This window comes from Coregonus lavaretus (genome assembly GCF_964263955.1).
Source record: "Coregonus lavaretus genome assembly, chromosome: 17".
In the NCBI taxonomy this organism is placed as follows: domain Eukaryota; kingdom Metazoa; phylum Chordata; class Actinopteri; order Salmoniformes; family Salmonidae; genus Coregonus; species Coregonus lavaretus.
This window is the reverse complement of record NC_140004.1, coordinates 6,413,198-6,557,376: the sequence shown is the minus strand read 5'-3', so window position 1 is coordinate 6,557,376 and position 144,179 is coordinate 6,413,198. Positions and strand designations below refer to the sequence as shown.

The following is a 144,179-nucleotide window of genomic DNA, read 5'->3' as shown; positions in this document are numbered from 1 at the left end:
AGTTAGACAGCTCTTGTCATGGTTTCTTATGAAGCCTAGACACTGAGTACGGGATAGTAGCATGGATGTGTTTAACACTGCTTGCTCCCTCGACTCTGTTGCCACCAGCCAATCGAATTTAATAGCCGGCAGCTCGTGGGCATTCTGAATTTGTAGACTCTGAGGTGCCTGTTCAGGGCACGTAGGTCTAGAATGGGACGCAATGTCCCGTCCCTTTTCAGAACCAGGAAACACCGTCTGTACCAGCCATCCTGGATCTCCGACATAGGAACCACTTGCGTTACTTGCTTCTGGAGAGGAAGGATATTTCCTCCCTTAAAACATGTGCTTAGGCCACGGGAACAGTCAAAATGATAAAGCTGTAGAAGCCCGTACCCCGACATCACCATTCGCATGATCCAGTGCGACACTGCGCCATTGATTTTTTCATTGGCACGATTAGCAAACTTAGGCATGATATGCCAGCAACAATTGCTGACACTACACATCCAAGCCTGGCCCTGTGTAGCTCAGTTGGTAGAGCATGGCGCTTGCAACGCCAGGGTTGTGGGTTCATTTCCCACGGGGGACCAGTATGAAAATGTATGCACTCTAACTGTAAGTCGCTCTGGATAAGAGCGTCTGCTAAATGACTAAAATGTAAAAAAAATAAAATGTATATCTGACCAAATTATGAAAGACAAGCATTGAAATTTTGAATTCTGTAAAGTGAGTGTGGAAGAGGTGAATTTTGTTTTGTTGTCTATCAACAATGACAAGCCACCGGGGTCTGACAACTTGGATGGAAAATTACTGAGGATAATAGCGGATGATATTGCCACTCCTATTGCCATATTTTACATTTAAGCCTACTAGAATGTGTGTGTCCCCAGGCTTGGAGGGAAGCAAAAGTCATTCCCCTACCTAAGAATAGTAAAGCCCCCTCTACTGGATCAAATAGCCAACCAATTAGCCTGTTACCAACCCTTAGTAAACTATTGGGGAAAAATGTGTTTGACCAGATACAATGCTATTTTACAGTAAACAAATTGACAAGAAACTTTCAGCATGCTTATAGAGAAGGACATTCAACAAGCACAGCACGTACACAAATGACTGATGATTGGCTGAGAGAAAATGATAAAAAGATTGTGGGGGCTATTTTGTTAGACTTCAGTGTGGCTTTTGACATTATCGATCAGAGTCTGCTACTGGAAAAACATATGTGTTATGGTTTTACTCCCCCTGCTATATTGTGGATACAGGATTACCTGTCTAACAGAACACACAGGGTGTTCTTTAATGGAAGCCTCTCCAACATAATCCAGGTAGAATCAGGAATTCCCCAGGGCAGCTGTCTAGGTCCATTACTTTTTTCAATCTTTACTAATGACATGCCACTGGCTTTGAGTAAAGCCAGAGTGTCTATGTATGCGGATGACTCTACACTATACATGTCAGCTACTACAGTGACTGAAATGACTGCAACACTTATCAAAGAGTTGCAGTTAGTTTCAGAGTGGCTGGCAAGGAATGGGTTAGTCATAAATATTTCTAAAACTAAAAGCATTGTATTTGGGACAAATCATTCATAAAACCCTAAACCTCAACTAAATCTTGTAATAAATAATGTGGAAATTGAGCATGTTGAGGTGACTAAACTGCTTGGAGTAACCCTGGATTGTAACCTGCCATGGTCAAAACATATTGATAAAACAGTAGCTAAGATGGGGAAAAGTATGTCCATAATAAATCACTGCTCTACCTTCTTAACAGCACTATCAACAAGGCAGGTCCTACAGGCCCTAATTTCGTCACACATGGACTACTGTTCAGTCGTGTGGTCAAGTGCCACAAAATAGGACTTAGGAAAATTGCAATTGGCGCAGAACAGGGCAGCACGGCTGGCCCTTGGATGTACACAGAGAGCTAATATTAATAATATGCATGTCAATCTCTCCTGGCTCAAAGTGGAGGAGAGATTACCTTCATCACTACTTGTATTTATGAGAGGTATTGACATGTTGAATGCACCGAGCTGTCTGTTTGAACTACTGGCGCACAGCTCGGACATCCATGCGTACCCCACAAGACATGCCACCAGAGGTCTCTTCACAGTCCCCAAGTCCAGAACAGACTATGGGAGGCGCACAGTACTACATAGAGATAAACTACCTTATGGAGCAGCGGGGACTGTGAAGCAACACAAACATAGGCACAGACACATTCATACACACACACGATAACATATGCACTATACACACGTACACATGGATTTTGTACTGTAGATTTGTGGTAGTGGTGGATTAGGGGCCTGAGGGCACACAGTGTGTTGTGAAATCTGTGAATGTATTGTAATGTTTTTAAAATTGTATGAACTGCCTTAATTTTGCTGGACCCCAGGAAGAGTAGCTGCTGCCTTGGCAGCAGCTAATGCGGATCCATAAGACTGGTTATTTGTCAATTTCATCCACTCTTGGCAACCGTGTGTCTGAATGTGGAGATGGGACACTTTTAATTGAACTCATATGCAGGAGACAACATTTTTGACACCCGAGAACACTGTGGAAATTAGTATTGAAAAACCCCACCAGTGTTTATGTGCCAAGGTTTGCCTAAAGCCTGGCCCACTCTAGGTACAAGGGCTCCGGCGATCAGTGATGTACCCCGATTGGCAGTGCCAATTGAGGGTACTGTTGTCACAACAAGTCTCACTCAGTTTAGGCAGTAAGTTCCGTTCCGGTTACCGGCTGGCACCCAGCACTGGACTGCATACATAAAAAATAGACCCAAAACGTTATTATGGAGAATACCCTACCGACCAGTCATAGATACTGCCGGAAAAGCGCCTTGTAACCTAGCTGGAAATGAGACAGACAGCTCTGAAAAACTGACCCCTTATGTGCTAACAGACAGAGGCAATTTGTAATTTAATCTAATTCCCAGGAATGAAAAGTGTTGAGCTGGAGACAGACAGCTCATTTCAGGGTTCATATGAACCACAGAGTGTGTGGGATAATAGCATGGTCACATCCAACCCTGCTCGTTTCCTCGACTGCGCTAACAACAACCAATCGCCTATAGAGTCCAAACCATGGATCACTAGACACCTCATAGGAACTAGTCAGCTACAGGCAGGAATCAGCAATGAATCCCAGTAATGAGCCACCTATGTGGGAGGGATGCCCCCTTGTGGACAGAGAGCGAATCGGCCAACTTTAATACTCTCACCCTGGGAGAATTGCTATACCCCCTGAACACCGAGAACACCATGGAACGTGGGGTAACAGAAAGGGCATTAAATATGGACAAGCTTCCAACATACACTATATATACAAAAGTATGTGGACACCCCTTCAAATTAGTGGATTCGGCTATTTCAACCACACCCATTTCTGACAGGTGTATAAAATCGAGCACACAGCCATGCAATCTCCATAGACAAACATTGACAGTAGAATGGCCTTACTGAAGAGCTCAGTGACTTTCAACATGGTGCCGTCATAGGATGCCACCTTTCCAACAAGTCAGTTTGTCAAATTTCTGCCCTGCTAGAGCTGCCCCAGTCAACTGTAAGTACCACAAAGTGGTAGGCCAAACAAGCTCACAGAACGGGACAGCCGATTGCTGAAGTGCGTAGCGCGTAAAACTCGTCTGTCCTCGGTTGCAACACTCACTACCGAGTTCCAAACTGCCTCTGGATGCAACGTCAGCACAAGAACTGTTCATCGTGAAATTCATGAAATGGGTTTTCGTGGCTGAGCAGGCGCACACAAGCCTAAGATCACCATGCACAATGCCAAGCATCAGCTGAAGCGGTGTAAAGCTCGCCGCCATTGAACTCTGGAGCATTGGAAACGCGTTTTCTGGAGTGATGAATCACGCTTCACCATCTGGCAGTCCGATGGATGAATCTGGGTTTGGCGGATGCCAGGAGAACGCTATCTGCCCGAATGCATAGAGCCAACTGTAAAGTTTGGTGGCGGAGGAATAATGGTCTGGGGCTGTTTATCATGGTTCGGGCTAGGCCCCTTTGCTCCAGTGAAGGGAAATCTTCACTCTACAGAATAAAATTACATTTTAGACGATTCTGTGCTTCCAACTTTGTGGCAACAGTTTGGGGAAGGCCCTTTCCGGTTTCAGCATGACAATGCCCCCGTGCACAAAGCGAGGACCATACAGAAATGGTTTGTCAAGATCAGTGTGGAAGAACTTGACTGGCCTGCACAGAGCCCTGACCTCAAAACCATCGAACACCTTTGGAATGGATTAGAACGCTGACTGCGAGCCAGGCCTAATTGTCCAACGTCAGTGCCTGACTTCACTAATGCTTGTGACTGAATGGAAGCAAGTCCCCACAGCAATGTTCCAACATCTTGTGGAAAGCATTCCCAGAAGAGTGGAGGCTGTTATAGCAGTAAAGGGGGGACTAACTCCATATTAATGCCCATGATTTAGGAATGAGATGTTTCACGAGCAGGTGTCCACGTACTTTTGGTCTTGTAGTGTACGTTGTGTGCTTCCATGGGACTGTATAGTCTGCATGAAGCCCGGCCCCCTGACGAGCACAGGGGGCTCCGGCAATGGCTGACGTAGTACCCCATTTGGCCATAACCAAACGTTGGGGCACTGTTGTCACAGTAATGTTTTTGTGGATGGGCACACTAGTCGCTCAGACTCGTGCTCAGGCCCCTCGCTCCGGGGGTGACCCAAGCCAAGTGCTCTGGGGCTTCTTCCTCATCGGAGGTGTATGCAAGCCCCGCTTCCTCCACTCCCTCCAACTCCAACAATTGGAAATAGAAATGGAGTTGCAATAACGCGGGGGGGAAAGCTAGTAAATGTCATTGTATGCCAGGATGCTTTTAGTCCAAGCTAGAATAACAAGCCCCTTTGACCGCAGAACAGTCCGTTTAGAATAACCAAGTGACTTAACACTACGTATACTAAACAAGCGAGCTATCCAAGCAACTCCACAGTGGGGAGGCAGGAATAGCTCGTAGTTGCTAGCTAGGTAGTTAGCCAACCTGGCTAGCACGCTGTGCAGAGCTTGTTTAGCTAGCCTGGTCTCGAAAGTCTACGTAGGACCGGATCACCGAGGTGGGACTGGACCCTTCATCGCCAAGTCGGGGAAGAGAGACAAGCGGTACTTGACCGAGGTAGACACAAGCGGCGGGGGGTACCCACCGAACCTGGCCGCCCTCTCTCTTCGAGTACCTTCTCATAATTGGCGACAGAACGCACAGAAGCCGGGTTGAGCTCGGACAGCTACCGCATACACCACGCCTAGGCAGACAAGACATTTGCCCAGGCAGATAAGACATTTGCCCCGACCAAAGTCCCAATCCATCTCCGCGTCCCGCAACTCACTCAGCCGAGGTACAGGGCACCCGGGAGAGGAATTAAGTATTGTGAAACACCAAACCCCTTCAAGAATGCTATACGATTGTCAAGAGAACTTGCGCCGTGGAGTAGGGGAAGTGCCAGCCGCGGTCAAGCCACTGTTACTGACACTGTCCCCTAGTCCCACACAAGAACTGAATCAGTTGAGGGCAGCCAGAGCATGCACCGAGCCAATACTTTTTATTCACTTGAGCATGGTCACGAATCCGAACACGGGTTGTTAGCTTTCGTTGTTTCGGTCGCGTTAGCCATCTTACTCATTGCTACAGCCAGGCCAAGGAATCCGAAGAATAACTTATTGGTTTGTGGTTAGGAGAACAAATACAAAATCCAGTACACAACGTACAGGGGGTGAACACGCTCTACCACAAAAGGACAGTTAAGTTGGCGCAAAGTCAGATAGTCTCTTGTTCCAAACTTGTTTGTTTTTTGGGGGTGAATCGTTCCTGCTCACATCAAAGTGAAGAGCAGAACAACTGAAGGAATGAATCCGAGCCTCAGTGTTATCACCTGTGGAAGGCGGGGCTTCCAGCAAGGCGCAGATTTCATTGGCCTTGTCAAGTGTGATTCTAGTTCTTCAAATCGAATTTGCGAGAGTGCGACTCCCCATAGTTGTGTTGTACCGAGAGTACAGACTGAAATGGAACTATCCTAATCACTACCATTGAGTTTTGAAAAACACAACTACAACATGTATTCTTGATTAAAGGTCAGACTGGATTACAAAATCCCAATCCGAATCTGAATTATCATCAGAATCAAATGTTTAAGTTTTGAAATACCCAATTCTAAGATTGAATCCAAAACCGATTGCCGAAATTCAATCAGAAAATTTTTAAAAACTGTCCCAGATATCCTCATAAATGACCTAAAAGTGTATTGAACAGCATAGTCCCCATTGGTACTCACATAATAATAAGGAATTCCCCTCGGCCACGCCCACAAATTGGAGAAAACTAATATTATATCCCGTTGACCCCCAGTGTAAAAAAAACAACTTCGTTGTCGATCTTTTGTTATACAGAAATAACAAAACATGCCGAAAAGCTGCTCTGTTGTTCAATGTACATGTAACCAGGTAAAAAATCCCGATCTACGGTTTGCAATGCTCCCACATAGTGAAATAGGCGTGGGAAATGTAGGGACCCGATGTCGAAGTAGGCTACATGTACAGTGCCTTGCAAACGTATTTATCCCCATTTGCCGTTTTTCCTATTTTGTTGCATTACAACCTGTAATTTTAATGGATTTTTATTTGGATTTCATGTAATGGACATACACAAAATAGTCCAAATTGGTGAAGTGAAATGAAAAACATAACTTGTTTTAAACAATTCTAACAAATAAATAACGGAAAAGTGGTGTGCGCATATGTATTCACCCCCTTTGCTACGAAGCCCCTAAATAAGATCTGGTGCAACCAATTACCTTCAGAAGCCACATAATTAGTTAAATAAAGTCCAGCTGTGTGCAATCTAAGTGTCACATGATCTGTCACATGATCTCAGTATATATACACACACCTGTTCTGAAAGGCCCCAGAGTCTGCAACACCACTAAGCAAGGGGCACCACCAAGCAAGCGGCACCATGAAGACCAAGGAGCTCTCCAAACACGTCGGGGTCAAAGTTGTGCAGAAGTACAGATCAGGGTTGGGTTCTAAAAATATATATAAGAAACTTTGAACATCCCACGGAGCACCATTAAATCCATTATTAAAACATTTAAAGAATATGGCACCACAACAAACCTGCCAAGAGAGGGCCGCCCACCAAAACACAAGGACCAGGCAAGGAGGGCATTAATCAGAAAGGCAACAAAGAGACCAAAGACAACCCTGAAGGAGCTGCAAAGCTCCACAGCAGAGAGTGGAGTATCTGTCCATAGGACCACTTTAAGCCGTACACTCCACAGAGCTGGGCTTTACGGAAAAAGACATTGCTTAAAGAAAAAAATAACCAAACACGTTTGGTGTTCGCCAAAAGGCATGTGGGAGACTCCCCAAACATATGGAAGAAGGTTCTCTGGTCAGATGACACTAAAATTGAACGTTTTGGCCATCAAGGAAAACGCTATGTCTGGCGCAAACCCAACACCTCTCATCAACCCGAGAACACCATCCCCACAGTGAAGCATGGTGGTAGCAGCATCATGCTGTGGGGATGTTTTCCATCGGCAGGGACTGGGAAACTGGTCAGTAATGAAGGAATGATGGATGGCGCTAAATACAGGGAAATTATTGAGGGAAACCTGTTTCAGTTTTCCAGAGATTTGAGACTGGGACGGAGGTTCACCTTCCAGCAGGACAATGATCCTAAGCATACCGCTAAAGCAACACTCGAGTGGTTTAAGGGGAAACATTTAAATGTATTGGAATGGCCTAGTCATGTATTGGAATGGCCAGACCTCAATACAATTGAGAATATGTGGTATGACTTAAAGATTGCTGTACACCAGCGGAACCCATCCAACTTGAAGGAGCTGGAGCAGTTTTGCCTTGAAGAATGGGCATAAATCCCAGTGGCTAGATGTGCCAAGCTTATAGAGACATACCCCAAGAGACTTGCAGCTGTAATTGCTGCAAAAGGTGGCTCTGCAAAGTATTGAGTTTGGGGGGGTGAATAGTTATGCACGCTAAAGTTTTCAGTTTTTTTGTATTATTTCTTGTTTGTTTCACCCCAAAAAAATATTTTGCATCTTCAAAGTGGTAGGCATGTTGTGTAAATCAAATGATACAACCCTCCCAAAAAATCCATTTTATTTCCAGGTTGTAAGGCAACAAAATAGGAAAAATGCCAAGGGGGGTGAATACTTTCGCAAGCCACAGTATAGGCCATTTGTTTGTGTTGTTGGTCTTCGCTAACTTAATGTTGTGGTTGGTAGCTAGCTAGCACTCACTCACGTAGCTGCTTGAACAGTCATGAAAAGGGGCATGAGGGAAGCCCTACAATATTACGTTTTTCTAAGTAGTGAGAACGCCCGGGAGCAGGCAATGTTGAAAAGTAATCTTTAGACATGTTGTACTATTCTTAAACGTAGTTTTGTAATTGACTAAAATAAGCACACAAACAACAACAACATTTCCTTTGAAAAAGGTCAAGTTCTTGCTGTGAGCCAATGGACTAACTTAGGTCTTGAACTACTGTATATCATTTGGTTACCATTTATCTGCATATACAATCTGTGCACTTTACAAATGAAGAGGTGTTGAAAAGTCGTCAATTTGAGTAAGATAATTGCACCAAGAGCACCAAAAGTGCAATCTCGAATTGTACAGGAAGTCTGCATAAAGACCTCATATGTTGTCCAGCCTCCCACTCTCAGCATTCCAACATGGATACGGGGTGCATTTTGGCTCATTTTTCACTTTGCACTCAAAATACTTTTTACGGAAGACTCCTTAAAGCTGGACTCCTTAATGGTGAAACAACAAACACTGTTTTTCCCCTTCAGATATTATTGCACATGCGATAGAAGAGCACAATATGTATGGTGGTGGGGCAGCCAGTAGCGCTGTTCTCCCTACTGCGGATTCCATCTTTTAATGCCTGTGGAAAAATGCATCCAGCACATCTGTGTAGCTGGGAGATGACTGTCTGCTTATAGCCATGAGTGAGGAGGGATGGAGTACGTACTGTATAGGGCTGATGTGGGGGTCTTATTTCCTTCACTCTCTCTCTGTGTCTTTCTCGCTAACTCCTACTGGAGCTCTGTCATCAATAAGGTTTCTAACAATGCGTCCATACAATTCTCCCTACATTTTTATGCCTTTAATTCGATTACTGCCTGCTGGTGGGAAAGACAGAGCGATGGATGAGAAACAGCTTGATGTGAGGTAGCCAATGAACTTTACTGCCCAGCAGGGAGGGGTAGCGCGCTCAGTCCAGGGGAATTGTTTTCTATAGGCCGCATAGTGGAAAATAATGATATCAATATGCAGCCTTTGGTAATTTGTTTTCCTTTTTCCTTTCATGGCATGGCCTAAACACAGTGTGCGTGCATATGGGACACGTACGTAATGGATTCCATGAAGTAACCTCATCCCTATAGCTGCCCCCATTGACAGTGCAACAGTGTTCGCCCGTTTCAGCATCTGGTTCATTATACGACTGATGAAAGCTTTTTAAGACTAACTTGCCGAGCACAGTTCAGACCCCAACCCGCCTTTTCCCCCTCACCCCCACTCCCCCTACTCCTCTTGTGTGAGAACATGTGGAATCCATTTACATGTTGCAGCAGGGACCCCTGGTTAGATGGGACAGGGACAGAACGCAGACAGGGAGAGAGAGGCAGCTGCAGCTCTTTTGTATTGGCAGCACAATCAACCAGTCAGACATGCTGATTTAAAACAGGCTGAGACCCATGGAACATGTTGTACAGCCTGCCACTAGGACAAGAGAGGAGAGGACAGGACTTTTTGTATTCCCATACTATAACTTTCTTATCCGTTTTCCACTTTAACTCTCGCTTGTGTTCTCTTTCTTGTGTCTTCCACAGGGACTTTTGTAAATTGATGTCTGTTCATGTGAATGGAAGACACAGCCTTTGGAAAAGTGTGAAATCCATAGGCGTTGCTTTAAAGGGTTAAAGAGAAAGGGAGAGGAGAGAATGGATGAAAGGAGGGAGGGAGGCAATGAGAGAGGGATATTAACAGGGAATGGGAGGGAGATAGAGGAAGAGAGATGTGAAGGGATTTGAGTGAGGGAGAGAGTAGGAGCAACATGTAAAATCAAATGAAGTGTAATTGTATTGGTCGCATACTCATATTTGGCAGATCAATCAAATGTATTTATAAAGCCATTTTTACATCAGCAGTTGTCACAAAGTGCTTATTCAGAAACCGAGCCTAAAACCCCAAAGAGGAAGCAATGCAGATGTAGAAGCATGGTGGCTAGGAAAAACTCCCTAGAAAGGCAGGAACCTAGGAAGAAACCTAGAGAGGAACCAGGCTCTGAGGGGTGGCCAATCCTCTTCTGGTTGTGCCGTGTGGAGATTATAAGAGTACATGGCCATTAAGGCCAGATGTTATCGAAGGTGTAGCAAAAAGCTTATGTTCCTAGCTCCAACTGTGAAGTAATACCTAACAATACAAAACAATACTCTCAGTGGGACAAAGAAGAACATATGGGCGGTTGGCAGGTAGCCTAGCGGTTAAGAGTGTTGGGCCAGTAACCAAAAGGTCGCTGGTTTGAATCCCGAGCCAACTAGGTGAAAAAGCTGTCGATGTGCCCTTGAGTAAGGCACTTCACCCTAATTGCTCTGAATAAGAGTGTCTGCTAAATGACAAAAAATCTCAACATTAGCGGAACATTGTATCCAAATAAGTTACTGTATGTCTGCATCTGAAATATGAAGTAAAGTCTCACTGTCTGGTTGTCAGAGTAGAAACATAGATGTGGTTGTACACAAAGGAAATAATGTATTTTAAATGTTATTAATACCCACTTTGGAAGTAAAGTTCCTTGGGTGTGGGAATAGAAATAGCATGGTCCATTCTCTATGTGTTAAAGTAAATTGTTTCAATGCATGTAGAGACTCATATTCAATTTTTCCGAAGGTCAGGTACTCACGAGGGAAGTAATTTCATCAATCATGCTTCTTGGATGTGTTACATTGTATCTGAGAGGCAGGAACATTATGGATGATGGCAATGCGACAAGGCACAGGGGAACAGATAAAGAGCCACAATTCAAGCAAAAGTTCCCATTAAACCAACATGTTTCTTCAGTTGTTGAGATTAATCCACAGGACCTCTAAAAGAAATGCCTGGCACAGAATGGCAACAGCTGGGGACAGTACCTCAACACTGGGGGTGGTCTCTAGCCCTGGTGGTGTTTGGGAGTTTTGGGGTGGTCTGCTTCCCGTCTCAACAGTGCTCAACCGCACTTCCTTCTGGGGATGTGATAATGGAAGCGGGACGGTGAGAGAGACGCACTGTCTAATTGATTGTTTTGTAAACATATGGACATTGAGTTTACAGAGCAGAATGGAAATCGAGGGGTTAAAAGTCCAGAAAAAATAATCAGACTCACTTCCTGTTTGGCTTTACATTGGAAGGTGGCATTTGGGAAGTTTAAAAAGCTCCAACCTCGCAGAGGGGCTTGCAGTAAAACATAATGATTATTTTCGTTGAATGACGTTAGCGCTAATCCTTCTAAATGTTTATATCACCACCCCGTTCGTTTGTGTAGTCGGTGCCAAGCGGTGGAGCTCTCATGTAGGGCTAATGCACGTCAGTGGGTTTCTGAGTCACTGACCCTAAACCACCAGGACTAACCTATGAGTGTGATGATAGCCGCCCTGTCTGGGCGAAACATCCTTCTAAAGGCCTGGAACATATGCCCCCCTGGCCCCTAAAAGTGTTCCCTTTCAGATGCCGGGAAACGATCCAGCTTCGCTATAAAACCCATAATGAGAGAAAGTAAGTTTGGACCAGCAATTTGGAGCGAGAGTGTTCTTGATTTTTATTTTTTTTTACATGTTTTTCCTCCTCTTCCTCTCCTTCCCTGTTCTTTTTAATAGACTGTTTTCGTGAATGCGTGGCCATTTCCATTTGTGCTCTTTGAAAAGGGAGGAAGGAGGCAGATTGTTGCCCTGGAGCTCTACATGTGAAGCCACATCTGAAGGGAAGAAGGAGGGGGGAAGGGGAGTAGGGGGTACTGGGAGCCTGGCTGTAATTACTGGGGCACTGATGTTGAGGGATTGATTGAGTTTGTAATGACCGCTTCAAGACCCAGGGCCATTCCACTTCAAACAGGGGTCCGTTCAGGGTCCAGGAAAGAAGGAAGGGGAAAATGGGGAAAGAGGAATGGATCCAGTCTTCTCTGCCCTTGTTCAAATGGATCGTTCCAGGTACACAAAGGGACCTCTATCAAGAGAGGGGGTATGTTTAGGATGTGGTTAAGACAGGGCTGAAGTCACAACACAGTAGTTAACCATGCATTGGTTACACTCAGTCAGTAACATGTTGTATAACAATTTTGTGGATCGACATTTGAATATTTCCATTACCAATGGGCCTATGTTAAAAGACCACATGCTAAAATGATTGTTCTTAGATTCCGCCTTACGAAAAAAATTATTAAACACTTGAGCAATTGGGATTAAGGAAAATGTGAAGTAAGTGCATCTTTGTTGCAGCCCTACACTTCAGCCAGCATGATGCGGATGAGTGAATGTGAGTGAAGTAAGTGCCTTAATGTTATTTAAGGGCCAATGCAGCCATTTTTATCTCAATATCAAATAATTTCTGGGTAACAATTTCATACTTTACCGTGATTGTTTTCAGTTAAAATGGTCAAAAAGAAACCAAAATAGCTTCTTAGCAAATAGCAATGTCTTGTTGTTACCAGTGCTTATTATTTCAGGCAAATGAACCATCTATTAGCAAAAATCTGTATATCTTGGTCCAAAATGGTTTCCCAGCAAAGTGATTGTGAAACAATTCCTTTGCCAGAATTGTACATAGAAGTGATGGGATTCAAACCTAGATTTTTGCTGTACCAGGAAAGCACATTAGCCCACAAAGCTAAAGACTAGGTATAGACATAATACCAATGAACTACATAAGCCAGGTCTCAGGCATGGTTACTCATCACACGAGTGTAGTCACTGAAGCACCACTGTTACACTTCATACCCCTTTGACCTCCTCCTCGTAGAGACCCATTCGAGTCACCGCACCAATGTGAATGACAGGGTTCATACTCAGGTATTCGGCATGCCAGAAGAGTGCATTAGCCTGGTAAGTCAACGTCTAAGCATTGGCACCATCTTCCCTTGTAGTCTGGCATTTTATAGGCTCCTGACCAATTCTGCTATTTTTGTAATTTATTTTTATGCTTTAACTTTTGTAAGAAAGAGGAAGCGGACGCGAAAAGAGGCAGGCGAGGCGGCCTCCTAACGAAATTACATCGGCGAACAAATAGACCGCCATTGCCCTCTGTTCTGTTGGCGAATGTGCAGTCACTGGAGAACAAACTGGATGAACTCCATTCGAGACTATCCTATCAACAGGACCTGGAAAACTGTAATATTTTATGTTTCTCTGAGTCTTGGCTGAACAAGGATATGGATAATATATACAGTATCTTGCGCTTTTCTCCATGCATTGTCTAGATCGGACGGCAGCCTCTGGTAACTTTAGGGGGAGGGGTGTCTCTCTTTGTTAACAACAGTTGGTGTGCGATCTCTAATATTAAGGAAGTCACAAGTTGTTGCTCACCTGAGTATGAATACCTCATGATAAGCTACCAAACATACTATTTACCAAGAGAGTTTTCATCTATATTTTTCGTAGCTGTCTATTTACCAGCACAAACCGATGCTGACACTAAGACTGCACTCAACGAGCTGTATAGGGCCATAAGCAAACAAGAAAATGTGTATCCAGATGCGGCTTTCTCATGACCGGTTATTTTAATGCAGGAAACTGAAATCCGTTGTAGCTCATTTTTACCAGCATTTCACCTGTGCAACTAGAGGTGAAAAAGCTCCAGATCACCTTTACTCCACATAGACACATGCAAAGCTCTACCTCGCCCTCCATTTGGCAAATCTGACCACAACTCTATCCTCCTTATTCCTGCTTACAAACAAAAACTCAAACAGGAAGCGCCAGTAACGGGCTTAATACGGAAGTGGTCTGATGAAGCGGATGCTAAGCTATTGGACTGTTTCGCTATTTATCCGATAACATTGAGGAGTTTACCACATCAGTCACCTGCTTCATTAATAAGTGCATTGACGATGTCATCCCCACAGTGACCATAGATACATATCCAACCAGAAGCCAAGGATTAAAGGCAACATCCACACTGAGCTAAAGGCTAGAGCTGCAACTTTCAAGGAGCGGGATGTGGTAGGGGTTGTAAACTTTCACGGATTACAAAGGGAAACCCAGCCCCGAGATGCCCAGTGATGCGAGGCGATCAGACGAGCTAAACGCCTTCTATGCTCGCATCGAGGCAAGCAATACCAAACCATGCATGAGAGCACCAGCTGTTCCGGACGACTGTGTGATCTCACTCTCCGTAGCCGGTGCGAGTAAGACCTTCAAACAGGTTAACATTCACAAGGCCACGAGGCCAGATGACAATTGTCTTGACTCACATCAACCTCTCCCTGACCCTGTCTGTAATACCTACATGTTTCAAACACACCAACATAGTCCCTGTGCCCAAGAACACCAAAGTAACCTGTCTAAATGACTATCACCCCGTAGCCATGAAATGCTTTGAAAGGATGGTCATGGCTCACAACACCATCATCCCAGACACCCTGGACCCACTCCAATTTGCATACAGCCCCAACAGATCCACAGATGATGCAATCTCTACTGCACTCCACACTGCCCTCTTCCACCTGGATAAGTGGAACACGTAAGTGAGAATGTTGTTCATTGACTACAGCTCAGCGTTCAACACCACAATGCCCTCCAAGCTCATCACTAAGCTCAGGACCCTGGGACTGAACACCTCCCTCTGTAATTGGATGCTGGACTTCCTGATGGGCCGCCTCCAGATGATGAGGGTAGGTAACAACACATCCGCCACGCTGACCCTCAACACGGGGGCCACTCATGGGAGCATGCTTAGTACCCTCCTGTACTCCCTGTTCACTCATGACTGTGTGGCTGCGCATTACTCCAACACCATCATTAAGTTTGCTGATGACACAACAGTGGCAGGCCTGATCACCAGCAGCAATGAGACACAACAGTGTGGTGCCAGGACAACAACCCCTTTCCTTCAACGTCAGCAAGACCAAGGAACTGATTGTGGACTACAGGAAATGGAGAGCCGAGCATGCCCCCATCACCAACAACAGGGCTGTAGTGGAGCGGGTTGAGAGCTTCAAGTTCCTCGGTGTCCACATCACTAAGGAATTAACATGGTCCAAACACACCAACAGAGTCGTGAAGAACGCACGACAATGTCTCTTCTCCTTCAGGAGGCGGAAAATATTTGGCATGGGCCCTCAGATCCTCAAAAAGTTATACGTCTTCACCATTGAGAGCATCTTGACTGGCTGCATCACCGCTTGGTATGGCAACTGCTTGGCATCTGACCACAAGGCGCTACAGAGGGTAGTGTGTATGGCTCAGTACATCACTGGGTCCGAGGCCTCTGCCATCTAGGATCTCTATAAAAGGCGTTTCAGAAGAAGGCCCTAAAAATTGTCAGACTCCAGCCGCCCAAGTCATAGACTGTTCTCTCTGCTACCGCATGGCAAGCGGTACCAATGCACCAAGTCTGGAACCAACAGGATCAATCAATCAAGTTATATTTGTCACATGGTTTGTAAACAACAGGAGTAGACTAACAATGAAATGCATACTGATGGGCCCTTCCCAACAAAGCAGAGAGAAAAATAGAGAAATAATATAAATATAATAACACAAGGAATGAATACACAATGAGTAACGATAACTTGGCTATATACAGTGGGGAAAAAAAGTATTTAGTCAGCCACCAATTGTGCAAGTTCTCCCACTTAAAAAGATGAGAGAGGCCTGTAATTTTCATCATAGGTACACGTCAACCATGACAGACAAAATGAGGAAGAAAATTCCAGAAAATCACATTGTAGCATTTTTAATGAATTTATTTGCAAATTATGGGGGAAAATAAGTATTTGGTCAATAACAAAAGTTTCTCAATACTTTATTATACACCCTTTGTTGGCAATGACACAGGTCAAACGTTTTCTGTAAGTCTTCACAAGGTTTTCACACACTGTTGCTGGTATTTTGTCCCATTCCTCCATGCAGATCTCCTCTAGAGCAGTGATGTTTTGGGGCTGTCGCTGGGCAACACGGACTTTCAACTCCCTCCAAAGATTTTCTATGGGGTTGAGATCTGGAGACTGGCTAGGCCACTCCAGGACCTTGAAATGCTTCTTACGAAGCCACTCCTTCGTTGCCCGGGCTGTGTGTTTGGGATCATTGTCATGCTGAAAGACCCAGCCACGTTTCATCTTCAATGCCCTTGCTGATGGAAGGAGGTTTTCACTCAAAATCTCACGATACATGGCCCCATTCATTCTTTCCTTTACACGGATCAGTCGTCCTGGTCCCTTTGCAGAAAAACAGCCCCAAAGCATGATGTTTCCACCCCCATGCTTCACAGTAGGTATGGTGTTCTTTGGATGCAACTCAGCATTCTTTGTCCTCCAAACACGACGAGTTGAGTTTTTACCAAAAAGTTCTATTTTGGTTTCATCTGACCATATGACATTCTTCCAATCCTCTTCTGGATCATCCAAATGTACTCTAGTAAACTTCAGACGGGCCTGGACGTGTACTGGCTTAAGCAGGGGGACACGTCTGGCACTGCAGGATTTGAGTCCCTGGCGGCGTAGTGTGTTACTGATGGTATGCTTTTTTACTTTGGTCCCAGCTCTCTGCAGGTCATTCACTAGGTCCCCCCGTGTGGTTCTGGGATTTTTGCTCACCGTTCTTGTGATCATTTTGACCCCACGGGGTGAGATCTTGCGTGGAGCCCCAGATCGAGGGCGATTATCAGTGGTCTTGTATGTCTTCCATTTCCTAATAATTGCTCCCACAGTTGATTTCTTCAAACCAAGCTGCTTACCTATTGCAGATTCAGTCTTCCCAGCCTGGTGCAGGTCTACAATTTTGTTTCTGGTGTCCTTTGACAGCTCTTTGGTCTTGGCCATAGTGGAGTTTGGAGTGTGACTGTTTGAGGTTGTGGACAGGTGTCTTTTATACTGATAACAAGTTCAAACAGGTGCCATTAATACAGGTAACGAGTGGAGGACAGAGGAGCCTCTTAAAGAAGAAGTTACAGGTCTGTGAGAGCCAGAAATCTTGCTTGTTTGTAGGTGACCAAATACTTAATTTCCACCATAATTTGCAAATAGATTCATTAAAAATCCTACAATGTGATTTTCTGGATTTTTTTTTCTCATTTCTCTGTCATAGTTGACGTGTACCTATGATGAAAATTACAGGCCTCTCTCATCTTTTTAAGTGGGAGAACTTGCACAATTGGTGGCTGACTAAATACTTTTTTCCCCTACTTTACACAGGGTACCAGTACCGAGTCGATGTGCAGAGGTGTGAGGTCATTGAGGTAGGTACTGAATGTACATATAGGTAGAGATATATTGACTAGGCAACAGGATAGATAATAAACAGTAGCAGCTGTGTATGTGATGAGTCAAAAGAGTTAGTGCAAAAAGGAGAAATGCAGATAGCTAAAGAGTTAACCAAATAGCAGTCTGTTCAGGGTCCTGCGGGTTCCAGACTTGCTGCATCGGTAGTGCTTGCCGTGCGGTAGCAGAGAGAACAGTCTATGATCAGCTCCTTTGTCTTGCTGATGTTGAGGGAGAGGTTGTTGTCCTGGCACCACACTGCCAGGTCACTGACTTCCTCCCTATAGGTTGTCTCATCGTCGTCGGTGATCTGGCCAACCACGGTCGTATACTCAGCAAACTTAAAGATGCACTAAGCAGAAATTATTCCGCCATTTCCTGGTTGCTAAAATTCAGATAGTTTGCCTAATGTCAGTTTGTGACAAAACAAGCAAGTATAGTGTAGAGAATCATTGTACCATCTAAACTGCTGTGAAATATATTTCCCATAACCACAAATATTCTATTTTAAGCTGTTTGAAGCTGGTGTACAAAACCGAAAGTAAAAGACGCAAAAATGAAACTTAAGAACAGGAAGCATAGTAATAGCGCACATAGAACAGATCTACTGCTTCTTAGACTTGCTTTCAATGAGAATGATAGATCTATAACACACGTTCCTATGTGAATTTGGTTGGGTCGCCCAAAATGTTACATATTGCAGCTTTAATGATGGTGTTGGGGTAGTGCGCGGCCACGCAGTTGTGGGTGAACAGGGAGTACAGGAGGGGTCTAAGCATGCACCCCTGAGGGGCCCCCGTGTTTTGTATTTGTATTTATTATGGATCCCCATTAGCTGTTGTCAAGGCAGCATCTACTCTTCCTGGGGTCCAGCAATATTAAGGCAGTTATACATTTTTTAAAACTTTACAACACATTTCACAACATATTAAGTGTGTGCCCTCAGGCCCCTACTCTACTACCACATATCTACAACACAAAATCCATGTTTACATGTGTGTCAGTGCGTATATTATTGTGTGTTTGTATGCATGTGTCTGTGCCTATGTTTGTGTTGCTTCACAGTCCCCGCTGTTCCATAAGGTATATTTGTATCTGTTTTTTAAATCTAAATTTGACTGCTTGCATAAGTTACTTGATGTGGAATAGAGTTCCATGTAGTCATGGCTCTATGTAGTACTGTGCGCCTCCCATAGTCTGTTATGGACTTGGTGGCATGTCTTGTGGGATATGCATGGGTGCCAGTAGTTCAGATAGACAGCTCGGTGCATTCAACATGTCAACACCTCTCACAAATACAAGTAGTGATGAAATAAATCTCTCCTCCACTTTGAGCCAGGAGAGATTGACATGCATATTATTAATGTTAGCTCTCTGTGTACATCCAAGGGCCAGCCGTGCTGCCCTGTTCTGAGCCAATTGCAATCTTCCTTAAGTCCCTCTGTAGCACCTGACCACACAACTGAACAGTAGTCCAGGTGCGACAAACCTAGGACCTGCCTTGTTGATAGTGCTGTTAAGAATGCAGAGTAACGCTTTATTATGGACAGACTTCTCCCCATCCTAGCTACTGTTGTATCAATATGTTTTGACCATGACAGTTTACAATCCAGGGTTACTGCAAGCAGTTTAGGGTCCTCAACTTTCTTAATTACCACATTATTCATTACAATATTTAGTTGAGGTTTAGGGTTCAGTGAATGATTTGTCCCAAATACAATGCTTTTAGTTGTTTAAACATTTAGGACTAAAACGTATTCCTTGCCACCCATTCTGAAACTAACTGCAGCTCTTTGTTAAGTGCTGCATTAATTTCAGTCACTGTGGTAGCTGACGCGTATAGCGTTGAGTCATCCGCATACATAGACACTGTCGTTAGTAAAGATTGAAACAAGTAAGGGGCCTAGACAGCTGCCCTGGGGAATTCCTGATTCTACCTGGATTTTGTTGGAGAGGCTTCCATTAAAGATCACCCTCTGTGTTCTGTTAGACAGATAACTCTTTATCCACAATATAGCAGGGGATGTAAAGCCATAACACATATGTTTTTCCAGCAACAGACTATGATCGATAATGTCAAAAGCCGCACTGAAGTCTAACAAAATAGCCCCCACAATCTTTTTATCATCAATTTCTCTCAGCCAATCATGAGTCATTTGTGTGTGTGCTGTGCTTGTTGAATGTCCTTCCCTATAAGCATGCTGATAGTCTGTGGTCATTTTGTTTACTGTAAAATAGCATTGTATCTGATCAAATGCAAATTTTCCAAAAGTTTACTAAGGGTTGGTAACAGGCTGATTGGTCAGAATAGCCACCCTTTGCCTTCATGACAGCTTTGCACACTCTTGGCATTCTCTCAACCAGCTTCACCTGGAATGCTTTTCCAACAGTATTGAAGGAGTTCCCACATATGCTGAATACTTGTTGGCTGCTTTTCCTTCACTTTGCGGTCCAACTCATCCCAAACCATCTCAATTTGGTTGAGGTTGGGGGATTGTGGAGGCCAGGTCATCTGATGCAGCACTCGATCACTCTCCTTGTTGGTAAAATAGCCCTTACACAGCCTGGAGGTGTGTTGGGTCATTGTCCTGTTAAAAAACAAATGATAGTCCCACTAAGCCCAAACCAGATGGGATGGCATATCGCTGCAGAATTCTGTGGTAGCCATGCTGGTTAAGTGTGCCTTGAATTCTACATACATCACAGACAGTGTCACCAGCAAAGCACCCCCACACCATAACATCTCCTCCTCCATGCTTTACGGTGGGAAATACACATGTGGAGATCATCCGTTCACCCACACCGCGTCTCACAAAAACACGGCGGTTGGAACCAAAAATCTCAAATCTGGACTCCAGACCAAAGGACAAATTTCCACCGGTCTAATGTCCATTGCTCGTGTTTCATGTCCTTTAGTAGTGGTTTCATTGCAGCAATTAGACAATGAAAGCCTGAGTCACACAGTCTCCTCTGAACAGTTGATGTTGAGATGTGTCTGTAACTTGAACTCTGTGAAGCATTTATTTGGGCTACAATTTCTGAGGCTGGTAACTCTAATGAACTTATCCTCTGCAGCAGAGGTAACTCTGGGTATTCCATTCCTGTGGGTGTCCTCATGAGAGCCAGATTCATCATAGCACTTGATGGTTTTTGCGACTGCACTTGAAGAAAATGTTCAAAGTTATTGAAATGTTCTGTATTGACTGACCTTCTAGTCTTAAAGTAATGATGGACTGTCATTTCTCTTTGCTTATTTGAGCTGTTCTTGCCATAGCATGGACTTGGTCTTTTCCCAAATAGGGCTATTTTCTGTCACAACACAACTGATTGGCTCAAACGCATTAAGAAGGAAAGGCACACCTGTTAATTGAAATGCATTCCAGGTGACTACCTCATGATGGTTGAGATAATGCCAAGAGTGTGCAAGGCAAAGGGTGGCTATTTGAAGAATATAAAATATATTTTGATTTGTTTAACACTTGTTTGGTTACTACATGATTCCATATGTGTTATTTCATAGTTTAGATTTCTTCACTATTATTCTACAATGTAGAAAATAGTAAAAATAAAGTAAAACCCTTGAATGAGTAGCTGTTCTAAAACTTTTGACCGGTAGTGTACTTGGATCTGTAGTTTTAGCGTTTGTTGCTGGCATGTCATGCCTAAGTTTGCTAGGCATGACATGGCAGATGTCAGCGTTGCGGATGTGTTGTTACCTACCCTCACCACCTGGGGGCGGCCCATCAGGAAGTCCAGGATCTAATTGCAGAGGAAGGTGTTCAGTCCTAAGATCCAGAGCTTAGTAATGAGCTTGGAGGGTACTAGGGTGTTGAACGCTGATCTATAGTCAATAAACAGTATCCTCACATAGGTGTTCCTCTTGTCCAGGTGGGAGAGGGCAGTGTTGAGTGCAGTAGAGATTGCTTCATCTGTGGATCTGTTGGGGCGGTATGCGAATTGGAGTGGGTCCAGTGTGTCTGGGATGATGGTGTTGATGTGAGCCATGATCAGCCTTTCAAAGCATTTCATGGCTACAGATGTAAGTGCTACTGGGTGTAATCATTTAGACAGGTTACCTTGGGCAACGGCACTATGGTGGTCTGCTTGAAACATATAAGTATTACAGACTGGGTCAGGAGGTTGAAAATGTCATGACTTGCCCTCATGGGCTGAGGATCAAAGATGCCGGCTAGGCAAAGGTTTGAACACCCCCTTTCCTGGGGGCCAGTTTTATGACCGGTCGTAAATTCCTTGCAGAAACTCTCTTTTCCGTACCATGCAGTATTGGGAGAGGGAATTTCCCTGTGAAACAAAGGAAGTCTTCCCGCCAAGACTCCAACATCCAAAAGTGGATAATGAAACAATATTCCTACTTAAAAGAATGTGGGAAATATTCAGTGGGGACTTAAAGAACAATCATGTCAAATTCGTTACTATGTTGTGATGTCATTAAAGATGGTGGAACAACATAACTGTATCTCTGGGGGTATACACTTCCGAGTTATGAGGTTTGCATCTAATTGTTGAATAAAACAAATGATTAAATATAATAATACTTTTGTGAAGATAACAATGTGATTTTAGCATTCCAGATGAGATGATTGTTTTCCATATTGATTTGTTCTCAGTCAGTGGCCACGCCCAGATGAGCATAAACATGATGGAATGTCCCTTTAACCCGGAGTGCATAAAAAGCCTCGTGACGAAATTCACCTCAGACCAGGAAGCCCACGGCTTAAAATGGTTGACATTCCAAAAGACCAGCAGACGTAAAGCGTGAGCTAAACGTTACATAAATCGGTTTAAAACTATAACTCCATTACCAAAGGAAGACCAAGCATACTATGGTATAAGCCGGATGTTGCAAATGGTTGAATTTCTACAAGACCAAGAAGCATGAAGCTGAAGCTACACATTACAAAATGGTTAGACCAGAAAGACCAGAAAACTTGAGACGTTAGTCCACACATTTGAAATGGAGAAACACTAAAACTCTCAACCTCTACATGAGGTGAACAAGAAGACAATGCACTAGACTTTATCATTTCAGTCTGCAGCTGGCATGTATAGTCGTCTAGAGAACTTTCACTAAAGACACGAGGTGGGAAGGACAATCCATCTCAGACAACCGCTGGAGTATCTACATCTGACCACTACTACGACCATAAACTCTACCAAGGACATTGGGACCTCTGGTGGGCAAACCAGAGTCCTACATCATCAACTCAACTATCGAGGACAGCTACACGTATATACATGTTGCATTTCTAATCCGAATGAGCGTAGTTTCCAAAGTAACCACAATAATTTGAATCTCTCTCTCCCGTCCACTCTGGTTCTCCTTCTACCCAAGCATTCATGCTAATTAGGGGTGTAACGATTCGTTTTAACAACGATTCGATTTGTATCACGATTCGTGGTTGTCGATACGATTCAAGGACGATATTGGTTCATTTAGAACGATACGATCCGAAACGATTCAGTGACTTGAAATCGATTCAGTAACCTTTTAGCCAAAAATTCAACCAGTGTGACTGAAATAAATACCTGGATACTGGACAGTGCAGGTGAAGTTTCCTAGATTCCTGTTTCTTGTAAGGACCGCAATGGTGGCTTGATAATTTCTGGCTCGTCGGCTTCTCCTCTGTCGTCCGCCATGCTATGTTTTGTTGTCTTGGCGCCTTTGCGCTGCTGCTGGCGCGATGACGTCACGGATAGGCAGACTGAATGGAGTAATGTTTAAAGCCTTTATCATTAAAAGTGCTAAGAAAAAACATCCATATAAAGTCTGACGTGCTTAAATCCAATGGGTTATTTCCTAGTATCGATACAATCGATTTATTACATTTTAAAACGATGTTAGATCGATATATGTTGTCCAAAAGGCCAACTCGCCGAGCACAGATCGATGTAGTTGGATCATAGGAATATAAATCGATACATCGATGTAGTAGATGGATCGTTACACCCCTAATGCTAATGTTATTCCAGTCTAATAGGGACCTGTATTCATTATATTACGTTAGTCATCAATAACCTTGGTGTGTGTGTGTGTGTGTTTGTATGGTGTTATTATTTAGTTAGTTAGTAAATAAATAATTAAGCCAATTTGTGTATTGCTGATTCATAAATAAGGTTAGGGTTCTTGCAGGTTCAAGGATTATGCGACGTTCAGAATGAGACTGATAAGAGGTAATTATTTGATAAGTGACTGTTATCGATATATACAGTGGGGGAAAAAAGTATTTAGTCAGCCACCAATTGTGCAAGTTCTCCCACTTAAAAAGATGAGAGAGGCCTGTAATTTTCATCATAGGTACATGTCAACTATGACAGACAAAATGAGGGAAAAAAATCCAGAAAATCACATTGTAGGATTTTTTATGAATTTATTTGCAAATTATGGTGGAAAATAAGTATTTGTTCACCTACAAACAAGCAAGATTTCTGGCTCTCACAGACCTGTAACTTCTTCTTTAAGAGGCTCCTCTGTCCTCCACTCGTTACCTGTATTAATGGCACCTGTTTGAACTTGTTATCAGTATAAAATACACCTGTCCACAACCTCAAACAGTCACACTCCAAACTCCACTATGGCCAAGACCAAAGAGCTGTCAAAGGACACCAGAAACAAAAATTGTAGACCTGCACCAGGCTGGGAAGACTGAATCTGCAATAGGTAAGCAGCTTGGTTTGAAGAAATCAACTGTGGGAGCAATTATTAGGAAATGGAAGACATACAAGACCACTGATAATCGCCCTCGATCTGGGGCTCCAACGCAAGATCTCCAACGCAAGATCTCACCCCGTGGGGTCAAAATGATCACAAGAACGGTGAGCAAAAATCCCAGAACCACACGGGGGGACCTAGTGAATGACCTGCAGAGAACTGGGACAAAAGTAACAAAGCCTACCATCAGTAACACACTATGCCGCCAGGGACTCAAATCCTGCAGTGCCAGACGTGTCCCCCTGCTTAAGCCAGTACATGTTCAGGCCCGTCTGAAGTTTGCTAAAGTGCATTTGGATGATCCAGAAGAGGATTGGGAGAATGTCATATGGTCAGATGAAACCAAAATAGAACTTTTTGGTAAAAACTCAACTCGTCGTGTTTGGAGGACAAAGAATGCTGAGTTGCATCCAAAGAACACCATTCCTACTGTGAAGCATGGGGGTGGAAACATCATGCTTTGGGGCTGTTTTTCTGCAAAGGGACCAGGACGACTGATCCGTGTAATGGAAAGAATGAATGGGGCCATGTATCGTGAGATTTTGAGTGAAAACCTCCTTCCATCAGCAAGGGCATTGAAGATGAAACGTGGCTGGGTCTTTCAGCATGACAATGATCCCAAACACACCGCCCGGGCAACGAAGGAGTGGCTTCGTAAGAAGCATTTCAAGGTCCTGGAGTGGCCTAGCCAGTCTCCAGATCTCAACCCCATAGAAAACTTTGGAGGGAGTTGAAAGTCCGTGTTGCCCAGCGACAGCCCCAAAACATCACTGCTCTAGAGGAGATCTGCATGGAGGAATGGGCCAAAATACCAGTAACAGTGTGTGAAAACCTTGTGAAGACTTACAGAAAATGTTTGACCTGTGTTATTGCCAACAAAGGGTATATAACAAAGTATTGAGAAACTTTTGTTATTGACCAAATACTTATTTTCCACCGTAATTTGCAAATAAATTCATAAAAAATTCTACAATGTGGTTTTCTGGATTTTATTTCCTCATTTTGTCTGTCATAGTTGACGTGTACCGATGATGAAAATTACAGGCCTCTCTCATCTTTTTAAGTGGGAGAACATGCACAATTGGTGGCTGACTAAATACTTTTTTTCCCCACTGTAACATACATATCTACTAAGAGTTTAATTCGGGAAATGGTAACTCGTTAAACAACTTCTTCCGTAGTGCCCCAAATTCCTAATGAGTTAATTGCTACATGATTAATTTAATCAAGTGACAATTAAACATAGTTAGGTGATTCGATAAATAACAGTGATACATTAAAGTAAGTCACGTCACGACAAGGTCTTACTCATATCAACTACGGAGAACGAGATCACACAGTTGTCCATAACAGCTGGTGCGCTCATGGAGGGTTCAGTGTTGCTTTTCGCGAAGCAAGCATAGAAAGCATTTAGCTCATCTGGTAGGTTCGCGTCACTGTGCAGCTCGCGGCTGGATTTCCCTTTGTAATCCGTAATAGTTTGCATGCCCTGCCACATCCAACGAGCCTCAGAGCCGGCGTAGTAGGACCCTGAACAGCTTCTACCCCAAGCTATAAGACTGCTAAATAGTTAGCCCAATAGCTATCCGGACTCTCTGCATTGACCCCCCTTTGCACTATCTCTTTTGACTCATCACATACGCTGCTGGTACCCCGTGTGTATAGCCAAGTGATCATAACTCATTGTATGTTCATTCCTGGTGTTATCTTTCTATTATTTTTATATTTGTCTCTCTGCATCGTTGGGAAGGGCCCGTAAGTAAGCATTTCACTGTTAGTCTTCACCTGTTTACGAAGCATGTGACAAATACATTTGATTTGATTCAGGTCTCAAACAAGGTTACTCATCATCACACTCAATCACCTCTGCTACGCACACAATAATGAGCAACCTTTCTTGCAACCTACCTTGAAGTAATTTCACTTAGCTTCCACAAATACATGGCTTTTTAAAGCCCCACTAAAATACACAACCTTCAGAGTTGTTTTTACACTAATGACTCGGTAGTTACCCGCACCCTTTCCTAAGTCTTGGCTTTCCCTCACTTTGGCCAATCCCATTTTTAGAGTTGTTCCCGTCTCAGCGTAGGTGTTGGGTGATTGTTGAGTATAACCCTTTGTCCCAGAATAGGATACAAGGGTCAGTGACATGATCTGGGCACAAGCAGATATTTAAGCTGGAGTGGTGTTACAAAACAGGGACATATAGGGCCGGTTTGCCAGACCTAGATTATGCCTACTCTTGGACTAAAAAGCATACCCAATGAAGAGTCTAAATTAAAAATGGTAGGCTTAATCTGGCTCTGTAATTGGCAACCCTTTTAATGTAGAATGAGTTCATGCATCATGGAGAATATCATATGGTGTTCAATGTGGAGGAAATTGTTAATTATGTGGATGATTGTTCACCCCACTTAGGACAGACATATTTAGGTTATGTGCATTTGGCAACAATTTATCTCTCTTCCTAACTCTACTATTTTGCTTGTTGGTCTGCAATGGAATTGGTTTGGTCATGGTCAAACACCACTGAGTGAGAGATCTGGAGTGGTGTTCAAATATGAGCAGAAACAGCCTAGACCAGGGGTGACTCTACCGATCAGTTCATCTTCATGTGTGGCTTTCCATACTGTACAGATACATAATGAAATGTGATGGTGAAAGAAGATTGACGGCTGTGTGGGAAATGACTTACAAATCTTTACTAAACCCAGGCTTTGTTACGACTGCTTGTCATCTTATTATTTTCCTTCTCTATCTCATAACCAACATGGTAAGAAGTCAATTTCCCCAGTTATCCATTACTGTTATGCTTTCATTGGACAGCTTTTTTTCTTTCTATGAGGTACTCACATAGGACAGACCTTGGCTTTCTACCAGGGTAAAATGTGGTCCCTCTGAGCCACACACACACTCAGTGCATAGCTGTGTTCTTCATCCATTTTAGTCATTTAGCAGACGCTCTTATCCAGAGCGATTTACAGTTAGTGAGTGCATACATTTTCATACTGGCCCCTCGTGGGAAACGAACCCACAACCCTGGCGTTACAAGCGCCATGCTCTACCAACTGAGCTACAGGGGACTACACCCTGGTCCTCTCCAGCTGTGCTATGACATGGTTCTTCTTAATCTAAAGGAGAAATATAGGGTCACTGACGTGTCTGGCTTCTGGTATATACTATAATCCAGTGTGATCCCTCCAATGCCTTTACATCTTCTGATTCAACTCCAGCACTGTTAACTGGCCATGTGTTTTCAATCTGCAAGCCCTCTTTAACGATCCGAACTAGAGAGTTACATCCATGTTGTATTGCCTATTTGCTTACAATAAAATAAGATGTTGATTAAACTCAAATTAAAAACAAACATTAAACAACTGACATGACGCGCAGAAGACATTTGAAATTTGTATTGGCGATGGCTCCAGTTGGGATCCTGGACTGTGTGACTTTTTACAACCCCTTAAATCAATTATGAATAAAAGCACATGTAGCTGTAAACCTGGCCCTACCAGATCAGACCTGGGTCATTCATTAAATCTGAAGGAGCACAGTGATTTTCATGAATCCACCTCCCTACCCACTAACCCATGACACACATCCTTCAAATTCCAATTGTCTACGGTTTCAGCTCTTTCCCATCCATAGAAGCTGACTTCAGCTACATACGGCCTCCAGCCTTACTAACACTCTGTGAAGGTACTCCTAAACTAATCAATTCATTTCACTAGGATCACAGAATACTTGTCTGAGGTAAAACTCTCTTGGATTGCAAAGAAACATTGAATGGAGGAACCCGTACTCCAAAGGCTTGCATGGTGAGTAATGACACTGTCTCCAGCACTCAAAGCCCCGCTGCCTTTCATCTTCTCCTGTCCTTTTACTTGGACCAAACCATGCCTAGACCACAGACCTAATGATTCACTGTGAGGAAGAGAGGTGGTTGTTCTCCACAGTCATCAGGGACCTTAATATGTTATTTACATTTACATTTACATTTTAGCAGACGCTCTTATCCAGAGCGACTTACATTATTATTATTATTATTATTTATATTTATTTTTTTCCCCCCATACTGGCCCCCCGTGGGAATCGAACCCACAACCCTGGCGTTGCAAACGCCATGCTCTACCAACTGAGCTACATCCCTGCCGGCCATTCCCTCCCCTACCCTGGACGACGCTGGGCCAATTGTGCGCCGCCCCATGGGTTAGACATCTCAGTTAGACATCTCCCCGAGCCATGTGTCTTCATGGTGCCACCTTAAGCCTCTCTAAAGTCCAGAAGCAGATGCTAAGAGGCCTTGTTTCATCATGCTTAAAATGATTCAGAGAAGACCAAATACTGCACATCCTGTAATTTGTCCCTTGAGGAGTGAATGTTTGAATATACAGTACCAGTCAAAAGTTTGGACACACCTACTTATTCCAGGGTTTTTCTTTATTTTTAAAAAATTTCTACATGTAATCTAATGATGGACTGTCATTTCTCTTTGCTTATTTGAGCTGTTCTTGCCATAATATGGAATTGGTATTTTATCAAATAGGGCTATCTTCTGTATACCAACCCTACCTTGTCACAACACAACTGATTGGCTCAAACGCATTAACAAATTCCACAATTTAACTTTTAACAAGGCATACCTGTTAATTGAAATGGATTCCAGGTGACTACCTCATGAAGCTGGTTGAGAGAATGCCAAGAGTGTGCAAAGCTGTCATCAAGGCAAAGGGTGGCTACTTTGAAGAATCTGAAATATAAAATATATTTTGATTTGATTAACACTTTTGTGATTACTACATGATTCCATATGTGTTATTTCATGGTTTTGATGTCTTCACTATTATTCTACAATGTAGAAAATAGTAAAAAATTAAGAAAAACCCTGGAATGAGTAGGTATGTTGAAACTTTTGACTGGTACTGTAATTCTGTAACAGGGTCTGATATTTCATCAGATGTCACTAAGTGGGCCTCCTGTAGCTCAGTTGGTAGAGCAAGGCGCTTGCAACGCCAGGGTTGTGGGTTTGATTCCCACGGAGGGGGGGCGGTATGAAAAATGTATGCACTCACTAACTGTAAGTCACTCTGGATAAGAGCGTCTGCTAAATGACTAAAAATGTAAAATGTAAATGTGGTTTGGGTGGTGAGAGTGAGGCTTACAGGCCACTGTAAAGAAGGCTAGACCACCCTCTCCACTGATTGGTGACACATTGGTGCAGCTGACACGTTAAAGGTATGATCACTTACAGGAATATAACAACAGTAACTAATGTAGCTCGGTTTCTCGTAAATAATGACTGTATAACGCTGTACCACTCGAGGAAACCATAAACAAATGTGCTCAGTGATGGCAACCAGTGAACTTAAACAGAAAGCTATGAGACTGACAATGTACTGTAATCACATCTGGGTTCTATGGAGCGTACACTTTCTTTATCTTCAGAGATATTTTATGAAAAAGTATTGTTTTGGGTTTGAATGTTTTCCTTTCAAACACCATACATTCAGAACCCATAATGAGACATAATTGTCCAATGCTTAACTCTTTTTTCAAAAGCAACTGAAACAGATGAAGAGAAAAACATAGCGTTTGATTGTTGATTGTTCCTTGCCAGTGAATTCCCCGGGAAACATAGACATGTCTGTCTCCATCCTGACACACGTTGGGAAGCGTGCCAGCACTTATGCAAAGGCTACAGACCACCACTTCCTCCTCCCCATACTGGTTCTACCAGAGCCTGACTGAAAATGATGGGGAGTGTGTGCCCACTTCAGAGCCTCACCCTGTGTCCCAATCCAATATGGCTGACTCCATATGCATAGCCCGTTAGCTGTAGTCTCACACAGAGGTCACATGAATCCTATTACAACCCTAATTATTCCCTGCTATGCATTCAGACCATTGGCCATTTGTTTTATAACACTTCACTGATTCAGATATATGCTTTTCCATAGAGTCATGGACCTCTAAAGCACTCTCAATGTCTCTATTCTACGCCAGCTGTGGGGTTACAGCCAGCAATTAGCTGGCATGAAGGAAAGTGCACTGCCCCCTGACTGTCAGCTATAGCAGCACCACAAATAATCAAGGTTTTGCAACAAAGGATGTCTAAAAAATGTGTACACCCCAATATACTTATCCAACATTTGTTTCATTAAATCTGGCAACAACAAAAGAGAGAGCCAGAGTGACCCTTGCCAATAGCTGAGCACCCAGTGGTGTCTCCATCCAACGATGATATAATTTACAATTATATGTAGTAATCATAAGAGGTTTAATAATTGAAGTTGGGCTTTTTAAACAATCAAAGGGTTACAAGTCATAAGAGGTGTAATAACTCATGTTGGCCTCTTACCAATTATGGTGATGCTCCCACCGTCCTTGGCCAGAATGGTTTACATCTGCAGCCAAAATGGAGCCATATACTCCCTTGCCGCCCCCAACCCCCCCCCCAGGGGTCTTATAATGCTCTTAACCTGTCTTGCAGTCATAAACTGATCCAAGGTGTGTTTTATGCCCTCTTGTGTGTGGTGTGTATATCACAAGCTGTGTAAAGTTTCGAAGACTTATCTGAGTGGTTCTTGGAGGGAGTTGTGGGTACTCATGCTCCATCCATGTGCATTTGTTGTGTTCCTCACATGGTTGCTTCATGGTGGCACAGTGCAGACATATTCTCATTTGAATATCTCTTTGTTCATGGAGTGGTGCTTTTATAACTTTAATGTAGCATTGTGTGTTTCTATCTGAAATCAAACAGACAGGCCAAATGCTAGTCTTTAGCATTTGAGATGCTGTGCAGTGATAACGACCTGGCATGGGCAAAGGACACTCTTACTATTGCCACCCTGGACGCCATGCATTGCACATAGATGGCATATAAATGGGGATGCAGTGGTAAGGCAACTCTACCGTTAGTCAAGCCATCTTTAAAATCAGGATGAGATGACGAAGTACCTCCATAATAAGACAGCTTAACAAAACACATTGTTTTTGTTCCTCCCTGATCTGAAGCGAGGCTGAAACCACTATACACCACTTCTGGTCACGCATGAGTCCAGCCCTTTCTAAACGCACCTAGCTCCCCTCTTTGTCCCCACCACATCCTCATGTTACTATAAGCAGCATGTTGTCTGAGTGTCATTAACCAGCAATATTCCTGTCCCCAATCACATGTTGTATCTGTGAAGATGATTAGAAACACGTTTGGCGGTGGCTAATGTGGCAAACATGGATACCCTCTCCCTGTTCAGCCTCGACCTGCTCTCCTCAGGCCTTTGTGGAGGTTCATGTAATAGGGCCCCAGGGGTATCAGATGCCCCTCCGGATGCCTGCCGTCGGATGGCCCTTGTCCCGTGGCCACCGATGGCAGGAGCCCAGGGAGCTGTTATATGTTAACGGGAACCGTACCACCCTGTCAAGAGCAGGAAGCACAAACCTCAGAGAGCCAGCTGTGATTGCGCTCATGGCCCGTGAGACTTGGCTCTGACGCAGCAGACTCGGGGAAGGGTCTTTGGGTGGGACACCAAATCCAAAGTCTCCAGACATTCCACAATACTTATATACAGCTCAGCATGTCCTCTTCCACACACACACTCCCACAAGTGCACAGACGGAAAGGCTCACAGACACAACAACAAATACTTAGGGACAGTTAGAAATGTACTGGGGGGGGGGGGGGGTGACTGGTCGAACTCGAGTCGAGGTGTCATAAAAAAAACATGCACCCCCCTCCTCAACGTTAAAAGTATTTTCACATGACCCTCCCCTTGTACTGTAAAAAAAAGAAAATGGCACAACCTCCCCCGTAAAATAAAATCCATCAAAAATAATTATTATCACCATAAATTACAATAGCTGTAGCAAACCTGTGTTTATAAACGTGGATATCAACCTTACCATTTCAGCATGGGCTAATGAGCCAGCAGGTTGATGGTTCGCCAACCACCATGAACGAGCTCACTCTCCCTGCCTGTCTCATTGCACTACAATCAGAGCCGGCTGTAGACAATGATCAGCTAGTGGGAAGTCAGATTTTCAAAATGTTGATGCTATATTTATAATTATATAAAACATATGTAACACATTTTCCACCAACAGGTTTCTATGCCAATGCACCATACACAACCAATAATCAATGCGTAACTGCATACCAATTACCGACTTTGAGAGCTTATCATCATGGTTTGCATTTTCAACATCACAATCAAATAGAGTATGTCAATCTCGACAAACAGAAAATACATCCCTTTCTACTCAGTATCAAAGGCTTAGTTAGAACATTTCCGAATGTCATTAAACTTTTTGGTGTTTTGTAACAGATGTCTTGTTCCATTAAAGCTGCAATATGTAACTTTTTGGGCTACCCGGCCAAATTCACATAGGCATCTGTGTTATAGATCTGTCATTCTCATTGAAAGCAAGTGTAAGAAGTGGTAGATCAGTTTTATGTGCGCTATTTCTATGCTTCCCGTTCTTTAGCTTCATTTTTGTATATTTTACTTTCAGTTTTGTACACCCGCTTCAAACAGCTGAAAATACAATATCTTTGGTTATGGAAAATATATTGACTGAGCTCAATTTCGAGTCTCATAGCAAAGGGTCTGAATACTTACGTAAATAAGGTATTTCTGTTTTTTATTTTTAATACATTTGCAAACATTTCTAAAAACCTGTTCTCGGTTTGTCATTATCAACGGAAACAGGATGCACCCGAGCTCAATTTCGAGTCTCATAGCAAAGGATCTGAATACTTACGTAAATAAGGTATTTCTGGTTTTTTTACATTTGCAGAAATTTCTAAACACCTATTTTCGCTTTGTCATTATCCGGTATTGTGTGTAGATTGCTGAGGATTTTTATTGTTATTTAATCCATTTTAGAATAAAGCTGTAACGTAACAAAATGTGGAAACAGTCAAGGGGTCTGAATACTTTCCGAAGTCACTGTATGTGTGAAATGTTGGATAATGTACAGTAAGTTTGGACACCTTCTCATTCCAGGGTTTTTCTTTATTTTGTACTATTTTCTACATTGTAGAATAATAGTGAAGACATCAAAACTATGAAATGACACATATGGAATCATGTAGTAACCAAAAAAGTGTTAAACAAATGAAAATATATTTTATATTTGAGATTCTTCAAAGTAGCCACCCTTTGCCTCGATGACAGCTTTGCACACTCTTGGCATTCTCTCAACCAGCTTCATGAGGTAGTCACCTGGAATGCATTTCAATTAACAGGTGTGCCGTGTTAAAAGTTCATTTGTGGAATTTATTTCCTTCTTAATGCGTTTGAGCCAATCAGTTGTGTTGTGACAAGGTAGGGGAGTATACAGAAGATAGCCCTATTTGGTAAAAGACCAAGTCCATATTATGACAATTTCAAGAACTTTGGAAGTTTCTTCAAGTGCAGTCGCAAAAACCATCAAGCGCTATGATGAAACTGGCTCTCATGAGGACCGCCAAAGGAAAGGAAGACCCAGAGTTACCTCTGCTGCAGAGGATGTTAATTAGAGTTGCCAGCCTCAGAAATTGCAGCCTAAATAAATGTTTCACAGAGTTGAAGTAACTGACACATCTCAACATGAACTGTTCAGAGGAGACTCCGTGAATCAGGCCTTCATGGTCGAATTGCTGCAAAGAAACCACTACTAAAAGGACACCAATAAGAAGAAGAAACATGATCAATGGACAATAGACCAGTGGAAATATGTCCTTTGGTCTGATGAGTCCAACTTTGAGATATTTGGTTTCAACCGCCGTGTCTTTGTGAGACGCAGAGTAGGTGAAGGGATGATCTCAGCATGTGTGGTTCCCACCGTGAAGCATGGAGGAGGATGTGTGATGGTGTGGGGGTGCTTTGCTGGTGACACTGTCAGTGATTTATTTAGAATTCAAGGCACACTAAACCAGAATAGCCACCACAGCATTCTGCAGCGATACACCATCCCATCTGGTTTGCGCTTAGTGGGACTATCTTTTGTTTTTCAACAGGAAAATGACCCAACACACCTCCAGGCTGTTTAAGGGCTATTTGACCAAGAAGGAGAGTGATGGAGTGCTGCATCAGATGACCTGGCCTCCACAATCACCTGACCTCAACCCAGTTGAGATGGTTTGGGATGAGTTGGACCGCAGAGTGAAGGAAAAGCAGCCAACAGGTGCTCAGCATATGTGGGAACTCCTTCAAGACTTTTGGAAAAGCATTCCAGGTGAAGGTGGTTGAGAGAATGCCAAGAGTGTGCAAAGCTGGTTTGTTTAACACTTTTGTGGTTACTACATGATTACATATGTGTTATTTCATAGTTTTGATGTCTTCACTACTACTTTACAATGTAGTAAATAGTAAAAATAAAGAAAAACCCTTGAATGAGTATGTGTCCAAATGTTTGGCTGGTGCTGTATTTGATATCAACAGAGAGGTGTGTATATATATATATATATATATATATATATATATATATATATATATATATATATATATATATATATATATATATATATATATATATATATAAATAAATAATAATTATTATTATTATTATTATTATTTACCTTTATTTAACCAGGTAAACCAGTTGAGAACAAGTTCTCATTTACAACTGCGACCAGGCCAAGATAAAGCAAAGCAGTGCGATAAAAAACAACAAAACAGAGTTACATATGGGGTAAACAAAACATAAAGTCAAAAATACAACAGAAAATATATATACAGTGTGTGCAAATGTAGCAAGTTATGGAGGTAAGGCAATAAATAGGCCATAGTGCAAAATAATTACAATTTAGTATTAACACTGGAATGATAGATGTGCAAGAGATGATGTGCAAATAGAGATACTGGTGTGCAAAATAGCAAAATAAATAACAATATGGGGATGAGGTAGTTTTCAGATGGGCTGTGTACAAGTGCAGTGATCGGTAAGGTGCTCTGACAACTGATGCTTAAAGTTAGTGAGGGAGATAAGAGTCTCCAGCTTCAGAGATTTTTGCAGTTCGTTCCAGTCATTGGCAGCAGAGAACTGGAAGGAATGGCGGCCAAAGGAGGTGTTGGCTTTGGGGATGACCAGTGAGATATACCTGCTGGAGCGCATACTAGGGGTGGGTGTTGCTATGGTGACCAATGAGCTAAGATAAGGTGGGGATTTGCCTAGCAGTGATTTATAGATGACCTGGAGCCAGTGGGTTTGGCGACGAATATGTAGTGAGGACCAACCAACAAGAGCGTACAGGTCACAGTGGTGGGTATTATATAGGGCTTTGGTGACAAAGCGGATAGCACTGTGATAGACTGCATCTAATTTGCTGAGTAGAGTGTTGGAGGCTATTTGGTAAATGACATCGCCGAAGTCAAGGATCGGTAGGATAGTCAGTTTAACGAGGGCATGTTTGGCAGCATGAGTGAAGGAGGCTTTGTTGTGAAATAGGAAGGCAATTCTAGATTTAACTTTGAATTGGAGATGCTTAATGTGAGTCTGGAAAGATAGTTTACAGTCTAACCAGACACCTAGGTATTTGTAGTTGTCCACATACTCTAGGTCAGACCCGCCGAGAGTAGTGATTCTAGTCGGGTGGGCGGGTACCAGCAGCGTTCGATTGAAGAGCATGCATTTAGTTTTACTAGTGTTTAAGAGCAGTTGGAGGCTACAGAAGGAGTGTTGTATGGCATTGAAGCTCGTTTGGAGGTTTGTTAACACAGTTTCCAATGAAGGGCCAGATGTATACAAAATGGTGTCGTCTGCATAGAGGTGGATCTGAGAGTCACCAGCAGCAAGAGCGACATCACTGATATACACAGAGAAAAGAGTCGGCCCGAGAATTGAACCCTGTGGCAACCCCATAGAGACTTCCATAGGTCCAGACAACAGGCCCTCCTATTTGACACATTGAACTATATCTGAGAAGTAGTTGGTGAACCAGGCGAGGCAGTCATTTGAGAAACCAAGGCTATTTAGTCTGCCAATAAGAATGTGGTGGTTGACAGAGTCGAAAGCCTTGGCCAGGTCGATGAAGAAGGCTGCACAGTACTGTCTATTATTGATTGCGGTTATAATATTGTTTAGGACCTTGAGCGTGGCTGAGGTGCACCCATGACCAGCTCGGAAACCGGATTGAATAGTGGAGAAGGTACGGTGGGATTTGAAATGGTCGGTGATCTGTTTGTTAACTTGGCTTTCAAAAACGTTAGAACGGCAGGGCAGGATGGATATAGGTCTGTAACAGTTTGGATCTAGAGTGTCACCCCCTTTGAAGAGGGGGATGACCGCGGCAGCTTTCCAATCTCTGGGGATCTCAGACGTTACGAAAGAGAGGTTGAACAGGCTAGTAATAGGGGTTGCGACAATTTCGGTTGCAAATTTTAGAAAGAAAGGGTCCAGATTGTCTAGCCCAGATGATTTGTAGGGGTCCAGATTTTGCAGCTCTTTCAGAACATCAGCTGTCTGAATTTGTGTGAAGGAGAAGCGGGGCGGGGGCATGGGCAAGTTGCAGCGGAGGGTGCAGAGCTGGTGGCCGGGGTAGTGGTAGCCAGGTGGAAAGCATGGCCAGCCTTGGCAAAATGCTTGTTGAAATTCTTGATTATTGTAGATTTATCAGTGGTGATAGTGTTTCCTAGCCTCAGTGCAGTGGGCAGCTGGGAGGAGGACTTTACAGTGTCCCAAAACGTTTTGGAGTTAGTGCTACAGGATGCAAATTTCTGTTTGAAAAAGCTAGCCTTTGCTTTCCTAACTGCTTGTGTATATTGGTTCCTAACTTCCCTGAAAAGTTGCATATCGCGGGGGCTATTCGATGCTAATGCAGTACGCCACAGGATGTTTTTGTGCTGGTCATGGGCAGTCAAGTCTGAGGAGAACCAGGGGCTATATCTGTTCTTAGTTCTGAATTTTTTTGAATGGGGCATGCTTATTTAAGATTGAGAGGAAAGCACTTTTAAAGAACAACCAGGCATCCTCTACTGACGGAATGAGATCGATATCCATCCAGGATACCTGGGCCAGGTCAATTAGGAAGGCCTGCTCGCTAAAGTGTTTTAGGGAGCGTTTGACAGTGATGAGGGATGGTTGTTTGACCGTGGACACGTTACGGACGCAGGCAATAAGGCAGTGATCGCTGAGATCCTGGTTGAAGACAGCGGAGGTGTATTTAGAGGGTAAGTTAGTCAGGATGATATCTATGAGGGTGCACATGTTTACGGATTTAGGGTTGTACCTGGTAGGTTCCTTGATAATTTGTGTGAGATTGAGGGCATCTAGCTTGGATTGTAGGATGGCCGGGCTGTTAAGCATATCCCAGTTTAGGTAACCAAGCAGTACGAACTCTGAGGATAAATGGGGGGCAATCAATTCACATATGGTGTCCAGGGCACAGCTGGGGGCTGAGGGGGGTCTGTAGCAAGCGGCAACAGTGAGAGACTTATTTCTGGAAAAGTGGATTTTTAGAAGTAGGAGCTCAAACTGTTTGGGCACAGACCTGGATAGTATGATAGAGCTCTACAGGATATCTCTACAGTAGATTGCATCTCCACCCCCTTTGGCAGTTCTATCTAGATGGAAAATGTTGTAGTTGGGGATGGACATTTCTGAATTTTTGGTGGCCTTCCTAAGCCAGGATTCAGACACTGCTAGAACATCAGGATTGGCGGAGTGTGCTAACGCAGTGAATAACTCAAACTTAGGAAGGCGGCTTCTGATGTTAACATATAAAAAGCCAAGGCTTTTACGGTTACTGAAGTCAACAAATTATAGTGCCTGGGGAGTAGGAGTGATACTGGGGGCTGCAGGGCCTGGGTTAACCTCTACATCACCAGAGGAACAGAGGAGGACTAGAATAAGGATACGGCTAAAGGCTTTAAGAACTGGTCTTCTAGTGCGTTGGGTACAGAGAATAAAAGGTGCAGATTTCCGGGCGTTGTGGAATAGATTCAGGGCATTATGTACAGACAAGGATATGGAAGGATATGAGTACAGTGGAGGTAAACCTAAGCGTTGCGTAAAAATGAAAGAGATAGCATCACTGGAGGCACCGATTCAGCCAGTCTCCGCGTGTATGGGGGGTGAAACAAAGGAGCAATTTGAGGCAGTTTGAGAGGGACTTGGGGCTCTACAGTGAAATTGTATAATATGAACTAACTGGAAGAGCAATAGGCAAGGCATATTGACATGGGAGAGAGGCATAAAGCAATCACAGGTGTTATTCGAGAGAGCTAAGACAACAACTGGTAATGGCGATGAAAGTTTGGGCTGAGGCTAAACAGATAAAACAGGACAGGGTACCGTGTAAAGGAACAGTCCAGCAGGCATCAGCTGTGCAGCTGAGTGATCATAAGGTCCAGTGAACAGCAATGTGAGTCCGAGAGTAGTTCGAATTGGTGCTACAGCACAGGCGATCAGGAAGCATGGATGTTGAATTGCCTGTGCTAGCGGGCCGGGCCTAGTAGATGGATCTTCGTGGTTGTTGCAACGGGAAGCCTGTTGAAACCACAGACGATTACGTTGGCAGACCAGTCGTGCTGGATCGGCGGGGCTCCGTGTTGACACTAGGAGGTCCCGTCCGGTTGACAGAGGTAGATAGCCGGGAGACGGGCCTGACTCGAGGCTAGCTCAAGGCTGATTAGCCAACCACAACATCCATTCGGTTGCAGCTAGCTAGTTGCGATGATCCGATGTTAAAGGTCCAGTGATTCAGTGATTCCGGCAGAAAATCCGATATGTTCTGGGTCGATAACGCGCTGTGCAGACTGGCCGATAATAGTCCAGGCTAGAGCTGGCTGGTAGGTAGTGCAGACACGGACAATGGTGAAAAGAAACGCTAACGGTGGCTAATAGCAAGTAGCTAGTTACTCCCATCCGGTAGACAGAGAGGTAGATAGCCGGGATATGGGCCTGGCTCGAGGCTAGCTCAAGGCTAACTGGTGCTTGCTTCGGGGGCAGTGGTGATTAGCCAACAGCAACATCCATTCGGTTGCGGCTAGCTGGTTGCGATCCGGTGTTAAGGTCCAGTGATTCAGTTATTCCGGCAGAAAATCCGATGTTCTGGGTGAAAACCGCTAATGGTGGCTAATAGCAAGTAGCTAGTTAGCTGGCTAGCTAGTTTCAACTGGAGATTCTAGATAAAAGGTAAGTAAATAATAGAATACGTTCCACATTGAGTGAGGCGGGTTGCAGGAAAGTATATTTAGTAGAAGGATGAAAATTGTGATAGGGGAAATATATAAAACAAAAGACAAAAAAAGAAAAAACAAGCTATATACACGGACACACAACAGAGTACACGACCGCACTGCTACGCCATCATGGGTGACCTAAATATTGACTGATTGTCATCAAGCTGCCCACTCAAAAAGAAGCTCCAAGCTGTAACCAGTGTCTGCAATGTGGTTCAAGTCATCAGTCAACCTACCAGGGTATTTAAAAACAGAACTGTAACAAAATCATCCACGTGTATTGATCACATCTTTACTAATGTTGCAGAAATCTGCTCTAAAAGCAGCATCCACACCCATCGGATGTAGTGATCATAATACACTGCTCAAAAAAATTAAGGGAACACTTAAACAACACAATGTAACTCCAAGTCATTCACACTTCTGTGAAATCAAACTGTCCACTTAGGAAGCAACACTGATTGACAATACATTTCACATGCTGTTGTGCAAATGGAATAGACAACAGGTGGAAATTATAGGCAATTAGCAAGACACCCCCAATAAAGGACTGGTTTCGCAGGTGGTGACCACAGACCACTTCTCAGTTCCTATGCTTCCTGGCTGATGTTTTGGTCACTTTTGAATACTGCCGGTGCTTTCACTCTAGTGGTAGCATGAGACGGAGTCTACAACCCACACAAGTGGCTCAAGTAGTGCAGCTCATCCAGGATGGCACATCAATGCGAGCTGTAGCAAGAAGGTTTGCTGTGTCTGTCAGCGTAGTGTCCAGAGCATGGATGCGCTACCAGGAGACAGGCCAGTACATCAGGAGACGTGGAGGAGGCCGTAGGAGGGCAACAACCCAGCAGCAGGACTGCTACCTCCGTCTTTGTGCAAGGAGGAGCAGGAGGACCACTGCCAGAGCCCTGCAAAATGACCTCCAGCAGGCCACAAATGTGCATGTGTCTGCTCAAACGGTCAGAACAGACTCCATGAGGGTGGTATGAGGGCCCGACGTCCACAGGTGGGGGTTGTGCTTACAGCCCAACACCGTGCAGGACGTTTGGCATTTGCCAGAGAACACCAAGATTGGCAAATTCGCCACTGGCGCCCTGTGCTCTTCACAGATGAAAGCAGGTTCACACTGAGCATGTGAGAGTCTGGAGACGCCATGGAGAACGTTCTGCTGCCTGCAACATCCTCCAGCATGACCGGTTTGGCGGTGGGTCAGTCATGGTGTGGGGTGACATTTCTTTGGGGGGCCGCACAGCCCTCCATGTGCTCGCCAGAGGTAGCCTGACTGCCATTAGGTACCGAGATGAGATCCTCAGACCCCTTGTGAGACCATATGCTGGTGCGGTTGGCCCTGGGTTCCTCCTAATGCAAGACAATGCTAGACCTCATGTGGCTGGAGTGTGTCAGGAGTTCCTGCAAGAGGAAGGCATTGATGCTATGGACTGGCCCGCCCGTTCCCCAGACCTGAATCCAATTGAGCACATCTGGGACATCATGTCTCGCTCCGTCCACCAACGTCACGTTGCACCAGAGACTGTCCAGGAGTTGGCGGATGCTTTATTCCAGGTCTGGGAGGAGATCCCTCAGGAGACCATCCGCCACCTCATCAGGAGCATGCCCAGGCGTTTTAGGGAGGTCATACAGGCACGTGGAGGCCACACACACTACTGAGCCTCATTTGGACTTGTTTTAAGGACATTACAATCAATGTTGGATCAGCCTGTAGTGTGGTTTTCCACTTTAATTTTGAGGGTGACTCCAAATCCAGACCTCCATGGGTTGATAAAATTGATTTCCATTGATAATTTTTGTGTGATTTTGTTGTCAGCACATTCAACTATGTAAAGAAAAAAGTATTTAATAAGATTATGTCATTCATTCAGATCTAGGATGTGTTATTTTAGTGTTCCCTTTATTTTTTTGAGCAGTGTATAATAGCCATATTTTGAAAAACCTAAGTTCCAAACACTGTACATAAAATTGTGTATAAACAGTCATACAAGAGGTTTTGCAATTATTCCTTTGTCGAAGATGTGAAAAATATTTGTTGGTCTGATGTGTGTAATGAGGAACATGCGGACGCTGCACTTGAAGCATTTATGAAACTGCTTCTTCTGGTTACTGATAGGCATGTGCCCATCAAGAAACTGACTGTTAGAACTGCCAAATCCCCACGGATAGACGATGAATTCAAAAACAGTATGGCTGAGGGATGAGGCAAAGGGAATAGCAAATAGCAAACAACACAGCAGACTGGCAAACATACAGTACAATTAGAAATCACGTAACTAAACTAAACAAAAAGAAGAAGAAACTATACTATGGAACAAAAATACATGATATAAAGAAGGATAGTAAAAAGACTGTCTGTTCAAGCAGTTGGCACACAGTTCGGACACTCATCGGTACAACACAAGACATGCAACCAGAGGTCTCTTCACAGTCCCCAGGTCCAGAACAGAGACTGGGAAACGCACAGTATTAAATAGAGCCATGAACTACATGGAACATCTATCACCCCAGGCAACTCAAGCTAGCAATAAAAACAGTTGAAAAAAAACAGATAAAAGGAACACCTTACTGCACAAAGGGGACTGTGAAGAAACAGACATTTTATATATCTTGTATTGTAATTTGCACTGTACTATGTATTAGACCTAGATATTGTGTGTATGTACTGATATGTACACTATGTGTGACGTTTGAAATGTATGTATTTCAGTCCATAACTAATAATGTTCTGTACTATGTATTATGTCATGTTTCATGTGGACCCAAGGAAGAGTAGCTGTTGCAGTGGCTAATGGGGATCCTAATAAATACCAAATACCAAAACAGCGGCGTTTAAACAGTCTTTCAACAGGACTGTGTTAAAGGCCAATATGCCAGTGATTAAGTTCTAAACACTAGCTTGGTTCCATCCAATTTGCGACAGATTTTCATGCAATTATTATAAAATCTGCATTAAATATGCACATTTTCCCACCAGAGGTTTATTTCCATCAAAACTGACTTGTTGTGGATAAAAGGCTGTTCATGATGATGTAGCGCACATAAAAAAGTTATCATGTACAGTTCCAAATAAAAAACTTAAGTTCAATGTGTTTCCATTGCATTTTCCAATCTATTAATGGTTTTGTCATGCAAAATGTTGAGTTAAATGGCACACTTGCCCAATCTGGTTTTCGTGCATTCAACAGTTTGCTGATAAAGTTGACAAGTTAGGTAATATGATGAGACGGATAAGAGCAAGATCATTCTTATTTGTTAATTGGCAGCTAATCACTGATCATCATGTCACTTGCATACAGATTAAAAAACGTGATATTTATTGGAAAGGAGCATCAAGCTCATAACCGTGCAGTTTCACCACCCTGTGAAGTTCATCATAATTTATTTAATCTGTAGCCTAATAAACAATGCAGCTTTTTCAAGTCGTGGTAAGAGGACCATACAACATAGCATCGCTATTCTAGCAATACTTGCGCAAGAAATCGTTTCCACAACAATTTGTCACATAATTCCTTTTACCGACACAAAAAGATCCCACCATGTCGAACGAACAAACAGACAGATTTTTATGTTGATTTTTGTATTATGCTAATTTATTTCCACGGGCCAGAAATCAACTCTAGGGGGTTAATGAATGGTTTTCTATTACATTGTTACTGAGGGATCTTCGTCATGGTCAATGATCTTTGGCTTGGATTCTGTGGGATGGGTTTGTTTCAAGTGATGATCAAAGTTGCTGCTAAAATACAAAAACTATGGAAAAGGTGGAACTTGAGAGACTATGAGTGTCCAAATCAGTACAACAGAAAGGAAAACACTTGGGAAAATCTGATTTTAAGCCTTGATCTTATTTAAAAAGCATGGAATGCCGAAGTAACCGAGAAAGCCAGTGTTTGGAGAACATCAGGTATCAGTTGTGTCCTCAAAGGTTGATTGTGTGTCTAACTACACTTACATGATTTTTCCCATAGACAATTCTAGTAAAACAATACTGTTAAAATCTGCTCACATCCAAGATAAACTGGTTCAATAGCATTGTAAGTTTGGATGCAGAATGGTTGGTGTGTTTGCTGGATCTACATTTCCCTTGTGGTTTGTCTGTAAGTATTTCCCTCAATGGGGGTGAAAATGATCACAATACTGGCGGTGCTTGCTTTGATTAGAGGAGAACACTATATAGACTTGTATGTTGAGGTGAAATCCCCCAGTGGTTACACAGCCATTCATTAGATTTACTTTCCAGCCTAGAGCAGGTCTGTAGTGCTCATACGATCTGCCAAACATTTTACTGTAATTGCTGAAACATCAACTACCACAGGACTAGAATCTTTTGAAAGTATAGGCAAAGGTATTCATCTATGAGATATTGCACCATACATTGAGTTCCCTTGCATTTTAGATCAATCTTTACTGAATCCTACTGCTGACAACTTACAGTAGAGGATTGAAGTTGCATCTGGCTAGCTTATGTTCCAAGTTCCTATCTCTGCTCATCCCTGTAGTAAACTTATGGCTTAAGCCTTACGTAACATCTCCGGTGGATGGAGGTTTAGGTGGGGAGGATGTGATTAGCTGGGGCTTTAGTCTATACAACAGGGGGCCCATAGGGTGTTCTGTGACAGGGGTGTTGTCACATCTCAGGGGGTGTAAAAAAAAAGATAGAGAGATAGCGAAAGAGAGAGACCGAGAGAGAGAAAGAGAAAAACATTGAATTCCCCCAGCTGTAACAACTCTTGTGATCGAGTGGCCCAGGGCACCATATGCGGTTTGTTCCTCCATTCCCAGTGCTGCCTTCACTCAAGGACTATCCGGACAGCTGAGAAAATGATTAAGACAGACCACATACGCCCCCTCCTTACTCCCCTCACCCGCCATCCCCTGGAATAGCCTAAGTAGCCCCATCAAATCTGTTCAGAAAGACCTGAAGAGCTTTCCAGATTAGAGTTTAAATGTGGAGTCCTCTTCATTGAATAGGGCACTATCTATAGTGTCCCTATCTAGTCAGTTATTATTGCCCACATCTCTGCCATAGAACAACTTTAAATGAAAATTGGCTTTCACTGTACATAGAGCGTTAGACTAAGAAACCAAAGAAAGAGAGGGGGTTAGGGGGAAAAAATAAGGTGAAGGCGCGGAGAGTGGTTTGCAGTGAGGTGTACTTTGGGTACACTGTACATATTTGCAGCGAGGCACATTTTAGGTGCTTGCGTCATAATTAGATGTAGAAATAATTCAAATATCACCAAGGGCCGAAAAGAAAGAGCAGGCGAAATCAAATGAAGGCCACCACACACCCCAACACAAACCCCAGGCAGGTGCAGCCTCTACAGTGAGGGAAAAAAGTATTTGATCCCCTGCTGATTTTGTACGTTTGCCCACTGACAAAGAAATGATCAGTCTATAATTTTAATGGCAGGTTTATTTGAACAGTGAGAGACAGAACAACAAAAAAATCCAGAAAAACGCATGTCAAAAATGTTATAAATTGATTTGCATTTTAATGAGGGAAATAAGTATTTGACCCCCTCTCAATCAGAAAGATTTCTGGCTCTCAGGTGTCTTTTATACAGGTAACAAGCTGAGATTAGGAGCACACTCTTAAAGGGAGTGTTACCTGTATAAAAGACACCTGTCCACAGAAGCAATCAATCAATCAGATTCCAAACTCTCCACCATGGCCAAGACCAAAGAGCTCTCCAAGGATGTCAGGGACAAGATTGTAGACCTACTCAAGGCTGGAATGGGCTACAATACCATTCCCAAGCAGCTTGGTGAGAAGGTGACAACAGTTGGTGTGATTATTCACAAATAGAAGAAACACAAAATAACTGTCAATCTCCCTCGGCCTGGGGCTCCATGCAAGATCTCACCTCGTGGACTTGCAATGATCATGAGAACGGTGAGGAATCAGCCCAGAACTACACGGGAGGATCTTGTCAAAGATCTCAAGGCAGCTGGGACCATAGTCACCAAGAAAACAATTGGTAACCCACTACGCTGTGATGGACTGAAATCCTGCAGCGCCCGCAAGGTCCCCCTGCTCAAGAAAGCACATATACAGGCCCGTCTGAAGTTTGCCAATGAACATCTGAATGATTCAGAGGAGAACTGGGTGAAAGTGTTGTGGTCAGATGAGACCAAAATCGAGCTCTTTGGCATCAACTCAACTCGCCGTGTTTGGAGGAGGAGGACAGCTGCCTATGACCCCAGGAACACCATCCCCACCATCAAACACGGAGGTGGAAACATTATGCTTTGGGGGACAGGACAACTTCACCGCATCAAAGGGACGATGGACGGGGCCATGTACCGTCAAATCTTGGGTGAGAACCTCCTTCCCTCAGCCAGGGCATTGAAAATGGGTCGTGGATGGGTATTCCAGCATGACAATGACCCAAAACACACAGCCAAGGCAACAAAGGAGTGGCTCAAGAAGAAGCACATTAAGGTCCTGGAGTGGCCTAGCCAGTCTCCAGACCTTAATCCTATAGAAAATCTGTGGAGGGAGATGAAGGTTAGAGTTGCCAAACGTCAGGCTCAAACCCTTAATGACTTGGAGAAGATCTGCAAAGAGGAGTCGGACAAAATCCCTTCTGAGATGTGTGCAAACCTGGTGGCCAACTACAAGAAACGTCTGACCTCTGTGATTGCCAACAAGGGTTTTGCCACCAAATACTAAGTCATGTTTTGCAGAGAGGTCAAATACTTATTTCCCTCATTAAAATGCAAATCAATTTATAACATTTTTTACATGCGTTTTTCTAGATTTTTTTGTTGTTATTCTGTCTCTCACTGTTCAAATAAACCTACCATTAAAATTATAGACTGATCATGTCTTTGTCAGTGGGCAAACGTACAAAATCAGCAGGGGATCAAATACTTTTTTCCTTCACTGTATTTAAGATGGCGCTTTCCCCCCTCTCAACTGTAAAGGTGCTCGGCTTTCAGTTGCGGAGGTAAAACATTACAACAGGACTTACAGCCATAGTAAAAGTACTATAATAGTTTAGGTTGTGCTGCAGTCTCGCTACATAGAACATGGAAGAAGCACCATTGTGGTCACAGGAACAAAATCATCACCAAAAAGTAATTAAAATGAGTGGATAAAGGTATTTTTTTTGCTTTGGAACTGAATAGACACTATATCACTATTTCTTAATATATTTCTTTGTTCAGTGGACTCTCCTGAGGGACACGTTGAAGACAGTATAGTGTACCTTTTCTGCTCCTCGCAGAGACCAGCGTGGAGACACCTAACGTTGTGGGGATGTTGAGGAGAGCTGTTCATACATTACGTAGCTGAGGGAAGCCTTTATAGAGCCAGGGTGATGGGCTCTCTCTCTCTGAGGGGGAGTGGTCTCAGCCATGCTGGGCTACAATAAAAGGCACTTGTGTGGACCTCTAAAGAGCCCAAACTTTCCAGTAGCTCCACCAGGGTTACTGGCACACCTCATAAAAGAAGGAAAGAACAAAAGAAAGAAAACAAACAAACTCTTGATTCTGACACATTTGTTACATAGCTAATTAGTGTGACTTTTCTTTTTGAATTTCTTTGCATTTCTAGTGAAGAGGCCCCTTGGTGTGAAAAAAAAAGAGAAAATGATAGCTCTGCTTTGCACCGCTTTGCTTTCCCTGACCCTGGCCAGCAGTGTGCACAGTGATACCAACAGCACTGCTTCTACACCAGTCTACACAGCAGGTAAGTGAGTGTGTGTGTGTCTGTGTGTGGGTTTGTGCGTGTGTTGGCAGGGGTGTGCGTGTGCATGCTATGGGGCCTCAGTAAAGTGGTACCATAGACTAATATAACAGCAGGGTCATTGTAGTGGTTGGTAATGGAACCCTCTCTGGGGTGCCATACACAGTCTGGCTCACTGACTCACTGTTTACGGCTGGCCACTGGCTGAGCATAAATCAGCGTGTCACTCACAATGGCTTGCTTCCACACATCACAAACTAACGGTTTTACACTGCATATGGACCAAACTACTATTTTTAGAATAGAAATGTGTCACTGTTTTCATTGTAGCTCAAGTTCTAGTTCAGAATTGTTCAAAATGGTTTACAGAGACTGTAGCTAATTGATTATTATGTCTACAATTGGACCACTTGGTCTTTTTTGTTTCTTTACAATGTGTTTATTAGGATGGAGTGAGAAGTGGAAAATTGGAGGGGAACATTTTCAGATTGCACCTGCTCAAGCTACATAATTGAGTTTAACTTAAAATAGCATCTGTGGCCTACACCAAATAATGGGGGATATCTAACTGACAAATGCACTAGTCCAATACCACTGAGAAACACATGGTTCTAGCTCAAACCAGAGTCTCAATGTACAAAGTGAAGAGTATATGAATGAATTTTTCCAGTCCTGTAGGCTGACTCAGGGGATTTGAGTTCCAGCATGTGTTAGCTCTATCACGGCAGAGAGAGAAATCCTAGCAATAAGCAAAATGCACTTCCTCAGAGTCTGTAGATGAGATGCTGCTGTTCTGTCTGTCTCTGTAAACATTTGTTCTACTCCTGCAGCCTGATGATGTCAGAAGTGTGTGTGTGTGCGTGCGTGTGTGTAGACCCATGATTTCAGAGCCTTGGCTCTGGCCGGCACCCAGCCCTACTCTATACAGTAGCTCTTTATACTAACCATATGGAGAAGACGTCTTAATTTACACTTATGCCAGGGGCGTTGCCTGCTCCACAGACTCAGCAGTACATGCATTCTGACAGGAACGAAGTTAAGATTAACAGCCACAGCCAAATCTATAGAGCCCTGTGCTGAACACTCTCCAAATGACTCTCCCTTTCCAACTGGCGTTGCAAGCTCCATGCTCTACCAACTGAGCTACAGGGGACTTGGTGTAATAACGCAAATCTGTGAAAATAATAAATGTTCTGTCACAGTGAACATGCAACATTTGGGAAGGACAATCGATTGTGAGATATGGCATATTCATTTGATGTGGGAAAAATAAAATAAAAGTGATACATTTGGGTCTCGGTTCACAATTTGACCTTTTTGGGGATCTCTGCCAAGCAAGGAGGAAACAGCAGCTCAGCTTACTGCTCATGCAACAACACATGCACAAGAGAACTCCTCATAAACACAACGCTGTCACTGGCAGCTTTCAAAATACATCAGACTTTAGCACATCAACCAACACAACACACCTTTTACTATAGGCCTATTGTCAGAAGCATAATCAGACCTCAGTAGTAGCCTAGTTTAATTTCTCTCTTTCAATGCCTTTCTCTGGAAACCAAGCAGAAAATGCTGTGAGCTAAAAATGGCATTGTAGCCACAAAAATAAATTAGACGATAATTGTCAAACAGATCAGAAACACTACTGCTCACAACCTTTACCTCCTAAATGGTGTCGCTGGTGTGTTCTGTTAGAATTTTGGAATATAATGCGCAATAGGCTATAAGGTTTTTACCTGGCCCGAGTCCATCCATATACTGTGCGTGACACAACACACATAACTTTTAATGCGCTCGAGAAATACTGAAGCAAAGTTTCACCCACCTTTTAGATAAGAACATGTCTGCCTACCTTTCTGTCATGTCAACCATCCATCCAAATCAAATAATTCCATGTGTCCGTCTGTTTTTTTTTTTGTCTTCATAAACGTTCACTCACGTAGCCTATAGGCTACGTGAGTGAATGTTTATGTTAGGGATCATCAACTAGATTCAGCCGCGGGCCGATTTTATTTTGCTGAGCAGATGGTCAGGGGGCTGAAACATGATTACAAATCATTTGTAGACTGCAAATTGACCGCAAGAAGCCCAAACAGATACAATATTTGACTCAAACATAATAATTCCAAACCTTGCTTACATTTGTATGCGATCACGTGTCTTTCTATTATCCGTGGGGATACTTGGGAAAATATTTCCAATATTAAAATCATTTGGAGGTGATTTCCTGGTGTTTTTACAGTCTTTCATGTTCAACAATAAATAAATAAATTATTTATTTTTTTGCTCAGAAAACTTGGGGGCGAAATAAAACCACTCGTGGGCCAAATTCGTCCGCCAGTTGGGGAACGCTGTTATATGGGGTAATCCAATGAGCAACATTGCAGCTGTAGCTTGCCAGTAATAATCATTCATCACGTATACTATACAGCATATAATCAATACACAACTTTCAAGAAGTAGGGTATTTCATGCAGAAAATTATAACTACTTGCTATTTTATAAAATTATCACATTCTCTGTCTCGCTCATATAAATACATTTGGCCCTGGCTGTCACGTCTCCTCCCGTTGCTCCCCTCCGGCGCTCTGATTCGCCGATCTACTGAGCAACCGGTCTGAGCGCACCTCCTCGGCAACACCGGAATGGAAACCCAACGCACCCTAATCACCTCCAGCGCACCTGCACCTCATCATCTCATCACCACCCCTATTTAGCCCTGGACTGTTCTGTATTGTCTTGTGTGTGATTGTTTAGTGTTGTGTCGTTTACGCTCTCTTTTGTTATTCTCGTTCTCATTATTAAGTAAACCTTGACCTTGTTTATTCCTGCGTCTGCTTCCTGCCTCTTCGTATCAGTACTCGTCACACTGGCTTGCAAACGAAATCTCTTGCATAATTTTGTAAATTATTGTCATTAGTCTACCGATTTCAAAATGTAAATGTAGGCCTAATAATAGCGTATTTGATTCAACCCCTCAAAAAATGTGGCGTGACCATGAATCGCATTTCGATAGATGCACGCATCAGTATGCTATTATAGCCAATCTGCAGTGGGGAAATTATTTTACAAGGATATATTTTAGGTCAGCTGGCTACTGTAGAAAAGTTACAATCTAATGAAACATTTGTTACATAATTTAGCTCATGTGTCATCCTATGAAGTGGACATTATGATGCACATTCAACACTAATTAGGCGATCCCTCTCATTTTAGTAGCTATAGGTATATTGCCGTAATGATCTGATGACACCATAAAACAAGGGATGTAGAGTCAATAGCCTACGACAACCTAAAGTGATGGACAATGTTGATTGACAGGTGGAATGATGTCCAGTGGGATTGCAAGGTAAAAGTGGGAGGTAGGATCAGGTTGGCTCCCTATTTCCTTGGTTGGTAGAGACTTCAGAAAATATGAAATTGTTACCTGCGACCCAAATGTATCACATAAAAATGTATATGTCATATCTCACAATCGATTGGGTTTACCGAATTCAGTATGTTCGCTGTAACAGAACGTTAATCTGTGTGTGTTTAAGAGAGTTGACGTGTGTATGTGTGTGCGTGCATGCATGCGTGTTCACGCATGTGTGCCTGTGCATGCGTTTGTGCGTGTGCTTGTACATGCATGCGTGTGTGTATGTGTATGAGAGTGAGTGAAAGTGTTTTGGGCACGTGCCAGGGGTGTGTGTGTAGGTGTGTGCCTTGGTCACAGCTGTGCCTGTTAACTCCATCTTCTTATTGATTCAGACTAGCTGTGCAGAGCTGTAGGATGTTGTAAAGGATAGCATGTCTAGCAGGCCTGGGTTGGTGTGGTTTTCTACTCAATGAGACACATGTAGTTACAGCTGTGTAACATACTCTCTCTCTGTATACATACTGATTTAGGCTTATAGGCTAATTAGTGACTAATCAACTTGCTCGGTTGCTCCTTCAACATCTCAGACCACAATCAAGTTAATATAAGTTTAGGATAACATTATTAAATGCCTGTAGATGCAGAACATACAGTATATGCCGCATGGCAACGTTGGACAATTATGATGTTACTGTTAATTTATTCCATTATGATGTTACTGTTAATTTATTGCCTACGTTGCTACACTCTCAAAGACACAGCTGTTTCCAATAACTCAGTACTGTAAGCTTTTACGGAGTGAGAGAGAATTGTGTTTAGTTATTCTCTGCTCTCTTTCATTTTAACCCCACCCTTAACATAATATGTGGGGGGGAAATGGTTGGTAATGGTTTAATGAGCCGTTTGTATACGTTACATCTGACAATTAGGGGTAACCCTTGACCCCACAGAAATAGCCTTGTATAAATAAGCTAAGGCTTGATATAAAAAATACTTGGCTGTTTGCCAAGTGGTTAAATACACATGCCAGGCTGCCACTTTATGATTGCAGTGTATATTACTTGGGGCCACATACTCTCAAGGGCAATATATCTCCACTGGTAACTGAGGTAGCAGGGGTAGGGGTAACAGAGCAGTCTTATACTCATGTCTCTACTGAAATTAGGCATTTTTGTGTGCAAGTGTTCACCAATATATCTTTACAAAGTCATTCTTTGTTCACCAATATATCTTTACAATGTCATTCTTTGTATAGTATTTTGTGCAGGATCTGTCTGTTCTTCATGTTTCAGATGCATGTTGTCAGTATTTGTGCTGTATGGGGTCTCCTTGTACAGGTTTTTTTTTTGTTTACGTTCAACCGCATAGTGTTTCCTGTTAGCTATGAGATCTCTTATTTTTACCATGTACACCCAATCCCCAGCCTCATATGTTCAGGGATTATAAACCTCAGCCAGAACAACGTTTCTATAAATCAGACAAACAAGGTCTTTATTATTTTGCCTCGTATCTGCTGAATAAGAATCAGAAACGTTTAGGGATAAATCCTGGCCGATTGGCGTTGACGTCATCATGCGCGCCCGGTTTGATGAGGAGCGACTGTGTCATTCTGGGCTTTCAGTTTCCAATCAAACTTCAGTCAACGGCTTCCCAAGTCCAGAATTTATGAGGCTGAGAGAAGCTGTGAGTCATAAGCCAGTGACAGAGGGGGAACTCATACAAAGACACTTGGCTTCTTCAAGAAACTCTCCACGCCCCATTAATTTTTTTTGCCTCTTAAACCCTTTGGCGTGCATCTGGTGCGCCTGCCTGCCTGGATGGAGGTGAGGTGTCTGGGTGGGTATGGAGGGGAGGGGTGGTGGTGAGTGAGTTGCAGCCCTGAGGAAAGGAAGGAAATGAAAGAGCGTTTGGAGTTAGGGATATAGGGTGACATTACATTTGTCAGGCAGCACAGCTTCTGTTCATTAAACCCCTCTGCAGGATAGCGTGCGACTGATAAAGTATAGGCCACTCTATTAAGCCCAGCCACGTGTCGACTATTTGCTCTGTGTGCATGGGAGAATGGGGTTATGGGGTTTAGAGAGGTTGGGTGAAAAACAGGGGTGGAGGAAGTTGGGGTGGGGGGAGAGATGATCGGAGCAGAAGGCTGCTAACCTGGAGCGCCTGGTAGTGATTCCTGCACCGGTATTGGCACATGTGGAAAAGATTTTGCCTGTTGAAGAGACAGCAGAACCGTTTTCCAGTCATGGCTTTGGTGTGGCTCAACGAGAACCCGACAGAGACAAGAAGAGAAAGAGAGAAAGAGACAGAGGCACCAGGAGAGACAGTCAGACACAAGGGAGGAAGGGAAAGAGGGAGAGAGAGAGGCATACTATTTTGTTAAGCTTAGATACTGGCTAGGATGACTGTGGACACTAGTTAGTAGCTTCTGACATAATTTGATCACTAACCAGGTTTCCATCCAACCTTTTTATATGTCGGATAAAAAATGTAGTGATGGAAACAGTATTTTTTTCCGTCAACTTTCCAAATGTCGACAAAACAAAATACGCTAGACAAGGTGGCATCTTTTTGTGTCGGTAAAATTAATAATGCGAGAAATGTGGGTGGAAATGCTTTTATGCATATATTGTTGTGAAGGGCCTGGAGGTCAGGGAGATTGTGGGAACTCATGTCGAGTTGTCGGGAAAGCATGCAGTTTAGGCTACAGACAAAATAAATTATCATGAACTTCACAGGGTGGTGAAAGTGCAAGGTGATGAGCTTGATTATCCTTTTCAATATTATTCTGGTGACATGATAATCTATGCTTTGCTGCAGTTTGACATATAAAAATAATCTTGCTCTTTTGTCCATAATAATAATCTCATCATATAGGCCAGGGGTCTCCAACAAGTCGATCGCGAGTTACCAGTAGCTCGCAGACCACCTATGAGTAGCTCGCCAAACAATTATGAACATGGAATTTACTTCATGATTTATACTTTTACATTTGATACTTCAGTATATTTTAGCAATTACATTTACTTTTGATACTTAAGTATATGAAAAAACCAAATACTTTTAGACTTTTACTCAACTAGTATTTTACTGGGTGACTTTCACTTTTACTTGAGTCATTTTCTATTAAGGTATCTTGACTTTTACTCAAGTATAACAATTGGGTACTTTTTCCACCACTGCATACAGTAAATGCTTATTTTACAGTAAATGCTTATTTTACAGTAAATGCTTATTTTACAGTAAATGCTTATTCTACTCTTTCCGTAGATCATATAGACTAACTGTTTGTCTTTTAGCCATGTTTGTATAGTTAATTGAAGTGCGATGTGTCAGCATTGTGTTTTTTAAACACTTTAATTTACTACATCATATATTTAAGAAGTGGCTGATGTGTGGTGACCATTGGCTGCTCTGTCCAGCCCAGGGGGCTGTATATCCTGGGGCTCTACACACAGCTTTATTGGTTGTGGTGAGTGGGTCATGGGTCAAGTGCATCCATCATGTCCCTGCCTGGGCTCAGTGGGCTGGAGGCCAGGGAGATTGTGGGAACTCACGTGGAGTGACTGATAGCAGCTACCACTCTGAACTGAAGGGTGGCCTGGTTAGGAGGGAGGCCAGGAGGGAGGCTGGGAGGGAAGGAGGGAGGGAGGGAGGGAGGGAGGGAAGGAGGGAGGGAGGGAAAGAATGATGATGGCCATAACGTGAGGGAAAACGTGTCAGTTTGCAAACAATATAGTCACCTTTTTTTGTAAATGCTGAATAGCAGGATGCCCAACTCATGTTTTTCACAAGTCTGCTGGGGCGGGTGAAACATAACATTTTTATCTCGGGGGTTAATGTGGAATAACATTGCATTTGATAACTGCCAGAGCTGGTCGTGGTATACAGTTTGGTGAGAGCTAGCTGCATATTATTTGCTCCAGAGGCGGGAGACTGGCTGGTTCCCAAAACTGAATCTAATCAGGACTGAAGGGACACTTTTATGATATAGCTGACTGGCCCCTACAAAGAGGGGGAGTGTGTGTGTGTGTGTGTGTGCGTGTGCGTGTGCGTGTGCGTGTGTGTTCATAACACACAATCACCATAAAGTATTCAAATAATATGTCTACAGTGTATAGTGTGACCCAAGTCTGTAAAAAACAATGTGTTAACTACTGTAAGACTCGGAGAGTGATAAGGAAACTTTGCTGGTAGTCAGTTTCACTACTGCACCCCCCCACCAAAATACACTATAAAGTTAAGCCTATACAGTTATGTCCATTTAAACTGCCCCCCATTCCCATACCCAACCACTAGTGCCAGGAACATGGCAAGATTGCTCTGCAAATTATTGCTAGGGGGACAGAGCCATGCCACAATGGGAAAGACATTTTGTGACAAACAATCTGGTCTCATAGCTATATTAACATTGTTCAACTACAAGCCACAGTCATTATGGGTTTCAAAAGCGTAAAATTTTAGAGGACAGAGCCTGTTTATAGGCAATGTTGAGAGGGGCATTTTTCAGAGATCTTTTACTGCTTTTTTGCTTGCCAATCAAACACATGCAAGGCCATAATTATTGAGGGCAATCTTGATTCTGGTACAATTGTATGTCCTTGTCCAATCATTAAAATCAATGCATTACTCACCCAAAACATTAAAAGACGTGACACCTAAGAACTGACACCAGTAATTAATACAACTTTGTTATGTATTCTACTGTATTATTCTGATGCCTTAGTACATCTTGACTTACGCTACACCTTCTCCTGTCCTTCCCAGAGACTGAACTTGGTGATCAGAACCGGGTGTTTGCCAGTCGCGGCTCCAACATCACTCTACCATGCCGGCTCCACCGCCAGCATGGGATGTCCTTCGGCCGCATGGGCATGAGGATCAAGTGGACCAAGCTGTCTGCGGACGGGTCACTAGAGGAGGATGTGCTGGTGTCCATGGGGTTCCACAAGAAGAGCTACGGCAGCTTCCTGGGCCGTGTCCACCTGCTGGAGGCCGACGATGATGATGCCTCACTGCTCATCAACGACGTGTCCCTGGACGACATGGGAAAGTTCAGTTGTGAGGTCATTGATGGCATGGATGATGTCATCCATGAGGTTACCTTGGAGGTGCAAGGTAGTGTAGGCTACAGCGATGGTAAATCTTTATCTTTTTACTTCCTGCCCCGGCTCAGCGATAGCCATCTCATGTCATCATCCTGCACTTCACGTCACCCCCCTCCATTTCATTTTGTCTTCACTGTTGTGTCTTTATGGTGTTGTTATACTTTTGTTACACTGTAAATAAGGACAGGAGGTTTTCATGACCCTACCCATAAACTACTGTCTGGTAGAAATGAATGGTTTCAAGACCAGAGCCAAGAAACAATGGTTTCAAGCCAGAGCCTGTTTCCTTATTTTCAACACCATTTTATTGATTCATGTGTACATTTACATTTACATCATTTGGCAGACGCTCTTATCCAGAGCGACTTACAAATTGGTGTAGAAAGACAAAAGACAAAAAATAAGACAGCTTTTGTTCATTTTTTCGTAGTTTGTGCTGATTATATTAACACAGCCTTACACTGCAGTAAATGAAAACACATTTTCCATTTGAACTAATCCCACTCCGCAACTATCCAAACATCCTCCTTGCTCATACTATTTGCATAATCATAAAATGAGTCCTGTTCTTCCTTTTAATATGTGGTACAAATACAACTTTTTAAAAAACATTCTATCCTTAAAACTGAGTCAGCCTGAATGCGTCCAATAATATTACATGGTCATAGTTCCCATCTGGGTCAAGACCGCCTGAGCAGATTTTGCTCTGGGGTAAGAGAAAAGCTAGCTTGCTAGCCATAATGAAAACAGGCTGGCACAACTATCCATTGTTAACATTGGAACAAAGTCATGCCCAATGAAAAGCCTCAATGCTGGTTGTGACAGTCCAGCAGTCAGGTACTTAGGCTACCATGGGATGCAGGTTTGTGTAAAAGATGAAACTACAGATGCTGATGGAACAATCTAATATGTTACAGGGATTGTTTTTGCTTTACCTGCTCCTAGTTGTTTCTAAACCACAAAGGGTCAAACGCCACCCTCTCTGTTAGCTAGCAAGAACATTGCATCTCCAAAACAGTATGTCAACAATCACTACAGCCAAATGACAGCCACCTTTCCCTCACATCATTTTACATTTTAGGCATTTAGCAGACGCTCTTATCCAGAGCGATTTACAGTAGTGAGTGAATACATTTTCATACTGGTCCCCCATGGGAATCAAACCCACAACCCTGATGTTGCAAGCGCCATGCTCTACATGTATAAGGGATTACATTTGCTGGACAATAGAGGAGTGGACCAGCAAAGTCTGAGTCAAGGGAATTAATCCCATTACATAACCATAATACATAAGGGGCTGTTTTACGGCTGTAAAATGACATAAGTAACCCACCCAATGATTGACACCAGAGGTTCCATTTGCTGGACACAGTTGATGATTGTGCTTTGTATTATAGTGCTTTGGAGTCTTGTTCGGGCCTAACATACTTGCTAGCTTGGCTGTTGCAGCCTAATTAAAATGTAAACAGCTTGTTTGGAAAAAGGAGCAGATGTCACACCTAGCTTGCGTGAGATGAATCTCCCTTCCCTGCTGAGGGGCAGAATACTACAAAATTAGGCAGTTAGCGAAGTCTGAAGCCTCTCTGGAGGCAGCTGCTCTTTTAACACTCACCAGGAGCTGCAGGACCAAGAACAGCAATTGCTTACACTCACTAACATATACTATCAGATCGAATGTCAGAAACCCCCATTCCCTCATGACTGGTCCAGTCTACACCCAAGGCCCACACACATTCTTCATCCTATTTACTGGCTAGGTCTGCAAACCCACAGTAGGATGAGTGTGTAAAACATACATCCAAAATGATCTGTATTCAGATGGACTGTATTGTGTTAGAATAATATTCCTCACCTACAGTATGCTGTGATATACCATGTTTTATGTGTGTCTGTATGTTTTAATTTACGGTATAATTCAATGAACTGTATTTATATAGCATGCATAACTATGCAATGGGTTTCTATTCACTGTGGTGATTAAATTAAAGACCTAAAATAAACATTCACGTAAGGACACATTCAAAATAGTATATGTCATAAAAAGGATAACAATCTATTCCGACTCGCTAAAAGAGTTCTCACAATAGAATAGTGAGTTCAGTTGGCATTTTCCTGAGTGGGAGCTCCATTCAGCTTAAGAGCCAAATGAACTATGATATTAACCCCAGCTCCTTGCTCATTCCCAGGTGTGGTGTTCCCTTACTCCCCACGGCTGGGCCGATACAACCTCAACTTCCACGATGCTGAGCAGGCTTGCCTGGACCAGGACTCTGTGGTGGCCTCCTTCGACCAGCTCTACGAGGCCTGGAAGAGTGGCCTTGACTGGTGCAATGCCGGTTGGCTTACCGACGGCTCTGTGCAGTACCCCATAACCAACCCCAGAGGGGCCTGCGGAGGTGTCAACTCCGGGGCGGGCCTGAGGAACTACGGCCAGCGTGACAAGTCCAAGAGCCGTTACGACGTCTTCTGCTTCACCTCTGCCCTCAACGGTGAGTTTGTGTCTGCTTTATGTGGTTGTTTTCATTGGACATACAGTATCTATTATTTTAACACAAGTAGTAGAAATAGATAGACATACATTACAGTAGGGCAGACTTCATCAGCATAGCTAATTGACGTCTCTTTAAAATGAGGCAACCCAACCAAAATTCTCTGTTGACCTTTGGCCGTCTTCCCCTCTCTGACCTCAGGCCACTTCTACTGGCTGGTACAGCCTGACAAGCTAACGTTCAACGAGGCTGTTCAGGCGTGCCAGGATGACGGAGCTGAGATCGCCAAAGTGGGCCAGATGTACGCTGCATGGAAGCTGAACGGTTATGACCGCTGTGACTCTGGCTGGCTGGCTGACGGCAGCGTTCGCTACCCCATCTCCAGACCCCGCAGGAACTGCAGCCCGACAGAGGCGGCCGTGCGCTTCGTGGGATTCCCCGACAAAAAACAAAAGCTCTTCGGTGTCTACTGCTTCAAGGGACAGCAGTGAAGAGGAAAGAGCTTAGCCATGAGCACCAAACCCATATAACCACCAAATAAAAACAACAATGACAACAACAACACCAATAAACAAAAGATGCATGTCAGGACTTAATTTGCATGAAGTAGCATCAGCTCATTAACTTACCAAAACTGTGATAACCTTTTTTTAATGAATACTGTAAAATCTCATTTTCATACTGCAATGATCCAAAACTATTTTGTAAGCTGAAACAAGAGTTATTCCTTAACATTTTCAGTCATGTAATATGTTGCTCATAGAATATAACAATGCAATTTTTACTTATATAAAATGTTGGTCATATAATAACACAGCACTATGGTTGAAATGGACTGGATGAGTTACATAATCTAAGGTCTAGATTCAATCAGATCCGCTTTAGCCAACATCCACATAGCGGTTGTTTTGGCGTTTGAAGGTGGAACTGCTTTAGAGCCGTCAAATCGGTGAGAAGCTGGTCTTGATCATTGTTGCAAAGCCACACCCGTCCCACTCGTGTTAGAAGTTCAGAACAAGAAATTGTAGGCTACATAGAAATAATGATGTTCTAATTGAAAATCATTAAATGAAATAATGAGGATTTCTATCAGCCTAATCAAGGTGTAGATTACGTCTCACATTCCAGTGTTTGAATCTGTAAACAAGGCTACGTGGGATTTATCTTAATGCGACTCCATGCAGCCAATGGCAATGTCCGCTTTAAGTATAATGCCAGGAGCCACTTGTGGATTTGACAGCTCTAACGCAGTTCCACCCCCGACACAGCAAAAACAACCGCTATGCGGATGTCGGCTAAAGCGGATCTGATTGAATAGAGCCCTAACTAGCATGTACTGTGGCCTATCTAGCAGCTTATGGGCTAAATGGCATTAACATAATGACCACTGTTTGAATATGGCATTTCAATCCCAATCTGAAGTGAATCTTCATCTGAGCAGAGGGGCATTTCACAAAGGAGATTCAAGCTAGCAAGCTAACTTTCCTGTATGTCCTGAAACAGTGAACTAGGATATTGTTCCAAAGTTTCAGAATTTCAGAAAAGTTTGCTACTGGTTTACAGACCCTAATCTCTGAAAAACTCATTTTATTTTTTGCTTTTACTTGAATGATACCGTTCTCTCCTCTGCATCTAAAGACTTCCCCCTCTTACTAACAATCCTTTGGGGTGCTTTTCAACTTTATGAACTGTGATCCGGTCTTAAAACATTTCTGTTTAAGGCATAAAATGAATGTATGTGTGCCGGACTGTCACCCACTCTTTATAGCTATTTTAAATCAATAGATAATCAAAAGCCATACTCAGCAATTATAACTTTTTTGTTCTTTTAAAAAGTGTTTTTATTGTCTTTTTCTAATGATCTTTTTATGTCACTATGTGTGGCATATTCCTTTGTCAAATTGTTTTGAATTGTTATTTTTAGCATCTCTTTTGAGAAAAATATACACTCCACATACTTGCCCCCACCAAAAACGTACTTAGTGTACAGTATCATATTGGACACAATTCTCAGATCTAAATGTTAGGTATAATTCCTAGGTATAATTTCAACTAAATGTCAGTGAAGGAAATATCTCAGCGTACTATAGGCCTAGTGTTTAAACACAATGACCTTGCCATCCACTCACAGCCAAGTGCATATCAGGATTGCATTACAATTGGCGTGAATCCTTGAAAACTAAGAGGAACTCTGATATTGGTCTTTAATAGCAGTACAGTAACAGCTGTATGTATGTAACACTGGAATGGCAGCCAAATAGGGATCCACAATGACAAACTGCTGATGCAAAGGATTTGGGTTGATTGTACATCATCACTGAAGTTACGAGCTGCAAACACAGGGCTTACATTACACTACTCAGGGCATGCGACCCCCTTTAAGACCCAGTTGCTAGTGTGCAACAGTGCTTTAAGACAGTGCCTTAACCCAGGTGACCATTTTGGGTAATCCATCCAGGCCCCCCAAGACCTGCTTTGAGACTGCCAATTGTATAATTATGGCAAAAATATGTTGAGCAGTTTTTATCTTCACGCACAAATGAAAACGCAGAGTCTGACTTAAATCCAGACTTGAAGAGGTTGGTCCAGTCCAGACTCGAAGAGCAAAAGAGTCACAAAGTATTTCAAAACAAATATAAAGTGGTAAAAAAGAGAGACTAGAAATACTGCATCTGACTTGTGGTCTATATATGTTATTGTTTTGTGTTCTCTTAGCATTAGAATACTAATGGGCCCCTAGGACATGCAGGAGGTTGACAACTGAGATATGTGTTGACTGAAATCACAACCACTAGCCTATTGAAGCCAATATTGGCCAATAAAACTTATCATACAAATTATGGTGGTCATCTTTCTTTCTTTTTGTGTTGTACTTAGGCTTACCTTTTTCTCTTTCCTAGATCTAGCATTGAGGTAGCATGTGGTTATTTGGTTGAACCTGGTTTACTAACTGTAGTTAGATCAAATACACTGTTAGATAGACTGATACACATAATCTGCCGTTTTTCACATTTGTGTTACCTTTGTATGCACACATCCCTCGGTGGAGGTATTATTTGTATTCTAATGCCTAGTACCTTTTTGAACAAATGACCAAACTGAAAATAAAAACTTGGTAATAAACTTTTGATGCAGTGACTTTTTCCCCTCTATGTAAGGGTAGTTCTTCTGTGTATTTCTGTTGTCGTTGGACCTGGACCAACAGACATGGATTATGTTTCTATAAATGCAGAGGTTGCCCTTGTTGCAGTAGAAAGCTGTTTGCAGGAGCATAGGAGTTGGAAAATGAAGGACATTCTCTCCTGTCTCCATTTTCAGTGTATCATGGAGTTTTTGATTGAAAGTACACATCCTACATAAGGCTCTATTACTGCGTGTGTATCAAACATTAGGACATACAATAGGGATTTATTTAAAATAAGGCTCCAAACCTGGCACGGATTTGACATAATAAACACTATTACATTTGTGTGATCCATAATAAACTTGAAAAATACAAAGTTATAAACAGTGACATCTACTTACTAGCAAGACCAAACTGATAGGACATAAGTGTATTTCCCCTTTATCTCCCCTGGCTGTTAATACTTCTCCATAGGAGACCTGCCAGCTGTGCTTCAATGTACTCTTATCTAACAAGTGAGAAAGCAGGACAGAGACTACACTTCTACTTCCTTTGCTTTGGTATGCTAAGTGTCCCCTAGCCTACCAAGTAGAATAAAGGGAGCTTTATCTCCAAGTGGTTCTATTATGGTGAAATGGAATGGGGATACATTTACTGTGTTAATGAAAGGAACACCCAGAAGAATGTAAGGGTGTTGTTTGACCAGCCCAAGAACCGATTAACATGCCACTTGAGGAGGTCGTGTGACAGGACAGCCTCTTTCAAGACTACTTAAAAATGCACTACAACCGCCATGGAGATCGCTGGAAATAGCATTAAGGCCATAAAAAACAATGTAGAGGCAAATAGGGACAGTGCTGTTTACAAAGCAGTCATGAGTATACAAACTATGTGTGTGTGTGCGCGTGTGTGTGTTTGTGCACGTGCGCGTGTGTGTGCGTGCGTGTGGCGTGCGCGTTAGGGGGTTAAATCCTTTCCATGTTTCATGCTCATCACTGATATCCAGATTCAGTTACAAGGATGAAATGCCACAATAATGAATGAATGATGGACATGGCGCATTAGACTGAGACAGAGTCTGAGACGACCAGGAAACCAGGGAACGCCAGAGCACATTTCCTTTCCAAAACAGAAGAGGTCCCAGAAAGCATCCGATATTCTAGCGCTACCAGGCGAGAGTCTTGTTTTCCGGAGCTTAGCAGTGGGATGTCTGCGTTTCATGAGGAAGATTGAAGGATTTCTCTCCCTGGGACATCCAGCCAGAGGCCTGTAATCACAAGTCAAGTCTGCTCTAATGACAGAGCAGCAGTCTGCACAATGAGAACTAAACAAGCACAATCTAGACAAAGAATTTGACATTTTTCTACTGATGTTATTGCATACTGTAAGTAATGGCACATTACTTCACACCATTGTATCGTCATAGAGTATAGACAGAGCTGGCTTCTCAATAAGCAGGCACTGGTGACCATGGGTGTCATGCTCAGTGGAACTGAAGAGGGCACACTAATTTCAACCATTATTTGTGTTTATACACGTTTCTGATTGGCTAGAAGGGCATTCTAGAATGGACATTAAAACCAGATAATGGGACAGTTGGAAAAGATATCGGGGCAGTTGGAAAGGATATCGGGACACCTTGCAATCATGACGCAATATGTGCCTAGACATGCAGGCCGTACTTGCTACAAAGTTACAGAAAGCTAAACCAACAACCACACAAACTAAAATTGGATTCATTATAAACGCATGTCCAATGAGGAAAAAACTTCGCTAGCTAGCATTGATTTGTTTTTTGCAGAAACATATTTTTTGGGGAGCATCTGATGACCTTATGTGGTGAGTGATGAACATACATTTCTCCTGTCCTCTCCACCGCTAAAGCTGTCAAATCCTTCCATGTTTCTAGTTTGACCAGCTGTTTTCAGCAACTGATATTTTTGAATTTGGTTGTCATATTGGCAGGTTTGCTAGCAACAAACTATTTAGCTAGCTTCTAGCCTAGTGTTTGATATGCAATGTGATCTCCTCATAATTAATATTCAGTGTTGAAGAGTGTCCTGATGAGAAGGCAAACTTTTCTAGCTATGTCAGGCAAAATCGGGCATTGTTGCTCATTGTTCATTGCTCATTGTTATGGATGTATCCAAATGAATGTCAATAGAAAACAGCTACTTTGCTGTTATTCTGGCTAAAGAGGTCGTGACTGTGTTAGCCATAGCTAGCTGGCTAGCTAGCTAGCAAGCAAGGGATAAGAAAGTTGCCAGTGAGCTTGGCAGCGGAACATAAAGAACGAATGACTGGGTCGCATCCATAAATATAGAACTAATCGAACGAACGACTGGGTTGCATCTAGCAACCAAAAGATGAGAAAGTATGACTTTGCTCATATAAATGAAAATATCAACAGTAAGTTTTATTTCTACCGGTAAATGTGTGCTTCTTACTGTTTTCTTTAGCAACTGTGGTATAAGAGGGATAAATAGCTTAAACAAACGCAACAGAATTAACCTTTCTGTTATTCTGGCTGCAGAGGTAGTGACTGTGTGGCCTTAGCTAGTTGGCTAGCTAGCAGCAAGAAAGGGATAAGAACATTGCCACTGCGCATGGCAACGTTTAAAAAAGAACGAACGACTGGGTCGCATCTGTAAATACCGAACTAATTGAACAAACGACTGGGTCGCATCTAGCAACCAAAAGATGACAAAGTATGAATTTGCTTATAAAAAAGAAAATATCAATGAAAAAAAGTATTTATACTGGTAAATGTGTGCTTTCATATTGTTTTCTTTGGCAACTGTGGTATAAGCGGTATAAACACCTCCATTCTGTACATTACCTTGGAAAAATGAACTCCGCAAAGGGAATCGGCTCCACTTCATCCCGCTGTGTTGTCCATTATTTCCAAGGTAATGTACAGAATGGAGGTGTTTATACCTTAATTCATTATTTTTAAGGCATTGAGTATTCTAACCCATACCAATATTTTGAGCCACAATGAAATTACCTGCTCAGTACACGAAAAGTGATGTGCTTTTGACCTCATATGTTAAAGTCATTGACTATGGCCATCAGTGTCCCCTAAACGTGAACAGTATGTGCTGTACATATGCTGTGGATACGACAGGGAGGTGATCCATCCACCTCTGTTCTGTACTGTCTACTGTTGACACAAGTGTTGCAACAAACCAAATCCCAAATGAGAATGTAACGAGGTTACCAGTTTCAGAGTGGACATGTTCCATTGACTTAGGAAAACATGTCCTCCTTTTGTTAGCATTAAGTGTGCAAAAACACTCCAAGAGGCATGTCAAAAAAACTTGTCATAACATTGGACCACTGAAAACGAAGCAACCAGCTGACCAAGCTTTTAGGGTTTGGTAGTACCACTGTATGTGGATAACAACATAGCATGCCTTACCCCCAGGGCCAGGCTCCCCAGGGAATTGTGGAATAAGGGCTCTATTAAATCAGATCCGCTTTAGCCGACATCCGCATAGCGATTGTTTTGACGTGTCGGAGGTGGCCTTAAGTGGGCATTGCCATTGGTTTAACGGAGCCAAATTAACAGAAATACCATGCAGCTTTCCTTACAAGTTTGAACACTGGAATGTGAGATGTAATCTACACCTCGATTAGGCTGATAGAAATCCTCATTATTTTGTTTAATGATTTTCAATTTGAGTGTCATTATTTCTATTTAGCTACACTTACTCATTCTGAACTTCTAACGCGAGTGGGATAGGAAGGCTTAGTGACAATGATCAAGAGCAGCTACTCACCGATTTGACAGCTCCAACGCAGTTATACCTCTGACACTGACAAAACATCAGCAATGCAGGTGTCGGCTATCGCCGCATGTCTTGTTCAGCAAGTCCCCAGAGTCACTGGCCAATAATATAATATCAGCCTGCTTTCTCTATGTTTCACAACATAGACCACAACATAGCGCTCCGGAGCCAAGAGGAATAACTTAACTCGTTACTGAAAGAAAATATTGTGATTTATGAACGCTACTCTTTCTGCAATGTCATCCATTTGGGCATACATTTTCTCCCCCCTTCTCATCTCTCTGTTCCATATGCTGACCATAATTCACACTCAGCCTACCAATTACATCTCCATGAATCTAAAGTGAGGGAAAAAAGTATTTGATCCCCTGCTGATTTTGTACGTTTGCCCACTGACAAAGAAATTATCAGTCTATAATTTTAATGGTAGGTTTATTTGAACAGTGAGAGACAGAATAACAACAAAAAAATCCTGAAAAACACATGTCAAAAATGTTATAAATTGGTTTGCATTTTAATGAGGGAAATAAGTATTTGACCCCAAAGACCAAAGAGCTCTCCAAGGATGTCAGGGACAAGATTGTAGACCTACAAAAGGCTGGAATGGGCTACAAGACCATCGCCAAGCAGCTTGGTGAGACAGTTGGTGCGATTATTCGCAAATGGAAGAAACACAAAAGAACTGTCAATCTCCCTCGGCCTGGGGCTCCATGCAAGATCTCACCTCGTGGAGTTGCAATGATCATGAGAACGGTGAGGAATCAGCCCAGAACTACACAGGACGATCTTGTCAATGATCTCAAGGCAGCTGGGACCATAGTCACCAAGAAAACAATTGGTAACACACAACGCCGTGAAGGACTGAAATCCTGCAGCGCCCGCAAGGTCCCCCTGCTCAAGAAAGCACATATACAGGGCCGTCTGAAGTTTGCCAATGAACATCTGAATGATTCAGAGGAGAACTGGGTGAAAGTGTGACCAAAATGGAGCTCTTTGGCATCAACTCAATTCGCCATGTTTGGAGGAGGAGGAATGCTGCCTATGACCCCAAGAACACCATCCCCACCGTCAAACATGGAGGTGGAAACATTAAGCTTTGGGGGTGTTTTTCTGCTAAGGGGACAGGACAACTTCACCGCATCAAAGGGATGATGGACGGGGCCATGTTCCGTCAAATCTTGGGTGAGAACCTCCTTCCCTCAGCCAGGGCATTGAAAATGGGTCGTGGATGGGTATTCCAGCATGACAATGACCCAAAACACACGGCCAAGGCAACAAAGGAGTGGCTCAAGAAGAAGCACATTAAGGTCCTGGAGTGGCCTAGCCAGTCTCCAGACCTTAATCCCGTAGAAAATCTATGGAGGGAGCTGAAGGTTCGAGTTGCCAAACGTCAGCCTCGAAACCTTAATGACTTGGAGAAGATCTGCAAAGAGGAGTGGGACAAAATCCCTCCTGAGATGTGTGCAAACCTGGTGGCCAACTACAAGAAACGTCTGACCTCTGTGATTGCCAACAAGGGTTTTGCCACCAAGTATTAAGTCATGTTTTGCAGAGGGGTCAAATACTTATTTCCCTCATTACAATGCAAACCAATTTATAACATTTTTGACATGCGATTTTCTGGATTTTGTTGTTGTTATTCTGTCTCTCACTGTTCAAATAAACCTACCATTAAAATTATAGACTGATCATGTCTTTGTCAGTGGGCAAACGTACAAAATCAGCAGGGGATGAAATACTTTTTTCCCTCACTGTATGTCTGTAGGTGGGCTTGTGGAATAAGCATAATTCACTTTCCAGATTCGCATGTAATGTTTCTCCCTGCAAGGACGTGTGCACAAAAGCCCTGGATAACTTATTTATAGTGTGCTGTGCAGGCCTCAAAACCATTAGGGAGCTGTGTTCAAATGTGATAATGGTATGGAGAGGACTTGTGCCTCAAAGTGTGAGAGGGTTGTGTTAGAATGTGAACTGTACAACAATATGGAGTCTTGCTTTGGTAGCCATTACATTTCCTCTAATTCAATTAATTTGTTCTCTCATATCATTCACATTTTAAAATACATTCACCAGCCAGTTTATTAGGTAAACCTATTTAGTACCGGGTTGGACCCACTTTTCCTCCAGAACAGCTAGAATTATTCGAGGCATTATACAAGGTGTAGGAAGAATTCCACATGGATGTTGGTCCATGCTGACGCGATGGCATCACACAGTTGCTGCAGATTGGACGGCGGTACATTCATGCTGCGAACAGCCCATTCCATCTTATCCCAAAGATGCTAAATTGGGTTGAGGTCTGGGGACTGCGCAGGCCACTCAAGTAAATTGGACTCGCTGTCATTCCAGGCAATGTTTTTCCACTCTTCAATTGTCCAGTGTTGGTGATCGCGTGCCCACTGGATGCACTTCTTGTTTTTAGCTGATAGGAGTGGAACCCGGTGTGGTCATCTGCTGCAATAGCCCATCCATGACAAGGATGAAAGAAAGATGAAGAAGAGTTGTGAGATGCTTGTGGCCCACCTGTTAGCTTGCACGATTCTTGCCATTCTCCTTCGACCTCTCATCAACGAGCTGTTTTCACCCACAGGACTTCCGCTGACTGGAAGTTTCTTGTTTGTTGCACCATTCTCTTTAAACCCTAAACACTGTCGTGCATTAAAACATTCAGGCAGGAATAGGGCACCTCCTCGATACATGTTGCATTGTCGCAAGGAACCAATGTTCAGGAGATAAAGATTTAAGTAAAAGTAACCATCCCAGTGCATTGACAGTAGCTGTTCTTGTAGACAAAGATTTGAGCAGTAAATGTAATGTCTTGCAACTACTGTAGTGCAAAGGTTGAACAGCGCAACCTGCTGGTAATAGGACTGTACTACTAACACAGAGAGGTCATGTTGACCACCACAATCATAAAAGTCAAAGCTTACTTTGAACGTTAAATCATGGTTTGTAACATGGTTTGAAACCTAGCCTCTCCCAGACTGTCAATGAATGTAATGGTGGTGACTTTACAAACAAAAAGGAGCCTAAGTAAAATGTACAAACATATATTTATTATTTGGCGATGGAGAGCAGGAAAAAAATAGTATTGTTTTCTTTAAAAATGAATTTCATAAACATCCCAGACATTCACATTGTAATATAAAAAGTTATACTATGAATATAAAACATTATGCCGACTTTAATGCTAAAACACAACTGACAAAACGAGACAAACATACAAAAACGGTTTTAAAAAGCACAACTGCTGGGGACTACACAAATTGACGACAGTAATCAACTGTGCAACACAGAATCTGTACAAAGTGTTTGGTAATATTGTGACGGGGACAAGGCATATTCAGCTGATTGAAGCCCTACACTTTGGTCCATTGTTGACCCCTAAATGTCATACTATAAGGTCTATCTAGCTTAGTGTGTAGTAAAGGAATATCTTCATCACACTGACTAATACTGTGATGTTAGCTGTCTCCTGCAAAGCATGTACAATACATGTACAAAGTATTGAGACTGTAGTCAGACCAACTGTTTGCATCATCAGAATATTTCACTGTTGAAGCAATAGCATAGCAAGAAGAGGAAAAGCAGCTTGAAAAATAAATATTGCATCTCTTGTTGAAAAAGGTGTTTGTTCAAGTCTTTTGAGTGTTTCACGGAGTACATTCTCTCATTTGTCATTTTACATTGACCTAAGAAAACAGCACCCATTATCAATGTATAATATATTCTTTATATATCTATTCATTTATATTTATCTTTACAAGACACAGAGTAGACGGGATGAAGGCTGCAGCGGATGACAAGGAACTGGTCATTTGTTCAAAGCTGCCGTCACAAAACGAAAGGTCTCCAGCACTCTAAATTGATTGGATCGCCCTTTCCCATGTTTCTTTTATTTTTTTCAGTGATCTGAAATCTGATTGGTAAGTGACGTGTGCCATCCAATAGTCCCAGGACCTGCTCCGTTCCTCTGGTGAAGCTGAAATCTTGGATGAAAAACGGTACAAAATACATACAGTAATCATTTGTAACAACAAGACCTCTATTGACGTGATGATTTACCCAAGGATAGATCCTTTTTCTTTGAAATTGTATTTTCGGATTATGGAGAGGACCTTAATGGAGAGATGTATTGGGTAATGTGGATTCATTTGAGCGTTAGGAGCTGCGTAGCAGACTATTTGGAAATGTATTGTATTCTTTTGCATAACACAAGGGCTATAATTTCACAAAAGCTGGTATTTGCCTGTATCTTTTTCCCCATGTAAGAGTTGAACAATCTTCAGTCTGTAAAATAGAGAAAACTGTCTAATGAATGCACTATTTGGTTCAAAGTTCTTCCCCAGCACACTCATGAGGTAATTTTTCCTTATTTTCCAGTAGCCAGCGGAAGGTATCCACTTTGGCGTTGTTATAAAATTGTGTCACTTTATCAGAATATTATTTGAAAAGGCACTTCATTCCAAGATTCCATCATCAAAATGGCAAGAAAATTTCACATTTCCTTTGGGTTTCTTTTTTTAGTTATTTTGTTCCTTTTTTATTAAAATGTATTTTTCTTTTGTAAAAAAACAAATCTCCACGAGTGACAGTCATGCGTTCCTATAGTGTAGGCTCTGCGGATTGTGAGTAGGCGTAATCTAGCCTAACCATGGCGATCACCGTCTTCTGTTTCGCCTGTTCACCGATCTCCTCGCTCTCCTTCCTTGATGGCGAGGACTGTGTCGGGCCTCCGCCTCGTCGGACCGCCGCTTGTAGTTGTTACTGCTGAACAGGCTGTAGCTCTGGTGCCTCCTTGAGAAGGTCCTTTGGAAGTTTGATGCTAAGGGAGAAACAATAGCACTTGTGGAGTGAAAACCAGTAAACAAAAGGTATCCTCACTAGCGTCAATCAATCTACTGTACTTACGACTCATGCAAGCAATTTTGGGGATGTCCCATCGGCCGTCTCCACGGCAACGGATGGTTGGCACGTGCCTCTGGATGAAGCCGTCCTTACACTGGTACCTCACCAGAGCATTGATCTCATAGCGTGACCTCTTCCTGCCGAAGGTCTGAGCGTTCAGTACCAGAGGGGGCTGACTACAGGCCACTGAGGAGAACACACAGGGGTAGATGGCTGAATAGATGAATGAATGAATGAATGAATGAATGAATGAATGAACACAGTCAGTGGACTGGAATAGCTCAACAATGCACTGCATTTTTTACATTGTGTAGGTGTGGTGAACACAGTCCCGTATCTAAAATATGGCAAAAAGTATTGTTGTGGCTTTTTTTTAAATTGTATTTAGTCCAGTCAAGTCACAATTTATTGTCTCAACACACATTTCAAAGAAAATACAAATAAAAACAACAAGAAATAACTTTGTCTTACCTGTGCCTTTCTTGCAGGTGAAGGTGAGGTGATAATTGCAGGGCACATCGTTCCACTGGCCGTCTTCGTGCCAGATCATCACCACACAGTCCTCTCCAGACGAGAAAAAACTGTCCGGCTGGTTGGGACGCCAGTTTTCATATTGCTGATGGGAAAAAAATAAAAAATAATACGTATGAATGGATGATCATCGTCATCATCAGGTTTAAGTTCATTTCAACATATTGGTACATATGGAGAAACATATATAAAATGTGATGACAATATAAAAAGTAAAATACATGATCAGCCTAACTATATGGACAGTGCATCATCAATAAATCATAAGTCCTAAACAACAAATTGGCATACCATTAAATCAAGTAGGATCAGACCAGGATCTCCGTAAATACAACTTAGAGATTTTCCACTAGCCAGTGTCTCACTTTGTCCTACCTGAATACAATACATAAACACGCACTCTCTTTATCTAAGAATGACAGCTAACGGCATGCTGACAACACTGCTTATCTCTGTGGTAAAATTGGAACAGTAGATATGGTCAGTGATAGTCCAGTCTTAAGCCACCTCTAGGGCAAAGGCTACACAATCAGTACATTCACTATCACAATAAATCCCAAATATTTCTTACCCCTAACACGACCCACCAGCTCCCCCTTGCTATTGCACATAAGTGTACCAAGTTAGACTCTATTGATAGTAAAGGAACTTGGGCTTTTACCAATAATGTGTAAGATGCATTGTTTGATGCAGCAGGAGGGAGCAACACTGCTGTTGAAAATATAAAAACAAATGCCATTGGTTTCACATTCACAGTCTGTTACCAATAGCCTTTCAGTATATACATTGAACAAAAATATTGCAACAATTTCAAAGATTTACAGTTGATATGAGGAAATCAGTCAATTGAAATAACTTCATTAGGCCCTAATCTATGGATTTCACATGACTTGGAATACAGATATGCATCTGTTGGTCACAGATACCTTAAAAGAAATGGGCCTCACAATCGGCCTCAGGATCTCGTCCCGGTATTTCTGTGCATTCAAATTGCCATCGATAAAATGCAATTGTGTTCGTTGTCCGTAGCTTATGCCTGCCCATACAATAACCCCACTGTCACCATGGGGCACTCTGTTCACAACGTTGACATCAGCAAACCACTCGCCCACAGGACGCCATACGCGTGGTCTGCGGTTGTGAGAGCGGTTGGACGTACTGCCAAATTCTCTAAAATGACGTTTCAGTTGGATTATGGTAGACATTAAATTATCTGGCAACAGCTCTGGTGGACATTCCTGCAGTCAGCACGCCAATTGCACACTCCCTCAATACTTGAGACATCTGTGGCATTGTGTTGTATGACAAAACTGCACATTTTAGAGTGGCCCTTTATTGTCCCCAGCACAAGGTGCACCTGTGTATTGATCATGCAGTTTAATCAGCTTCTTGATATGCCACACCTGTCAGGTGGATGGATTATCTTGGCAAAGGAGAAATGCTCACTAACAGGGATGTAAACAAATTTGTGGACAACATTTGAGAGAAATACGCTTTTTGTGTGTATGGAACATTTCTGGGATCTTTAATTTGAGCTCATGCAACCAACACTTTGCATGTTGCATTTATATTTTTGTTCACTGTAGTAAGTGTAGCTACGTTGGTGAGGCAATTTCTGAATGACTCAATTGTGACAGATGTATGTGATGCTTAGATTCCCCACAGGGGGGCACTATATTCTTCTTGCCTGTTCAGATCAACAGACTTATTGACACATCTGTAACTATGATAATGGTCATGTTGTGGCCCTATAGACATCACAACTACTTTTTTTTTTTTTTTTTTACCACATTTATTCTTTAAAACACATGTTTACTAAAAACCAAGATCTGGCAACCAAGAGTTGTAGAATGTACTGTGACTTTGGGTAAGCTAAATCACTTTTCACTTTCTCCCTCTTTCAAACTGACTCTCCTACCCCTGTCTCTCTGACCACCCTCTTAGCCCCCATCGTCACCCCCTCCTCCCCTCTATCCTCACCCCCTCTGTCCTCTATCCTCACCCCCTCCACCCATCTGTCCTCTATCCTCACCCCCTCCACCCATCTGTCCTCTATCCTCACATCACCCCATCCACCCTGCTGCCTCAGAGTTCCCAAAGGACACTGCAAGACCAGCTACACTATGACATCATTGTCCAGCGTTTTCACTGGGACCCTGAGAGAGGCTTCACTTGAAAAGTAAACAGCCTGTGAGCCCTGCTCAGATAAACATTTACACTGCTACAGAGATGTGCTGAGCAGCATGGAAATAGTCATGGGAAATAGAAGGTTTCTAGTACAAATACAATGTCATATTGCCAATTTGTAAGATGGTGGACACAGATCCATTTTGGAGAATTGCATATTATCTATTCATCCATGGAAAGTATATTCCAAATGCTATACTAATAATATAATTTTCCTATGTTAGGAATTGTTTTATTTCTAACAAGGTGGGAGTGGGGTTAAGAGACGGAGGCTTCTCAATGCCTTGCTATCGTCACTGTACACTACACACTTAGGAAGAAAAGTGCTATCTAGAACCTAAAACTGTTCTTCGGCTTTGAACCCTTTGAAAAACCCTTTTTGTTCCAAGAATAACTAACTATTTTGGGTTTCATGTAAAACCTTTTCCACAGAGGGTTCTACCTGGAACCAAAAACTGTTCTCCTATAGGGACAGCTGAAGAACCCTTTTTTCTAAGAGTGTCCACCAGAGGAGGCTGCTGAGGGGAGGACGGCTCATAATAATGGCTGGAACGGAGCAAATAGAATGGCATCAAACCATGTGATTGATGTATTTGATAACATTCCACTTATTCCACTCTAGCCATTACCACAAGCCTGTCCTCCCCAATTAAGATGCCACCAAACTCCTGTGGTGTACACATTTCCAACAACATACAATATATACACTGTATATCTATATTTTTAAAAACCTTTATTTAACTAGGCAAGTCCGTTTAGTACAAATTCGTATTTACAATGACGGCCTACCCCGATAGTGGTATGTCATTACATCCCACAAACACTAGTAATTCCAGGCATGTATTGTAACTCTGCACACACACACACAGTATATAGACACAGCTTCAGAGCTGTGTGGAATGCACTGCTGCATTGATCAGAGCTACCGTCTCTCAGCGAGGCTTTTGGTTCAAATAGTCTGTTCAAAGCTGTGACCCCCCCCTCCCCTCTCCCCATTCCTCCCCCGAGGCCCAATGCAGGAACCCTGTTATTACGGTTAGCAAACACATCAGCTTCCTGCTCAGCTGACTGACTCAACAAACACCCGCCTGGGCAACCCCACAACAGCCCCCCGCATCCTCCCCAAAATAATCAAACTCTTTCTCCCACGTAATCAAACTTACCCACCCCCCTCCCACACACACACACTAGAATTCATACATTTCCTGAATGAATTGAGAATCAACGCTGAGCGTGTTATATGTATGTCTGTGTTTTTTCCTTCTCTTATTTAATACCAGTTATGTTAATACACTCTCTGTTCCCAGATAAAGCCGAGATACAGTAAAGCTGACCACCCACCCAGGCCCACTACCCTACCCTGCCCCCCCTCCCCTTCTCTCTCTCTGCTGCCGGGCACAGGTGCTGCCCATCTGTGTGTCTGGCTGCTGGTTGTTGGCCCTTCCCCCGGCTGCCTGCTGTGCTCCTGAGGAGAGGGGGGAGAGGGGAGGCATGTACCTGTCTGCGCCTGTCAGCTCCTCTCTCTTCCGCATCACTGACACCTTTATTCCCATCTCTCTCAGCTGAGAGGGGATCCTGCTGCAAACGGACACAACTTATCTCCTGCACCCCAGGCCCTCTCTGCACTTCCCCCCTCCCCCTCTCCCCTGGTGACGGTGGGCTCTTATCTTTGAAGTGAAGAGTTAATCTGTATAATGTGGCTGAAAGTAGTAATTAACCACTTTCCTGTTTTGTGAGGGGAATCTGCAGTGAGTTTACACAACCACAAACAAACACGCTTCCACTTGTGCAGACACATACGTTACATACTGAGGCACACCTGGTGGCTCATTTTTTCTCTCTCATACACTCAGACACACAATTTAAGCCAGTGTGGTTACTGTTAAAGTTTGTGAATGACAGAGATTGTTGTCAGTGAGTGGCACCCGATGTCACTGGACATGTAGTGTAGCATGACACCAAGCCAGTGCGCTCATCCAACAGGGTGTCGAGGACAAAGTAGGGTACGTCATGAGAAAGTGACCACAGCGAGATTCTTCATTCACTACCGCAGGAAATGACATCTCCCATGCGATGGTGTTTGTCAGCATCATCCTTCTAAATATTTAACAGGATTTAAAACTGTTTATTGAGGCAAAAAAGTGTGAGAACCCCTTCTTACCATGGGTATGCTGTCGGTCCAGCGGAAGTCATTCTCGTACATCTTATCGTTCAGGCCGATCCATTGGTAGTCCTGTCCAAGACCTGCCGTGCATGGCACAATGAGACACAGGAGGTCAATGAGTTGATTCCACTGCCTTATTAGGCCTCTTTCAGTCCCTCCATAAAGAGAGAGAGGCATTTTTCTACACATGCATCACTCTTCCTGTTCCAACTGCCTGCCTGTGTTCTCTCTCTCTCTCTCTGTCGAGACATTTGTCGTCTACTCTACTGGCGCTGCCAACCAGCCAGAAACCTACTGTAGTCATCCACTATGCCTCTTTAACTATTGGTCCACAGCCCACTGATGAGATTAGCATATACAGACATTAAGGCGAGCAGCATGGGTATAAATGTCTTGGGAATTCCCTGGTGTTTCTGGAAATCTGTTCCAGATGTAGGATAATCCTACTATTTGCTGCTACCCTGCAGGGGTTGTGCCTTACGAGGTATACTTTCTGTGACATACTGTAGAAGTAACTTACAGATTGTTAATACTGTGTTATTGAGCATTCTTCTATGCAAGAGTGTCTGTCTGCTTGACTGTCTGGTAATGAAAATGTTAGTTGGTTGTGTCTTGTGTGCAACTAATAGTGTTGTTTGTGTGACATGTATGTGCATGTGTGTGTGTGATATCACACTTACGGTTGACAAATTGCTGCTCATCATGGGAGAGGATGCTGGTGAGGTGTGCCCCCTGTACCCGACAATCCTTCTCTGCTGTATCCCAGTTCCTCCTCTGGGGGATGTACTTGTAGCAGTGTCCCTGGAACTTATGCCAGCCGTAGTCACACGTCTCAGTGTCTGAGGGGAGGGAGAGAGGGAGAGGGGGAGAATTTGTGAGAGATGTGTTTCAAAGGTACCACAGAGAAGATGAGTGCAGCTGGGAATCCACAGACAATGACACAGACTTTCGCCGTAGACAGAATGTCTATGAAAAACCACAGCATTTTCAAAAACTGTTAAATGGGGGCAATGTATGAGTCTATAACATTTCAAAAAAATTGTAATATGATTAATGAATATAAAGGTTACACATATTCCAATACTCTTTCACTGAAAAATAGAATCTGCCCTAAGAATGTCCAATCTGTCCAACACCTGTAGGAACCTGGTCCTATCTGCATGTTTATCTTAATGTTTGTTATCTCATTAACCAATTAGGTTAAGGAGATAATTGGGAGAAAGACAGAGAGCAGGGTACTGTGTGTCTTAAGGTCATCCTGAGTCTTCTGGCCCTGCTGCTATCTCAGGCACACTCATCAGAGCTATCTCTCTATCCCTCTCTCTTTATTTCTCTCTCTCAGGGTCAAGATATGGCTGCTGCCTCCTTTAGCCCCCAGCACCACTAAACGAGTGGGGAGGTCAAACAAAGGAAGACACTTAAGGTCTACAACAGCAGGAGTGTCACACTCAATCCCTGGATAGCTGTGTGTACTGTGTACTGGATCTGCCCCAAATCCCAGGACTTGAGAGTTGAATTGTGTCTTAACTTTTGGCTAGGTCTACACCGTTTTGTATGAGACAATGCTAAACAAATTAAGGTTATCATTATCATAGCTAATTAAAAGTGAAATACTGTAAGACTACAATTTTGGAATGTCATTTATACTGCTCTGCAAGGTGAATAGTTACAGGGGTGGACAGGTCACATATTCTGCATACATAGACTTATGTTGGGAACCCCTGACATGGTACAAATTAATATTCCATAATATAGTTGAGCATCAGCTGGCTATTCCTACAGCAGTTACTGTAATCGGAACCATGGCAGGGGTTTCCCAACATCAAAATCTAAGTATGAAGCATTACACATTCTTCAGCTATCAATCCCCTCAGATTCTAAGACACACCGGAAGAATAACATCTCCTAACCTCGTTACATAAGGGCTGCGTTTACACAGGCAGCTCAATTTAGATATTTTTTTCACTTAGTGGTGTTTTGATCAGCTTTGATTGGTCAAAAAAACAATTTATCGAAAAAAGATCAGTTAGCCTACACTAGTAGTTATCTATGTATCTTTTTTCAATATCAGATTTTATGAACAATTTTGATTGTAACCCTGTCATGATACAGTTATCTCTCTCTCTCTCTCACACACACACACACACACACACACAGAAAGAGGTCATCGTGGCCTTTTCTCTGTTTGTCCTCCTTTACTGTTTCTCTTCTGGCACGAGACCCTTAGAAAAGAGTTGGGTTTTAGTACACGGGATCCGGCCCTGATGAGTGACGGCATCAACATTCGGGGTGTGGTCAGGACAAACTGGCCATTGTGGATGATGCCCTTGGTCAACACACTAGGGACAAAATGAGGTGCAGCGAAGCTATAGACTCGCTAGAGAATAAGAGGCTATGAGTTGGCCTGGATGACATCATCCTTAGTTATTACACCCATCAATGTCAATGAGTGTCCCGACCCAGGTTCTGTTGAACAAATACAGTAATGTCTACTGATTCCTTTCACATTCCCTGCTTAAGGCCAGTGAATGATTGCATCATTGTTGAGCGTCTTGAAGTCTAGCACACGTGTACTGGAAAGTTCCATTACACCTGGACTGGGTGGTTATCAACCAAATGTCTGTGATTTCTTCATTGTGTTTCCAGTCATGTGGAATTTGTAGAGACTGTAGCCCCTGGCAATGTGTTTAGCAACACTACCCTATATCTTAATAGTATGAGCCCCTGAGGCCAACACTAAGGCCTGTAAAATGTGGATGTCCTGAAGACATAAATAAAGACGTTTATGACTCAGAGACTGTCTGTGAGTGGAAGCAGCAGGGGTTATGGAGAAGGCACTGAATGGAGCTGTGCTGTGAGGTGGGAGGTGACCACACATTTCTACTTTAACTTGGCCTCTAACTCCAGTGTTTTAATGACTCAGTCTCATAGTCTCTCTATTTCCCAAGGGCTGATCACGAATTAAGATAGTGTGTGTGTGTGAGATCTATCTGGAGATCTATCACTTTTCCCCAACAATGCCAAATGTCTTTCCTCTGTGATCCAAATTCAATGATCAGTGATGTATTTCTGTGTGAAATAGAAACCAGCTCTGGAGCACCTCACACTGTTGCTAAGAACAATGACATAGTAAAATAAACAATGTCATATTCTCCCTTGTATGTACCATTGCTCTAATGTGTGGATACACTGTAGGTCGGACATAAAAAATAAATAAATAGGGTTAGCTGGAAGCCTGGAACAACCTAAAACAAATACCTAATGAAATTCTTTGATTAAGCTGATATGTTAGACGAGGAGAGAATCATACTGACAGAGGTTTTACTGACGGATCCCATGGAAATTGTAACAAACATACCTTCTTCACAATACAATCCAGCGTAGCTTGGGAGGCAAACACAGGTGAGGGAATTCAGGCCGTCAATGCAGGTACCTCCATTGCGACAGGGGTTGGATTGACATTCATCAATGTCTGAAAATAATTGTGAAAAAACATGGGTAGATTACACTGCACAGGAAACCAATTATTTTTCAAGAACTGCATAACCATTCAGATGGGGGGTGGGGGGGACAGCTGCATTTTGCAGCGTAAACACGAAAACAAATTAATGTCTGATGAACTCTATGAATTCAAATAATTTGCAGATAATACCATTCATCTAATTTTGGCACATGGCTAATGCACCGACGCTGCTACACCAGTAAGCCACCAAAAAGTGTCTTATTTGAGATACATTTCATTAGCATATTGAGAACAGATCATCACACTCTAAAACGCTTAGTCCACCACTGACTGAAAACCATTCTTGGCATACCTGTTTCACATCGATCTCCACTGTAGCCAGGGGCACAGCCGCAAGATTGGAGACTTCCGCTTCTGTAGCAAGAGCCCCCATTCAGACAAATGTTCTCAGCACAGGAGTGGATGCCTGTGGTTTAGATTAGAAGTAAAAAGAAGAAAACAAACATTCAATTGATTTCACATTCTGGAGAAGACAAACGTTAAATGACAAACGGTAAAAAGTATGATATGATATTATTTCCATAACACAAAATAGAATTGTATTTTTGGCCGCCATTTGTAAAATCACATACCTGCAATCTCAACTGTCTCACCAACAGTCGTGTGGCCCAAATCCAGTCCAGTCTCAGCTGAAGTGATAGTTTCCACTACCTTGATGGGGGGTTCACCCTCGACTAATGTAGGTCCTGATACATTATCATAGTCCACACTTTCCCTCACCTCAGACACAGATGAAGGAGTGCTTTGGATCATAGAGACTGATTCTGCCTGGCTCTGTGTTTCAGCTGGCGAGACAGTTGTGTACTCTGGCATTTCCCACATTGGCATCTTAGTGGCAGGAGTAACAACTTCCTCAATTTGACCCACTGCTTCATGTTTTTCATGGGAGCTTTTGACACTAACGGACTCCGCCCCAGTGTCTGGAGACTTGAGAGATGGAGAAGCAGTGGAGACAAAAGTTGATTCAGAGCTCTGTGCGGGTGTTGTTATAGTTTCAACAGACTGGCTTGAATCTTCCTCAGGCAGCATGGGACTGGTTGTGGGCATTGCCGTTTCCTCAGAAAATATGTCAGGTTGGGAATGATGGGTAAATGCAATCTCAGACATGGCCTCTTGGAGCAATTCATCAGGTGTTGTCATGTCTGGTTTGAGGGCACATGTTGTGACAAACTGGATCATCATATTGGGCTCCATTGGCACTTCAGTGGAATGGACAGAGACAATTGGAGGGGCTGTACTAGCCAAGAGAGGAGCTTCTGTTGCAAAACCGTCTGTGGTGAAGCCCTCACTTGTCTGGTCACCTGAGCTCTTGTCATCTGTAGAAGGTAAGACGTAGCTGGTTTCTGTATCATCAGTAACTGATGGTTTGTCAGAGCCTGCTGGTCTCTCTGTTTGATCAGTGACTTCACTCTCTGCTGTTACAGTTTCCTGTGAAGTTGTTGTAGGTTTCTCAGTGCTATACAGAGAAGAAACTGTAGTAGTTGGTGAGTCTTTGGTAAACATATGAGGAGTCTGGTCACCTGAGTTCTCCTCATCTGTATAAGGTTGGACTGAGCTCACAGTGATTTCCATTGAACTGGGAACACCTGATGGCTGTTCTGTGCTTGTTGATTCCGTCTGTTCTGTTTCTTCACTATCAGCAGTTATTTCAGCAGAGGAGAGGTCACTCATTGAGTCTGGTTTTTCTGTGCTGTACAGAGAATACACTTTTGCAGTTGCCATCTTTTCACTATCTGCTCTTGTGGTCATTACATGTGGCATTGCTGTGGTTGTTACTTGTTCAGTGGCAGACTCTTTGGTAGACATATCAGGGGTTTGATCACCTGAACTATTTTTGTCTGTAGAGGAGAGGACTGGGCTTGTCTCCATCTCATCAATAACAGGAGTAGATGATGGCTGTTCTGAGCCTGATGGCCTCTCTGTTTCCTCTTTGACTTCAGTCTCTGCTGTTACAGTTTCATGTGAAGATACTGTAGGTTTCCCAGTGCTATACAGAGACTCAGCTGAAATTGTGACAGACTCTTTGGTAAACATATCAGGAGTCTGGTCACCTGAACTCTCCTCATCTGTATCAGGTAGGACTGAGGTCACAATGCTTTCCATTGAACTGGGAACATCTGATGGCTGTTCTGTGCTGGTTGATTCCGTCTGTTCTGTTTCTTCACTATCACCAGTTATTTTAGCAGAGGCACTCACGGATTCAGAGACTGGTGATGTGGATGTCTGAAATGGGTTGGCTGTGCTACTGTGCAAATGAACTTCTGTCTCTAGAGACTTCTGGGTTGTCATCTGAGTTGTCTTGTCTACAGAACTCTCTTCATCTGTAGAACCTGTTTCTGTGTCATCAACACTTGGAGTAACAGACTCCTCAGAGTCTGATGGCTTTTCGGTCTGATCAATAGCTGTACTCACTTCTGGTGATTTTGTTGTTTTCATTACCTGTAGTACTGGGCTCGTCTCTGCCTCATCAATAACAGGAGTATCTGCTGGTCCCTTGGTTTGGTCTGTGCCTTCAGTTTCTGTTGTTACAGATTCCTGTAATAATGTTGTGTGTTTCTCTGTGCTAAACAGAGAAGAAACTGTAGTTGTTGTAGCTGCATACTCTTTGGTAAACATAGCAGGTGTCTGATCACCTGAGATCTCTTCGTCGATGGAGGTGAAGACTGAACTTGTGTTAGGGGCAGTGCTGACAGCTGTAGGTTCTCCCTCTGGTTTTGTGGTTGTATGAACAGCAGGTTCAGATTCAACCTGTGACAGATTGGGAATATTTTCATAGTCCATCTCTTCCTCAATGTCCGGCAAAGCAGATGTGACCGCAGCGGAAGCAGGCGTAATGTACACTGCAGTGGCTATGTCCGTGACTGGAGAAGTAACTATGTCCCCGGTCACTTCCTCCTTTATAGAGATACTGGTGGGAGTGGAAGTCCCTTCGACCTCACTGTCTTGTTCTGAGCTGACCTCTATGTCAGTAGAAACTCTCTCTGTTGTAGGTCCCTGGCTTGATGATTCAACTTCTGATTTAAATGGTATTGCTGTAGAAGCAGTGGAGACAAAAGGTGATTCTGAGCCCTGTGCAGGTGTGGTTACAGTGTCAATGGTGTCCCTTGAATCAACCTCAGGCAACATGGGACTTGTGGTGGCCTCTACAGTTTCTTCAGAAGAGACGTCAGTGAGAGGATGTTGGGTAAATGCAATCTCAGACCTGGCCTGTTGAAAAGATTCCCTAGGTTTTGTCACGTCCACCTCGGGAACAAAGGTTGTGACAAACTGGACCACCACATCGGGCATTACAGATGGCTGGACAGCTTTCTCTGTGTTCTCAGTGCTAAACAGAGACAACACTGTAGTAGTTGTAGTCTTTTCAATCTCTGCTATTGCTTTTTCAGGTGACATTGTTATGGCTGTTACCTGCTCCATTTTGACAGTGCTGTCAAATGGAGAAACTATGGTAGTTGGAGACCCTTTGGCAAACATATCAGGGGTCAGCTCACCTGAGCTCTCTTCATCTGTGGAGGTTATATCCAAAATGGAAGCAACTGAAGGTTTCTCAGTGCTGTAGAGATAAGAAGATGAAGCTTTAGCAATCCTTGCAGTCTCATCTGTCACAGTTTCATGTGACGTTGTTGTTACTTGTAATGGTTTCTCTGTGCTGAACAGAGAAGAAACTGTAGTTGTAGAAGTCTTTTCACTCTCTGCTGTTGCAGTTTCCTGTGATGCTGAGGTAGGTTTCTTAGTGATATACAGAGAAGAAGCTGCAGTTACAGTGTCTTTGGTAAACATATCATGGCTCTGGTCACCGGAGCTTTCTTCATCTGTGGAGGTTAAATCAGAAATGGAAGCAACTAATGATTTCTCTGTGCTATACAGAGAGGGTGTGGTTTCAGAGGGTTTGGGTGTCCAAGTTGTCATGTCCTCCCCAAAGATGTCCTCCTCTGAGGATGAAGGTACTGGAGTTGTAACCTCTGTCACTTCACCCTCCTTAGTAGCTGTTGATCTTGAGTCTGGTGTGGGGGTTGTGGTTTGGGAGGTCTCCACTACAGAGGTGGAGGTTCCAGAGCCTTCAGAGTTGTCATCTCCTGAAGACTCATCAATAGGCAATAGGCTGGTTGATTTCACAGTTTCTCGGTCTTCCCCAGTGTACAGTGATGTCTGTTGTGTAGCAGTGGCAGACACCACGGTGGCTTGCATGGAACTAGATAAAGTTGTTGTGTTCTCCACTTTAGAATCCTCATCAGATGGGCCTTTTTCTGCAGATTCAATAGTAGTAGGAGAAGGGGTGGTGGATAATTCCATCTCATCTGTCAGGAATCCATCATCCTCACTGCTAACTGTGGTCTGTGAGCTTACATCTAGGGGGTGAGTTGATGCTTGGGATGATACAGGGGCAGAAGGAGTAGTCTCTGTACCGAACTCCTCTTCAGTGACACCATCTCCGGAGAACTCATTAACAAATATATATGGTGTGGTGAAGGCCGTCTGAGAGCTGGACTCTGTGGAACGAGTTGTGGCTTGAGTGGTTTGAGCTACAGTGGACAAGACCTCTGAACTAGATGCCTCAACATCCTCTACAGATGACGTGGTGGTCGTTCTTACAGTCTCTGAATCTTCAACTTGTGTAGAGCTGCTTGTCGCCTCAGCATTTGCCTCTGCAGATATATTTACGGAGGTGACTGATGGAATTTGTGTTGTAGCCAGACTCGATGGGTCAATTGTGGAAGACAAGTAGTAATCTGTCCCAGACCCTTCAGGTTCCTCTATCATTGCAATTGAGGACTGTGGTGTCATGGTAACGGCTGTGACTCCCCCTGCTTCCTCTGCAAAGATGGTGGGGTAGAATGGTGAGGAGGGGACCACCATTGACGCAGTATCTGCGTCAATGATTGTGTCATCTTTAGTGATAATCTCAGGGGTTGTGCTGTCTGTGACAGTGGAGAACAGTGCGTCCTCATCTTTGACCTCCTCTGTAAATATGATAACTGTGCTTGTCGATGGTTTCGTACGGTGCAGCACCATGGTGGGGGTCTGGTCAGTTTTGGTTTGGCTGCTGGTTGAGGTGATGATCATAACCTGCTGGTCGGTAAAACCCTGGTAGATAATAGAGGGGATAACAGTGGGTGACTGTGATCCAAAAGGCACTGTTGTATGATCTCTGACCGTTGTGTGGTCTCTTGCTACAGTGTGGTCTCCAACGGTTAAATGATCACTCGTTGTATGGGCTCTCACTGTAGTATGATCTCTTTTGGTTGTATGGAATCGGTGTGTTGTACGGTCACTCATAGTTGTACGATCACTCACAGTAACAGGAGACTGTGAAGCCTCAGGAATAATGGTGGTTTCTGTGTCTGGGCTGACATGACCTTCCTCATCTATGCCTGGTATGCTTGACACAATGGATTCTGTTTGGCCTGTTGCCTCGCTGAATGTGTCTCTCTCAGTTGATGGTTGTTGTGTGGTTGTGAATGCCATCGGTTTTGTTATGTCATCGACACCAGTTGTCTTGGGAGTGGTGTAGTCAGAGTGAGGTGATATGGAAGTCTGAGAAGCTTGGATTGTTGTTGACATTGGTGTGGTCATTACTTGTTCTGTTTTGACAGTACTGAAAAGAGAGGACACTGTTGCAGTGGCAGACTCTTTGGTAAACATATCAGGGGTCTGATCACCTGAGCTTTCTCCATCTGTAGAGAAGACGACTAAGTTTGTCTCTGTGTCAGGGAAAACACTGAATATGGTAGCTTCTCCCTCAGGTTCTGTGGTAGTTTGAGCAGCTGAAGGTAAATATTCAACCAGTGAAACCTCTGCGCTAATGTTATAGTCCACCACCTCATCAATATCTGGCAAAGTGGATGGTGTGAAAGTGACGGTAGCAACAGGTTGTTCTGAGCCCGATTCTCTCTCTGTAACTTCACTCTCTTCTGTGGTCATTACATGTGGCAGTGCTGTGGTTGTCACTTGTTCTGCTTTGACAGTGCTGTACAATGAAGAAACCGCTGCAGTGACAGACTCTTGGGTAAACATATCAAGGGTAAGGTCACCAGAGCTCTCGTCATCCGTGGAGGTTAAATCTGAAATGGAATCAACTGATGTTTTTTCAGTGCTACACAGAGAAGGTAAAGTTGTAGCAGTTCTTGTGGTCTCAGCTGTTGCAGTTTCATGTGACGCTGTGGTCAGTATTCGTCTTGGCTTGTCAGTGCTGAACAGAGAAGTTGCTGTAGTTGTAGTAGTCTTTTCATTCTCTTCTGTTGAAGTCTCTTGTGACGTTGTTGTAGGTTTCTCAGTGCTATACAGAGAAGAAGCTGCAGTGATTGTAATCTTTGATGTTTCAGCTGTTGCGGTTTCATGTGATGCTGTAGTCACGACTTTCTCAGTGCTGAACAGAGAATAAACTGTAGTTACTCCATCTTTGGTAAACATATCAGGGGTCTGGTCACCAGAGATTTCTTCATATGTGGAGGTTAAATCTGAAATGGAAGCAACTGATGGTTTCTCTGTGCTATATAGAGAAGAAGCTGAAGTTGTAGCAGTACTTGCAGTATGATATGTTGCAATTTTATGCGACATTATTGTCATTACTTTTCCTGGTTGCTCTGTGCTGAACAGAGAAGAAACTGTATTCGTGGATGTGACTTGTTCTGTTTTGACTGTGCTGTATACAGAAGAAACTTTTGCATTGACAGACTCTTTGGTAAACATATCCGGAGTCTGGTCACCAGAGCTTTCTTTGTTTGTGCGTGTTACATTTGAAATGGAAGCAACTGATGGTTTATCTGTCACATCACTTTCCGGGGTCTGAGCTTTGCTAGAAGTAACCTTTGCAGTTATGCCAGATGATATAGTTACATCAATCTCAACATCTGTTTCTTGGATGGTTTCATTGCTGACAGAAAATGTGGAAAAATCCTCCTTTGTTGTTGCTGTACTAGACAGGTGAGGAAAAGTTGTGCTTGCAGGTTGCTTAGCAGACACATCAGAGATGTCTTCACCTGAACTATTGTCCTCTGTCCTTTCAGCCTCAGCTGTAGAGTCTATTGTCAAGTCATCAATACCCTGCTCTGTGAAAGAGGCTTTGGAAGCCTCTGTTGGTTTATCTGTGCTTGATATGGAAGGAGATATGATTGATGTGGATTTCTGGGACTGTGTGAACTCTGTTGAAGATTCAACACTAGGAGTCTCAGATGTGCTTTCAGTCTCTCTGATTTTAGTCTCATCTGTTGCAACAGTGAACTGGTCCTGTGGTTCAGTGGTGGTCTCCACTGGTGCCTCCTCACCTGACCCTTCTGGCTGGCTTTTCTCCTGGTCATCATCTGTTGGTGAGATTTCAGAGACCTCCATGTCTACGTAAGTGAAGGAAGTGACAAAGGGTTTTGATGTGCTTGCTAGTCCAGTTGTTTGGTCCACAGAAAGCTCCACAGTTTCAATGTCTGCAGTGGGAGAGTATAAGGGTGTATCATCCATTTCTTCTGTGGGTGTGATGACTGTTCCTACAGTTGTGCTTTGGAATGGGTCACTGCTGATGATTGGGGAGGAAGATTTGGTCATCACAGCTTCTGACCCTGGTGATGTTGCTGTAGCAAATTCCTTGTTAAACATATCAGGTGTCAGGTCGCCAGAGCTCTCCTCGTCTGTGAATGTGACCACTGAGGCGGCCACACGTGAGTCAGAGCCAGCTGAATGTCCCTCTGTGCCTGTTAGTTCTTCTGTCTGTTCAACCCCCTTGGTTCCATGAGTTACACTTACTGATTTTGTAACCATTGAGTCCGTTGAAGATGATGTAGTATGCAGTGGGGCTGTTGTAACAGCAGATGTGTCATCACCTGAACTCTCATCCTCTTTGGCCTCATTTTCTGAAGTAGAGGGTTCTGTGAAGTCTCCACTTCCCTGCTCAGACAATGAAGCTGTGGCTGATTCTATTGTCTCAGCTGTGCTAGTGGAGAGAGGAGATAGGGTTGATATAGATGCTTGGCTGATCTGTGTTGACCATGTTGAGGATGCAACACTTGGAGCCTCAGATGTACTCTCTGTCTCTTTGAATTCGGTCTCATCTGTGGCTACAGTGAACTGGTCTTGTGGTTTAGTGGTGGTCTCCACTGGTACCTCCTCACCTGAACCCTCTGGCTGAGTTGTCTCTTGGTCATCCTCTGTAGTTGAGATTCCAGATCTCTCCATGTCTATGGGTGTAGAGGTGCTGTGAGTAGCCTGTGTTGAGGCCCCGGTGTATTCTGTCACCTGTCCAGTTGATGTATGAGGAGTGGTATAACTACTGACAAAATCAATTGTCGAGGCTTTCACCTTGCTAAACATATCAGGGGTCTGGTCACCAGAACTGTCTTCTTCTGTACGTGTCAAGATTGAACTTGAGGTCACTGTTGGTCTTGATGTAGTGTAAGCACTAACTGACTTTGATGCGGATGCAGTTTTTGCAACAGATTCCTTGGTGAACATCTCAATTGGTGCACCACTTGAGCTTATATCCTCTTCTGAAGTGAGGGTGGCACTTGTCTCTGTTTCATGAATAATGATAACAACTGATGACATTTCTGAGCCTGATGGTTCCTCTGGCTGTTCTGTTCCGACTGTACTATACACTGGAGGAAGAGGGGTTGCATCGGACTGCATAGTAAACATATCAGGAGTCTGAACTCCTGAGCTCTCCTCCTCTGGGAGGGTACTCTCAACATGACATTTTTTATCTGTGCCATGTAGAGAAGAAACTGTAGTAGCAGTCATTTTACACTCCACTGTCGCAGTTTCCTGTGATGCTGAAGTCATTATATGTCCTGGTTTCTCAGTGATGAACAGAGAAATTCCTGTCGTTGTAGCAGTCTTTTCACTCTCTGCTGTTGCAGTTTCATGTGACACTGTTGTAGTTTTCTCAGTGCTAAATAGAGAAGTGGGGATTGTAATCTTTGAAGTCTCAGAGGTTGCAGTTTCATGTGATGCTGTAGTTACTACTTGTCTTGGTTTCTCAGTACTGAACAAAGTGGACACTGTGGTGGTTGCAGTGTATTTGGTAAAAATATCAGGGGTCTGGTTACCTGAGCTCTCTTCGTCTTTGGAAATTAGGACTGAACTGGTGTCAGGGGCAGTGCTGATGATTGTAGGTTCTCCCTCAGGTTTTGTGGTTGTTTGAACGGTAAAAGGTATAGACTCAACGAGTGGAGGCTCTGCTCTTATGTCATAGTCCACTTCTTCGTCAATTTCTGGCGAAGTGGATGATGTGACAGTAATGGAAGCTAAACGTGTTGCTTCTGTGCTGTACAAAGAAGATGTAGGTGTTAAGGAGGAAGTATTGGTAAACATTTCAGTTGTCTGGTCACCTGAGCTTTCTTCATCTTTAGAGATGAGGACTGAACTTGATTCTGTGTCACCAGTAATATGGGTAACTGAAGCTTTTTCTGTTACTTGTCCTGGTTTCTCTGTGCTATATAGAGATGAAGCTGCAGTAACAGCCGTCTTTGAAGTCTCAGCTGTTGCAGATCCATGTGACAATGTAGACACTGCTTGGCTTCGTTTCACTGTACTGAACAGAGAAGAGACTGTGGTAGTTGCAATTTCTTTGGTAAAAGTATCAAGGATTGAGCTTGTCTCTGTATTGCCAATATTGGGAATACCTGATGTCCTTCCTGTTTGTCTAGTCGGTTCAGATTCTGTTATCTCAGTTAATGCTTCCCGTGAGGTGCCGATCACTGTAGCTGATGCAATAGTTATATAGTCCACCACTTCAATAATATCTGGCAACGTGGATGATGTGACAGTAATGGAAACTAAACTTGTTGCTTCTGTTCTGTACAAAGAAGATGCAGGTGTCACAGAAGAAGTCTTTGTAAAAATCTCACTTGTTTGGTCACCTGAACTCTCTTCATCTGTAGTGGATAAAGACGAAGTTGTTTCTGTGCCATCAGAAACCGGAGTAAGTGAAGGTTTATCTGTGGCTGTACTTTCTGCAGTTTTCTCTGTGCTGTAGAGCAACGTTGCTGTAGTTGTAGCGGTCTTTCCACTCTCTGCTGTTGCAGTTTCTCGTGACATTGTTGTAGGTTTCTCAGTGCTATACAAAGAATATGCTGCAGATATTGTAATATTTGATGTCTCAGCTGTTGCAGTTTCATATGAAGCTGTAGTCCCTACAAGTCCTAGTTTCTCTGTACTGAATAGAGAGGACACGGTGGTAGTTGCAGTGTCTTTGGTAAACATATCAGGGGTCTGATCATCTGAGCTCTCCTCATCTGTAATGGTAAGTACTGATGCAGTTGTCTGAACATCAGAGCTTGTCTCTGTGTAACCAGTAACAGGGGTACCTGAAGGTTTTTCTGTGTTTGTGTGCCTCTCTGTGACTTCTGTGACTGTCTCCACTGTTGCAGTGTCTTGTGACATTGTTGTTTTCTCTGTGTTATATAAAGACACAACTGTAGAAGTAGCAGTGTCAGCTGTTACAGTTTCATGTGATGCTGTAGTCACTACATGTTCTGGTTTCTCAGTACTAAACAGAGAATATGCTGTGGTTGTTGTAGTTACATAGTCTGTGGTGAACATATCACTTGTCTGGTCACCTGAGCTCGCTTCGTCTGCAGAGGAGATAACTGTGCTCATCACTGCATCATCAATGACAGGTGTAACTGATGGTGTTTCTGAGCCTGATGGTTTCTCAGTCTGCTCTGTAACTTCACCTTCTCCTGTTGTGATTATTATATCTGGCATTGCAGTGGTTGACATTTGTTCTGCTTTGACTGTGCTATAAACAGAAGAAACGGTTGTAATGACAGGCTCTTTGGTAAACATATCAGAAGTCTGGTCACCTGAGCTCTTTTCATCTGTTGCAGAGAGGATTGAGCTGGTCTCTGTATCAGTAGCAGAAGTTCCTGTAGCTTTACTCTCCTCTATTTCATGTGACATTGTTGTAGACATTACATGTTTTGGTTTCTCAGTGCTAAACAGAGAAGAGACTGTGCTGGTTGGAGTGTGTTTGGTAGACATGTCAGGCGTCTGGTCACCTGAGCTCTCTTCATCTGTGGAAGTAAGGACTGAGCTTTTCTCTGTAACAGGAATAGATGAGGGTTTTTCTGAGCTTGCCAGTTTCTCAGTCTGCTCTGTAACGGTACTATCTGCTGTTTCATGTGACACTGTTGTAGTAATAACTGGTTTATCAGGGCCATACAGAGAAGACACTGTGTCAGTTGCAGTGTCTTTGGTGAAAACCTCACTTGCCTGGTCACCTGAGGTCACTTCATCTGTAGAGGATAGGGTTGAGCTTGCATCTGTTACCTTAGTATCCATTGTAGTTCCACTAGAAACAGCTGTGCTGATAGTCACAGAAGGTGAGACTGTTGCTGATACATCAAACGTGTCACTGGGTTCAATGCTTGATGATACTGTTGATCTATCATCCTCCTTTTTGCTTGTGCTTAACATAGGAAATACTGTTGTCACAGGGGACTCCTTAGTGGACTTCTGAGTTGTCTTATCTCCAGAACTCTCTTCATCTGTAGAAGTAATGGTTGTTCTAGTCTCTGTGTCATCAATAACGTGAGTAGCTGATGGTTTCTCTGTTTGCTCTGTAGCCTCACTGGTTGCTGTTGAGGTTGTGGTCACATCCTCTTCTGTTTTGACTGTACTATAAAGAAGAGAGAGGGGTGTTGCAGTAGCTGTGCTAGTAGACATATCAGGATCACCTGAACTTTCCTCCTCCGTAAGACTTGGGGTAAGTGAAGGTTTATCTTTGCTTGTGGTCTGTTCTTGTTTAGGTACATCACTTGTCACAATTGTGCCCTCTATGGTATATTGGCTGACTAAGTCTAATAGAGATGCCATGGTTGTCTTAATCATCTGAATAGTACTATATATTGGAGAGCCAGGTGTTGCAGGATATTCTTTGGTGGGCATTGGAGATGTCACTGGACTCTCAGAACTCTCTTTATCTGTAGAAGTGGAGGCTGAGCTTGTCTCAGTCTCAACAATGATAGTAACAACTGATGTTTTTTCTGTGCCTGTTGTGTCTTTGGTCAGTGCTGTTACCTCTCTTTCCTTTGTTTCTTGTTCTGTAGTGTCTGATGAGCTTGTTCTTGGTGATGTTATTGTGGATCCTAACAAAATATGTTCTGTGCTGGATAATGGAGAGCTGGTCGTGAACATTTCAGGAGTTTGGTCTCCTGAGCTCTCCTCCCCATGTACAGAAATGACATGTGCTGCAGTAGAGCATTTCACTGTGGGAGACACTGAAGGCAGGCTAATTGTTGTTCCTTCTTGCTGGCTTGCCAAAGATTCAGCTGTGGTAGAGATCATTGAAGGTGATTCTGTGCCGCCTGCCTCTTTGGATGGCATCACCTCAGTCTTGATTGTTTCTCCTAAAATTATCTGGCCACTTGTCAATGAGGGAGGCAGAGTGATGCTAGCTGGTTCCTGAGGAGTGTGTGTGGCCTGTGTTGATCCTTCCTCCTCACCTGAGGTGGGGCCCTCAATGTCACTTATGGTCACTGGCACTGATACATCTTCAACATCACCAGAAGAGGGTGTAGAGACAGACAGAGGGGTTTCAGTAGAGATTTCAAAATCTGGAACAGCAGAGGTGCTCTTTGTTACTTCCGCAATGTCACCAGCAGCCACGTGTATTTCTTTTGTGGGAGAAACAGAGGGCTCTTCCCCTTCTGGCCGAGTCACCTCAGCATCCCTGTCATTATCCGGGGGTTGTGTCCCTGACCCCTCCACCTCTTTGTCATACACAGAGGTGCTGACTTGCTGGCTTCCCTCAGGATTCGTGGGTGCATAAGATGTTTGGCTTTGGGTTTGTTCTGAAGCATTGGTCACTGCTGTGCCAGATGGTGAAACAGTGGACACTGCTTCAGTGGATGAAGTTATGACGTCATTTGGTCCGTCTGTGGTCTCTGAAACAGATGACACACTCTCAGCTGTTTGCTCCATTTTGGATGGAGTGGTTCCCACCATTGTTGTGACAGGTGCAGAGGTTGCAGTCACATCTGGGTGCACAGCAGGGCCTTGTGTGGTTCCCTCAACCTGCTCTGGGGGTGTAGGAGGAGTTGATGCCACATGAACCACCTCAGGCCCATAGTCATAAAACATTTGATCCAGAGTGGACATTGACAAAGGCAGTGGGGTACGTGAGAATGGCTCCTCTGTGGACTCCAAAGAGCTCTCCTCATGATCAGGCTTACCTGGTATCTCTATCAGAGAGTAATCAAACACAGTGGGGGTCACCTCCTCCTCGCTGCCACCCAGCACGGTCACATTCCCCTCAAACTGGTCACCTCTTCCTCTCCCTGCCTCCTCCTCTACCTTTCTTCTCTCTGGCTCCAGGGTCACCTCGTGTTTGCCATTGATGAAGATCAGTGTTGGAGTGATGGTAACAGCAGCAGAGGAGAAGAAGTCAGGTTCTCCACTGCCCAGGATAGGTTCACCGTCCACCAGGGACGGGGTGGCCCGGTCAGGAACGACAGGGATGACAGGAAACGGACCCAGGTCAGGAACCTCTGGGAACTGACTCAGAGTGTCTAAGATCGGCAGAGTCATATCCACTGAAAAGAGAGAGGAAAATGGAGAGAAAAGGAGAGAGAACAAAGAGAGAGATTGAGAGAGAGAAAGAGGGGGGAGAGAAAGTGATTAGTATACATGACAATGACACTATAAAGAGCAAGTGTGGCTAGCATTAGTTAATGCATACATTTACTCCTATTTACTAAATAGGTTGTGAATGTGATTGATACAGTGCACAAAATGAAAAAAACAATTTTACATTACATTTTTTTTACATTTTAGTCATTTAGCAGACACTCTTATCCAGAGTGACTTACAGTTAAGTGAGTGCATACATTTTCATACCACCTATTTACTGAACACAGTAATGGTCATCCTCAACTATTTTAAATTAACACTTGGAGCGCCCGAATTCCACTACTAGAATGGCCATGACGGTCATTCTGACCGTTAATATTTCAGTTCTGTAAATATTCCATAATAAATAATATGTTGCTGAATGAATGCATTTATTATGTTTAAAAATGGTCATAAGAAACCTCAGGACACCAAATGTAAATTGTAATCAGTCAGAAAATATATTAATTGATATTAATTGATGCAGAAGCGCACAACTCAGCTGGTAGAGCACGGCGCTTGTAACACCAAGGTAGTGGGTTCGATCCCCGGGACCACCCATACACAAAAATGTATGCACGCACGACTGTAAGTCGCTTTGGATAAAAGCGTCTGCTAAATGGCATATTATTATTATTATTATTATTATATTATTAGACTGTAAATACTAAAATAAGACTAGTGCATTTTCTGACTAAGAAAACAGTTGCCTACCCAGCTGGCCCATCTTAACTACACCTAAACTATACTGAAACTAATTTCACACATAATAATAATAATAATAATAATAATAATAATAATAATAATAATAGTGGCCTAAAGATAATATTAAATTGACAATAGTCTGATGGGTGACAATATTATCAATTGACAAATAGAGAACGAAGAGACTGATGACCAGTGCAGTTTCAATTGACAAAGAAGGGAACGGAGTTACAAATAGCCCTTCTTCCATAACCTTCCTACAGAGGTCCATGCAGGCCAGACATGTTGATTGCTATACCCTAGAAGAAAGAGCATATTCCAAGGTTTCTAATGAATCTATTTCTGCCAAACAACTCTACAGATTGCACTGATGGTCTCTGTTTCAATATATAACCTCTTCCTAGAAAAACTGTGGCTACTGGTGACAATCAGCAATAGCCATTTGGGGAAAAAATATCATTTTTATTTTCTTCTGTTATATTCCATTATATTCTTACTGTGAAATATGTGTGTTGACTGTGTTAGGGCAGGGCCTATGATGTCTGCTAAATGAACAAGTTGATTTCATTGGAGCCTTGGCTACTAAGCACAGATAAATACTACTCAAACCGTGCTTTTCTGTTCTTTTGAAATAAATTGTCTCGTCATGTTTTTTTATGACTTCTCTAAATAAAATATTAATGTATATCTTTGTGATTGTGTATATTAAAACTAGAAAGTCAGAGAGCGTCATAATGACAAAACTAATTTAAATGTTTAATATAGCATGGATTATCCAAAGATAAATAAAGTAGATTTTGTGAGATAAGACATTCCTATGAATATGTGAATTGAAAAGCATGTTCTCAACCTCCACAGTTCTCCAGTCAGTGTTCAATGCGCTGAAGCTGTATTTAGTGGTAATCCAGATAAAAACAATCCCATGTTTGTCTTTCCTCCTTCAGTCTAGTCAGCTCCATGCTTTATAAAAATACAATGGACCTGAATCCTGTAAGATCACCTAGGCCTAGGGCATCAGTGGGGGTTATGACAAAAAGTGGCTACATTTTGCACTAAGCAGAGCTCAGCATCTTATCCCTGTTATGTGCATATAACTTCATGATATTAGATGGTCACAGCATCTTCATGACAGAGAGAGCATGAGAGGACTAGTGAATTTAATTGTCCAAGTAGAAAGTGTCTTACAATAAAGGTCAGCCTACAAATAATCAAAACATTATTCTTTGTTTTATGATTTAGACTTTTCTTAATCTTGACGAATGTTGCCAATTAAACAGTGACACTACATCTTTGTGGAACATCGTTGGCTGTTCTGGGGTTATCACGGTTGCTTCACAGGTATGAAAGGTCTTTATTTCTGGTGGCCTGCCTTGCTTTGGAAAGCACACTGAGTGACATGCTTCACAAATTAACGTGATGTCATCTGGCATACCTCACAGTGTTTGGCACTGATGCTTCAATCAGGCTCTTACGGGGAGCATTATTAATCCATATACACTGTGTACAAAACACTAGGAACACCTGCTCTTTCCATGACAGACTGACCAGGTGAATGTGATGACCCCTTATTGATTTCACTTGTTAAATCAGTGTAGATGAAGGGGAGGAGACGGGTTAAAGAAGGATTTTTACGCCTTGAGACATGGATTGTGGAAGTGTGCCATTCAGAGGGTAAATGGGCAAGACAAAATATTTAAGTGCCTTTGAACGGGGTATGGTAGTAGGTGTCAGGCGCACTGGTTTGAGTGTGTCAAGAACTACAACGCTGCTGGGGGTTTTTTGTATCAAGAATGATCCACCACCCAAAGGACATCCAGCCAACTTGACACAACTGTGGGAAGTATTGGAGTCAACATGGAACGCTTTCGTGCCCTTGTAGAGTCCATGCCCCTATGAATTGAGGTTGTTCTGAGGGAAAAAGGGGAAGCAACTTAATTATAGGAAGGTGTTCCTAATGTTTTGTACACTCAGTGTATACAGTGCATTCGGAAAGTATTCAGACCCCTTCCCTTTTTACACATTTTGTTACGTTACAGCCTTATTCTAAAATGGATTAAAAAAAAATAATCCTAATCAATCTACACACAATACCCCATAATGACAAAGCGAAAACAGGCTTTTACACATTTTTGCTAATTTATAAAAAATAAAAAACAGAAATACCTTATTTACATAAGTATTCAGACCCTTTGCTATGAGACTCGAAAATTAGCTCAAGTGCATCCTGTTTCCATTGATCATCCTTGATATGTTTCTACAACTTGATTGGAGCACCTGTGGTAAATTCAATTTATTGGACATGATTTGGAAAGGCACACACCTGTCTATATAAGGTCCCACAGTTGACAGTGCATGTCAGAGCAAAAACCAAGCCATGAGGTTGAAGGAATTGTCCGTAGAGCTCCGAGACAGGATTGCGTCGAGGCACAGATCTGGGATGGGTACCAAAACATTTCTAAAACATTGAAGGTCCCCAAGAACACAGTGGCCTCCATCATTCTTAATTGGAAGAAGTTTGGAACCATCAAAACTCTTCCTAGAGCTGGCCGCCCGGCCAAACTGAGCAATCGGGGGAGAAGGGCTTTGGTCAGGGAGGTGACCAAGAACCCGATGGTCACTCTGACAGAGCTCCAGAGTTCCTCTGTGGAGATGGGAGAACCTTCCAGAAGGACAACCATCTCTGCAGCACTCCACCAATCAGGCCTTTATGGTACAGTGGCAAGACGGAAGCCACTCCAGGTAAAAGGCACGACAGCCCGCTTGGAGTTTGCCAAAAGGCACCTAAAGGACTCTCAGACCATGAGAAACAAGATTCTCTGGTCCGATTAAACCAAGATTGAACTCTTTAGCCTGAATGTCAAGGGTCATGTCTGGAGAAAACCTGGCACCTTCCCTACGGTGAAGCATGGTGTTGGCAACATCATGCTGTGGGGCAGGGACTGGGAGACTAGTCAGGATCGAGAGAAAGATGAACGGAGCCAAGTACAGAGAGATCCTTGATGAAAACCTGCTCCAGAGCGCTCAGGACCTCAGACTGGGGCGAAGGTTCACCTTCCAACAGGACAACGATACCTACATGTTTCAAGCAGACCACCATAGTCCGTGTGCCCAAGAAAGTGAAGGTAACCTGCCTCAATGATTACCGCCCTGTAGCACTCACGTCAGTAGCCATGAAGTGCTTTGAAAGGCTGGTCATGGCTTACAACACCATCATGCCGGAAACCCTAGACCTACTCCAATTCGCATACCACCCCAACAGATCCACAGATGACGCAATCTCAATCGCACTCCACACAGCCCTTTCCCACCTGGACAAAAGGAACACCTATGTGAGAATGCTGTTCATTGACTACAGCTCAGCGTTCAACACCATAGTGCCCACAAAACTCACCACTAAGCTAAGGACGCTGGGACTAAACACCCCCTTCTGCAACTGGATCCTGGACTTCCTGACGGGCCGCCCCCAGGTGGTAAGGGTAGGCAACAACACATCTGCCACGCTGATCCTCAACACGGAGGCCCCTCAGGGGTGCGTGCTTAGTCCCCTCCTATACTCCCCGTTCACCCATGACTGCGTGGCCAACCACGACTCAAACACCTTCATTAGGTTTGCTGACGACACAACAGTGGTAGGCCTGATCACAGACAACGATGAGACAGCCTATAGGGAGGAGGTCAGAGACCTGACAGTGTGGTGCCAGGACAACAACCTCTACCTCAGTGTGAGAAAGACAAAGGAGCTGATCGTGGACTACAGGAAAAGGAGGGCCGAACAGGTCCCCATTAACATCGACGGGGCTGTAGTGGAGCGGGTTGAGAGTTTCAAGTTCCTTGGTGTTCACATCACCAACAAACTATCATGGTCCAAACACACCAAGACAGTCGTGAAGAGGGCACGACAACACCATTTCCCCCTCAGGAGATGATTTGGCATGGGTCCCCAGATCCTCAAATAGTTATACAGCTGCACCATCGAGAGCATCCTGATCGGTTGCATCCCCGCCTGCTAAGGCAACTGCTCTTCATCGGACAATAAGGCGCTACAGAGGGTAGTGCGTATGGCCCAGTACCACACTGGGGCCAAGCTTCCTGCCATCCAGGACCTATATACAGTGGGGGAAAAAAGTATTTAGTCAGCCACCAATTGTGCAAGTTCTCCCACTTAAAAAGATGAGAGAGTCATGTAATTTTCATCATAGGTACACGTCAACTATGACAGACAAAATGAGGGGGAAAAAAATCAAGAAAATCACATTGTAGGATTTTTAATGAATTTATTAGCAAATTATGGTGGAAAATAAGTATTTGGTCAATAACAAAAGTTTCTCAATACTTTGTTATATACCCTTTGTTGGCAATGACACAGGTCAAACGTTTTCTGTAAGTCTTCACAAGGTTTTCACACACTATTGCTGGTATTTTGGCCCATTCCTCCATGCAGATCTCCTCTAGAGCAGTGATGTTTTGGGGCTGTCGCTGGGCAACACAGACTTTCAACTCCCTCCAAAGATGTTCTATGGTGTTGAGATCTGGAGACTGGCTAGGCCACTCCAGGACCTTGAAATGCTTCTTACGAAGCCACTCCTTCGTTGCCCGGGCGGTGTGTTTGGGATCATTGTCATGCTGAAAGACCCAGCCACGTTTCATCTTCAATGCCCTTGCTGATGGAAGGAGGTTTTCACTCAAAATCTCACGATACATGGCCCCATTCATTCTTTCCTTTACACGGATCAGTCGTCCTGGTCCCTTTGCAGAAAAACAGCCCCAAAGCATGATGTTTCCACCCCCATGCTTCACAGTAGGTATGGTGTTCTTTGGATGCAACTCAGCATTCTTTGTCCTCCAAACACAACGAGTTGAGTTTTTACCAAAAAGTTATATTTTGGTTTCATCTGACCATATGACATTCTCCCAATCCTCTTCTGGATCATCCAAATGCACTCTAGCAAACTTCAGACGGGCCTGGACATGTACTGGCTTAAGCAGGGGGACACGTCTTGCACTGCAGGATTTGAGTCCCTGGCGGCGTAGTGTGTTACTGATGGTAGGCTTTGTTACTTTGGTCCCAGCTCTCTGCAGGTCATTCAATAGGTCCCCCCGTGTGGTTCTGGGATTTTTGCTCACCGTTCTTGTGATCATTTTGACCCCACAGGGTGAGATCTTGCGTGGAGCCCCAGATCGAGGGAGATTATCAGTGGTCTTGTATGTCTTCCATTTCCTAATAATTGCTCCCACAGTTGATTTCTTCAAACCAAGCTGCTTACCTATTGCAGATTCAGTCTTCCCAGCCTGGTGCAGGTCTACAATTTTGTTTCTGGTGTCCTTTGACAGCTCTTTGGTCTTGGCCATAGTGGAGTTTGGAGTGTGACTGTTTGAGGTTGTGGACAGGTGTCTTTTATACTGATAACAAGTTCAAACAGGTGCCATTAATACAGGTAACGAGTGGAGGACAGAGGAGCCTCTTAAAGAAGAAGTTACAGGTCTGTGAGAGCCAGAAATCTTGCTTGTTTGTAGGTGACCAAATACTTATTTCCCACCATAATTTGCAAATAAATTCATTAAAAATCCTACAATGTGATTTTCTGGATTTTTTTTCTCAATTTGTCTGTCATAGTTGACGTGTACCTATGATGAAAATTACAGGCCTCTCTCATCTTTCTAAGTGGGAGAACTTGCACAATTGGTGGCTGACTAAATACTTTTTTTCCCCCCACTGTACTAGGCGATGTCAGAGGAAGGCCCAAAAAATTGTCTAAGACTCCAGTCACCCAAGTCATAGACTGTTCTCTCGGTTACCGCACGGCAAGTGGTACCGGAACGCCAAGTCTAGGATCAAAAGGCTCCTTAACAGCTTCTCCCCAAAGCCATAAGACAGCTGAACAATTTATAAAATGGCCACCCAGACTATTTACATTGACACCCCACTTTTTTTTAGGCTGCTGCTACTCGCTGTTTATCCTCTTAGATGTAATGGCAAAATGTTGATTTCCGCCTAAATAGACATGCCCAAAAGTAACTGCTATTCATGTGTAATTACATGATTCTGACATGCCAAAACTTGGTATATTTGGAAAGAAGACATCTGGGAGATTATGAGAAAATGATCAGAAGATAGATAGGAGTTACATAGTTCAGAATACACAACATCAAGCACACACAAAATAAAAAATTTTTTTTCTTTTGGAAGTCATTTTTCATTGACAAGCTATAAGTGAATTATTTATTTCCAGAGCTGGAAACACAGATGGCTTCCACAACATGTGAACATTATCAGAAATAAAAGCGATTGATAGACTAGAAATGGGCAGATGTTTTAGTAAGTGGTGTCAGGTGTGGTCACGGGACGTTTCCAAGTGTCCCTAAACCTCTCCAAAGTGGCATATGTCTAAATTAGATAATTCCACTGCTATAACATTTTTGCAATCCCTAAATGCTATTTGTTCAGTATAAAAACACAAGTTCTACCATATCAACCTCACTCAAACATTGTGGTGGTGTTATGGGGTATCCAGGGTACATTCATGTGTCCTTTCAACCTCTCCAAAGTGTCTGAATGTGTTAATTGCACTGTTTTTGCACACTGGATGTGCCTAAAAGTTATTGTTCACTATAAAAATGAAATGTCTACAACACCAACCTCTCTCAAACATTGTGCTGGTGGCAGGGGACATTCACGTTTTTTTCAACCTCTCCAAAGTGCCTGAACGTTTAGCCTAGACAGAGCTGGAAACACACTCAGGCTCCCGAGTGGCGCAGCGGTCTAAGGCACTGCATCTCAGTGCTTGAGGCGTCACTACAGACCCCCTGGTTCGATTCCAGGCTGTATCACAACCGGCCGTGATTGGGAGTCCCATAGGGCAGCGCACAATTGGCCCAGCGTCGTCCGGGTTTGGCCGGTATAGGCCGTCATTGTAAATAATAATTTGTTCTTAACTGACTTGCCTAGTTAAATAAAGGTAAAAAATAAATAAAAATAAAAAATAAAAAAGTATTGGTCCCACATACAAATGAACTGTTTACAAAAACAATATAAAAAGCAACAGATATACATAAAAATATATAAAAATGTCTTATCAAACACAAACTTGGTTCACTAAAAAAGGTGCAAAAATAGAAATAAGCGGAACTATTTACAAATGGCATTCGTGTTTGTTTTACATCCCAGGTGTAGATGATTAGATTTCCCTTTCGCCGTAGCATGTGCATGTCGTGATAGTCTTTGAAGCAGTCCCTCTCTGCCAGGAAACAAAAAGATAACTGCCATTTCGGACAGAAGATCTGGCATTTCCCCCTTTTTTCTGTGCAATGCTTGCAGTTCTATCTTTTGTCTTTTGGCATGTGTGTTGGATAGTGGCGCTCACCTTGAGTGAGTTGTGTGGTTGCTTTGGGCCCCCAATTCAGCCATTTCCAACACCAGCTGCTCTCAAAAGGCCAACTGGGAGAGAGGGGTTTGACCTTTTGCTTTGGCCATCTGCTTGTGGAGATTGAAAGCAGTTACTGTAGCAATGTCCACAAAGTGGTAAAAAAAAAAGGTCTACCACTTCCTGGTCTTGTGGAGGACCTGGTAGTAGCCTATCAGAGCATCAGATAGCTTTATAAGCTTCTGATAGGCTAATTGAAATCATTTGAGTCAATTGGAGGTGTACCTGTGGATGTATTTCAAGGCCTACCTTCAAACTCAGTGCCTCTTTGCTTGACATCATGGGAAAATCAAAAGAAATCAGCCAAGACCTCAGAAAAAAAGTCTGGTTCATCCTTGGGAGCAATTTCCAAACGCCTGAAGGTACTACGTTCATCTGTACAAACAATAGTACGCAAGTATAAACACCATGGGACCACGCAGCCATCATACCGCTCAGGAAGGAGACGCGTTCTGTCTCCTAGAGATGAACGTACTTTGGTGCGAAATGTGCAAATCAATCCCAGAACAACAGCAAAGGACCTTGTGAAGATGCTGGAGGAAACAGGTACAAAAGTATCTATATCCACAGTAAAACTAGTCCTATATCGACATAACCTGAAAGGCCGCTCAGCAAGGAAGAAGCCACTGCTCCAAAACGACGATAAAAAGGCCAGACTACAGTTTGCAACTGCACATGGGGACAAAGATCTTACTTTATGGAGAAATGTCCTCTGGTCTGATGAAACAAAAATAGAACTGTTTGGCCATAATGACCATCGTTATGTTTGGAGGAAAAAGGGGTAGCTTGCAAGCCGAATAACACATTCCCAACCATGAAGCACGGGGGTAGCAGCATCATGCTGTGGGGGTGCTTTGCTGCAGGAGGGACTGGTGCACTTCACAAAATAGATGGCATCATGAGGAAGGAAAATTATGTGGATATATTAAAGCAACATCTAAAGACATCAGTCAGGAAGTTAAAGCTTGGTCGCAAATAGGTCTTCCAAATGGACAATGACCCCAAGCATACTTCCAAAGTTGTGGCAAAATGGCTTAAGGAAAACAAAGTCAAGGTATTGGAGTGGCCGTCAAAGCCTTGACCTCAATCCTATAGAAATTAGTGGGCAGAACTGAAAAAGCGTGTGCGAGCAAGGAGGCCTACAAACCTGACCCAGTTACACCAGCTCTGTCAGGAGGAATGGGCCAAAATTCACCCAACTTATTGTGGGAAGCTTGTGGAAGGCTATCCGAAAAGTTTGACCCACCCAAATTAAACAATTTAAAGGCAATGCTACCAAAAAAATTAATTTCAGACTTCAACTGTATAAAAAACGAAATACATACAGTAAATTAGCTATATAAAGTCATTAAAATAATTTACTAACCAATCCAAAAAGGGATCAAATTCTTCTTGAAAGCAATCTTCTTCGGCTGAGTGGAAATACTTGTCCAAATAGCTCCCCTGATCTGAGTCTGACCAGTATTTTATTCAAAGCTTCTATGTCGGTATACTTATTCATAGCTGCCTTCTTTTTAGGTTCCTCTTCGATATTGTTAGTTTTTACCTTTTTCCCGCCCTGTTCTTGGTGCGTGTCCTCTCTGAGCCAGGTAGCAATAGTTCGCAAAATATATAAAAAGGTTATAGGCCTTACCTTGTCCCTCCCAGGTCAACTGCATATTCCTGGAAAGCTTATCTCATTGGCTACAACACTGTCAAGGTGCCATAGTAGCCAATCTCCTGTGTAATGGATGCCTTCAGCGTGTAAGCAGGCGACGTCATATTTTTGAAGCGTAAAGATATAGTCAATGGTGTACATTCGATGTTGCCATTCAGTCATACATTATCAGATAACATGTTCAATAGGCTAGATCTGTTCCTACCAACCAAATGATTAATTTGATACCCCCCATGTAGCTATAGCGCGAACACAGACCAAATTGAAGCTTACCTTGTAAGATGTTTGGGGAAAACGTTATATATAATTAACATTTTGACTCTCGGGGCTGGTAGTCAATAACGGTAGGTCACAGGCAGACAAATAAGACATCCTCATGATCTGTGGAGTCCCGTCTTTCGGTGTGTATTGACGTATTCCGTGTTTATTTCCTTTATGCTTAACTACGCTAACCGGAACGTATGTACCAGCCATCTTGAAATGAGGTCATGGGCTCAGCCTGCCCGCATACATTCGTATACCCATATATGGTAGTAAATCATACCAAAGATTTTAAGGCACCGATCAATAGCCAAGATACTCAGCTTTCCGCAGACACCGTGCTTTTGCAAATAAGGCTACCGTTCTCATACCAGACTGAATTGAATATTATCTATGCATAGTCACTTTATGTACAAATTACCTTGACTAACTTGTACCCCCGCACATTGACTTGGTAACGTTACCCCAATATATAGCCTCGTTATTGTTATTTTATTGTGTTACGTTTTATTTTATTTTTTACTTCAATTTAGTAAATATTTTCTTAACTCTATTTCTTGAACTGCATTGTTGGTTAAGGGCTTGTAAGCAAGCATTTCACGGTAAGGTCTACACCTGTTGTATTCGGCGCATGTGACAAATAACATTTTATTTTATCTTATTTGAAGAGCACAGCCAATACAATGCAGGAGTGGCTTCGGGACAAGTCTCTGAATGTCTTTAAGTGGCCCAGCCAGAGCCCGGACTTGAACCCGATCTAACATCTCTGGAGAGACCTGAAAATAGCTGTACAGTGACGCTCCCCATCCAACCTGACAGAGCTTGAGAGGATCTGCAGAGAAGAATGGGAGAAACTCCCCAAATACAGGTGGGCCAAGCTTGTAGCATCATACCCAAGCAAACTCCAGGTTGTAATCGCTGCCAAAGGTGCTTCAACAAAGTACTGAGTAAATGGTCTGAATACTTATGTAAATGTGGGGTATATTGTGTTTAGATTGATGAGGGGGGGGGGGATTAAATAAATTTTAGAACAAGGCTGTAACATAACACAATGTGGAATAAATCAAGGGGTCTGAATACTTTCTGAATGCACTGAATGCTCGGTGCAACACTGACCTTATTAAGCCCTTGTCCTGTGGGCTGAAAGGTCCCTCTCAGACCCCAAGTCAGCTAAGGCCCTGAGCAAAGACAGACATCCTGTTCTTGCCCTGCTTCGCAAACAAGAGCGGCTGTTAGGAGTCAAGCCCTGAGCAGATCCACTGGATGTCAGTGTCTCCCTGGAGAGGAACATGCGCCACATCCGAAGATCGGCCCACACAACTGCACAAAGCCTTTGGAAAATAAGTGCTCACACGTCCCCTCGAGATGCACACTCCTGTTTTTTTTCATCTTCCCAAAAATTATTAACAAACATTGTGCTTCACTCCCTGATCTGATGACACTAAAACTAGGTATAAAGCAGGTGGCAAACGGCTTCGCTGAACACAGAGCAGTGTTGTGGTCTCTCTGTTATAGTGAATAGCTCTGCATTCTTTGGCTTGTGACTTGCAATCCAACCAACGCCAGGGTAAGGGATAATGGTTATTCATTCACCATTCACTCCTCCTCCATCCATCTCTCTCTCCCCCATCTGAAAAGTGGAGTTTCCCACAAGCTGTGGCTCAGCTAGATTAGTGGCTGGGAGCGAGAACACCTGCAGGAGTCTGACACCTGTTTAAGGCCAGTGGAGCCTGGGAACACAGGAGAGCAATAACCCACCCCCTCACACACACACACACACACACACACACAGACACACAACCCTCCTCTTTAATCACTGCACCTTACCTCACTCGACAGCCCCAATTCACTACAACTCCCTTCCCCTTTCTATTCCCCGCCACCACCACCACAATTGCCATGGCTCCCCGCCTCCCTCCTGACCCTTCCAGCCTCAGTTGCTCAGTGGCCGGTGCCCAAGCTCCTGGTGCCGTATTACGAATCTGTTCAAATAAACAGCCGCCCACATAAACCCAGGCCAGCGGTGGCTCTGGAGGGAGAGCAGTGCTCCATGCTGAGGACAGGCACAAACGCTCTGTTGTGTGCAAATAATGAACTCCGCAACACAACTCACCAGCCCCACAGTGCCACGTGTATCTCATTACTGTAATTCAATGGGCAGGTAGGTACTGTGGTTGCTTTGAAGGAATCATTTTGCACTGAATGGCACATAATAAGGTTGGACCACACACTAAAACTTGAAGATCAAATTATATGTGGACAAATACCAATGTGCACTTACGGGATCAATTTGTTCTTTCTGATCTGGGAGATGTGAATTATTATTCTAACATCTCAAGCCCTTTGTTTACTATGACTCCAGTGAGTGCACAAAACAGGACAATATTTTTCAGAGGCCAATTCCCATAAACCAGGGGTTTCTTCTGTGAAGGTCCTGGTTGCACCAAACAATATGGCACTAAAACACCCATAATCCCCCTCTCTAGTCAGGCAACCACAACACCAGCTGTTCAACTGTCCTTACAGAGCAACTAGCTCTCACAGTCTCATGTCAGAATTAGACATTCATCTATGTTTCTCAAATGTCAAATTTCGATGTTGTTGCAAACATCACATTTCAAAGTGTTTAAGGTTAAGTTTAGGCATTAACTCACACTTTTTAAGGTTAGGGTTAAGTTTAGGCATTAACTCTGAAATCTTAAGGTTAAGCATTAACTCCGAATGGTTAAGGTAAGGGTTAAGGTTTGGGATAGACTTAAAACAGAAATCTCAAACCAACTTTCTATCGCTGGATTCGAACATGCAACCTTTGGCACCAGAGGCAGATGTTCATCCATGTTTCTCAGACATCACATTTTGAACCTTTGGAATCAGAGGCAGATGCTAACGCCCATCCGCCATCCCTGTCCACAATGCCCTAGCAAAACTGAAACCTACTTGAAGGTAACAGAACTCACTGTTGCCCCTATTGGCCAGTTTCCACTTAATTTCCCGTCGTCCTCAGACATGGATGGACAGCGAATACTGACTAGTATCACGGGTGACCTGGCTGCACAGAGATGGGAGATTTTGCCTTAAATGTTTATCAAAGTCCAAAACGTGTAGGAGTACACACAGCAGTGTTCTAGAATATTGAACCGTTGGCTTACATACTTTTCAAATTCTCAGCGCAGCTCAAGCAATTTATCAAACTGTCAATACGTTCAAATAAATAGAGGACGCGTACCGGAGCCGCGTTGGTTGGGAATTGTGGGGAGGTGCGTCTTCGGGCTGTGCGTCTCCCGCGGAAGGTGGTCTCAGAACCGCGTAGCTATGTCACAATGGTACTCAACATCTGTGGACAATGTTTTACGCTTTAGTGGTGACATCACCCCTGAGTTGGCGTCCAGGCTGCAGTGTGCTGACAGGCATCTGTGCTTACTCAGGTAGGCTGCCAAGCCTCCTCCTTTGCTGCCAGGCTGGCAGAGGGAGTCACACATATACACACACACACACAGGCTGTGCCCTTTGTCCTTGGTGTGGCTCCTCTGCAGATAGCTTTGGCTCTCTCCCCAGGTTGCACCAGCAGGCTTGCACTCTGAGAGGGAGAGGGAGTCCAGATCAACTGGTACCCAGGCTCCATGGCAGCTATCCCCCATGGCAGTCCCAAACCAAGTTTGTCTTGTACACAGTGCCAGAACACCAGACTCATTTACAACTAGTGTAGCACCACCTCAGGTCAGGAACGCTTGACTCATGCATAGCTTTGGTTGGATGCTCAGAGTCACAACAGAATTGCCGTGCTGGAATCCATGTGTATTCCTTCTCTCTTTCTCATCTTTCTCTACCTCAACGTTCTTCAAGACCAGCCATATCCTCCTCTGACATAATGGGGAAAATAATAAAACATTCCCATATAATGTAATGTGAAGTGGGTGAGGTAATGTTACTGACGCATGTTAAAAGGCCACTTCAGGAGAAACTGCTTGTCAATTTGCTTATGACACATTAACAAGGATTGTATTGCCTTACACTGATTTAAATTAAAGAGGAACAGTGGCATTATGACGCATGGTAAAATATTATAATAATGCTATCCTAACTATACCCCAGCATTACTCAACAATTATGAGTAATGGAGCCTGAGACACACTGCCACAGTGAGCATCCATCAACCAACCAATAACCTGGCTACTAAATCGTAAGACACTCCTGTTCAGTAATCTCTCCACTGGCCGATTGACTGTGAGGTGAGTGGTGGAACTCAACGCACCGCACTCCGTCGGTTACACCGTTGCGGCTGCCTCCGTGAAGGTTAATACCAGAGATAGCAAAAAAGAGAAGTGGGGAGAGTAAGCCTAAACCCTAATTTACATAGCTGAGGTTCTGGAGGATTCACTGTTATGCTGACCACAAGACCTGTTAATACAATAAACAGCTGCATGCTGAGAGATTGTGGCCTTTTTCATTTTTCATTCAGTGTTTATTTCCCTATGACCCCCCTGTCTGTCTGGACATCTGTTCAGCTGAACTGACTGACTGAGTCGAGGTGGTCCAGGCACTAAGCACTAAGCTGCAGTCTGTCAACGGATGTGGGAGAGAGGGCCCACAGAGGAATTCGTAAGCTAGCTAGGGGGAAGAAGAAAACAATAACAAATAATGGGATTTGCAAGAGGTCCCTTGATAGGTCTAGAAGGGTGGACATATAATACATACAGTGAGGGAAAAAAGTATTTGATCCCCTGCTGATTTTGTACGTTTGCCCACTGACAAAGAAATGATCAGTCTATCATTTGAATGGTAGGTTTATTTGAACAGTGAGAGACAGAATAATAACAAAGAAATCCAGAAAAAACGCATGTCAAAAATGTTATAAATTGATTTGCATTTTAATGAGGGAAATAAGTATTTGACCCCCTCTCAATCAGAAAGATTTCTGGCTCCCAGGTGTCTTTTATACAGGTAACGAGCTGAGATTAGTGCTCCTAATCTCAATTTGTTACCTGTATAAAAGACACCTGTCCACAGAAGCAATCAATCAATCAGATTCCAAACTCTCCACCATGGCCAAGACCAAAGAGCTCTCCAAGGATGTCAGGGACAAGATTGTAGACCTACACAAGGCTGGAATGGGCTACAAGACCATCGCCAAGCAGCTTGGTGAGAAGGTGACAACAGTTGGTGCGATTATTCGCAAATGGAAGAAACTCAAAATAACTGTCAATCTCCCTCGGCCTGGGGCTCCATACAAGTTCTCACCTCGTGGAGTTGCAATGATCATGAGAACGGTGAGGAAGCAGCCCAGAACAACACGGGAGGATCTTGTCAATGATCTCAAGGCAGCTGGGACCATAGTCACAATTGGTAACACACTACGCCGTGAAGGACTGAAATCCTGCAGCGCCCGCAAGGTCCCCCTGCTCAAGAAAGCACATATACAGGCCCGTCTGAAGTTTGCCAATGAACATCTGAATGATCCAGAGGAGAACTGGGTGAAAGTGTTGTGGTCAGATGAGACCAAAATTGAGCTCTTTGGCATCAACTCAACTCGCCGTGTTTGGAGGAGGAGGAATGCTGCCTATGACCCCAAGAACACTATCCCCACCGTCAAACATGGAGGTGGAAACATTATGCTTTGGGGGTGTTTTTCTGCTAAGGGGACAGGACAACTTCACCGCATCAAAGGGACGATGGACGGGGCCATGTAGCGTCAAATCTTGGGTGAGAACCTCCTTCCCTCAGTCAGGGCATTGAAAATGGGTCATGGATGGGTATTCCAGCATGACAATGACCCAAAACACACGGCCAAGGCAACAAAGGAGTGGCTCAAGAAGAAGCACATTAAGGTCCTGGAGTGGCCTAGCCAGTCTCCAGACCTTAATCCCATAGAACGTCTGTGGAGGGAGATGAAGGTTTGAGTTGCCAAACATCAGCCTCGAAACCTTAATGACTTGGAGAAGATCTGCAAAGAGGAGTGGAACAAAATCCCTCCAGAGATGTGTGCAAACCTGGTGGCCAACTACAAGAAACGTCTGACCTCTGTGATTGCCAACAAGGGTTTTGCCACAAGTACTAAGTCATGTTTTGCAGAGGGGTCAAATACTTATTTACCTCATTAAAATGCAAATCAATTTATAACATTTTTTACATGTTTTTTTCTGGATTTTGTTGTTGTTATTCTGTCTCTCACTGTTCAAATAAACCTACCATTAAAATTATAGACTGATCATGTCTTTGTCAGTGGGCAAACGTACAAAATCAGCAGGGGATCAAATACTTTTTTCCCTCACTGTACCTGTTTAATATTATTTATTCCAATGACTTGATAAGATGTAATGTTATTTATATGTTTATGCGCTTTGTAACTACAGTGTATGATCATATAAAAATGTGACGATAGGCTGATACTCTGGGGCTTTTCTTCTGTCATTTTCAAAGGGTATTTTTAAATAGCCTACATTAATATTGCTTGGTCTAAGGTATTCAAAGAATACACGAAAGTAGCCTATATAGAGTAAAATGTTGTGATGATTTTGATTAAGTCCAGACAACACACCCTATTAGGGTCATTTTTTTTCTCCCTTAATCATTTCACAATCAACTTTTACCAGTTGAATGTGGACACAAATATAATACTTTTTTGTATTACAATTCTTCTGAAATATTGCATTGAAATATGCTACTTATGTGATACCTCATTAAATATGTGCATATTTGTATATCACACAAAAAAAACATTCTGGACAATGGATGAAGTTTTATACATAGCAGATTGTGGATAAATACTTCTCCTTGGCTGAGAGTCAAAGCCCCCACTTCAGGACCCTGGACAGCATATGGTCTTACTGTCTCTGCCACAAACCCCTCTACTGCACATTCATGTGCATTGGCAGAGAGCAGCAGCACATTAGGCTATAAGCGTTAACACATGCCTATGTTACAGACAGCCACTCTCTGTCATATAGGACCTAGGCCAAAACATAAAGGGGTGTTCTCCACAGTAAAACCAAAACATGAACTGTGCTTATGTCTTCAATAAGCTTTTTTGCAAGTCAGCAGTTGGAGAGTGATCAAGTTGAAGTCACACCCCAGTAACAGTAGCCTAACACGTCTGACCTCCTACCAGAGCAGACATAAAGGATCCCAGGCAGGGGCTGATCTGAAGGACTACTAAGCCCATGTGCACCACATGACTATGTAGTAGGCCTAATCCTATTGCAGGAAGTCCTGGTCTTTCCAGGTGACATACAGCAAACTTTAACTACCGCTATTAACTCAATTGCAGACATGATTACTGTCAGGAAAAGAGACATCATCTGGAGAGCTACTTGGAGTTTGACCTTTATATGACATACTTTATATAGGTCAACGTTTACGCCTAGCCTATATCATATAACCATAACATTGCACTTGATGGAATACAGTGAACAAGAGGAATTCTTCTTACCTGACTCGTTCTGCTTCTGCTCGTCGGCATTGATGTTGATGACTTGGATGGGGAGTCCGTCTGGGCCCACAGTGGCTGTAGCCCCGGTGGGCTTGTCCACGGCTGAGATCATGGAGGTCAAGGGGGCGAATGTGAAGTACTCTGTATCGATGTCTGTGGTGGTGTCCTGGCCTTCAGTCAAGGTTTCACTAGGGGACTCAGGGATGTGAGTGGTGGGCTCTTCAATGACCTGATCACCTGAGGTCACATCATCAGCTGACGTCTCACTCTCGATGAGAATGGTGGCTGCTGTTGGGTTCACTGAGGAAGGTTGCTTAGAGGTCACGGTTGCATGTGAAGTGGTGTTAGTAGGTTCAGTTGGTGGGGCCTGTGTTTGACTCGCATCCTCCTTGTACAGAATGGCTGGTGTCTCTACATCATGAGGAAGAGGTTTCTGTGTGGGCTCAGCTTTAGAAACGCCTTCTGTCTCAGCCAGGTGTGTGACCGCTTGCACGATTGAGTATTGGGATGAGGGTGTGGTCGGGGCATCAGTTGCTGAGCCATCTAAAGGCTTCGATGATGACTTTGTTGGTATTGCTGAGCTTGTAGCTCCTGATTGTGTCGGGGTGGTGGTCTCCATGCCGGTGCCGGGCTCTGTATCACACACGATGGTGGTAATCATGGTTGTTTCATCCATGAGAGTGGTGGTAGAGGTGCTTGTTGAGGGATCTTCATGCACTGCTTGGGTTGGTGGAACTGGTGGGGTATCCTCTACAAATCCTGCAGTTCCAATCTCATCAACATAGTCTGGGAAGGGGGTCGTTGAATGAAGGCCCTCCTCAGAGGATGGCTCTCTTTCTGGGGACGCTGTTGTGCCAATGGGACTGGATGAATCAGTGTGGGTGCTAAGTGTGCTTCTGTCCTCAGTGTTTACTGCCACTGTAGATGATGCCCTTGGTGTAGGTGACAAGGTGACCGCAGCAGTGGAGCCCAAGTCAACGATGGTTTCGGGACCCATTCCACTGCCCTCCACATCTTCAGTGAATAATGTCACCACCATACTGGAAGTAGCAGTGGATATTGTGGGTGGGGTAGTTTCAGTGATGACTGCATCAGAGGATTCCTCAAGGACCTCTGCTGTTGTGGGCAGCGCAGTGGCCTCAACTTCACTATGATCAATGGGTTGAGAAGTAGTTCCACTTACAGACGCATCTGGAGTGGTGGAGTCAATCAACATTGTGCAATCGTCTGTGGATTCAAGAGTGGAGGGCTGTTCAGTTACATGTAGACTGGACTCATATATAGTGTTCTCAGTACTAACAGGTTCATCTGTAGTTTCCTCGGAGGTGATTGGTTCAGTTGGTTCGGTTGTCGAAACTGATTGGGCGTCTATCAGGTCAGAGGTCATCTCTACAGTGATCCCTTCCAGGGTGGTTTCCTCTGTGTTTCCGTGAGCAAACATGGGTTCTGTGCTTGGAGAGGCAGGCTGAACTGTGCCCACTTCTATCACAGAGTGATCCTCTGGTTCTTCTGTGGGCTCAGCCAGTCTCTCCCCAGATTCTGTCCTCGATAGCTGGGCCACGGCGGTATCTACGGACCCTTCAGGTTTGGCATCTTCTACCTGGATGGCTGCAGTAGCCTGAGGGGGAGCAGTGGAGGTAGAATCACCAGGATGTGGACTTCCTGTTGTGATGGGTGGAGCTTGGAACGTGTCTCCGCGGTGAGGGACCGACTCCACATGGCTTGGGCTTTCCTCAAAGTCATCGACGTTGTAATCGGGGAAGGGTGTTGGTGTGAAAATGTCACCCTCTTGTTCTGCAGCGGCAGTGGTGTGTGGCAAGGTCACCTCCTCAAGATCGTCTTCATGTGTTACCAGGGTGGGGCGAGGCGGTACCATACTGGTTGAGAACATAGACAAAGGGGCCGCTGTTTCGGCTGATTCTCCGGTCTCTGAAACAAGTTCAGAACTTGGGGTCTGAGTAGTGCTGCCTCTGTCCAGGGGAGAGAGCGCTGTAGTGGGACCAATGGCGGATGTGGCCAGCATGGGGGGGGGCATGGTAGCACCCTCCACAGACACTTCCACCCAGGTCGTCTGATTTATCAGCTCCTTCCTAGCTGAGGATGGAGAAAGAGAAATAAAGTGAATTACTGTCAATTAAATCCCCAGACCGAAAAACAGCAGACCAAAATAACAAATGACCAGCATAGGAACATTTGTCCAGGCCCAAAAATACTTTGTTACATAAGATCGGAGTGATTAATAGCCAGTAAATTAATATCCCAGCGTTTTATTTTTGGACCACATAATTATCTAATCATTCTATTTTCAAACTACCTAGTTCCTGTCTGAGGCTCCTTGGCTGGCACCAGAATGGCATGTTTGTCTTGGCTATACCTTGCCAACTCACTCAGTCCACCAGGTTTCCCACAGCACTACCCACTTACAATACAGCACACATGCTGGTATATGGCACAACGCCAGTATAGACTTCAGTATAAACCCTACAGTGAGAAGTAGTCTTTAGAAGACCCAGCCTCTAGACCTACAAAATCAGCCAAACCTAAATACTGCAAACTCTGAAATAAAAAATGAAATGACAACAAAATAACAAAGAAAATAATAATGATTGATTAATATTATTGACTAATTGTTTATGAAACAAAGCAGAGTCATCCCCTTCTTTACCAAACTGCGGGCCCATTCTTACAACATTCTGTACTCTTTCAGAGTTTATAATAATTTGTAACACTTGTTCAAAAGTCTTTCTTCTTGTGAGGAAAACAACTAAATGAGAGTGAAATACCAGGCATGGATCAATAACATTGTATTGACATGGCATGGGAGTGTAGGGCATGAAATAACTCTGTGTAAACATGACACTTAGAGAGACATCATTGTCTTGGGGGACTTACCCACAAAGCTTTGACAGCTAGTGTTTTTACCCCTGGTCCAACCATGAATCCACCCTTACTCTCTAAGAAATAATGATATAATTCTGAAATGGTATGGAGGAGACTCTATGGAGCATTGGTTTTGGAAGCAGTTTCACAGCATCCACCCCAGAGGCTTGTGATCATAACAAGGGTGGACATTACCAAGCAAAGGTCATAAACTGTGTCTAGAAGTCCAATATTATCATGTTAATCCACTCTGAATGTTCTTTCCCCCCATTCCCACCACTGGCTAATTTACCTCGCAAAGGCAGAGAATGTAGGTGAGGTCATTTTCAAAGCTTTCTATTTCAGTGCACACTTTGAACGTTCATTTTACATTTCCTATTGTGTCTATGGGCACTCATGGACCATTAAGAGTGAATTAAACAGCACATAAACTTTTGTTGTGGTTTTGGGGAGTGGACCTGAGTCTTGTCTTCTGGTCTCTTCCACCCTGTCCTCCCACAGTCTCTCAATGTTTACTAGTGTTTTCCCTCCATGTGGTCCAGCTCCTGACATTTGTATTTTTTTGTATTTTTTTATGTGGTCACTTGGGCTGCTCCTCCAATATTCCTATTACACAGACTAATAATAATTATGATCCCTCCCTATAAGCTACAGCACTGTATGAATAATAAAAGTTAAGCTGCTAAAAGACCAAGACTGAATTCCTCCCAGACTGCTCTGTGACTGGATCAAAGCTTGATTGTTCAGAAGGCACATACTCACTCGCTCTCTCCCTGTCCCTATGTCTGACCCACTCACACTCCCTCTCACACTCTCTATCTCTATCTCCCTCTCCCTCTCCCTCTCCCTCTCCCTCTCCCTCTCCCTCTCCCTCTCCCTCTCCCTCTCCCTCTCCCTCTCCCTCCCTATCTCTCTCATATACTGTACAGACACAGGCAGTGTGACAGCTTCAGGATCCTCTCCTCAGTGACGCGACACAGACTGTGTAAAGCAGACGGCAACTGTTCAGCATTACGTACTTGCCCTCCTTCTCCAAGCAGCTATCTCTGATGTAAGGTGTGAAACACTTTTTTCCCTAGCAGGAAAAATAGACCCTGGTCTTTTAGAAAGCAGAGGGAGTGCATTATCTCACTGATGTTTGTGTGTGGACACTGTTACTGAGGCCTTTGTTTTCTCCAGTCCAGGGACCAATTATCCCTCCATTTTCCTCCTCTGCCACTCTTTCATCTAACTGACTAATGTTTATACAACATCTTCTTTGGTGTTTTTGTGTTCCTGGAAGGGGAAATTGTGAAGAATTCCAGCCAATGGAAAAGGGGGTACTTGAAAAGCACTTAGGTGAGAACAAAACCAAAAAGCACTGAGAGAGCTAAAATGGAATACACAAAGCGGGAGATCAGGGTGCCCTGTTTGCGTGACCTCCTAACCCTGTGGGTACTTATCACGGCGAGAGCTAGCGTCTCTCAGGGAGACCCAATAGCCTGGCAGGGGGTGGCTTATCTCGCCAACCCTCTTTTAAAAAGATGGAAAGGCCAGTTCAGAGGTCACCGAGGCTGACTGGTTTTAGAAGTCCGGCCAGTAGCTTCATCTATTATCCGAACGTCTGCTCTGATAACTACCAAGTGAGAGTGATGGAAAAGGGGCAAACTCTTGACAGCTGAAACAAGAGGAGAGAGGGGGAAAGAGAGAGATAGGTTGACAGGTGCTGTATCTACACTTTTCGTCATACTGAAAAGTGGTGGCTGATTCCAACTATCATTTGGCTTTACCCGGAGATAGTCATGTTTAGATGCAGTTTACTTGGATAAAATAAGTACAGTGCCTTCAGAAAGTATTCATACACCTTGACATATTGCACTTTTGTTTAGGGAGGGGGGGGGGGGGCTTCTATCAATGTAATTGTCTGCATAATTTCCAATCCTCCATATATATATATATATATATATATATATATATATATATTATTTTCTTTATTATTTTCCCTACCACTCCTCCCCTAATTGGAGTAAACTAATTAAATATATTTTCCTTCTTTCTTTTGTTGTGTTACAGCTTGAATTCAAAATGGATTAAATCAAATGTTTTTTTCTCACCCATCTACACACAATACCAGATAATTACAAAGTGAAAACACGTTTTTAGACATTTTTGCAATTTATTGAAAATGAAAAACATTTACATAAGTATTCACACCACTGAGTCACGACTTTGTAGAAGCACCTTTGGCAGCGTTTAGAGCTGTGAGTTTTTCTGGGTAAGTCTTTAAGAGCTTTCCACACCTGGATTGTCAAATTGGTTGTTGATCATTGCTAGACAACCATTTTCCGGTCTTGCCATAGATTTTCAAGTAGATTTAAGTCAAAACTGTAAGTTGGCCACTTAGGAACATTCATTGTCTTCTTAGTAAGCAACTCCAGTGTATATGTGGCCTTGTGTTTCAGGTTATTGTCCTGCTGAAAGGTGAATTCATCTGCCAGTGTCTGATGGAAAGCAGACTGAACCAGGTCTTCTTTTAGGATTTTTCCTGTGCTTAGTTCCATTCCATTTCTTTTTAATATGTGGAGAGTGGTACTCGGTAAAGTGTGGTATTGGATTTGCCCCAAACATAACATTTTGTATTCAGGACAAAAAGTTAATTGCTTTGCCACATTTTTTGCAGTATTACTTTAGTGCCTTGTTGCAAATAGGAAGCATGTTTTGGAATATTTGTATTCTGTACAGGCTTCCTTCTTTTCCCTCTGTCAATTGGGTTAGTATTGTGGAGTAACTACAATGTTGTTGATCCATCCTCAGATTTCTCCTATCACAGCCATTAAACTCTGTAACTGTTTTAAAGTCACCATTGGCCTCATGGTGAAATCCCTGACTGGTGTCTTTCCTCTCTGGCAACTGAGTTAGGAAGAACGGCTGTATCTTTGTAGTGACTGAGTTTATTGATACATCATCAAAAATGTAATTAATAACTTCACAGTGCTCAAAGGGATATTCAATGTCAAAAATATATATTTTTACCAATAGGTGCCCTTCTTTGTGAGGCATTGAAAAACCTCACGTGGTCTTTGTGGTTGAATCCATGTTTGAAATTCACTGCTTGACTGAGGGACCTTACAGATCATTTTATGTGTGGGGTACATTTACATTTGACATTTTAGTCATTTAGCAGACGCTCTTATCCAGAGCGACTTACAGTTAGTGAGTGCATACATTTTTCATACTGGCCCCCTGTGGGAAACGAACCCACAACCCTGGCGTTGCAAGCGCCATGCTCTACCAACTGAGCTACAGGACAGCGGTACAGAGATGCGGTAGTCATTCATGCAACTTATTATGTTACTTGTTAAGCACATTTTTACTCCTGAACTTATTTAGGCTTGCCATAACAAAGAGGTAGAATACTTATTGACTCAAGACATTTCAGCTTTTGATTTTCTATTAATTTGTAAAAATCTGAAGAACATAATTCCACTGACATTATGGGGTATTGTGTGTAGACCAGTGACAAAAACATCTCAATTTAATCCATTTGATATTCAGGCTGTAACACAACAAAATGTGGAAAAAGTCAAGGGGTGTGAATCCTTTCAAAAGGAACTGCATGTTATCAAGTATTTTAAAAGCGTATATTTGTATATTTTATGACGGAGTATGTGAAACTGTTTTCTCTGCTCAACTGCACCAATGAGGTTATCCAAGGCTAGCCACAGAGAAAGACAACAAAAAATGTGTCCTGCCTTGAAGTGCAGTAATACAGGTAATAAAACTGGACAGATAATGATTGTGTAGGACTCTCCAACAAATTATTGGTCAATAAATCACCCATTAGTATCAGATTGGGCTATGCATCGAATTCAAAGGCATCATGAGTTTAGAATTATGATTTCACCCTCCTGTTAGCCAATCCCAATTTAGTTGCCAAGGTAACGGGCGGGAACCCAAAAGGACATGCAGTGAGGTCAGTAATTCACTGTACTGGGCTACACAGTGTAGCTCTAGCACAAAATGCACAACGCTCACACATTCTCCTATCAACAAACAAAAGAAACACGAAAGTGAACATCCAAATAAACATGACAATCGATTCAAGATGAGTTATAGACATCATATTGCAAGAAGACTGTTTTGTAGACATTTCGGTATTTGTGTCAGAGAGGGTGCCGAAAATATGAGGATGGGGGGGGGGGGGTGGGGGGGGGGGGGGGGGGGGGGGGTGCAGGAGTTACACACTAAGAGGGTAACATCACAGTTACTCACAGCGCTGGCTGTGCTCTTAGAGTGCTCTTTCAAATCCAAAATGTAACATTTGCACATAGATGAGAATATAACAGTAAAATGCCTATGTGTTTTTACCTTTGAAGCAGTATGCTCCCAGATGGGTGAAGGGTTCTGGGAAGCCTGTCTGGTTCCTGTAGCGGTACATTGTCCTGACGCCCAGCAGACCGCCGCCACACTGCATTCTGGGTACCGCGACGGGGTGGCGAGCGCTGCCATCGGCCAGCCAGCCATAGTCACACCTGTCCAGACCCTGTCGCCAGGCGGAGTGGAGCTGACCCGGCGATGCCAGGACAGCGTTCCTGTTTTCACACTCCTCCTTTGCCTCCTCAAACGTCATCTTACGGGTCACGGGTGCATAGTACACCTCACCTTAGACAAACAGGGATTACATGTAAAAGGTGACTTTCTAGTGACCGGTGATTGTCAAGCAAATAACTGTCGGTCTCATGGTAATTGACCGTTAATTAACATAAATACATTTAGCATCTCCTGGCTTCCACACATAGCCTACAAACCACTGATGCAGACCTTTGGAACATCTACATTTTAAAGGTCTAATAAATCCATGTAATATAGTCTACACCTTCACAATAAATCAATGATTTATTTTAGACAGGTCTAAAGAAGCATGATATGAAGAAAAAGTAGTGTATTTCAGAATAAACGAATAGCATACTCTGAGTTGTCCTTATGTTAGGTCCTAATGTGGCTTTGCCAAATGGTTGTGGGATACACTAGTTCATTTAGCAGAAAAGATTTGCTTAGAATTCTGTGGCATTATTTTATATTATTTTATAATATGAAGAATACAATTGAACAAAGCTGAATAAAATATATATATATTTTCTCCAAACGTTTTTGAGGGAGTGCGCACATGTGGCTATTCTGTGTTGAGCGGTTAACAAAGAAATAGGGACTCCTATGTACTTAATGTAGAGTTATTAATATAACTTTAGTTGTTCTACAAACGTTGGGCTATATGTTTGGATTTTTAATATATTGTAAGGCTGCATGATGCGACTCTAATGATGATTTGAAAAAAGTCGCTTGAAAGGCATGAGCTCCTCTTTGTTTTTTGCGCAGGCTGTACACACTTCATTAGTCTCTCATTCACAATTTGACAAGCACTTGATAATGCCTCGGATTTCACGGCGGCATCCCCTTTGTGGCCGTAATGCACCCTAAAATAATCCATGCCTTTTGCGGTCAGTGGTCGTTGTGCCCTTCTCCCTGAGTGCTTCCTCACTTACATGGCTCTCCATCATGTCATAAGGTTTTTCTCACAGGCTACAAGTGAAGACAGACCCATTGGGGATGCAACTGCGCGCGTCCTTATCCAATTCCGAGGTGCATATTGAAGACATTGGAAGAACTGTCCACATATACTTTTCGTCAGCCAACGAGATGAGTAGGCCTAACGAACAGCAAAATCACTAGCCTATGTCAATCTACTATCCCCCATAGTACAAAACTCGACCTATTTTATTATGTGTGAGAAATAAATATTCCAAACATAGTCTGGGACAGTTGTGGGGTGCAATAGTTCCCAAATTAATACAACCGCTAGTATAACAACAACAAAATTACGCAATGTGGCTGACGCAACAGATCAGAACGTTTAGCTTAAAATGTTGATTAACTATTAGGCTATTTCTTCACATTACAAGCGCAGCAATGCACACATGGCAGTAGGCTATAAGTGCGAATGTTCCATTTGCGGGAAAACACCATTATCAAAAGTGACCGCAAATGGGATTATGCATGTAATGCTTTATTATAAAGGTGCATTTTTATGGTGAAAATTATCTTCCCCAAACTTTAAACTCACACGCTGCTTATGTATGCCAGTTAGGCTCTAAACCCCTTGTAAACCCCTATGCTACATGAGATGTGCGACTATGATCCGAAAAAGTTGCCCAAAAAAGGCAGTTTCTTATGCTGGGCATCATTCATAAGTGATAATATATAAGTGATTGGCTAATATTGTCACCCATCAGACTATTCTTGATTTAATCTTGTCTTTACATATACTAAATAATATATGTGTGAAATTTGTTTTGATTTAATGGACCATTATCATGCACCTGTCTCGAAACAGGGGTAGCAGGAAAAAAAAATATGTCATCTATGCACTTAATTAGCTAATGTAGGACGCTTTTCCTGTGGTTAATTTTCATGCCAGCCAGGTAGGCTATACTCCTGTTGTAAAGATAAACAAGGTGCTTAATATTAGGAAAGTTGAGAAATAAATATAGTAGGCCTAGTCTGCAGAAAGCTGATGGGATCCTCCTCTTTTTAGTAGAGGCCATCACTCTGTTTCCTAGTGTAATTGCATAGCCTATAGAAATGTTGTGCAACATGAGCTCATGGGCTCTCATGAAGTGTTTGATTAGATTTTCTAATACATTTGCATTGATGTCAGAGTGATTAGAGGGACAATAGAGTGCTGAGTACCAGGCAGTTAGCAAGTTTGGTAGGCTACTAATGACCAGCAGCAGCATCAGAGCTTGGAGAAGCCTAATTACCATGACTAAACGGTCACATGGAATTTGACTGCCTTCATGACTCGTGACCGCCGGTGTGGTGGTAATACGGTCACTGCAACAGCCCTAGGAATGAATTATATCATTCCAATTTGACCATGGTAGCAGTTTCATAGAGATATAGACCCATAATTACAACCCAGTGTCAATGCTGTGTAGGGCTCTGAGCCCAAACTTTCTCCCACTAATTCATTTAGGACTACAGTACAGCATTCATTCCATTATCCTGAGGTGGGCTAGCAATGCTGACTATGTGTTTGCACTCTCAAAGACGGTCTGTCCCTCATGCCATTAGCTCCCCCACACTGGGTGTGGCAGTCCATTGTTAATGTGGTCAACTTAATTTTTTAAAACGTAGGTTTCCCACTAAATGAAGTAAACACTTATTGGCTGTGTTTTTAACTTGGCAACATAATCAAAACTTGTCAGAAGGAACTACATCTGCTCCTCAGCTGGCCCCCGTCACACTGCATAAAGATAACAATAACACTAATACACCACTGTTACACACGCCAATGGTATTATCTTACTCCTCGCTGACTGATCCAAGAGGATTTGACCTAATACTACCACGAGAAAGATGCTTGTGTTTGCAGAATGACACCTCCCCAGCCATATGACCCACATCCTGATGTGGTGGGGGGATATATGTGGGCTAAATGTTGCATAGCCCAAATAATTGTAGTCTCACACCTGCACTCTTAGAAAAAAAAGGGTTCCAGAAGGGTTTTTCAGCTGTCCCCATAGGAGAACCCTTTTTGGTTCCAGGTAGAAACCTTTTCCAAAGAGGGTTCTACCTAGTACCAAAAAGGCTTCTACAAAGGATTATTCTATGGAGACAGACGTATAACCCTTTTAGGTTCTAGATAGCACTTTTTTTTCTAAAATGTGCCTTAGGTTTAGTGGCGTGAGGAGTGATGTTAGAGCTCATAAATGAGCGATGGGCATGCTGCACCTGAGGTTCAATTTGTCAGTAGGCTCAGCGTGTGTAGAAACTCACTTCTCCCCTAACTAGCATCAGTGTACTCTACACCTGTGCGTGGTTCCATTGGATGTGCTCATCCTGCATAGGTTTTCATTGGATGTATCACTAGGCCACTTCCTTCCACATTTTATCCTCTTACCATTCAGCTTGTCCACATAACAGTACACATCATAGGTCTCTGTGGCCTTTCGGGGTCCATATGTCCTCACTCCAGGCTTCCCCTGCAGGTTGCCATAGCAGCCAGGTCTCGGTCTAGTGATTGGGTATCTAAACATGCAAAGAAAAGATAAGATCATGTAATTGATCGGCAAACAGAAATGTGATTGTGTCAGTCACCCTATAACTTCACACCATAAAATTATAACAAAGACAAAAGGGACTCCCAGGTGAGTTAGAATACAGCTGGAACTGTCACTGGCTTGAACAATCTCAGTATATGTGCAGTTCACATTCAGACCAATTGAAAACTATGGCAGAGTGGGTCAAAACCAGTTACCAGTAGCCTGGGAGCCAGTCCTTTTCTGATTAAACCAATGACTTCTACTTTGTCTTTGACACAAACATATAATTGATGGTCGTCTTTCTTTTTTTCTTATTTTTTTGGGGGGGTAGATCAGCTTTAATACTGCAGATAGATGTAATTGTAATTATCTGCATAATTTCCAATCCCTAATACTTTTGTTTGTAAATATATATATATTAAATATATTTTCCTTTACTATTTTCCCCTAACCCTACCACCCCTCCCCTAATTGGAGTAAACTAATGGACAACAACACTTAAGCTTCTACTTCCAGCTTATATATACTATATCAATTTTACGGACACAATGTGTTTTACAATAGTTATCTTTTGTTTGTTTTTAATCCCAACCTCCAGCTACCATCAACCCCTCTCATCTATCTCTGAAGACCATCCAGTTTGTTTTCTATTTTGCCATATATTTTTAACTGTGTTGTGATGTTTCACAAAAGTTCTGAAGATTTCTATTCTCATAGTTTCTACAGATTGTAAGTTAAAGATAAACATTTTTGCTAAAAGTATTATTATATCATTTATCGATTGACTAGGACTTTTCAAATCACCCAGTAGTGCTATCTGTGGAGTTAGCTCCAGGTAACTTCTTCAACCATTCCTGGACCTGCGACCAAAAACAAGCTACATATGGACAGTACCAAAACAAATTATCTAATTATTTGGTTTCTTCGCAAACAAAATCTGCAGAGCTGGGATGGTTGTATCCCCCAAATATACACTGCTCAAAAAAAATAAAGGGAACACTTAAACAACACATCCTAGATCTGAATGAATGAAATAATCTTATTAAATACTTTTTTCTTTACATAGTTGAATGTGCTGACAACAAAATCACACAAAAATTATCAATGGAAATCAAATGTATCAACCCATGGAGGTCTGGATTTGGAGTCACACTCAAAATTAAAGTGGAAAACCACACTACAGGCTGATCCAACTTTGATGTAATGTCCTTAAAACAAGTCAAAATGAGGCTCAGTAGTGTGTGTGGCCTCCACGTGCCTGTATGACCTCCCTACAACACCTGGGCATGCTCCTGATGAGGTGGCGGATGGTCTCCTGAGGGATCTCCTCCCAGACCTGGACTAAAGCATCCGCCAACTCCTGGACAGACTGTGGTGCAACGTGGCATTGGTGGATGGAGCGAGACATGATATCCCAGATGTGCTCAATTGGATTCAGGTCTGGGGAACGGGCGGGCCAGTCCATAGCATCAATGCCTTCCTCTTGCAGGAACTGCTGACACACTCCAGCCACATGAGGTCTAGCATTGTCTTGCATTAGGAGGAACCCAGGGCCAACCGCACCAGCATATGGTCTCACAAGGGGTCTGAGGATCTCATCTCGGTACCTAATGGCAGTCAGGCTACCTCTGGCGAGCACATGGAGGGCTGTGCGGCCCCCCAAAGAAATGCCACCCCACCTGTGGACGTCGGGCCCTCATACCACCCTCATGGAGTCTGTTTCTGACCGTTTGAGCAGACACATGCACATTTGTGGCCTGCTGGAGGTCATTTTGCAGGGCTCTGGCAGTGCTCCTCCTGCTCCTCCTTGCACAAAGGCGGAGGTAGCGGTCCTGCTGCTGGGTTGTTGCCCTCCTACGGCCTCCTCCACATCTCCTGATGTACTGGCCTGTCTCCTGGTAGCGCCTCCATGCTCTGGACACTATGCTGACAGACACAGCAAACCTTCTTGCCACAGCTCGCATTGATGTGCCATCCTGGATGAGCTGCACTACCTGAGCCACTTGTGTGGGTTGTAGACTCCGTCTCATGCTACCACTAGAGTGAAAGCACCGCCAGCATTCAAAAGTGACCAAAACATCAGCCAGGAAGCATAGGAACTGAGAAGTGGTCTATGGTCACCACCTGCAGAACCACTCCTTTATTGGGGGTGTCTTGCTAATTGCCTAGAATTTCCACCTGTTGTCTATTCCATTTGCACAACAGCATGTGAAATGTATTGTCAATCAGTGTTGTTTCCTAAGTGGACAGTTTGATTTCACAGAAGTGTGATTGACTTGGAGTTACATTGTGTTGTTTAAGTGTTCACTTAATTTTTTTTTGCAGTGTATAACATTCTATTGGTTGCAAGAATTTTGTATAATAATTTAAATTGAACAATTCTAAGTTTTGAATTTTGCGTATCAGTTCATAAACTATGTGCCATGGAATCGGTCTCTTCCCAACTATTTTGCAATCTATATGGCACAGCTGTCAATTTTTTGGTCCTTAAATGAAACTGGTATACTTTTTAATTAATCACTATGTTCTTTAACCAATGTTGGTCTTTAATGCAGGGCCAACAGACAAGTTCCTTAATTTTTCCCCCTTCCACTTGCCTCTTCCATTTTTGCAGTAATGCTGCAATTAGTTGGTTGTAATTTTGGGTAGAGCAGACATTTCCATATATTTGTGTTAGCTGCATGTGTGACATAACTCCACCAGTCCTATTTATGGTATCATTTACAAAGATTACACCTTTTAATTTTTTTTTTCTTCTAAATAATCATGTTTTTTTAATCAATTAGTATATTTGAATTAACCACAATATTTGTTGTATTATTTGTTCTCTTTTCTGGTGGATTAAACTGAAATTGCAACCAACTTTCTATGGCTTGTTTTAAAAATAGCAACGTTTTGGAGATTATTTCATTTTCTTACCTAACTGACAGATCTGCGATCCAGCCAGCATCACAGTGGTCAAAGCCGTCCTCATAGGCTGATTTCAGCTGGTCAGGCGTGGCAATGGAGGCTCCTATGGTTTGGCAGGCCTGGACAGCACTCTCATAGTTCATGGTGTACCTGCTGGTACTTGCCCGGTAGTGAAACACAACACCTGGGAATAAACACATACACACATAAAGACATATTTGGTCCTGTGTAAAAAAGTAAAATAGTAAAACTGAATCAGGGGTAATGTCTAAAGCCTTGCTCACATTGGCAATTTGAAGTGACTCAAAAAATGTTTTTTTGCATATCCAATTCGAATCTGTTCTTTTTCCTGCAGTCTGAACAGCCAAAAAGCACATGGAATCGGATATTTCAAGCCACATTTCAAACCATCTTCGTAGATGGTTTGAAGTCAGATACAAATCTGATTCTGTCCATGACAGGCATAGTTGTCACCTTAGCTTGCTACATAACTTCTGCGAGATCAGCCTGCACCACTGCCCACACACCTGTCATTACTATGACAACTAGTGTAGCCATGTCAGCAAATGACTGCTGTCTGAACACCCACAAATCAGATTTGGCCACTTGTAACTTCCCGTTTGTACAGTCAATATTCCCAAACCGATTTGATAAACAAAACTGATTTGAGCATTAAGGCCTGCAGTGTGAACAAGGCTTAATAGCACACGTGTGAAATAAATCAGGGTCTATGTTTCTTGTGATGATACAGTATATTACAATTTAGCGGAAGATTACTAGAATACTCTGCAATGACCACAAGATAACTCTGGATGATTTATAGACGATGCCATGGCCCTGACTTCCCATATTTGTGTAAGTAGACTGACGGATGCTATGATTATAATTGTAGCGATGGGCGGTTGTGTCTCTGTGAAAGCCAAAGCTATCCCATATCAACCCATATCTGTTTTCAACATATCCCAAATTTGAGCTATGTCTCCCAGATAAGGTAACACCCAAAATAAAGATGGGGTATATAGGCTTGATCTTGTGAGTTTCCTTGAATGGTTCGCTACACACTTACATGATAGCGCAGCGGTAATCAGAGCCATAGCTCTGGAACTCTTCTATCCAACTTGGAACATAGACCATAAACATAACAAGATTCAACTTTGTATGGTAACACCTTATCCATGACTGACCTTAATGTGTTTGTCTTTCATCTGATCACGTAGTTTTCCTGATGAGAAGACTCAATTAGCCTACCCACTACCCACTGTTTACAATCAGAAACTGTTGTGATGCAAAATTTAGGGGAAAAGACGGTTTAACTAATAACAGATGTACTCACTTCAAACCAATGATATAATGATTAATACATATTGTTGGCTAGGCTATGCACAACCAAGGGGATAAAACAAGATGTCTTATTATTAGAGAAGACACTGGGGTCAGCATAAGGGAAGAAGCAGAGAAACGGACTATAAGTTTTACTGTAAATGTTTTGAGTGTGGATTAAGTAAGTATCAGCAAAACCATAATGGCAAATATAAGCATCATAACCAAAACCGTTTTTCCATAGCCCACAAGACCGAACTGGGCATACTATTATAAAGCTAACCTTCACTCGACCTCTTATAGATTGTAGAGAGGTGTAAATAACAGGGGTGAAAAGAGACAGAATAAAAACAGATGACACCAACCGTTGACATTGAGGTTGACCGTGTCCTGCGTGTCCTCGATGCCGTACATGACCTCGCAACGGTAGGTGCCGGCATCGCTGGCTCTGAGCTTCACCATGGTCAGAGAAGAGTCCCCCACATCCTCTGGGTGGCTGGGCACCGACACGCGATTCCTGTAGATGGAGCCTATTTTAATCTTGCCGTTTTGGGCCACCAACACTGTGAATTCCTTTTCCCCATCCATTTTGGTCCATTTGATGCGCAGGTAGTCGGTGCTGGGGGTGGTGCCTTTGGCGTTGATGGTGGGCATGGTAGTGGGTATGGTGGAGAAGTGGCACGGCAGAACTACCTTCCCCGAGAGGGAGCCACTCACGGGCCTCATCATGGTTAATGTGTTGGAGACTGGGAAACAGTACAAAAGGTCTAGGTAAGGCAGTGAAAATAGATAGGTTACTGAACAAGTGCATGTTTTTTCACAATCAATGGAATCAGAGAATAACAATGTCAGCTGTGGCACAGTAACAGCATGGGTGATATTGGACAACAACAACACACAATACATTGATTCAAGGTTGTGCCCTTTGACCACACTATCCAAGTTTTTCCTCTATTTGTTTATATAAAGTCTGTGACAAGGTCTTAATAAAAAGTACAACATTCTATTCAAAGTTCAAATCACTCTTTAAGGACGTTTAATTAGTCAAGTGGGTAACACTTTACATTAAGTTGTCCCTATTACTATGTAACTACACAGTAATAACTGTAGTAACAACATTGTAATCACATAGGTGTTACTATGTAATTACATGGTAACAAGGTTGTAGTGCTATCAGTTATTATGCAATTGGAACAAGGAATGTGTAATTACACATCCATTTGCTTGCATTACCATCGAATCCAAATTTAAACAGGCTCCTGAAGAGCTTCTACCCCCAAGCAATAAGACTGCTAAATATCTAACAAAAAGGCTTCATGGTTTGACCCTTGTATTTATTTAAATGTTTGCACTGTCTCTATACACACTCACAGTACTCTACACACTCACGCACACTGACACTCCAACACACACATTTATTCTGACTCTACACAAACGCACATACAATCTTCATTAACGCTGCTGCTACTCTGTTTATCATACATCCTGGTCCTCTGTAGCTCAGCTGGTAGAGCACGGCGCTTGTAACGCCAAGGTAGTGGGTTCGATCCCCAGGACCACCCATACACAAAAAAAAATTATGCACGCATGACTGTAAGTCGCTTTGGATAAAAGCGTCTGCTAAATGGCATATTTACTCTGTTTATCATACATCCTGATGTCTAATCACCTTACCCTTACACTGTAGATACCTACCTCTATCACTCCAGTATCCCTGCACTTTGTAAAGATGGTATTGGAACCGACCCTGTATATAGCGTCTTACTTTCTCGTGTTCTTCTTATTTCTTATTTTTATTTGTCATGTGTAGGGCTGTGGCGGTCATGAAATTTCGTCAGCTGGTGATTGTCAAGCAAATAACTGTCGGTCTCACGGTAATTCACCGTTAATTAACATAAACACATTTAGCATCTCCTGGCTTCCACATATAGCCTAAAGGCCACTGATGCAGACCTTTGGAACATCTACATTTAAAAAAGTCTAATAAATCCATGTAATATAGCCTAGACCTTCACAATGAATCCATTATTTATTTTTAGACAGGTCTAAAAAAGTGTAGTCTATTTCAGAAGAACAGAAGAGCATACTCTGAGTTGTCCTTATGTTAGGTCCTGATCTGACTATGCCAAACGGTTGTGGGTTAAACTAGTTCATTTAGCAGAAAAGATTTGCTTAGAATTCCGTGGCATTATTTTATATTATTTTATAGTATGAAGAATACAATTGAACAAAGCTGAATAAAATATATATATATTTTCTCCAAACGATTTGAGGGAGTGCGCACATGTGGCTATTCTGTGTTGAGCGGTTAACAAAGAAATAGGTACTCCTATGTACTTAATGTAGAGTTATTAATATAACTTTAGTTGTTCTACAAACGTTGGGCTATATGCTTGGATTTTTAATACATTGTAAGGCTGCATGATGCGACTCTAATGATGATTTGAAAAAAGTCGCTTGAAAGGCACGAGTTCTGCTTTGTTTTTGCGCAGGCTGTACACATTAGTCTCTCATTCACAATTTGACAAGCACTTGATAATTTCACGGCGGCATCCCCTTTGTGGCCGTAATGCACCCTGAAATAAACATGCCTTTTGCGGCAAGTGGCCGTTGTGCCCTTGGCCCGGAGTGGCGCGTTGTGCCCTTCTCCCTGAGGGCTGCGAGCTCCTAAGCACCTCTCACTCACATGGCTCTCCATCACGTGATCGGGTCTTTCTCACAGGCTACAAGTGAAGACAGACACATCGGGGACGCAACTGCGCGCGTCCTTATCCAATTCCGAGGTACATATTGAAGATATTGAAAGAACTGTCCACATTTACTTTTCGTCAGCCATCAAGATGACTAGGCCTAACGAACAGGAAAAGCACTAGCCTATGTCAATCTACTATCCCCCATAGTACAAAAGTCGACCTATTCTATTCTGTGCGAGAAATAAATTTTCCAAACATAGTCTGGGACAGTTGTGAGATGCAATAGATCCCAAATTAATACAGCCAGTGGCATCAAAAACCCTTTTTACGTAATGTGGCTGACGCAACAGATCAGAACATTTAGCTTAAAATATTGATAAACTATTAGGCTATTTCTTCACATTACAAGCGCAGCAGTGTGCACATGGCAGTAGGCTACAAGCGCGAATGTTCCATTAGCGGGAAAACACCATTATCAAAAGTGAACACAAATGGGATTATGCATGTAATGCTTTTATTATAAAGGTGCATTTTTATGGTGAAATTTTTCTTCCCCAAACTTGAAACTCACACGCTGCTTATGTATGCCAGTTAGGCTCTAAACCCCTTGTAAAGCGAATTAATGTGCTTAATTTTAAGAAGTTATTTGGCCACTTTAGTTGTGAGACAAACCTTATCAAAACATATAGGAATTCGGCCTATGCTACATGAGATGTGTGACTGTGATTAGAAAAAGTTGCAAAAAAAGGGCAGTTTCTTATACTGGGCATCATTCACAAGTGATAATATATAAGTGATAGGCTAATATTGTCACCCATCAGACTATTCTTGATTTAATCTTGTCTTTACATATACTAAATAATATATGTGAGAAAGTTGTTTTGATTTAGAATGGACCATTATCATTCACATGTCTTTTTAGTAGAGGCCATCACTGTTTTCTAGCGCAATTGCATAGCCTATAGAAATGTAGCGCAACATGAGCTCATGGGATCTCATGAAGTGTTTGATTAGATTTTCTAATACATTTGCATTGATGTCAGAGTGATTAGAGGGACAATAGAGTGCTGAGTATCAGGCAGTTAGCAAGTTTGGTAGGCTACTAATGACTATCTGCAGCATCAGAGCTTGGAGAAGGCTAATTACCGCGACTAAAAGGTCACGTGGAATTTGACTGCCTTCATGACTGCCAGTGTGGTGGTAAGACGGTCGCCGCAAAAGCCCTAGTCATGTGTTTTTGTTCTACCTTATGTTATTTTTAGTACTACATTGATATTGATTACTGCATTGTTGGGTTTAGAGCTTGCAAGAATGCATTACACTGTACTTGTGTGCGTGACATTGAAACTTGAAACTTAATACCAAGGTTGATAAATAGGCTAGGACCTGGCAACACAATTGTAACAAGGCACACCCTGTCATTAACTACCGGTCATTTTCAAATAGTTTATTTCTATGTTATGACCTGGCTCAAAGGCTATACCGAATCAAGTGTAATGTAAGAACAATGTAGTTACGTACTTGTATCTATCATGTACCCAGGAGCAAGCAACTTAATGTAAAGTGAAACCCAGTAGGCTCACCTTTATAATGACTATGTAGTTACAATGTAACAACCTTCGCAGACAATAGGCTGACCAGGATAAATTAGGAGACAAGAGAAAAATATGTATAACCCTTTTAGTTACATTGTACTTACAATGTAACAATCTTGACTAGTGACTAGGCGACAGGATAGATAATAAAGAGTAGCAGCAGAGTACAGTATGTGATGAGTCAAAATAGTGGAACAAGATTCTATTTAATTACATGGTAATAAGGTTGTAGCGCTATCAGTAATTACACATGTGAAATAACCTTTGGCTGTGTAATTACACATCCCTTGTTCCAATTGTGTAATAACTGCTAGCACTACAACCTTGTTACCATGTAATTACATAGAAACACCTATGTAACTACTATGTTGTTACTACAGTTTGTACTGTGTAGTTACATAGTAATAGGGACAACTTCATGTAAAGTGTTACCGTCAAGAGCATTGCTATTTTGCTATGAACTTCTCATTCAATAACATACACAGAGGGTGTTACATTTACTCCAAGTCTATATAAAAAAAAACATGGATCATAGTACCAAACTGGCCCTTGGGAAGTCAATCCTCATCCTCAAAATTATGGGTGGGGAGCCTTCCAGTGATATATTGTATATACAGTATGTGTGTATAAAAAAAAGTGTATTACATAAAATAGAGTTCCCCACCCACAAAATAAAGGTCAAACAGGAAAGGCATGTCTTCATCCTTAAAAGTTGTTCCACTGCTATACTACTTGTCCTGAACCATAAGACCAACTGATTAATTGTTCTTCCTGGGTATCAGCACTAAAAAGATTGGCTAGTTTCCCAAACAAAGATTTAGCCTAGTCAGACTAAGAAGCACTTTCAATGGAGAATGTAGGAAGAATGTAGCGGACATGAGTCAGGTACATGGTAGCTCATGGTCTCGGTGATGGGTAGCCATGCCTGCGACTTCAAAATTACTGTTGGCCCTCTGCCCAAAAGTCTAACGGTCAAGAAGTTGGATTCTCCCGTGTGAGACCCAGGTTCAGATAATGCCTGTGAAATTAGCATTGCATCTGGTCATTTTAGACCAACGTTTCCCAACTCCAGTCCTCGAGTACCCCAAACAGCACACATTTGTTTTGTTGCCCCTGGACAAGCACACCTGATTCAGCTTGTCAAGCCCTCAATGAGTTGAATCAGGTGAGTTTGTCTGGGGGGCAACAACAAAAATGTGTGCTATTGGGGGTACTCGAGGACTGGAGTTGGGAAAACACTGTTCTAGACAACTTAAACTTTCAGGCAGCAGGTCAGACAGGCAAACAGTCCTCTGGAGCAAGGTTATTCACAATTCCCTATCTTCAACTATTTCTTTGTATAAAGTTATCCACACAAAGTGACTCCCAGTGAGAGCCACACTAAACACAGCGCACACCCTCACAATGCCAGACGCAATGCCATAGCAACAGGCTGAATCACCCTTGGCCATCGGAACAGGATTATCCCATCGGAGGGAATCGATGAACACTCCAAGCAACAATGCGCAGAATGCTTTGGAAGCGGTGTGGGACAGCCCCTAAGGCATGAGCCAAGGCTCTAAACAGAGGGCCTTATTAGGGCTGAGAGGTGAATCCAGCTGTTTTAGCTGAATCCAGACTGGGACCTGGGCTTAATTGAAAGGTGTCCTGTCTGTACCCAGAGATAGGGCCAAGGACCTGAGGCTCTAGCTGCCAACTGTTGCCCAGCACAGGGCTGACCTTACCCTGCTAGGATAGGGCTGAGGACTCACAGTCATTGACTTGGTGTAGTCTGTGTTATTTGTAGACTGGGGTGAAACCTTATTGCTGTGAGACATGGAAACCAGTAAAACACAATAGTTTGCAATTGACTGGGGGCCAAAAAGTTGTGTCTGACCACTTGCAAAACACACACACACACAGAGAAGGTGAGAAGGAGAGAAGGCGAGACAGAGAAACAGACAGAGAGAGAGAGAGAGAGAGAGAGAGAGAGAGAGAGAGAGAGAGAGAGAGAGAGATAGTAGTAGTATTAGTAGGCTACACTTACCAAGCCCAGATACAGTTTGACACAGGCAGTATAACCACAGGATATGTTTTATATTCAGTATCATCTTGAGCCTGAAGGTGGAATGGAAACACATTGCATTAATTGATAGTTATAATGAGACAAACCAGCCATATGCTATAAGGTCTAGCAAGACCCAAGTGGGCAAAATACACATTCATTACAGTGATGTTTCCATTGATTGCCATGCTAGCAAGTTCAGAAGTGAGCCATAGCGGTGCACCAACAAGATAACTATTGTTAGCGGCGAAGCTAACTGGATGATAAGGGAATCCCGATAGGGGGAAATTGGATGTGGTGTCATTCTATAGCCCAGAACTAGCGTCCAGGGTCTCTCTGTTGCTATAATCATGCCCCAACGGTGCTCTAAGGGCAATTTGTCAGTCTGGTCACTTCCTCCGAATGCGTGGGTGGTGAGATTGAGAACCCCATGGAGGTAGCCTCCTGTTGCTGTTGGGTCAAGTCACAAACCTGTGGGAGAAAGGGGGGCCCTGAAGAGTGCCTGTGAGTGGCCTCATTTGCACCAGGGCTATGTAAACACAATTGAAAAGGTTAAGGTAACACATTTATCTGATAGCACTCTGTTCTTTGAGTGGATTGTGGGAGAGTTCAGGGCGGGTAAGCTCTATGTGACATGTTATTTAGTGATTCAAATCTAGAGGTCAATCAATACACTGCACCCTAAAAATAAGTGCGCTCTAGCCTATGTATTTATCAGTAACCTGTCTGTCTGTGGCACTGCCCCGTGTTCTGTCATCTATTTCTCTGTATCATTAATTGCGAGAGAGAGCCTGCTGGGTGGAGAAGATAATGCCTACTAGCTCATCAACCAGTGTATAGCGCGCCATGCTTTGGATAGCCTTGTTTTACAAATTAAACATTTTTTTTCGATAACCATTTACACTGTGCATGAATTCACAAATAGGCTTGCATAGTGTTTGTTATGCGTTCTCCGCTTGTGCATAAAAGTGCGTATGGGCAAACATGTAGCTTAAACAATTGTTGTATCCTTAAGAACTTTCTCAGTGTTTTGGGATATGAAATGCAGTCAGTGATTAATATAAGAACACCGCGTTAGCATCACTCGACGGGCGTATAATTGGTTACAGTTTTTTTTGGCGCATATGAGGATACGAGAGGGGTTGCCATTAAGCAGCTACTGTATGTGACCATAAAATGCACCTTGCTGCGAGTTTGAACTGTGAAACAGAGATTATTGTAATTGTCAACCTTTCCTACAACGCTATATATATATATAAACAGATGTGGGCTACCGTGTGTCAATTTTGCTTACATTTAAGGAGAACTTGATATGACCAATATCTTTAGAATATAAACTTTCAGAAAGGTGGCGCGTAACTGAGTGGAACGGTTTCACCTGTCAGGCTACGTATCTCAACCGTATAGTGTACAGAATAATACAACATTTGGTCTTCAAATGTGGACAAACTATGAGTTCGGCTACACGGACAAGGCAATGTAGCCAACAAGGATGCACATACTTAACTGTGTTGTCCAATGAGGCTATCATCCGCAAACGATGCTCAAATAAAACATCAGAAAATGTAACTTGTCGCTCTAGATTATTATTGTATCCCTGTTCCAAGACAAGATATAGGCCAATAGAGAGACATACAATATGATAAGCCTTGTTATAAGTCATTATAAAGGCTCATTAATTATAATAAATTCTAAAGCATTATACATGGTGGTTTTAGTAAATTGAAACTTCTTGAGGATTTTAACAATTGTAGGCCTATATGCTACATGTAAAAATAAATAAAAATAAAGCCTAATAAAAAGCCTAATTAAATTGTATAAATGATAAAAATAACAATAAAAAACATTACCTTGAACAAGGTTTTAACTCCATTAAATAGAAAAATAACCAGTTAATATCCTTACAATTCCAGTTACTACCATGCGTAAAAAAGTGCCCAAGAATATGTTATCCGCAAATCGGGCGCTAAGCACTTATTTAACGGGCGCGCTGTTCCTCTACGATCACTGCTGCTGAGATAGTCCCACTCCAGTATGTTGCTTGTTCTGGTACGGGCAAGAGCAACCAAGAAGTGCTAGCCCGCTGCACGTTCAAATTTGACTTACACCAACTGTTATTTTGTCAGTGTTTGAGAGGAGGAGCGCACTGCCCATCCGAAAATTGAGTGGACACCTTAGGGAGGGAGAAAAAAAAAACATAATTAGACCCTCTGTCCAACAAGAACATCTTCATCCAATAAGATTGTTGCTACATCACAAAAATCACTTGCACTGGTCGGACCGTTCTCAATGGTACAGTTTAATATCAATTTGGACCCCAGACATACTCATTGGTACATTTAATAAATACAAAATAATGATGTACCGAGTGTACAAAACATTAGGAACACCTGCTCTGTCCATGACATAGACTGACCAGGTGAATCTAGATTAAAGATGTGATCCCTTATTGATGTCACCTGTTAAATTCACTTCAATCAGTATAGATAAAGGAGAGGAGACAGGTCAAACCTTGAGACAACTGAGACATGGATTGTGTATATGTGTCATTCAACGGGCTATGGTAGTAAGTGCCAGGCGCACCAGTTTGATTGTGTCAAGAACTGTCACGCTGCTGGGTTTTTCACGCTCAACAGTTGCCTGTGTGTATCAAGAATGGTCCATCACCCAAAGGACATCCTGCCAACTTGACACAACTGTGGGAAGCATTGGAGTCAACATGGGCCAGCATCCCTGTGGAACACTTTAGACACCTTGTAGAGTCCATGTCCCGACAAATTGAGGCTGTTTTGAGGGCAAAAGTGGGTTCAACTCAATATTAGGAAGGTGTTCCGAATGTTTTGTACACTCAGTGTATGTTTCAATTCAATATTGAAATCATCCATCAGAGCCATTGTATTTTTGTCCATACCTTGATCCAAGATATTCCGTAGATGATTAACAAATTCCTTTGGAATAAAATGATGCTCGGTGGAGAGCGCTCCTACCCAAGGACGCGCGCAATGGAACAAAGCCTGCACGCCTTATAGGAGCAGCTGTGCAGATTCAACTGTCTCAGGATAAACTTCCTTGTGCTAACAGGTTGGACACCACACTCACAACTGTAGAGGGAGGAGCTCGCCCACTGGAAAAAACTTATATACAGCCCCGTCGAAGCAATTAGGCTACAAATTATGCGTAAACATCACCGTTTGCGCAACGGCCTATTCCTGCCAACCGTGCGGTCCGGGGAATTGGTGTTAATTCAATGAAATAATCTTATTTTCTGTACAGAAATATAATAAGTTAGTAAATTCACTAATAACTATTGCAGTATTTCATTAAGTTTACCATGGACAACGCAAATAAGATGCCAGCGTGTATCTTTGGGGCATTATGGTTATCTAAGAACAACTGTAGCCTAGGCTATTTTACGGCTCTGATTTGGTCTGGTAACTGAGACAGACCACTGACATGAACCGACAGAGCCAGTGAGTGATCTGACAGTAAGTGAAGTCCCTTTGCCTGTGCTTCCACACTCAGCTACCTCCTGGCTGATAACCCCGTTCATTGGCTACTGCCAGATAAGGAGGCTGGATGAACCTCTGGGGAGGTGTTTGACCAAAACGGTTAAAAAGGGATTACATTCCGAAATCGTTGTCAGAGGAGCCTGTTTATTCTTAAATCCCTCATGGATTGCACATACAGTCCTTCTCATGTAGCCTGTCATCGATTTAACATTTCCTGAAATAGTTGTTGATATGTGCACTGTAGTTTTTTGTTTTGTTTGGGAAAAATAATATATTTCTCAGGTCTAATATCCCCACCTCTCCATAAAATATTTCATAATGAAAAAATGCGTGGCCAGGTTTAGGAACATGTTTATTAAAACTAGGTCAAAGTTCTTGTTTTTGAACCAATGAATGTCAGCTATAAAATAATAAAGGTGATTTAAGAGAACATGAATGTTATAATGTTTCACCTACTTTTGCATGACAACATGTTGGTCAATAATATGTATTACATGTTGTAATTAAACTATGTAGGCTAATCCTGATATGTGTTGTGGAATTGTGAATTCCATATGTTTAGGGTTAAAATAACTGTTCCAAACAGACACTTTATTCAGACTATCCATCAACTGTTTATACAGAGATGTCCAATCCAACACAATTCAGCACTTACTTGCCTATCAGTGATTTAAATCAAACCATTTGGATAGTGGAGACAGCTAACAGCTACATTTTGGGTGTTTACATAGGAAAATTGGGACCACCACACCTGTTATGTGCTTAGATATGTTATTAGACTTGAATTTGGTATATGATCATTGATTACATAAAACTGACATGTCACTCCATTATCATTATAGTGGATACACAGTGGGAATGTGTGTGTTCCTTCGCTGTAAAAAGTATGTGAATGATATAGCCTACTTTTGCACTGTATTTGCCTAGTCAGTTCTAGATTGCTGACCGATGTCTGAACATGCAAGGATACATCCGTTTGTCATTGGAATGCTGATTTCCTGTTGTGTAACATCTCAAACAAGCTGATTTGTCTCTAAACCTTTGACACTTCATGTGTTGTGTGAGACCTGCTTTATTAGGCTAGATACAATTAAGAAGTCAAACATAGAAGACATACACGCCATAGTGCATTTCTTACTAACATACACTGTATTTAAGTCGTTTATATGAGATATTCATTTTTGTTGTTGTTGAAAAAAATAGTTTGATCAGTATTCTAATAAACTAAGAATCAAGTTCAGACCAATTTTTATAGAAATGTTTCTGTTATAAAAACGGTGAATTTTTTTTAGGGGGAAAACATTTCACAAATATTAACTTCCTCTTCCAAATTGTACAGTGGTATTCCCCTTGACAAGAAACAATAAATCAAATTGAATTAAATCAACTGGTTTTGTAGAACCTCTCTCAAAATCAATGCACTGCATTGACAGTGGTAAATCACTAGCTAAGTTTCCATCCAATTGGCGACAGATTTTCATGAGTATATTCAAAAAAAATATGCAACTGTTTCCACCAAAGATGTGTTTCCATCAAATGTACTTGTTGCTGATAAAAGGCTGTGCGTGATGACAGGGCACATAAAAAATACCTTGTTAAATTCCCATGTACTGAATAAAAAATACAAGTTAAATGGTATTCCATCACATTTTGAATTCTATTGATGGTTTAATCACAAAAAAATGTTGCGTTATATATATATAGCAAGTGTGCCCACTCTGGTATTGGCACGTGCGCTCTAGCCAACAGTTTAGATACAGGCAGGTCTATAGCCTACATGATGAGATTATTATGGACAAAAGAGCTAGATTATATTTATTTGTCAAAAGGCAGCCAAGCATCGATGATCATATCACCAGAAGCAGACTCTCAATATTTATTGGAAAGGAGCATCAAGATCACTTTCATAAATAATTGTATCTGTTCATGAATTATTTTATCTGTAGCCTAATAAACTGCATGGATTCCCAAGTCGTAGTGGCAGGACCACGCACCATATCATCGTGTGACTCCAAGGTCACTTCGATATGATGGTTATGATAACAATATTTGCGAATAAAAGTGTTTCTACCAACATTTCTCGCATAATACATTTGACCAACACTAAAAGATCCCACCTATTTTGTTGAGTCTACATTTGGAAAGTTTGCCGATACATATTCTGTTACCAAAAGGCCAGTTTTTTATTTGACATGTACTTTACTCAGATAAAAAGGTTGGAAGAAAACCTGGTTATAGACAAGACAGTCTGTCTTCCTTCAGTTTGGCTGTGATACTGCGAACAACCTCAAAAGGGCATCCTGATTGGCTGTCCACTCAGCTCACGTTGGTGGGTCCTTCCTGCAAATACGAAAGTCACATTTCGTTTAGTTTCCTTGAGCAAAGTTCACACTAATGACAGGCCTTAATAGCAGTCATTGAAAAAGGGCCTCTGTTAATCAAAGCTGACAGGCAGGTCTGTTTGGCAGGGTAGCTGTGCAGGCTAATTGTGTGAAAGCACTGCCTTGTCTCAGTGACTCCTCAGACCAGATGAGAGCTGGAGCAGAAGTTATCGGCCTGTTGGAAGATGGCCCTGGACCCCTGGGGGCACTTTTAAAAGTGTTAGGTATCTTTTGCATGCGTGTCTGCACTGTAATCATCCCTGGGCTGACCGCCAGTTACCTACTATACCCCCTCCCTACAGTTTGCTGGCCTAAACTGGTAAAACTTGAAAACAGATGATGGTAGTATGTGTGTGTGTTGTGTGGGGAGGGGGGAATGGGGAAGTGAGGCAGGGGGAGATACACTATATAACATATACAAAAGTATGTGGACAGCCCTTCAAATGAGTGGATTCGGCCATTTCTGCCACACCCGTTGCTGACAGGTGTATAAAATCGAGCACACAGCCATGCAATCTCCATAGACAAACATTGGCAGTAGAATGGCCTTACTGAAGAGCACAGTGACTTTCAACGTGGCACCGTCATAGGATGCCACCTTTCCAACAAGTCAGTTCGTCAAACTTCTGCCCTGCTAGAGCTGCCCCGGTCAAGTGTAAGTGCTGTTATTGTGAAGTGGAAACGTCTAGGAGCAACAACGACTCAACCGCGAAGTGGTCGGCCACACAAGCTCACAGAACGGGTCCGCCGAGTGCTGAAGTGCGTAGCGTGTAAAAATAGTCTGTCCTCGGTTGCAATTCTCACTACCAAGTTCCAAACTGCCTCTGGAAGCAACGTCAGCACAATAACTGTTCGTCTGGAGCTTCATGAAATGGGTTTCCATGGCCGAGCAGCCTCACACAAGCCTAAGATCACCATGTGTAATGCTAAGCGTCGGCTGAAGTGGTGTAAAGCTCGCCGCCATTGGACTCTAGAGCAGTGGAAACGTGTTCTCTGGAGTGATGAATCATCTGGCAGTCCGACGGACAAATCTGTGTTTGACGGATGCCAGGAGAACGCTACCTGCTCCAATACATAGAGCCAACTGTAAAGTTTGTTGGAGGAGGAATAATGGTCTGGGGCTGTTTTTCATGGTTCGTACTAGGCCCCTTAGTTCTAGTGAAGGGAAATCTTAACACTACAGCATACAATGACATTCAACACGATTCTGTCCTTCCAACTTTGTGGCAACAGTTTGGGGAAGGCCCTTTCCTGTTTCAGCATGACAATGCCCACTGCACAAATCGAGGTCCATAAAGAAATGGTTTGTCAAGATTGGTGTGGAAGAACTTGACTGACCTTCACAGAGCCCTGACCTCAAACCATCGAACACCTTTGGGATGAACTGGAACGCAGACTGCGAGCCAGGCCTAATCGCCCAACATCAGTGCCCGAACTCACTAATGCTCTTGTGTATGAATGGAAGCAAGTCCCTGCAGCAATGTTCCAACAACAAGTGGAAAGCCTTCCCAGAAGAGCGGAGGCTGTTATAGCAGCAAAGGGGGGACCAGCTCCATATTAATGCCCATAATTTTGGAATGAGATGTTCGACAAGCAGGTGTCCACATACTTTTGGTAATGTAGTGTATATTGTTTGTTAACAGTATATTGCAAATATATTATTAAGCATCACCCCCATATGCAATTGTTTAATAATCACAGTCTCTAAAAAGAAAAGGTTCATGGAGTATCCTTTAGGGGTTCTTCAAATTGAAACTGTGGGGGAACCCCTATAACTTCTTCAAATAACCATTTAAAAGGGTTCTTCAAAGAACAGCTTTTAATGGATCCTCGAATAACCTTTTGAAGAACATTTTGGGGTGAATTTTTGAACTACCCCATACATACAACATCTGTAAGGTCCCTCAGTCAACTATTGAATTTCAAGCACAGATTCAAATACAAAGACCAGGGAGCATTTCAATAGCCTCATAAAGCAGTGCACTGATTGGTAAATGGGTAACAATAACAAATCAGAAATGTAATATATTTTTAAGCATGGTCAGTGTTTATATTTGTGCTGTGGATGGTGTATCAAACCACCCAGACACAACAAAGATACAGTCGTCCTTCTGAACTGAGCTGGAGAACAGGAAGGAAACTGCTCAGGCATGTGACCATGAGGCCATTTGTGATTTTAAACAGCTACAGTTCAATGGCTGTGAAGGGAGGAAAGTGTGGATGGTTCAACAACATTGTAGTTACTACACAATAATGACCTAAATGACAGAGTGAAATTAAGAATACAAATATACAGAGCAAAAACATATTCAAAAACATGCATCCTGTAAGCAACAAGGCCCTAAAGTAATACGGAACAGAAAAGAAACACAGAAAATCAATACAACTAGAGGATAACCTGCTTCAGTCTGATTTACCCCTGACACTGGGAGAGTAATTCACCTTTCAGCAGGACAATAAACTACTACACAAGGCCAAATCTACACTGGAGTTGCTTACCAAGAAAACAGTGAATGTTCCTGAGTGGCCAAGTTACAGTTTTGACTAAAATGTGCTTGAAAATATATGGCAAGACTTGACAATTGCTGTCTAGCCATGATCCCCAACACCTTGACAGAGCTTGAACAATTTGAGCAAATATTGCACAATCCAGGTGTCCCAAGCTCTTAGAGACTTACCCAAGAAGACTCACAGCTGTAATCGCTGCCAAAGATGTTTCTAACATATATTGACTCAGGGAGGTGAATACATATCTAATCAAGTTATATTGTTTTTTATTTCTCATCAATAAATAAAAATATTATAATATTTCTTCCACTTTGACATTACAGAGTATTTTGTGTAGATCAAAAAAACGAATGTTTGTGCAAAATCAAGCCAGGTCACCTGTGATACAAGTAAGTATTGGATGTCCATCCATATCTGAGGACTTCGGGAGATGATGTGGAAACCAGCCACTAGGAGCGCAGTTACCTCCAGATTTGGCCTCTGATTCCAAAGGTTGCAAGTTTGAATCCAGCAATGTAAATATTTATTAAAACATTTTTGTTCAAAGCCTATCCCAAACCTTAACCCTTACCTTAACAAATCTAGGACCTTCAAAAGTTGGTGCTGTCTTATCAGCTTAATATTCGGTACTAAAATATTTACTTGAATCTACTTTAATTTTAAACACTGTTCCACGTAATGGAAACAGATTATCATTATAGATGACATTACCTCCTTGCTTAAATCACTGGTGTTACCCAAACTATAGAATTAAGTAATAATAATTGGAAATTGTCAAAACAACGTCTCTTACAGCCCACTCTAGCCCAGCGGACACCACTTGCTTTCACCTGCGGCTTATCTATTTGTCAGTCTCAAGGCTCAATCCCTCTATTTATTATTTAACCTTGTTTGAAACCTCAGCTTCTTCGAATTACTAAAATATGACATTAATTAACCCTCTGGAGAGCCCTGTGGTTGTGGGCGGTGCAGTTGCCGTACCAGGCGGTGATACAGCCCGACAGGATGCTCTCAGTTGTGCATCTGTAAAAGTTTGTGAGGGTTTTAGGTGACAGGCCAAATTTCTTCAGCCTCCTGAGGGCATAGGTTTTGTTTCTAAATGTATTAGCAGGATGGAGGAAATCCCATAAGCATTTATAGTTTTATTGGTTTATTGGTACTTTTAACAAAAATGGACATACGCCAAACTGTAGACAGTCATATAATGCTTTAACCTGATCTCTATCAAATGATCCATAAAGGGACCAACTCAGAATACTTTTTTCACCCCTTACGTACATCTACGTTTGGGTGTGCAAGTTTGTATATCATTATTATTTTCATTATTACTTTATCAAATCTCCTGTAATTGATTATACACATACAATTTCTAATTTTTGTCATATCTTCACAGAATCCATATATAACGTTATAAATCTTAGCTATTCACATCAACACGTGCATCTCCAATGACTCTCCGCTGCTGCAAAGCAGCTCTGCAACCATACTCCCCCCGGAACCCAAAGACTTTGGTTTCCCGGATGCTGCCCGGCTGGTCATCGGAATAATGCACCACATGTATCCTCAACGGCGCTCTAGCCTCCCAGAAACCACGTTAAAGTCTAGCCTCCCGGAAATGCCTATAGACTTGCAGCTACTTTCTATACATATAAAATAACACCCTGTGATATTACTAGTAGTCCCAGACTATGATGGGCAGTGGTGGACCGAACAATATAACATTATCAATTGAAACTTATTATCCAAATTTCAATCATCTTATTATGCAAATTCCAATCTCTTATTATCCAAATTAAAATATTATTATGCAAATGTTTATATGTTATTATCCAAACTTCAGATTAACACTTATTTCCACACTCACACAACTCTCATATCACAATTCACACAGTACTGTTCCCAAAACACACTTAATCAATTAGTTGTTTCCTAAAATATTTTTTTTATAACCTGAAGGAATATTTTCTAATTTCACATTTTTACCCTGGTGCACACATCAGGACCTTGTCCCAGTATCTCATCAGGACCTTGTCCCGGGATCTCAATATTTTATACCATATCACGTTCTATACCATCTTCCTATTTAACGACTGCTCACACAGACTGCAGTCGGATATTCCATACAGAATATCAACCCCTCACACAGATAGGGTCGGATCGCTCACAGACTGCGATCCTAATTGTTTAACATCTTAAGGGTCAGACCCTTTTCAATTTACGCCTAAAATGACATACCTAAATCTAACTGCCTGTAGCTCAGGACCTGAAGCAAGGATATGCATATTCTTGGTACTATTTCAAAGGAAACACTTTGAAGTTTGTGGAAATGTGAAATGAATGTAGGAGAACATAACACAATAGATCTGGTAAAAGACAAAACAAACAAAAAACATATGTTTTCAACTTCGATTTATGTTGCATCATCTTTGACATGAGAAAGAAAAGCCATACATTCAGATAGGAAGCTGAATGACATTTAGATGTTGTCTACAAGAGGGTATGTGCAAAGTTTCAGACTGATACCTTCAAAAATGAGGGAGCTACATAACATTTAGTATGAAGTCACCCAGGTGTCCCTAACGAGTATGCCCAAATGTACCCAAGTGGCCTCCAAGTGGCCGAATTGGTAAATTGATACATTTCCAAGTACATACCTATAGAGAACATACAACAATGCTATGGTAATAAAATAGAAGTTTACACACTTTCAGGAATGTCATACATGATGGATCATTAACTTCCCTACATAAAAGGTACTAACAGGAGTCATTTACATTACATTTAAGTCATTTAGCAGACGCTCTTATCCAGAGCGACTTACAGTTAGTGAATACATATATTTTTTTATTTTTTTATTTTTTCATACTGGTCCCCCGTGGGAATCGAACCCACAACCCTGGCGTTGCAAACGCCATGCTCTATCAACTGAACTACATCCCTGCCGGCCATTCCCTCCCCTACCCTGGACAACGCTAGGCCAATTGTGCGCTGCCCATGAGTCTCCCGGTCGCGTGACGAGAATGCTGATCCAATGCCTCCCAGCACAGAAGTGAACTATTTAAGAAAAGGGCCAAGTTAGCAGACAACACTGATCTATTGTCATAAGTGAACACACCACAAACCACACAAAGTGAAAAATAAATAAATATATATATACACTACCGTTCCAAAGTTTGGGGACACTTCGAAATGTCCTTGTTTTCGAAAGAAAAAAAAAAAAAAAGTCCATTAAAATAACATCAAATTGATCAGAAATACAGTGTAGACATTGTTAATGTTGTAAATGGCTATTGGTGCTGGATTCTTAATGGAATATCTACATAGGCGTACAGAAGCCCATTATCAGCAACCATCAGTCCTGTGTTCCAATGGCACGTTGTGTTTGCTAATCCAAGTTTATCATTTTAAAAGGCTAATTGATCATTAGAAAACCCTTTTGCAATTATGTTAGCACAGCTGAAAACTGTTGTGCTGATTAAAGAAGCAATAAAACTGGCCTTCTTGAGACTAGTTGAGTATCTGGAGCATCAGAAATTGTGCGTTCGATTACAGGCTCAAAATGGCCAGAAACAAATAACTTTCTTCTGAAACTCGTCAGTCTATTCTTGTTCGGAGAAATGAAGGCTATTCCATGTGAGAAATTGCCAAGAAACTGAAGATATCGTACAACGCTGTGTACTACTCCCTTCACAGAACAGCACAAACTGGCTCTAACCAGAATAGAAAGAGGAGTGGGAGGCCCCGGTGCACAACTGAGCAAGAGGACAAATACATTAGTAGTTTGAGAAACAGGCACCTCACAGGTCCTCAACTGGCAGCTTCATTAAATAGCAAAACACCAGTCTCAACGTCAACAGTGAAGAGGCGACTCCGGGACGCTGACCTTCTTGGCAGAGTTGCAAAGAAAGAGCCATATCTCAGACTGCCCATCTTAATCTTTTCTTTTTATTGGCCAGTCTGAGAGATTGCTTTTATGCTTCTTGTTTTATGAAGAATGTAGGCACTATGTGAAGGTAAAAAACTAAATGACCCAAAGGACGGTCATTTACGATGGTAATGTACTAGTGCCAGGAAGTTTATTCTCTCCATATGCTTAAGTTAGAAATTGTTTGATGCCTCATTTGTGAGTTGAATGGGAGATGTTTTCGAAAATTGCTTGTGTGAACGTTGTTTTATTTTGATACCTGTATGCTTACTTGTAATTTTGTATTTGATTGAGATTACTCTCAAAAGGGAGGAATTATGGTAGAAAAATTACAATCTCTGTTATGCAATATATACGTCTTAATCTATTTGTAATAATATGTTTGTTCATGTAAGAGGAAGCTAGTATTTTTCCTTTCTGAGATGTTTTGCAGAGGGGTCAAATACTTATTTCCCTCATTAAAATGCAAATCAATTTATAACATTTTTGACATGCGTTTTTCTGGATTTTTTTTGTTGTTATTCTGTCTCTCACTGTTCAAATAAACCTACCATTCAAATTATAGACTGATCATTTCTTTGTCAGTGGGCAAACGAACAAAATCAGCAGGGGATCAAATACTTTTTTCCCTCACTGTATATATATACACACACATGAGAGACGGAATCTAAAACAAAAATCCAGAAAATCACATTGTATGATTTTTAAGTAAAGAACTTGCATTTTATTGCATGACATAAGTATTTGATCACCTACCAACCAGTAAGAATTCCGGCTCTCACAGCCCTGTTAGTTTTTCTTTAAGAAGCCCTCCTGTTCTCCACTCATTTCCTGTATTAACTGCACCTGTTTGAACTCATTACCTGTATAAAAGACACCTGTCCACACACTCAATCAAACAGACTCCAACCTCTCCACAATGGCCAAGACCAGAGATCTGTGTAAGGACATCAGGGATACAATTGTAGACCTGCACAAGGCTGGGATGGGCTA

The 144,179-nt window shown here is 42.7% G+C and overlaps 2 protein-coding genes across 2 annotated transcripts; one reads left to right on the top strand and one right to left on the bottom strand.

The window, feature by feature from the left end:
* Positions 1-46,994: 46,994 nt before the first annotated feature.
* On the top strand, positions 46,995-58,537 carry LOC311144842 (hyaluronan and proteoglycan link protein 1-like; the record flags this gene model as incomplete). The annotated part of the gene is made up of 4 exons (XM_084180999.1): positions 46,995-47,094; positions 55,217-55,588; positions 57,744-58,046; positions 58,248-58,537. 4 exons carry the CDS (start codon positions 46,995-46,997, stop codon positions 58,535-58,537), a joined length of 1,065 nt encoding a protein of 354 aa, XP_084037125.1.
* Positions 58,538-69,622: 11,085 nt separating this feature from the next.
* LOC311145014 (versican core protein-like) lies at positions 69,623-125,260 on the bottom strand (the record flags this gene model as incomplete). The annotated part of the gene is made up of 16 exons (XM_084181222.1): positions 69,623-69,786; positions 69,873-70,055; positions 70,341-70,485; positions 74,749-74,831; positions 75,432-75,590; positions 78,110-78,223; positions 78,567-78,680; positions 78,847-79,590; positions 80,908-83,359; positions 85,220-86,604; positions 90,706-91,794; positions 109,341-111,434; positions 116,568-116,861; positions 120,160-120,287; positions 123,221-123,395; positions 124,897-125,260. The coding sequence occupies 16 exons, from the start codon at positions 125,258-125,260 to the stop codon at positions 69,623-69,625; spliced, it is 9,687 nt and encodes a 3,228-aa protein (XP_084037348.1).
* Between the last annotated feature and the right edge of the window lie 18,919 nt (positions 125,261-144,179).